Here is a 144,179-nt window from a genome sequence, read left to right on the forward strand (position 1 = left end):
TCTCCCTTTCATGAAGGCAGATGGTCTGTAAGGCAAAGTTTACTTCTTCACAAGCAGTACAGCAGGTGTTCAGCCACAGGGGCCAGGGAGGAGCTATAGCTGCAAAAGCACTGCAGCTGCTACTCGAAATGCCCTCAGCGTACCTCCAAGCTGGTCAGGTTCACGCTGCTAGGACAGATACTCTCCCTACATTTTTCCTGGAGAACAGGAAAATCAGGAGATAGTCCTGATTGCAGCATTTCTCCACAATAATCACAAGATGCAGCTAGCTCATAGTCAAGCGAACAAATGAAATATGTGCAACATATTCACCTGCAAGGCCTTAAGGAACCAAGGAATTGCAAACGGTATATGACCACTGCTGTTGCCTCATTTTCTTAAATGTGCTTTTGTTTAGCTTGTTTATGATTTTTTCTTCTGTACAATTTCTTCAACAGAGACATTTTTGGAAATACTGAATAAGAAATTAAAAAGAATTGCTACCTCATACCTTCTGTTTTCAGTATTCTTGAGCGAGATGCAGTGTAAGTTAAATTTGATTTCAGCATTAGTTGCTTTAATTGTTGCAACTCTCCACCTAACACACAATCTAAATTTATTTGAAGACAGACTCTCATCAACTGGATTCAAGAAATTTCAAAAGTCTATCTCCATATATAAAGAAGAGACATTTAACACTGTTTTTATTCAGACTGCCACACAGCTGAACGTCCTTTGATTTATCCCGAACTCCTTAAAATACTAATGTATGGTGATTCTCATCCTTTAGGTTCTTGGCAATATGTTAGGGAAAGTAAAAGGGGCTGAATTTATAGAAAAATTTACCAAGAACTACTGTCTTTCAAAAAGCCATGAACAGCGTGACACATCATATGATTTTGGAAAATATACAATTTAGAACTGCTAATATTAGTTTACTTATCTAATTTTCATTATATTTATCAAGCTCATATCAAATTACATGTACATTTAGCTATTCACAGTTTTACGGCCCCTGAAACAGAGCAGGGATAATCAGGTCACAGCAATGACAGAAATGGCTAAAACTAAAAATTATATTCAAATGACAGGAAAATTTCATTACTAGAAAAAGCAATACAAACAATATTAAAACTCAAATTAATCAGCTATTTATCAATACATACTAGATTTCCTAAGTATCTGGTTGATACTCAAAGACACTTTTAGTTTAATACTTGGTTGTGACAGACTCTGTGCAAGAGGAATGTGAAAGGGCTTGGAAAGGCAGTTCCTCTGAACCTAAATAAATGGCAGAGCTTGTCCAGGCCCAAATGAGAACAGAAAGCTATAAAACATTCCAGATCAAATCTAAAACTGAAATGAAGAGGGATTAAAAAGAATTTGAAGAGTATCTTGCAAAGGATGCTCAGACCTCAGGAAAAAGGTCATTATACACATCAAAAGTGCTAATGAACAGGGTGAGACTGCCCAATGACAAAAGTATTAAAAGGGGGGCTCAGAGATGGCGATGCTAGCACAGATAAGCTCAAAGAGCTGTCTGTGTCAGGTAGGGGAACACCAGGCCCACACCTGCTTCATTTCATGTTGGAAATGAGGAGACATTTCTTCTCAGAAAGAGTGGTCGGGCATTGGGACAGGTTGCCCAGGGAAATGGTAGCATCAGTGTCTCTGGGGGTGTTCAAGGAAAGGTTGGGCCTGGTGCTTGGGGACACGGTTTAGGGGGTGACATTGGTGGTACAGGAATGATTAGACCAGATGATCTTGGAGGTCTTTTCCAACCTTCATGTTTCTATGATTCTATGTTGCACTGATCAGAGGCTAGAGCCTGAGCTGGAACACGTCATGTGGAACATGTGGAACAAGGTAGATAAGGCTGCAATCTGCTAGGTCCTGCATTTTTGCCACCTAACCTTACCCATAAAAGTGGCCTAAAAGAAAGCTGGAGAGGGACGCTATCAGGGAGTGTAGCCATGTAACCAGGAATAATGGCTTTGAACAAATGGAGGGGAGGTTTAGATCAGATGTGACATGAGGAAGAAATTCTTCACTCACAGCACAAAGTGCACATGGGAATTAATGCTGAAGATACACCTTGCTTCCATTCTTTTCTGCAAAGAACAGAATGAAAGTACCTAATAAACAGTGTTAAAAGATAAACCCAGGGCACAGGACAGGAGGTGCAGGGCAGTCCCTGTCACCGAGGGGCCGCTTTTCTCTCTGCCAAGCCAAATGGCCTGGGGAAGCCAGCCTCAGAAAAGGGACCCTCAGCCCCCTCAACCCTCCTCCTTCTTCCACCTGAAGGCATCTTCCAGGCTGCTCCTAACACAGCCACCCAAATTTGGCCACGCATGGGCCACTCCATCACAGAGGCTTGCTGCAGTCATGGTATCCACCACTGCCCCGCCTTTGCCACAGGCCCTATAAAAGCAGACCCCTGCGGCTGGCCCACCATTTGCTGAGCTTCCAGGCACTCTGACAGCCAGATTGCATGGCAGGAAGAAGTGCAGGAACAGCAAGGCGAACGGCAGGCCTCCTCGGTGTGGGCGGACAGTGATGCAGTCCAAGGAAGCACCGAGCAGGAATGCACCTAGCGAGAAGGAGACGTGTCATGGGTGGAGGGACAGCACCCGCGGCACAAAAGACACCAGTGCCCACGGGACCTCCGGCACGCGGCCCACAGACACGTACAAGCGGTACCATTGGCACCGCAACGATGTGGGGAACAGGCCAGCCCCTGAGATACCCAGCGACAGGGGGGCTGGGACTCCCGCGGCATGTCTTTGCTCTCTGCCATCAGAAAGCACCAACAGTGTCCAGGAGTGCCCAGCTGGCTCCCTACTCCTCGTCACAGTGGTCCATTCCAAGTATTAGGTTGGAACCACCAGACTCCATGGACATCCCACAGGCTTACCTGCAAGATGTCCTGGCAATAAACCACTCTGTTGCCGATTCTCAGGGGTTGTGTGAGTGCTTCTTTCCCATCCAGCAGCCCTTGTGCAAGAGGCACCACCCCTTCTGCACAGAGCCTCGAGGAAGAGCACAAGAGAGGATCCAGCTTCTTTGGGCTGCTGCGCTGGGGTGACAGGAGGAGACCCCGAAGGCCACCATGCATTCGTGCAAATAGATTGAGGGGTGAAAATAGTAGTGTGTGAGCTATGATAGGTGGCTAATTTCTTATACGAGGAGTGAGTGTCTATAGCTGAGTAATTGGTAATGACAGGCGTGAAGAAGGCTGAGATACTCAACAACATCTTTGCCTCCATCTGCACTGGCAGATGGGCTCCCCAAGTCTTTCATTTCCCTCAACCCATAGTTGGAGGCTGGGGGAGCAAAGTCCCACACACTCTAAGTGACGAGCAGGTTCGAGACCACCAGATGAATCTAAACAGGTACAGGTCTGTGGGACCCAATGACCCAGGGTCCTGAGGGAACTGGCTGTTGTTCATCTCTCCTCTGGGTACTCTGCCTCTTACTACTTACCATTTTAGCAAGGAAGCTACCGTGGAGAGTACTAGCATAAAAGTGGCCTAAAAGAAAGCTGAAAAGGGACTGTATCGGGGAGTGTACAAACGGAACCAGGAATAATGGCTTTGAACAAATAGAGGGGACATTTAGATAAGATGTGATGTGAGGAAGAAATTCTTCACTTGGTTTAGTGTAAGCACTGTTCTGCAACAACTCAGACATCAGTGTGTTACCGACCTTATTCTTATCCTAAATTCAAAGCACAGCACCCTACCAGCTTCTAGGAGGAAAAATACCTCTACCCTAGCCAAAACCAGGACACACCACAGCACATGGTACGGAACACCCCTTTGGCCAGTTGGGGTCACCTGTCCCGCTTCCGTCTCCTCCCAGCTCCTGCTGCAGCCCCAGCCTCCTCGCTGGCAGGGCAGCGTGAGAAGCTGAACAATCCTTTATTCAGTGTTGAGTACTGCTCTGCAGCAGTTAAAGCAAGTAGGAGACATTTCCTGTGAGAAAGAGCAGCCAGGCACTGGGACGGGTTGCCCAGGGAGGTGGCGGAGTCACCGTCCCTGTGGGTGCTCAAGGAGAGGCTGGACGTGGTGCTTGGGGACACGGTGTAGGGGGTGACACTGGTGGCAGGGGGGTGGTTGGAGCAGACGACCTTGAAGATCTCTTCCAACCTTAACGATTCCACAAGCCCGTTAACAGCCGCCCCCCACGGCAGGGGACACCCCCTCCCACCGCCACCGCCACCACCACCGCCGCCGCCACAGCCTCGGCGCATGCGCGCGGCCGCCACCGCCTCCTCCTCGGCGGCTGCGCGCTGCCTTCTCCCCCCAGACAAGATGGCGGCGGGGAGGTCCGCGCGGGGAGCCGAGTGAGGCGGGCGGCCGGCAGCCCCCCGCCGCCGAGCAGGGCAGCGGCCGCCCGGCCCCGCGCCCCGTATGCGCGGCCGCCGCCGCTCCGCTCCTCCCTCTCAGCCCCCTGCGGGGTCCCCGGCAGCGGCGGTGGAGGTGGAGGTGGAGCGGTCGTCGGCGGAGCTGCGGGCGGGCGGGGAGAGCGAGGCGGGCGCAGGTGAGTGAGCCGGGGCGGGCGGGCGCTGCCCGGCGGGGGGGAGCCCGGCGGGGCTGCCTCAGCCCCGGCCAAGGGTGTTGAGGAGCCCGGCGGCAGCCTGCGAGGCTCGGAGAGCGTCGGTGGAGCTCGAAAGTGGTGGTTGGTGGGGGCTGCTGCTGCTCCGCTGCCTCCCGCCAGCGCGAGGAGTTGGGCGAGGGCTGGGTGTGCACAGGTGTGCCCGGCGGAGCATCGCCCTGCTGGGGTCCCGCCAGCCGGGGCTGCCCCTCGGAGCTGCGAGGGGATCCGTCTCCTCACGGGCTTGGCGTTGGTGTGGATGTCGGGCTCGCCGTGGCACCGAGGAGGAGCGGAGAGGTGAAGGGGCAGCTGTGCCCAGCAGTGTGGCTGGGTGGTGTCCTGTGGCACTGGGAGGATGAGCCTTTTTTGGTGAAGTTGTCGTAGAAACTTTCCAAAAAAAAAAAAAAAACTAAAAATCTCCACGAGTTGATTTCATGTGCTTCTACCAGTTACAAAATGCACAAGAGGTCGTTTTCCTACGCGCCAGTGAAGAAGCACAGGTTTGAGAGCTTTCCTTCAGGAGGTTGAAACCGAATTGATGTGACTGAAGTTTTCTTAAGAATATTGCAAAAGTCGAGTAAGATTTGGTCACTAATTGAAAGGGAAAACAGCTTGTTTCCTCTTCAGGTGCTGTAGTCTTTTAAACTGTGTTTGAAAAACAACGTGTGCTAAATGGTTTCATCCAGTCTTTAAGAAGGCTAACGTGCCTTCCGTGCTAAAGTGAGTGCCATGAGATCATTGTTATGCTTCAGCTTCAACTTCCTCAGTATGTTTCTTTTCCTCTGGTTATGCTGAGGACTATTTATAGGATAGCTCTGCCCTGCAAAAAGACCTTGCAGTCGCAAGTACTTGCTCTCCACTGAAGCATTAGGTTCCTAAACAAATATAAATGTATATAACTTGGTAAAAGGTTTCTGTACTAAATGGTATAACAAAAGAAACAACCCAAAACTGTGGTAATCCAAATGGTGATGTACTTGATGTTTTTTTCTTACTTCTGAATGTTACAATACCAAACACTTTTGAGCGTATGAATAGGTACTAGGAAATGCAATGAAATGCATGGTCAAGTACATGAAGTTCAGATACCCAGGCATCTGTTAGACAAAATGTTTGTCGGGTAAACCAACATCACAGTTCCAGTTTCTTAAGAGTACCAGACAGTCATGCCATCAGCAATGTGCTGTGCTACTGGGTGCACAAAGTTTCAGGTTCTTCATTTAGATCAGTGTTGAAGTGAAATCAATAATTATTGGCCTCAACAAGCATTTTATTTTGCATTTACAGTACAGTGTGAATGCTTTCAAAAATATGTATGCGTTTGTGTGTGTATATATTTACTCTCAATAGAGACTTATAGATTTGTAGAACTTTCTTAGGTCTAGATGCCTTTGTTGGTAAGGGAATTATGTCCTATTACCACGTTGAAAACTAAACAGAATAATAATAAAACTTAATCCTACAGTGATCAAGATGAGATTTTTTGATTTAACAAACTTTATTTTGCCTGGACTCTGAAAATTCTTACTTTAAGAATTTTTTTTAAAAAAGTTTAAGAACTAGTTTGGGCTGTGCTGTAGCAGTTAACTTTTCTTGTTTCAGGTAGTTCAGTAACAAGAAATAGAATTATTCACGTAGGTGTTACATTTGCTTTTTGAAATTTTGTATGGTTGCAAGTTGTGAAACATTCTCCACTGCATTGTTAACTTGGACAGTAGAAAGCAGCGTATCCTTTCTCTGTATAAAATTAGTGTTTTCACAATATCATTTTAGTAACTTGTATGATAGTGACTGAGTGAGCAGTGGGTAAGTTGACTGAAGTTAGGTAGCTAAACGGCTTGGTGAACAAAACGTTCATTACTAACCTTTCATGTTTTTATGAGACTGCCAATAGTACTAATGTTAAAAGAAAAAAAGTATAATAGGATTACTTTAAGAGTTTAGCTTTCAATGAAGTCTTAGGTTTAAGTTTAAAAATGCAGCATGACTGAATGAGTTTGCAAGGACTGTGCTGGGAAATGTACTCTTGTAGTGGTAAATGATTTTTTAATGGATCTTCTAGTAATTTGCTGTTCAAATTTGTATTATTTTAGCCATCCACTTATTTCCAGTCTTAGCAAAGTAAAGGCTTTATACTCTAAGCTTTGACCCCCTGATTCCCATACCCACCTTCTAATGATCTGCTATTTAATACTGTTGGGGTTTTGATCCTAATTACCATGAATTACAACTACAGTTATGAGTTTGCTCAGAAACCGTTAAAAGAACTTGTGATGTTGATTTCATAAGTAACTTACATTGTACTCTTCTTAAATGTTGCTTGTTGGGTGATAACCACTCGGTGGAAGTTTGCATTTTTACTACTAGGTATAGCTGGAGAACTCACTGAAAACAACAGAGGTCTATATTCAGTGGGGATGCTGTTTTTCGAAGAAGCTTATGGGAAGGGCAATGTGAATTCACTGCCGTAAATGAATAGGGTTCTGTGGGCATGTTCCTTTGTGTCTTTGTTACTGCTTTAGTATCAGTTATCATTAGTGCAAATGTGAACACTTTGAGACTGGAGGGGGTCTGTTTTGCCTTTGCATTGTGGAGTTTCAGATAGTGAGAAGTAAAATTCAATAAACAAGATTTTTTTTGAATTAATACAATTGTGCTAGCATAGGTTGACTTCTTTATGGAAATGGCAAACTAAATAATTAAAATTTGAGCATGGATAGCATTTTGAGGCGTATTAAGTGTAGTGTTATTCCTCGGGTATGCCTTTAAATCACAAATAAATATAATGTTAATCTTTCAAAGAAAACACCTTGCTTGGTTAGACCTCGTAATTGAGAATAAAAAGAACTTAGGCGTGTGTGAAATAGTGCAATAATGTCTTTCTTGATACCGTGATTTTTTTTTTTTAAGGTAGGAGCTTTTTACTCTTGACGCAAAGCATCACTCAAGGCTTAGTTCATGAGATTGTTTGTGTGAAAGTTGCACACTTTTTCTGGAAATTGGGTATCAGTAGAAAGCTTTTTCTTACAGAAGTTGTCACAGTTAATGCTGTCAGCGTTGATTGCTTTAAATAGATTCTGCGAGGTGCTGAGTATCCCAAAACTGAATTTGGCTGTTAACAGATCGGCCTTTCTGTGGTAACTGGCATGTGGGGAGAACTGGAAGGAAACTAGGACTTCTCATTGTTGTCTGACAAGAGTGCAAAGAAATCATGAAAGCATAAATTGTGTGAGTTGGCTCTCCCTTTATTAATGGAAAAAGGTTCTCAGGATCACATGAGCGTTTTCTCTTCTCTAAAACCCTTGCTATGGAGATCCTGTATTGCTGCTGTTCTTCCTCTTAAAGGGCTTCAGCTAAAAATCAGTTCAGAGGTATGCAATGCTCTTCTTACACACACATATATATAATGTTATTATTTAAGGTATATGAGTACGTCTAAAAATTCCAGATTCCCATGTGCAACACAGAAATTCAGTTACTTTATCTACAAATGCCTTCTCTCACTCATTGTTCTCTCACTTTAACCTGAATGAGTCATACATTGTTTTATGACTTGTTCACGCTTTGCAACTATTTTTTGGAGTAAGATATTCAACTTTTTTGATATGTTATAAACTGAAATTCAATTGATCAATGGGAATCATTGCCCTTCAGCCCCTCTGGCTTGTTTTGTTACAGGTTCTGCTGGAGTTTGCATTTGAATTGCAAACTTCCTGTTTCGGTAGTGGAATGACTTCTCAGGCATTTAAATAATTTTATTAGACAGAAAGCATGTCAGGATGGGACTTACAGCTGTCACTGCATACACTGAAATGGATTCCTTCTCCATGTTTTGTTTGCCTCAAAACATGTGATTTCATGTTACAGAGGAGTATTTTTCCTAATTGATACCAGGGAATGTGGAAAAGGAAATTACAGTATAAATAAAAATATGATGTGGACTGTCTGGTCAAGTGAACAAGAAATGAGGTTCAAACATGGTGGTGAAAATCAGATGTACTCTAATATTAAATGTGTCCATATAGCTTTAGTGGAAATTACCCGTCAGGTTTGTCTTTGATTTACGTTTTGTTTGACAAAAGTATCGTGAACCTCTGGTCACTGACTTTATACCTGGATAAATACAGCAGAGGAGATCTGAATCCAGGTTGGTGCCTTTATTATCCTTGGATAAATAGAGTAATCTTCGGAGTATAGGAATGGGTATTATCCCTGCAGTAAATGGGCAATCTGTGGTATGATAGGACAAAAAATGTTACTGCTTCGGAATTGTTACTAGGAGGCTGCCCAATCCAAGGAGACTTAGGCAGCGTGGTTTTGTGTTGTAATTATTTCCTAGAAGTAGAGGGGTATTAATGAAAACAAGGAAATACATACAGCGCGTAGCCAGCAGAGACTTCTGTTGTTGTGAAGTGTTTCTCATTTGGGGTTTTTACAACTAACCGTTCCCCATAAGCAGTCTTTGTAATAAACCTGTGGCCTTCTCTATTAGAATAGCTGATGGAGTGCTCTTCTCTGTAATTCAGCGACTGTAATGAGGGTTGTCCTGCGCGCTGTAGGTAGCTGTTGCAGCACTGTGGGTGTGAAGTTCTTGCTTAGTGTCTTATCTTGCAGCTGATCGCCGTCCTCAGAAGGGATTTGCCAAGCTTGTGCAGTTTGTGAGTAATGTTACTTATGCCAGTTGTGCATGTGTGTGGAGGAAAATATAACAAGAGCTGTTGCTGGTAAAAGCAGTTATGTTGTAGCTAAGAGGATCCGAGGAGTCTGTCGGCAAAGTCACAGTGAAAAACTGAGGTGGGTGTACAGCTGTACCTGTGTTTCAGGGCTTGTGTTTGGCTTAGTCTCCGCAGACCAAATGGCACAGTTCAACAGCAAATGCTGCTGCTCCTTATAAGAGGACTACAGAATGCAATGGCTGTTTTCACAGTGCTTGGGCTTTGTGTTAGGGAATAGGATAACCCCTTTTCATTGGAAGTCCTAGTGTACAGCTAACATTCATGTACATTTGAGGGTGTGTGAGGCATGTCTTGGGAAATAAATTGACCATGTTGGTACCTGCTTACTGGCATTGGAATTTAGTTGTGTAAGAACCAGTCATGTTACTCGTTATCCTAACAGATACTTTAATGATCAAGGCTAGTAATAATGCGATGCAATGACCACTTCTGTTTTATTTGAATGGTAATGGGAGCATTGAAAAATTCACTTATCAATAATTTAAGCATTAAAGGTGTTTCTGTATTTAAAAAATTCTGGAGTCAAAAATGCACAATTTCTTTCTTATAATAATGCAATTCGTTCCTCATTGGCTTGAGCCATCTGTGAAGAGGTTGTTAGAAAGCAGAATAGCTTTGTTTAACCTCCAGAGGAGTTACTTGGACCTTCTTCTCCATTACTTTGTGCATGTACTTTGGGATAGTGTAAGGCTCATTGGACTGGGGAACATGACTTAGGTTTTAAGGTGGAGCAGAATAGTTTGATCAAACAAGTTCAGATACTCGCTAAGTTGTTTTATGTGTCTATAGTATCTGAATGAAAATGCTGAGCTCATCAGCTGTTCTTGGTGGTGGTAGTGTTGTCATTATAGATTTAAGTTCAGATGTGAGACTTGCAGAGAACTTCCACTTTGCCTCAAGTTGCTGACATCTTCGTGTCTATTTATCTTGGTTTTTGCTAATCAGTTTAAATATCTTTTTCTTTTTCTTTTCAATTAGTTGTTTTCAAAAGACCATGCTAATATCAGATGCATTTGGAAAACATAGTTGAAAACACTTTTTCTAGTTGTGAAGTCTTCTGGCACTTATATTGGTGTTTACCATTCAGTAAAGATTAAATAAATGCAGCTTAGTTAAATTGTAGAATTCTAGCATCTTGTTCTGAAGACCAGCGGTTTAGCAGGCTTTCATTTGTGAAGTTTTTGTGCAACTAAATGCTGAATTCTGGTTTACAAAGCTCTGAAGCATTGTCAGAAGGCTACTTAATGCTTTGCAGAGGCCTAAAGAAGTGGATGACCTTCAAAATATCCTTGCCTGCATAGTTAAAAAAAGTCTTCACACCAGATACCAGATTATCTACAGTAGACTTTGTAGTACCATGTTGCAATCTATTTTTTTTTTTGAAAATGCCGGTGATTTTATCTTTTTGCTATTCAGTGAAAGCTGCAACTACATAGGAAGGTACTTCATTTTCATAAGAAAGAGAAATCAACATCCCTTCTGAAAGAAGTTCATATTCTATCAGTTCTGCTGTCGTCCTCTTCCAGCTTAACGCTTGCCTCGGGAAGGAGTTCTCTCTACCTCGTGTTCAGACGTTCAAGCAGAAAATTCCCATTTATGATGTGCGAAGCATATAAATCATCAAGGGTGAAGTAGGTGTGATCTTCTCGTATTGTAGTAGTTTTGAACCAGAACTTTGTTTTTTACTTCAGGGGGGAGGGGGGTGGATGGGACAGGTTTAGGTATCTGAATTAGACACTCCACAAAGGAAACACTGTGCATGCCTTGAATAACTCCAGGATTTCTGGAGTTAAATGCCTGCCTTGTCTCAGTGAGTTTGTTTGCAGCTTCTTATTTTCTGCTCAGAAAGATCTGTATTCAAGATCTCTTTCTAAGCTGTTTCCCACAGAATTCCCAAACCAAGGGCTCGTGTAAAGTCTTCTTGATTAGTCTGTATTAGTCATTAGTGGCTTGGATGGGGAATGAGTTAAATTGTTGGCTGTCAGCAAGTGCTGTATATGGGAATCTAGACCACCAATAACAACAGGAAAAAGAGTGCTGATGATGTTAGAAATTGTTTATTTAAAATTGGAATTAGTAGCCTCCTTGTCAGCAGTTCTGGAGTAAAAGCTCTTTGTGCCAGTAACCTTGACAGTACAACTGCCACCTGCCATTGCTGAAAAGACAGTGTCAGTAGGCAGTGCTGAGACTCATGACAGTCCGAGGCTAGCAGAATCTACTTCTTGGCTGTGTTCCTCCCATGTTGTTGCTTTTTAATGCGAAGCTAAACTGATTTTTTTTTTCATTACACAATATAACAGTTTGTTTACACGCTTTTAAATCAACACTGAAGTCAAGCACAACTCTGAATACTTCCAGTTCCCATATAGATTTAAAAGAAACAAACAAAAAAACTCTTGTTAGCAGCCTTCATCATTCCCCCTATTTCAGCAGAATTACTGTTGGGATTTTGCCTCCTAGTATCCAAATCATTCAACTACAAGCCTTTCATTGTCTAAGACTCTAATTCTAGCCCAATGTAGTAGAGTGGTAACTCAAACTTATGTGAAATTACTATTTTCATGAGTGCAAGAGAAAAACATGGTTCCTGCCCTTCACCCTACCATTTGTCTACATTTTGGATTTTGCTGTTGTTATTTGCGAGGAAAACCACAGGTTTAACTTAAAAATACAAGCTTATGTCATTGGCCACCGTGACATTTTTCTCCTTTTGATTCTGAATATAGTTTGCTTATTGTTATGTATGTTCATGACTTCAAGTTCCATATACTGAACATGACTGAGGGTAGAAGTGCCAAAATAGGTAAAGGTACTGAATTCACATGTTTAAGTCTCCAAATGTTCAGAATGAGCTCCAGAGACTTTCAAGATCTGGATTCAGCTTGAAATCAGTGAAACGATTCTAATTCATTACGTGTTGTGGGTTTTTTTTTCCTCACTTGAATGTTACTCTGATTATAATTGTATCCAGGCCGCCAGGGAACACAGAATCTGCCTGAGTACTAGCTCTTACATGAATGCAGTTAATATATTTCTGTCTTGCTTAAAGTATCCTTCAAAGTTTAACATGTACACTGTAAATCTGTGTCCTTGCTTTCAGTTAGACTCAGTCCACTGTTGTGTTAATGTATGCAACTGCAATCCGGTAGCCAGAATATTATGAGAGTTCTTTTTAGTTAATATAAGACTAATAGGATGTTTGAACTGGCATGGAATTAGGTCTCTGACAAAAGGTTTAGATGCCAGTCTAAGTGATGGCTTGCTAATTAAATGTCTAAATGTCTTTGTTAAGACCTTGAGAACTAGACTTGATTCATAAAGCTTTTTCCAAAAAATGTTTCAAGTGCTAGAAGCTGAAAAGAGTGAATTGAATGGAAAAAGAGACCTTGTCTTTCTCTAAAACCAGTGGATTTGTGTATTGCTTTATTTGCATGAAAAAGTAGTTTTCTGTACATGACTGTCTTTATACTGTTCCAAGTCTCTCTCTCAATTTTACTTGTAAGCAGGATGTCCAGATCTCTTCTTCACAAGTGAAATTGTGCCTTCAATGATACAAAGGTAGTGAAGAGTCCATGTGACAGTCTAGTGTGCATGCAGCAAGGAAGACACGAAACAGCTGTAACAACAAAGACTGGTTGTAATTTGCTATAATGATTACTTTTAAGATAATTCTGATATTTTAGAATGCTGTATCTATCTTCAGTAGGTAATAATTTAAGAGCATCTGCCTTCAATGTGCTGGTTTGCGTTTGCTCTCTGCCAGTGTATTAATTCTTACCTTTAAAGTCAACTGCTCTGAGCGTAGATAGCATAGGAGCATACAAGTTTGTTCTTTGCTTGGTGAGGATTCTGTTCCTTGAAAACTTTCTGACTTGCAAGTGTTGGAGATCTTTGCAAAGGCAAGGAATTATCCGCCTAGACAGTTTGCCTACAAATCTACTTTTTGAAGGAGAATTGCTTTAGTTCATTCAACTCGCATTCTTTACCAGTGGTGTAATAAGTTTAAACATGGATGGATGGTGCTTTCTGTCATTCTTGCTGCTGCACTCCGTTTCTCAAGTTATTATGTAATTATCTTGCAGGAATCTCTAGAAGCCCTTTAAACATCAGAGTTGCTCTGTGATGGGCAGACATCACATCCATAAAGACAGGACTCCTTTCTGAAGCAACAACGCTGCTCCCAGCCTTTGATGTGGAATGTTACTGTGCATGTAATCTGGGAAATAAGGTTTTCATGAAGCTCACTACTAGCATTTGCTAACATTTACTCTTTGAGAGATGAAAGGCAAGAAATGGTAAATAAAAACATCAGGAGAGCATCTGCCAGGTGTAGACTACAAGGCCGATGTGCTGGTAGCTCAGTTGCCTTTTAGTGAAGCTGTACGGCACAGCCTTTCATCAAAGTGCTTGGACCTGATGGATCTGATCATGCTGTGCTGCGTGATGGAAGCCTGGGTGTAACCTTCCAGGTAGAGGGTGCGTGCCCGGGCACGCCAACAGTTCGGGTCAGGTTGTTCAGCCAGGTGACTCTAATCACATACCCGTTTGCTCATGAGATGCGTGAGTACCACAGAGCGAACGCTGCATTGAGCTCTTGTTACATGATGTGTTTGCTCACACTATAAGGCAAAAAACTCAGGAAAGTGGAACAAGTAGGAAGTAAAACTGGGGAGCGTTTCATACGTAGTCTTAGATGAGGACATTTCGATTTCTGCCAGTTGAGTTACTGGAGAAGGGCTTTGGTTTTGTGTTCGTGTGACAGAAGGGATTTTGCCAATGACATGGGATCTCTCCTACTGTTTCATCCGTGTCAGAACAAATAACATCTGCTGTGAAGATTTCTTTGCTTTACCACCTGTGGTAATTAACTCATGAAATTAACCCCACACAGTGGGAATTCCCTACATTGTGGCAAATGCTTAAAATACATGGGATCTGTATTTAACTTGATTGGTAGGCACGAAGTTTGCCTGCATAACTACTTTACTTGGAATTTGTGTGTAGAAACAGTGTCTCCTGTTTGCCAGAGTTTGCTTAGGATTACTCAGTACCAGGTGAATTTAAACTTAATTGATTCGACTTCTAACATTAAAGCAATATAAATTATTTCTAGTAAGGGATTCAGTCTTAGATCAAATATTTAGAACAGCCATTAAAGAGTAATGGATCAACAAAAAACAAATCTATCCTGAGGAGAAAGTTCTGAGTGTCGAATGGTTTTTGTTTTTTTTTTTTTTCTCTAAATCTCAGCTACTTGGGTTTGGTGTTCTAGCTGACTTGCCTCAGGGATCTTTGAAAATACTTCATTTCCTCAGTGAAAGTTGAAGTATTGGGTTTATATGGTTGGGTAGGGGGGGAAAAAAAAAAGGAAAGTGTTCTTCAGTACAGTTACCAATACAGAAAGCTTTTCTAAACATGGTTGTGATGGTTTAAAATTTTCCCTTCCCATGTCTCTGGGGACTTGGAATATGAAATAGAAAATGTAGCTCAGTAGGGTGGTTTTCCTGTAGCCCAAGGCTTTTGAGAGAGTTGCAATATTATGCACCTTAAATGCCAAGTGGTATCATGGGGTTCTAATATTTAACACATGCATCTTAGGTTTTTCAGTTGAGTAGCTGGTGGCCTTGGCTCCAAGCTGGAGAAGGGAAGCTGGCATTCAAATGTGCGCTCAATCTAGATCAAGGAATTGAAAAACACTCCGGGTTTCCTGGTTTGACAGGCTTAAAAGGGCATTTTCTTCTGTATTATTCCACTGGCGCTTTGTCCTGGACATGGTTGTCAGCCCTTTTCTTCTTCAGTTGCTTTCTCCCAGTACTTTTCTGAAGCAACTTTGTTAGTGGTAAATGTTTAGTAGTGACTGTCTCGAATGCTGTCTCTGTTACTTTGAAGTTGCGTGTTGGTTTCCAAGATGAAGAATGGGCCAAAGAAAAGCTAGCTTTGCCCAAGTCCTAACAGTGCAGGTCACTGAGCACTATTGCTGCGTGCATAAATCTTGCTGCTGGAAGCAGCTTGGCTTGTGATGTAACAAATACTTGTTTTGCATTTTTGTCAAATGAACAGGTAGATTAATTTCAGAAAATAACCACACTAGATACTGGGCAGATTAGTCAATGTCTGAACTGACAGACCTTGGGCAGACTGAGTTGCTCATCCCAACTTGAATTTTTGTTCCTTACTGACTGTTCAGCAAGCTGACCCTTCTTTATCAGGAGAAAATGTCTAAAATATTACAGACTCCTCAAATTTTACAAAAACAACCCTGCCCCCCCCCCAAAAAAAAAAAAAAAAAAAACAGAAGTGAGAAGTCTGATTTTCAACCTCACTCCTGCTACAGAAGTAACGTTTTGAAGAATTCTGGAAGAAAAAGAGAACAATTCCTAGCATCCCCTTCCATACACATCAACACCATAAAGCCCTGTATTTTGAAGTGTCTGTGGATTTTAACTTTAAAACAACAACAAAAAAATAACACTGAACTGTGTGCCAAGAGAATAAAAAAATGTTTAATATGCCACCAATACACTTGAAGGTTTCTTTTGCAGACAATTCCCAAAGGGAGTGAAACCCAGATTATCCAAGGAAGCATTTTTATGGAGTAAATAATCTGAAGAACACTTCCAAAACAAAAGCTAACCCAAAAATGTGATGTGAATCATTGCATCTGATGATCAGTATGTCCATGAGCAGGAGAACTGTGTGCTGGCTGTGAGTCTCGTGGTGCTTTGTGCTACCTGGAAGCACCAGACCCTTCTGCAGGAGTGCTGCCTCCTGCAGAGCCTCCACATTAACAGAAGTCAGCTAATGGTGAAGCACGGTCTGCATTGGTCCTGAGGAAAAAGAGGGCTTTCTTTCCTGACTTCAACAATCTAAATCTTTGAAGGGTGAGAATTGATTGTAATTGCTGCAACACATTGAGGGTGTGGACGTTGCAAGGAATTACATTATTGAAGGATCAAATAAATTGTGAACTTCCATGCATTTAAGCCCAGAATGGATCCCTGTGCTGTCTGGTGCGACCCCCCTACACAGAAGCTGCAGAACATTTAAAAATGGTATTTCTTAAATACCTAGTCTCACCTTGTGGGCTCAGCTCCTGCTGAGCTTTGTGATTTGATTAACCAGACAGACATTAGGAAATTCAGTTCCAGTTTGTCTAATTTCCACCTGCTGGATCTCTTTACATTTGTGATGAACTTAGGAATATTTTCAATATATAGTAATAAAAAAACAACCTACTTTTTGTGAAATCAATTAACTTGCACCCATTTAACCATACAGCATAAATCTTACTTAGCAAACTGAGCCATTTTGTGTTCTTTTTTTGAGCTCTTCGGTACTTTATGTACGGAAATGTGCATTTTTGCTCTTTTAAAGGAAAATATGTATCCTTAGATTCCTTGTGAACAAGTTATTATGTAAAGGACAGTTTTTAGATTGATTTTTACATGGTTGTCATCTTCTAAGAGCATCTGAGTTTCAGGCCCTAATTTAAGGATTTAGAAGACTATAATCGAGGGAACTCACGGCTATGACCGAGCAAGATCTTTGTGTTGTTTCTAGACCTTGTCACAGCATTCTCTTAATGCAGTGGGTATTAAAGAATTTCCTATAGTTGGCCTTAGTAAGAGGTGATAGCTGGAACTCTTTCCTCTTGGCAGACATGGAGAACGGTGATAGTTAACATACCTCTTCGTAAAGGTCTTTGCTTACAAGGTTCCACATAAATTGACCTTTTCTCTTTTTCAATATCCTGGGCATCGCACATGTTGATGGCTTTCAGCTAAATAGATTTTTAACTGATTTATTACTACTAAAATGTCAGAATGCTTACAAGGAATCAACTCTTGCATTAAGAACATCTGGTTCAAACCAAACAAAGGGAAGGCTGAAAAGAAGATTGTGAAGAAAAAGGTAAATATTCGAACAGTGATAGAGCTTCCATTTGTCAGAGTGGTGTGAAGTTCTGGGATGCTCGCAGGTTCCCTATAGAGCTCACATAATCACATAGCGTTATGTCTTTTAGCACTGACCTCTTGTCAACCTCAGCATACCAAGGAACTGAATCTGATCATCTGTTTGCATATGCACTCATCCATTTGTTATGTACACATTTGAAAACTAATTTACGGCTGATGCTAAATATCAAAAATAAGTAAAACATTGCTTTGTCATGCAATTTAGGCCACTATAGATGTTCTAGGTATGTTTCTTCTACTGGGTCTTGCTTGGAATCAGTCTCTGAGCAGCTGGTGGCTGTGCAGCACAGAGCAAAAGCATAAACCAGCTATCAGCTGTGCTGCAGCTAAGGACAAAAAATGCTAGGATGAAATGCTTCCCTTACAAGAGATTATTCTAGTGAAGACTGGACAGATCCAGAGCCTGCCACTCCCTGGGAAAGACTGGAAAATATAAAATTATTGATCTTCCTGTAGATATTTGATCTTTTTCTACTCTAGAGCCCAGATTGGGAAGAGAGGAGAAATGAACGAAGTCTTCTACAAAGGGCTTTTTACTATGAAACCTCTTTCCCAGAGAAGCTCAGAGGTACGCTAGGCGTGGGCTCTTCCATGGAAGACGTTCAGCCTCTGGTACGGTGAACAGATGACTGAAACTGAATTAAAGATGCAGTTACAGGTTTCCAAAAAATGAGGAATAAACCTTTAGCTTGGTGGAGGTCTAGAATGAGTGAGTGGGTGCCTGCATGAAGCAGGGAGGTAGAATAAAGTAAACTTGAAAGTCAGCTTTATTATCTGGTTAATCTGAGCTCACGTTCTGACCATCTTAGTTTTTTTAGCTTGAATCTGGAAGGAAAAAAAAAAGCTTTCAAAATTTTTGTGAAGGTTTACCCTCGTAATGGACTGAGCACCATCAATTTGTTTTTTTTTGTGTTTTTTTTTTTTTTCCTGCATCTTTAGCTCTATATTCTTTTATGTTGTTGCAGCAGAGCTCTTTGTATAGGATTGGTTTTTCATTTAAAAAGTATTTGTGAAAATTAGGGCAAAACATTAGTATTGGATAAGATGAAGACATCTGCAGTCAGCTTGAGAGGGCACGGGCAGATGTAGGTATGTACTGAACATCTCTATTGCCTTTCAGCCGAGGTACCGCACAGCAGTGTCCTGACTCGCTGCTGCCTGATGTCGTAGGGGTGAGGCCCAGACTAAGTGACAGCTCACTTTGTTGGTATTCGAACAGAAACATTTCTGATAAAGGCTCGTGCTCCAAAGTCCATTAGAAATGAGGCCTAACGAGTGTTGTGCTTTGCTATAGTATTAAGAGGTGAGAAAAACATAACTGAAGGGAAGGCTGGAAAAGTAATGTGTCTGGTTAGGAGAAGAAGAAAAACTCAAGGCATGGCTGGAATAAGAAGTGGTAATTACAGCACAGATACAGTAAGCTACTTAACATGCCTGAGAGCAGCAGCAGAGGAAATGCAATACAGGGATACTGTGACATTCTTAATTAGAGGATGAGGAAATGGTAGTTAATGTGGCACGTAGTCCGTGTCAGATGTGGTTCCTTATGTACATGAGATAGAAGAACGGGTAAATGGATGGTGAAGTTGGCTGCATGAATGATTTGCTGGGCAAACCCACTTCCATTATTGTAGTGGAATTTTTGTTGTACTGTTTTTAGGATATACGTGACTAATATAGCAGATTGGTTTGTGTATAGATCTACTTGAATCTTCATTTCAGTAAGCTGCAACAAGAAACTTACATGCAGTTGGAAAGCTTGAGTGAGATAGAAGAAAGCATGAGTGGGAAATGCCTCAGAGTACAGCGCTTCCGGACAAAACTGAGGAACTGGCAAACAATAGAGCATTACGTAGCAGAGGATGTAAAGAGCAGGTGACGGCTTTCTGTAAATCTGACTTATTTATGAAATAACTAAACAGAATACATTTCTCTGCTTCTCTCATTCTACCTATGTTACATGACTTTCTGGTAGTTAAATGGCCTCGTTAAGTGGCCCCAAGATGTTTTTTTGTGGAAAAATCTTCTCAAGCTCAGGAACTTGGAGCATGGCCTTCTGCAAAATAGAAGTGGAATTTCAGTACATTACTGTAATAGAAAATCTTACAGGAACAACTTGCTTTCTGATTCTCTGTCCTAAGGTCAGCAGTTTTGTGCTTCCTTTGGTAGGAAAAGGAGTTGAGTGCAGGTCTTCTGGGCAATGCATAAGGAACAGAGGTTTTTTCACTCTTCTCTTCTGTATCTGCAAGAGAAAGGTGGTATGTTTCTTGTTCCTTGGGAAACCTTTTTCTGCTGATAGCTGGATATCATCTGTATAGGGAAATAGTACACAGTGTTTCTAAAAGAGTCCTGATGGACCAAGTGTAGGAATATATCATTCAATTTAAAAAAAAAAAACAAAAAAAACTGAGAGCAGGTTGTGAGTATTAGAAATGTGTGTGAATATGGGAACTATTGCTGGTCCTAGTCACATGGTAAGGACAAGGCCCAGAGGGAACAATGCTCAGTCTGTGTGTGGTAGTGAGAGGTGAAAGCAACTCTACTTCACAATTTCCAAGGCAGTGACAAGCAGAGAGCACATTCTGCTCCAGTGATCTTTAAAATAAAGTTAAAAGAAAGGAGGCAGTCTTTGGTTATATCAGCTACTAAATCAAGTCCTGTATTAAGATGAAATTTACATTGTTAAACAGTTGTGAAATGTTTTCACTGTTTTATGTTAATAAAATCTGTTTATGCCACCTTTATAAAAGATGCATCTTTATGTAAATCAGTAAGTAAAACTTGTATTAGCAATGAAGCTCTGAAGATAAGATCTCTTAAGTTGGTGACACTACATGTCACATCTGTGAATAATGCCAACCACAGTGCCTGGCAACAGGGAGAGGGAGAATTTAACTCATTATCCAACCCACTCACCATGCCCAAAGACTCTGGAATAGTTAGTATTGTGCATGCACAATGACTAATAATGAAATATCAGTCACTTCAAATATATGAAATAGTGAAAAGCTTCTGGGAAAGCTTTTGCTGAGTGGGGAAAAGGGTACTGCTGCAGAGGGTGAGGAGCTGTCCCATTTACGGGCAAGCTGTCTAAAACCAGAAAACCTCTAGCATTTTCTTTTGTCGTATTCTTGATTTTTCAAGAAGCAAATAAATGTGTGTGAGAATGTCCTTTACGTTCTTAAAAACACCTGAACCTTACTGTGCTGAGAGCTTCTGTTTAGCCTCACTTAGTAGATGCGGTTGACATTTTTTTAGTTTCTGAACTTACGGCTAAACTGTATTTGGCCTCAGACTGGATTTACGTAAATGCGGTGAGTTGGGAAATAGCGCACAGATTGCACAAAGTAATCTATGAAAAGATTAATCTGTTTTCCGAGGCACAATTCCTGCTAGTCTGTGTGAGAACGCTGTGCTCGGCACGGCGCGGGGGATCTGCTACAAACAATAACACAAATAATCGCGTTTTGAGCTGATGAAACTGTTTCTGATGACGCAATGTGTCGCTGGGATAGCTTTCATGCGGAGATTTCGTTGTTTTGGCCAGGCTGGGGGTTGAGGTGCCTCGCAGCAGGTCCGTGGCATCTGCTGAGGGCTGAGGGACCCCACAGCCCCGCCCCGCCCCGCCCCCACCGCCGCGCATGCGGAGTGAGCGCCGCTCCCTGCGCGGGGGCGCGGCGTGGCGCGGGGACTCCCCCCTCCCTCCCCGCGCGGCGCCCGGCGGCGGGGCGGGCCCTCGATTCCCATTGGCTGCGCCGCCGCGCCGGCCGGCACGTGACGGGCGGGGCGGGGCCAGCGGCGGGGCCGGGCCGTGCCGGCGGCGCCGCGGCCGTGTCAGCGGCGGGCGGGGGGCGCGGGCGGAGCGGCCGGGACGGGCCGGGCCGGGCCGGGGCTGGCGGCGATGGAGGGGCCGCGGCCATGGGGTGAGTGCGCCACGGGACGGGACCGGCCGGCAGGAGGCGGAGGAGGAGGCGGAGGAAGCGGCTTTGTGGCGGGCGGCAGCCGGCGCCGCGCCGCTTTGTTGGCTGCGCTGCCGCAGCGCCAGCGGGAACTGGGTCAGGGCGCGGGGGGGCTGCGCGCTGCGGGCGGCCGCGGCACGGCCGGGGGGCTCCGCGCCGCTCGGGGCGCCCCCGGGGTGTCAGCGCCACGCGTAGCCGGGTGTGTGCGTGTGTGTGTGTGTGTGTGTGTGTGTGTGTGTGCTGCGAGCACGGCCCTGCCGCCAGGGCACCCCTCGGAGGGGCTTCCGAGGAGCTGGTAGCACGTCCCTGCTGCTCCTCGGCCCGATTCGGCGATGCGCAAAAAAAAAAAGGGTTGCCTTCGTCGAGCCTGTTCGTATGCTGTGATTGAAACGCCCCCTGAAAACGCTCGCTACCCGGACCCCAGGCTCATGCCACATCTGTCAGCGAGGTATGGGTTATGCTGAACTTTAGGGCATCAGGTGAGGAGTCAGCAGTTGGCTGCTGGTGGTGATTCTAGATTTTTCTCCTACGCATTTTGAACATCCATTCCAGCACCTGAAACATTAGAAGGTGCCATAGGTGCAGAGGTGCGTTCACCACTCTCCTTCCTGACAAGAAGGAAGGCGATAAAAGCAAACTGATAGTTGTGGTAGTTATTCTGGTGATGTTTCTTCCTTTGCTTCTTTAGAAGAACCATGAGAAGAGACGGTCTTTGTGTTGTTTCGCATGACAAGTGCAGTATTTCCTGTCAGTAGTCATGCTCTTTAAAATGGCAGCTTGAATAAAAGATCACTTCTAAGTATATTTCAAATGATTTACGACTGCAGACTTTCATAAGCATCATCCTTCATATCATGCATGCCATGATATTTGCCAAAACTTTTGTGCAAAATATTGGGTAATGATACACGTTCTGATAAATGTCATAGTATGCAGCATATGTTGGAAATGCCTATATCTAAAATGGGTTACCTTTGGTCTACAAGTTCTTATGTTGGATTTCTGTATTATCATAACTCAGTAAAACGTTTATGCCAATGAGATGGTATTAATTACTTTTTCATCAATGTAAAGAAATCTTATTTAAAACAGGCTATACTGCTAGGGATACACTGTAACAGAGTTATTTTGGGTGAAGACCACTGCACGTCTCCACCAATTGTTTTCCAAAATTTGTACAGGACCTGTGTGGACACAAACTGATGTATTTTCTGCGAGACAGTCTTATGTTCTCAAAAAGTGCTGAAACGAATCCTGAAGATGACCCTGATTGATCACCTATTTAAAATATTTTTTCACGATTTTTTTTTAAATTGTGGCTGTTCTATTTCATGCTATTGGTTTATTTTAACTGAAAATACAAATTAAAGAGAATAAGGACGTGCCTCAGGCTTCCTGATGGCTTAAACTTTCTGGAATCGAATCCTTAAAAGATGATGAGAAATGAAAACTAACCAGCAGCAAGTCATACGCAGTGAGAGCATACGCAATTCGCCATGAATAGCAAAAATGATCATGCCGAAGAATGAGTGTTCAGGATCGTGAATCATCCCTGGTCCAATATAAGTTATGATTCAAGTGATGTCTGGACTGCTTTGTGTTCAATATAGTATTTAAATGCAAATCATGTTTCGTATTTTCACAGTCGTATTCTGAATGCAGCATGACTAACCAGCTAAGGAACTTCCCGACACAGAATTCTAAAGGAATAAGTGGGGTTTTTGTCTTGAGAATGTAATGGAAGCTGAACATGACTGTCTATAGCCTGAAATGTATGACTTCTGGATTTCCTTCTGTTTGTACTAATATGATTTTGTTATTAGTATTTTTTTTTAGTAAAAGCATAAAGGTGAAGTCATCTCTATTTAATACACACGCACACACACAACTGCAGTTAAACTAGACCTGAAACAAGGAAGGCAAGTCATGGTTTCCGATCAAACCACCATCTTCCTTCTCTCCTTCCTCATGGTCTTTTGAAGAATGCAGAGTGTGGATCGCATCTTATTTTGGCACCTTCATCAGCCAAGCTATGTTTTGTTAGAAAGAACAGATGATGCATCTGCTTATGATCGTTTGTGAGTACAGGCCGAGAGCGTGAGCTATGAAGACTGTCATTGCTAGGGCAAAGCATACGGCATTCTGCACTACCTGCGTCTGAAGGTGTAGCAGGTTGACTCTTGTGCATGATAAAGCTCCTGCTATATTTGAAATTTTGGTGCAGTACAGATTTTGCAGCATAGTTAACTGTGTTATTGATCTTAAGGAACGTTGTCCAGAAAATATAACAGTGGATCAAAAGGTCTTGCCAAATTACATGTTCGTTTAGGGAAGGACAGAAACAACAGCAACAATAACAAGAAATATTCAACCTACCCCGCAGTCAGAAGGATTTAAGAAGGTCAGGTATATTAACACTGAAGTATTTTGTTCTACTGCCCGCAAAGATAATCTGCATGCAGATGTAGATAGAGGAACTAAGAAGAAAATCCTCTTGATGCAGGCGAGGTTAGGAAGAGAAAGTTGAGCATGGCTTACTTTCCAAGGGATTTCACACGTTGTGTTAGGATAACTGAGAGTGGCTTTTCATCTGGCTCCTGTTTCTTGTACAACGGCCAAAAAAACCCCAGGAACTCAGAGTACCTACTCTAGAGATTACCATTTCGTATAACTTGTTGTTGGTTTTCAATTTCAGTTATTTGACATTCGCTAAAAAGAGTAACGTTACATTATTTGCAGCCGCTTCCTCATATCCAAGTCCTTGCTACTGAAGCAAGCTCAAGAACAAATGAAGAACGGTTTTCTGTGGCGGCTGTTTGCTACTCTTTGCTGCATGTCTCTGACCTGAGCATGCAAATGCAGAAGGAATGAGAACGTGCACAGAAGGTGCGCGACCTGCTGTTCCTTTCATGGCAATTCTTACTTTCTGCTGAGTATTTTCTTAATTCTGTTCAACCACACCCAAAGCCATCTTTTCAGTCCCCTCATTATGTTTGCGTGCCTGCTTAGAGCAGATGATAAAAAAGCAAACACAATACCCTCCTGTCAGGCTGCTGCTGACTGGAAGATTCAGGGTTTGCTCTTCGCTGCAGGTAAGGGTAGAAAGACTGAAATGTGCTGGCCAAAAAGGACATTTAATAAAGCATAGGTCTGCCACCAGGTAAAAATAGCATAGTTGATCAGCGTGATGCTGGAGAAGGCAAAAGTTTGATTTTTTTGTGTGGAAGAATCAGGCTATCAGACTCCCACGACCTGATGCCAATGCAGTGTTTTTCAGTGAGTACAAAAGAAGAATGTTAATACCTATGAAAGATAAGCATTTTAAATTAGCAGGCCTGGAAGACTTGCCCCCGACTGGACTGGGTAAGACAATCTCTGGCCTACCGATAGCCATTTTTGATTAAACTCTTAAGCACGGCACCCAGAGTGCTGGTACTTCGCCAGAGTTAAAGAAGGACTAGCAGAAAGATATCTACATATAAACCATTTACGTGAAGACCAGCTTCAGACAGAATAATGGAAAACCTAATAAAGGATTTAGTCAACAGAGAAATTGAATTAATGCAAATCAGCATGGCTTGATACATTTGCAGTAAGAATGGCCAAAAAATTTTTGCTTTATTCGCTTGATTATATTTAAAAATGCAGTTGTATAAAAATGGTAAACCAAAGGCTGAGATTAGTAAGGGTGGTTGGTTTACCTTAGAACAGCTGTGCTGGATTTTTGTTTCTGTCTGTCAGCCTTGCCAGTCTTTTGGGAAGAGTTGTGTAACAGCTGCTGAACCATTGTGGTTAATGGCCCAGCATATTAAATTAAACCGACACCTATTTCAGATTACCTTGGTAGTCAGGCAGTAATCTGCAGTGGTTGAGCAGCTGCTGCACAAGCAGCTGAGCCCTTCTCTCATCCTTGGGTGGGAACCTTGTGGAGATGGGAAGGGCAGACAGCTGGGGCTGGCACCCTTGCAGCCATGCCAGCATTAGCCCTGGTCTCATCCAAGTCAGAACCCTTGGACTTGGCACTCTACGAAATGCGTTTTGAAATGTGTTTAAGCTAAACTAATTGGAAAGATCTCAAATATGCAGAAATGACTGTGTAAGTTTTTTCCTGATTTCTGTGTGATAAGCCCATGAAGAAACAATTCTCCCTTGCCACCTGTGAATGGATGACAGGGAAATGACAGAATGGTAAGGAGTGGTAAGGACAAGATCCTGAGCTCAGCACAGGACAACTGGGTAACACTTGTGGGTACAGGAAGAGATCAAAGTTGATCTTCTTTTCCGACCTTACTAAATTGCAATCTACATGTTTATCAGTTTCAGTTGCAATGGTTACAAATTGGTATCTTAACAAAATAAACTGCATTCTGAAAAATCTCCAGTTACAGTGTGCACATCTGCTTACCAGGGGTGATGGTAATAAAATGTTAAGTTTTGTTTGCTTTTAAGAGAGTTGAACAAACATCTCTTTTGCTACTTTCAACAACGTTTGTAATCGGTAATCAAATTAACTGGAGCCATAGTTGACATCAGTGTTGTTTGAAATGACCTTTTCGAATGAAGTAATTTTGCTTTTTTTGCCACTGATTTTTGTAGCCACACAACTTAACTGTTACATACAAGTACATGTGTATCTATATATCACCCTCAGGCAGCTAATGTAGGTCCCAGAATAATAATTCTACTGAAAAAATTTTAATTGAAATTAATAGGTTGTAGGGAAAAATGTTACCTAGCCTTACATACAGGCAATAACAGTTTCATGTGTTGCTGAAAAAGCTCGTGGTAGGGTTTTATATTTTAGATTATTCTTTTAGCTTCTTCTGAAAAGACTAAGACGATTTTGTTGTACAGAAGTTGCTCTATAAAATACTGTGCTCTGTTGGTAATTACATTTTTTTATGGATTAAAAAAACACTGATGGGAGTCTGAAATATTTTCATAAGAATATTTGATTAATGTGTTACAAAGTATTGAGCTTGGGGTTCTTAAGTAGAACTTCAGGGCTCTTGAGTACACTGCTCATTAATTTCAAAGGAAAAAAGAAATGCTCTGATCAATAAGAAATTGTAAGTGTTGAGAAGATACTGGTTTGGGTTTTTTCGTTGTTTTTTTTTTTTTTTTTGCCTGCCTGGGATTTGAGACTAAAAAGAGCATATCTAAACTCCCGGTTCCTGGGCAGTTGTTACTTGTGCAGTTTCCATTAATGTGGAAAAATGCATATCTAAATCTTAACAGTACATTTGCATAAATGTAGGCTTCTCATTAATTTTGGTTATGGAGTGTGAAAGAGTTATATCTAGCTTGAAATTCTTCTTTGATGTGTATATTCATGCAAACTGCTGATTCAGTACAGCATGAAATTTGTTGCCATAATTTCACCTTACTTTGATAAGAAGATGGAGAAGAAACCTCTTAATGCTGAGAATATGGGTAAGGGACCTAGGAGACCTAGATTTTTGGTGCGTCTTATATCGAGGGAGTCAATCTCAAAGCTCCTGTATCCCAGGAGGGTTGTTTCGTGGAGTAAATCTAGAAAAGGGGATGCCTCCATTCGAATCATGACCCCTAAGAAATTACTAGGAGGGAGCAAAGCGATACTGCTCATTTCTACCGCTGCCACCAATTCTCTGTTTAAAAAAATCATTTTTTTGTACTCGGTTTACTTGGAGCATAAATCCAAGAATTGGTATCTGCAGCTGAACTCTGATCTGCTGTGTCTCGTTTGAGGCTGTGGGAGGCAGCTATTTCTGGAAGACAGGCAGATCTCGGGGTGTGTCCTTCTTTATACCGTGCGCTTGGGAGGCAGGGTAAGTGCGTGTTCAGAATGGCTGTTAAATGGCTTCAGTTTCGGGGTGTGAACTGAACGTGCACGGGGACAGCTCGTGTCTCACTGAGCCCTGTGATCTCCGTCTGCTCGAGAGAAGTCTGGTGTTCAGCATCAGAAAGCCTGGGTGTTCATGGTCATGCATTACCTGTGTCAGTTTCCTCCATTTTAACATGAAATAATGAAGTCCTTGGTGAAGGACTTGACATTTTATTATTTCAAAAGGTGCTGAAAGAATGATTGTAGGAGAAAAAGATACAGATGGATTGAAGATGCAGAAAAGAATTACAGTACATAGGAGAGATGAATAAAAATACAGAGTTGTTCTGTGGTGCAGTTTAGGAATACAAGACTGGATTTCTGAATGGTGAGGCACCCTTCCTTCCTGTGCAGTGAGCTAGGCAGGGATGCTGCTGCATTTACAACTTCCAGTGGGAGCTCACAGTCTACACTGATTAATGACCAATTTATAGCCATTTCTTCTGTGTCAGTATTGTGTTTTAACATAAATATTTTTCTCCTCCTCGAGCATTTTCCCCTCCCTGGTAATAAAGCGTAGCCATGTGATTACAGCTGTTGTTGCTGAAGAGGAAGGATTTAAGTCTCTTATCGTGAGAGACTCTGCAGTCCCCCGATCACTTAGCATCTTTCTCTGCACCCGCTTAAATTCACTTTTCTTACCTGTGCCTTGTAAAATGGCCTGATCACGCCAGGGGTCGTGATTGCTTTCCAGGTGTCGGGACCGTGTCGGTAGTGCTCTGGTGTGCAGCGACCTGACCGGTGCGCGGCTCACCTTGCTGCTCCCCGCTCGCTGCTCCCTTCCAAGTGACAGGATTCCCGCGCACGATTTCACCCCCTTCACACTGCTCAGGTCATCACATTCTTTGTGTGTTATATGTAGCCCTCTGACCTCATGAAGCTTCTCGAATTCATGGCAGCAAGTTCTGTTGCCACCCAGCCATTCCTTGTGCCTTTGGCTTAAAACGCCAAACATTTGCAAGTACCCGTCACAGACCGGTGTTGGTGGAAATTCAGTGGAGACCTGGCTCCAGCCCATCAGCTTGGCTTTGAGCGCTGCCCAGTGTCATCTTGTCTTTGACTTACTCCTTATCCCCGTACAATTTTTCTGCTCATAGCCTCATCTGATTTCACATGTGGCACCGTATCAAATGCTTTGGTACAGTCAGAGCAGCAGGACAGATGTATTACTTCTACAAAGCAGCTTGCTGTTCCCCTCAAGTATTTGGTAGCTTGCCCTTTACAGACAGGGGAAAAAAAATACCCTGGAGGGCTGGGGAGGTAGGTAAATATCTGTGTGCCCTGAGGAAGCCCAGGTGCCTTAGCCAGTGGCATGTCAAGAGTCACTGTAAGCAGTGCCTTCATGGCCCGCAGTCTGTTTTTGGTCCAGTTTTCTGTGCTATTGCAGCCTTTTAGGTGGTATAGGGAGGTGGTTTTTTGGTTTTGTTTTCTGTTTTTCCTGTAGCAGGGACACATGCAGCAGGTGCTGGGGCAGTGTGGCACTGGGATTGCAGAAGCAGGGTGGGAACTCTTTAATTTTCCCCTGCGTGGTGGTGTCCGTGCCAGCACCAGGTACTGCCCTTCACCTCTCCTCTAATGCTTCAGGTGATATCGCAGGGATGTTCATTCAGGTAGTGGATTCAGGCTTCAGCCCTGCCTTCCCCCAGACCTTGTTCTGTGACCAAAACCTTGTGATGTTACCAAAACATATGCTGTGCTGATCTGTTTTGTTTTGCTTTTGGGGAGGGGAGGTTCTCTTTAAGATTCCTGTAGTACCATGCGACGCGATGTGAATGCCGCTGTAGCGCAGAGCAGCTGCCAGGCATTGCTGCATTTCACACTCGTGCCAGCGGCCTGCAGCGCCTCACCGGCCAGCAGCAGCGAGCTTCTCGCTGTTCTCTGGCTCCCAGTTACAATACAGTGCTAATTTTTATGACTACCAGAATGGGAAACATCTACAAACAATCTACCTTTCCTCGGGTTTGTGCAGAAATCTCTTTGGCATTTTATGTTCTGAAAAGAAATATAGACTATAGCTTTTGGTTTTACTAATAAGAATGCAAAAATAGTACTTACTAAATACATCCATGAAGTGGAACAGAAGCAGTCTGGCATTGTTTTTTCATTAAAACTCTTTTCAACAGCTTTCCACCTTTTAGGGGAGACTGGTCGTAAAAGCATGGAGTTCACAGAATAATTCTCTGAAAGTCAGGTTTCCCTTTACATATGACCAAATTGTAAAAAAAATAAAATAAAATAAATTTATTAGGATTCTTTTTTCTTCAGCTTATTTATAGTGTCATGGAAATCACAATTCCATAAATGGTAGGCTTCTTCCTTGGCCTTTCTGTAATGACGACGGATGTTTAGGACATGAAGATCTGTTTCTTGAAAAAGAAATAAGCTTGTCATATCAAATACACTACAGCTTCTGTTATTTTTCCTGTTTTCAATGGTATGCATGCTTCCTCATACTTCCTCATATTCCTTATTCAGTTTAAATTCAGAAAAATTAAACTTAATTTTCAAATTTTATATTGGGGAACTAAATGAAACCTCTTAGCATGATTTTACTTACCTTTTAGTTGACTTGATTATTCAATTAAGATTCATCTGGAAGAGCAAATTTGATTGTATAAGGAGTTACACAAGCAGTAAGGTCAAAGGCTTAATGAGAGCATACACAGAAAATACTTTCTTGCTAGTGTAGTTTTCAGGATAGGTTGCAAGCTGTATTTGCAGCATGTTCCAGAAGTTCAGAAAAACTGCTGAATAGGAGGTTTTAGTTGTTTCATCTTTTCCAAAGTATTGCAGTAACAATGAATTTCTCTCTTTTTCTCTTTCGGGTTTGACGTCCTGTACCTAGGAAATTCTCACTATGATGTTAGAAGGGTAACTTACACATGCACAAAGTGGTGGGCTTCTTGTTATTCTGATGAATAAGAAATTTGTAATTTCAGCTGTAAAGAGCTTCGAACATGGTTAGCCATGTTTAGTTATATTGTTTGTTAGAGGAAGAACTTCTGTTTTTTGATATTGGAAAAGTGGGGAACAATTTGAATTTTTATCATTTAGTTTTTTATTTCTCCTTTGTAATGGCTGAGTAATTTTGACTTAAGACCGTTATGATATTAACCAAAGTAACATTTTTTGAAAAGGCACGTATGACCAATTAGCACAATCACTATGAAAACAACATTTTCAATTTTATGGTTTATGTGCCATACCTTCCCTACACATATTTACAATATGAGGTGTCTTAATACTACGAATTGGCTTCTATCTGTTTCTTCTGCTGTGCAGTATGACCACTTCTTGGGTTGATACTGCATGAAGATTTGCTTTAATCTTGATTACTTGGAGTTGTTTTTTAACAAAAGACGCCATTACTAGTATGTTTATGCTTTTATTCTGTTAAAATTTGTCAGTATTTACCATTGTCTCTTCACACCACATCTCCATTAGTCTGTTCTGTCCTAAGGAATCTTGAGCCACTGGACTGACCACCTTTTGTTTCATAAAACCTGTAGGTAGGCGGCATCTTCTAGATATGTTTGGCAGTGCTTGTTGATCATACATAAATGATTAAATATGGTCTATTATCTCTATAGTTTCTTATTGCTAGAATTAGAGTGCCAATAAAAGGAGTGTTATAATATGATGCTGTGATTTTCCTTCATGTATTCTGGCTTTCCCTTATACCTAATGCAGTCGTTAATGAACTACTTTCATAAGCTTAATCATGTGTATCGAATGGAAGCCCATTGGAAAAAGCCTTTGAACTGGCAATCGTTTGATACTGGCAGTTTTGTTTAATGGGTTTAAATTAAATGTTTAGGAAGTTCAGTGGTAAGTGGGACCGAGAAAATTTTACAGTTAGGTAATTTTTTTCTTCTTGTTTGCTTTGCCAAAATACTCATGTTTAGTATTTTCTCTTATTTTTTTTAGGGCTGAGGGTAGCCCAGGATGGCCGCAGCTTCCTATGATCAGTTGTTAAAACAAGTTGAGGCATTAAAGATGGAGAACTCCAACCTTCGACAGGAGCTAGAGGACAACTCAAATCACCTAACAAAACTGGAAACTGAGGCATCTAACATGAAGGTATTGCAACTGAATAGTTTTTTGTGTGGATGCCTTTTGTATTTGATTGTGTGTGTTTCAGTGGACTGGTAGTTCAATAGTTTCAGTGTTCTTCAAGATTCCTACAAGCCTTCATTTACAGGCTGTGTAAGGGAAACAGCTATCAATCAAATTTACTTAATAAAATGTACTCTTTTTTTGTTTTCTTTTGTTTTTAATATGGAAATCAGAATATTTCAAAACTGTTTTTAGAAGCTCCTTCAAATTTTCTAGCTTTTTTCCTGGTGTATCATGATACATATTACCATTTTACCACTGCTGTACTTGCCAGCAGAAAGTTGTGTGAGAGGCTGGAGACTGTCAGTGTTTTAAGGTAAGTTTAATAATTTAATAATTTTGGGGTTTATTAGAGTTACAATATATAGCAACCCCCCAAAAAAGTTAATTTTAAAGTAAGACCAGAAGTCTTCAGCCTCTCCGACAGCCTACATTCATACAATAATTCCATGCAAATCTGTCTAACGATGTCTTATGTCTAGGTGTAGGCTTTCAGAATGACCTATCCAGGACAAAACACTAGGCAAAAATGGAATTTAGACTGATTTTGATAAACTGGAAGATACATAACAGCTGCATCTATGTGACAATGACCCTGAAGAAGGCAGAATTTCAGAAGCATTCTAGCAGCATTAATAGGGTGCCCTTCTTGAGCTGACAAATCTTGCTTCTTTTTGCTAACAGCCAGCAGAACCAGGGAGCTTTTGGTACCAAAGCTAATACTGTTTTTACCTCTGCAAATGGTACTGTATAGCATAAGCTAGCTCTAAATATTAAACAACTTTTGTGGACAACAGTGTCCATCTCCTTGCATTCCCATCTTTATATCATTGACTTACTGTTACCTTTATAGCTGATCTTTGTAATCTGATTACTATAGCAATTAAAAAAAATACTTTTAATTGAACTTTCCTCCAGCATGTAGAATGACCTATATATTCTTTGTCAAAAGGATTTTTTTGTTCTGAATCACTGTCATTAGAAATTACAACACTTATAACCAAAAAAAAAATTGTAGTTCTTTTTATTTAAAGCTTATATTGTGGGGTAAAATGCAAGTGTCTTTTACCTAAACTGAGATGAAGTAATAGTCTGTAACGCGCCAGCTACTTGAAACTGTATTTGGTATTAGCAACTGTGAAAAACAACTGTTTGCTTAATTCTCTATCTGAAAGCTAGATCTGTTACTTACACTGTTTTTCTTAAGATAACGTTATAACAAAGCTATCAGTAACTTTCCTTCTCTCTCTGACACTGCAGTCTAAAATTTCCTTCACTGCAGGGAGTGAAGAATGGGATAAGTGATCTTCGCAGTTTTGAAAAGGAAAAACAGAAATGCCTTTTTTCCCTTGCTTGTTCCCATACAGCTCTTTTGTGTGTGTAGATCGATAAATTTCCAGTGACATAGAGACAGACATTAATACCTCTAGGGCATTAATTTGGGATGTGGGACAGCCGTATTCCCTTACTTCAAATCTCATGGATCACCAAACTGAAAGAAGTTCTATCATACTCGACAGAAAATGTTTATGCTTGTATTCCAAGTGGATACCTCATATTTTCTCTCCTTAAATGACAAACTGGATATGAGGAATTTATCCTAAAACTCCTCCAACTCAAGTATCAGTCTCAGGGTTTCTTTTCATTTTAGAGGGAGGAGGTTATTTAGACTAATCTGATTTTTTTTCCCCCGTATTCTATCAAAGAATCCCAGGCATCTCTGTTCCTCATGAGTGCTTGCTTCTGGATCCAAAGCAAGATGCCATTTCTTTCTCTTGTTTGTTTCAGATATATTTGAAAAGGATTGAAACCTTGCTTTGTCTTTATATTTGAAAAGGATTGAAACCTTGCTTTGTCTTCCTTATGTTGAATTTGAAGGATACTATGGGAATCACCTTAAGTATTTGTCGTGGTTTAACCCGGCTGGCAGCTAAACACCACGCAGCCGTTCGCTCACCCTCCCCCCTCCCTCTCTGGGACGGGGGAGAGAAATGGAAAGTGAAGCCCGTGAGTTGAGATAAAGACAGTTTAATAAGACAGGAAAATAATCATAACAAAAGTAATAATAACAATAATAATAATAATAATACAATGGTGATAATAGGAAAGTAATAATAATAATATGTACAAACAAGTGATGCACAATACAATTGCTCACCACCCGCTGACCGATGCCCAGCCTAACCCCGAGCAGTCCGGCCCCCTCCCCCCGGCTAGCCACCCCTATATATTGTTTAGCATGACGTCAGATGGTATGGAATACCCCTTTGGCTAGTTTGGGTCACCTGTCCTGGGTCTGTCCCCTCCCAGCTCTTACTGCACCCCCAGCCTGCCTGTTGGCAGGACAGAGCAAAAGGCTGAGATGTCCGTGGCTTGGTATAAGCACTGCTCTGCAACAATTAAAACATCGGGGTGTTATCAGCACTCTTCTCATCCTAAGCCAAAACACAGCATTCTACCAGCTACTAGGAAGAAAATTAACTCTGTTCTAACTGAAACCAGGACAGTATTGGAGCGTGTGGGTGAAAAAGTTTGATGGGGATCCTGCAGGATTCTGTTCACTCAGGAGACAATTTTAGTATTGTACATTTTCAGAGAAAGTACATAGTGGCTTTGTACCACTGAAAGAAGCTGGTTTCTTCATGGCTCATATGGTTCCAGTGCCATGATTAGAGATAATTGCAATAAAAGTAATTAGAAGAAACAAGGAAGTGTAGATAGAAAGTCTCTGGGCTACCATATAAGTAGTTAATACTCCAACTACTTTCGAACTCCAGTCCTCTGGGATACCACATAAGCACTGTCGAGCTGTAGCAGCTCCTCCTGCCAAGTGCAGTCCCAAACACGAAAGGGATAAAGGGAGTGGCAGTGGGGCAAATGAGTTGTGGTCCCATGACATTATGTGCAGCAGTGTTGTCGCTGTTACACCGTTCATTTTGATCCATAGAAATACTTCATAGTTTTTCTTCAGACTGTGCTAGTATGTTTGCCCATTCTGCCTTATATTCTTTAATCAGTCATGGAAGGCAATCATTGGGAGGGGAATTTTGAAGGCAATATTGAATATTTTGAAAGAAATTGATTCTGAAAGTTGTAGTGTTAAAATGTTGTGAAAGTATACCTCATTTTTCATAATCTCTCCATTCCTGAAATGTAAGATAATCGTACTGGAATTAAAAGCTTAACATGAGCTCATCTTGCAGATGCATTTATTGTAAACTACTACTGACCTATATAAGAACAACGTCTGCATCTGAATGCTTCATTTTTAAAGCTAAATTTCATAATTAAAAGGGAAAACTTTGCTGACCAAAAGAGGAAGTGAGGGGTAAACAAAGATGAATGCTATCAGGGTGCCAAAATGACTTATAAAACAGTGTACACTTTGTTTTTTAATTTGTGTTGTCTTAGAGATTAACTGTTCAAACAAAAGAAATCCCTCAGGGTATTATGACTAACTTGGGAAATTCAGTCGTTACTGTTGGCTTACTGTCAGATGAAATACAGTAGTTCTGTGTGATAAAAGTGTTCTCTCCAAATAAACAAATATGCTGTTGGAGTTTGATGGTCAATGAATTAATGATGTTGGCCCATAAACATAAAAGAACAGTTTAAGTGTGTAGGTGTAGATAGTAAGCATAACCACATAAAACACAGACTATGGACAAATTTAGGAAAAAATGGACTAGCAGATTTGAAGTCAAAGGCTGTAAATTTTTTGAAGAGACAAAAAGCAGTTCAGCATCAGCTCTACTGCTACTTTCCTGTAAATGTAGAACTCTGTCAGAAAAAGACCTCAATTTTTAAGACATACGTTGCAAGTGAAGACCGTCCTACTTGGCTTATGTGAGGAACAATTGTTAAGGGTGGTGCGTTTTTTCATATGATACTGAATTCGTATCAATATCTTTCCCCATACAAGATCTGTGTGGACATGGTTACTTTTAATTTAATCTCAGATACTTAAAAGCTAGCAAAAGAATAACTTATGTTATGTTTGATTTCCATGCTTGCTCTGTCTCTGCTTGGATTTAATTGTAAAATAATAATTGTGTGTTGTCTTGTGTGAGAAAGACACCAACTTTATTATGTGCACTGCTCTGTGAGCATAATGTCTTCCCTTTTGTGTTTATATAGCACATTTACAGTTACATTTTCCATATTATTTTCCAGCTCATTTAATGTCCTCTATACTGTCTCCATGTATCAATACAAAATACATTCAGATATCCTGATTATTTTTAGAAGAGTTCTAAGTAGCTGAAACTACACTGTAAAGAAACAAAGCAATGGTTAAATTTCTATGGAATCTTTTTTTCTTTTCATGTTCATGAAACACATTTTTCATACTTTTTACATTTTTTTTAATTTTTTTGGCAGATGGTTGCCTTCATATAAATATTTTAGTATTAATGATTTTCTGTTTTGTTTGTTTTGTTGTTTTATTTTTTTGTTTACAGAATTCAGATTTTAAAGACAAACTAGAGAGCTAGTTACTGTGATGTTCAGTGTGGGTCCAAAGTGTGGCTTCTTTTTGACTTGGAAAGTATTTTTTTTTCTGCAAATTAGCAGAGTAGTAAACCTCATAATTCTTGATATTGTTGGATTGGAACAGATTTTGAATTAAAAAAATAGTGCTGATATTTTGAGAATTTTGATTTTGAATATGTTTGTACAGCGTTTAGATAATTGAAAAGTAGCTGCAGAAGACACTTCAAGCCAATATAATATATCAGATTTATTTTAGGTTTTTGTATACTTTGTGCAGTTGATTAATTAATACTTAAATTCGCTGAATTAAAGGTCAGAGGTGTGCTATACAAGATGCCATGGTGCCTGTTCCATTTGCAGCGGTCGTGCTAAATTTGTGAGAATATGGGAAAGCTTATTCCTTAGAGGAACTGAGTGTGATTTTATATAAAAAAAATAACTTGCATTTTATTTTCGCTGCAAATACAACTTCCTACCGTTCTTTTTGTGACTATTTAAAGAGATGAACAAACAGATCTTTAGCAGGAATAGCAGACTCACTAGCAAGATAGCAACTTAAGAGAAGAGTTACAGTAGCTTGGTTGTTTCATGAAAAAGATGGAATTTTAAAAATGCACTGCTTCCAGCTTGAAGTTTGTTTATGAAAACTGGAGATGGATGTTCAGAGTGTTTCAGGAGCAAGCTCACTAGCAGTGTTTTGACACTGTTACACTTTTTGCTTATGAACTCCTCGTTAACGTGTGGAAGTGGGATTTTGCCTTAAGAGTTCAAATGACAGCAACAACAAATAATGCTGATTTCTTACACCAAGAATACCAGTGACTGAATCGCATCCTTTTTTAGAAAAGTTTACACTTGCAGAAACATAAAAATTTAAATGTTATTGACACTCTTCATTCCTCATATGCACATTCTAAGGTTTGGTTCAAAATGTCTGCTCAGAGAGAGCCTCTTCCAGAATATGTAAATGCTTTTATCTAATGCTTTCCTGATTACCTAAACAGGTGATTGCATTTTTTTTAATTCACCTTCCTCGTTTAATGGTCAGACTATCTCCTGCTTAGCCACTGTTTCTTGATACTTAACCGTGAGAACCTACTTTATTCTGATCAGTTGTCCCTCTGATCGGCAGTGTTTAGTGATCCTCATTGTAAAGCACAGAAGATGCCAAGAGGTTTTTCTGTTTCTGGAACAGGAATCCATTTCAATGTATCGTGATAATCCATGTGCTTGCAAATCAGAATTTGAAGCCTGTCATATTTGAAGCCTGACAGAAATCCCTGAAACATACTGCTTACAAATCTTGTCACATGTTGTATGCATACATAAGCTCTTCCTATACATAAGCTTAGTCAGGTAAATGGTGGATACATACAATTAATGGATCCCATCTTCAGTAATCTATCAGCAGTTTTTACTACAAAGTACCTGAAATTGTATATTTTACTACTGTGTCAGATAAACAGGTCTTTCCCATCACTTTCTGAAAGGAAAGTATTTGTTGCTTCATCTCACTTTTCCCCTTTTTCTTCTTTTATCTTTGGAGAAAAGATTTATAGTTGACATCACAGAGTAAAGTATTTCAGCAAGGCATACAGCAATAAAAAAGTTGAAGAATAATGTTAAGATATGAAAGTAAAATATTCAGTACGTGGAAGAGAAACACATTAGAATAGATGTATTTGATCTGGAATTCCTGTTAGTGAATAGGCTGGTAAGCAAGGGTAGTAAGCAAACTGCAGTGTGACTGTGAAATGCTTGTACTTGAATCTTAAGTGTTATTGCCGTAGCTGTGTCTGTGTGCGTTCTGTCACGGACTGGAATACTAGCTTTATTTCCAGAGCAGTCACTGGAAATCTGATCTCCAGGTGTGATGAGGCATCTGATACTTTCACAAAGAGATTGGGACAAGTATAATAGAGTGGGTTGTAGTTGCTTGATAACTAAAAGCAGTGTAGTAATATTTCCACAGTAATTGCACATAAGGAGCTTAGAGATACTTCCCTGATACACAGAGAGCATCTCAGGGTTTGTGTCTGAAAATTTATTGTCAATAATAGAAAAAACTTTTAGCATGAAGGGATAAAAGATACAGTGAAATGTCAGAAATATTTGATATTCACTCAAGTGTTTTGAAGTAATTCACATATGAAATCACTGAACTGTCAACAGTAAGGTGCAACCTGTGCCATCCCCTGGTTTTCGGCAACTGGAGGACAGAGGCGTAACCCCTCTGGCTTTGAGAAAGAGTGGATTACAGCCTAGGAAAGAGGAAAAATCATTTCCCGGAGTGATCATGAGATAGGGATGCTTGTAACTGTAGTTAACCAAACGTTTCCACAGTCTTCACTGGCTTGTCAGCCAGTCATTTCTTGTTTGTTCGTGGATCGCAAAGTTTCTCTGTGGTAGGTTCCCTCCTCGCAGCAGTTCATCACGTAGAGCTTCTTAGTCAAAGCTGCTGCCCCATATAGTCTACGCTGTGTCGACTGTATTGCTTTAGAGTTGGACCCCTGTCTCCCGGGCTTCTTACCCAGCATGTTTTCACTTTCTTCCTTAGATATCTTCCCTTACCCTTATGTTTAACAGATAGCAAATAATGACACACTGTCAATCTACAGAATTCAAACTGACGGTAATCTTTTTTTTTTAATTTGACTCTTCCACCAAACAGACATCTGCACTGCTCATCAAATTTGTGTATGTGATTTTCCTGCAAGATCCTCTGCTTACTGAAGTCCTACTGGTTATAGCAACCACTGGTGCTTGTCAGACAATGACCATGATCTGTGCTACATGTTTAAAATGCCCTCAGCGTGAGTGTTACGGAAGGTGGCAGGTGTGATGCCACTTTTCAAGAAAACGTCCTAGGAAAAACTGCTGATCTCCCTCATCAGATTCTTGAAAATTTGGGAAAGTTCTTCAATTGCTATGTGAGTTAAAGGTAGAAAATAAAGAAAAAAATAAACAATAGAATAAATGGTTATTTTTTGTTTTTTGTTTTTTGTTTTTTTTTACTGTAGCCAGTAGTGACCTAGTGAGATTTTTGCTATGACTTGATTTTTTTTCAACATATTCGCAAGTTATTTGGAGAAGAAAAATAAAAAGATGTAAAAGTTTGACTAATGATTTTTGGTAAGGCAATATTGAGCACTGAGTGTGAAGAGCTGCAGAAGGATTTTGTGGTATCGAGTGACTGAGGAAATAGGTGCCAGATAAAACTCAGTGCGTTTGGATGCCAAAAATCAATCAGGGGTTAGCACCACCAGCGATGCAGATTCAGGAAGTCTGCAAGTTAAGGACAGCTGGGAAGAGGGATACAGGAGTGGAATGAACAATGTGTTTTTTGTTCATGTATCTGCTCTGGGTTCCTGCCAAAGTAGGATGTTGGCACAGGTTGGCATTTGGTCTGACTCAGCGTGAGGAAGGTGCCTGCTTTCGCTTCCACTCTTTTTTTCCCAGCAGGGTCACGATCTCTTAAGGCTGGTTGGAGCAGAGCCCCAGGAGGAGGAGGAGGAGGAGGAGGAGGAGGAATCTTCCTCTGTTCTAGAGCCCCTGAGCATTATGAAGGAGAGGGCCTTCAGAGGCCGGGTGTGGGAAGGGATGGTGGGAGGGGGAGAGGGAAGGGAAGGTGGCAACAACAACATGCCGGGGAGCCCGTAACTGAAGAAGAGATCCTAGGAGACTGCAGCAGAGAGTAGGAAATGGAGCAGTCTACCTGGCTGGTGATGGAAAGAGCCCTTTCTCTGAGCAGGTAGCAATCTACAGCGTGTGCTGCAATTCACATCTGCCCTGCAAGGGGTGCAGTAGGCAGGGGAGAGCTGTACGGGGCCTCAGGAAATGCAGCAGAAGTGTCTTTTCAAGTCATTTAAATTGTTAATATTTTTTATTAAAAGGTTTGCTAATTATCCTGGTTTATAGCTTAGCTTTTTGTTCTGTTTAAAACCTTTTCAGTTGTCGTTAGGTACTCAATAGAAGGTCTTAATGAGAAGGTCTAAGCAGATCCACTGCATAGCTCTGGTCCTAAGTAGCACAATCCTCAGTGTGTTTAGTTCATGGAAAAAATACTTTTGAAAATAATTTCAGAAACGTTTTTTGTTTGTTTGTTTACTATTTTTTGGTGAAAATTTATACTCTAACATGTTAATTGGGACAAAAATGCTTGAAAAGTTAACTTCGGAAATTCTATATAAGGTGGCTCTGAGATAACATGGTAGAAAGTGGTGGGGTTTTTGTTTGTTTGTGGGTCGTGTGCTTCTTTGTGGTTGTTGTTTTTAGGAAACCTGAGTTCTTAGATTGTTTTAGAAGGATGGGAGTGTTTGAGTAGAGTTGCCAATATGACCCAGTTGCTTTGTTATAATTGATGAAGCAGTTGCAAAGGATTGTGATCATACTGTGAGGTCAATGTTTCAGTGAGACTGTTGAAATGTTGCCATTTCTTACTGTATCCTTCGCTTCCAGTGTTTTATTTTTCTTCCCATCATCCTGGTTCTGACTGTATATGTTTGTCTGACAACTTTTTAGAGAAGGATCCTGTTTACATTGATACAGATGGGAGTAAAAGAAACTTTTCTGCTTGCCACTTAGAGCAGTTAAACATAAATTCTCCTTCCTTAATTAGCTTGTGTGTCACCAGCCAATGAGAACCTTCTAGCATGCTCGACATTTGCTCATTGCCATGCAAGTAGTGTACCTCAAGAAGTGGTGCCGACATTGAATCTGTCTTTGTCCTGGCATTGTTTCCATGCATTTTCCAGCCAACTTTAATAAATCAGCCTCATTGTGTCTGACTGATTCTTCAACATTTTGGTAAAAGTGGCCAAAGTTAAAGGTTTGTTTTGTTGTTTTTTGGTTTTTTTTGTACTTTTTACGAAAAGTTAGGCTCTTAGGAGTTATTTGTATGGTTCTGTGTCCTCTGTTGACTTAACAGAGGTTGTTTTTCTTCTCCTAACTTCCATTTTTAAAAGCCCGGTTTGATAGATGTTCCATCTAGCACACAGTAGAAGCTTTGTTTTGATTTCTTTGATAGTTCACTGAATTTTGTTGTGGCCCAGCTTTAGGCAAGCTTTAAGCAGAAACATAAATTACAGCAGACAATAAAGGGAGATGTAGAAGGAACTAAAAGTGTTTTGAAGAACAGCTCAAGCTGCATTAGTGAACAAGAGGAGTTTGAGTAAGCTTCTTTCTTTTGAAAAGGAATTTTTGGGAGGGAATTAATGAGTCAGAAGTATAAAGACATTTCTGTGAAATTCATCTTTGTATCCATTTCCAGTGGTGGGGATGGTACAAATTATCTGACTCCCAGGTCTGTTCTCCACTTGTAACACAAATGAGCTTTGAGACTGAAACAAACTATGAAAGCATGGTCATTTACACAAGAGAGGTTTTTGACTTTTTTCTCTCTTTAAACCGGAAAAGAAAATACCACCAAAAAAAAGTAAGTTAGAAGGCATCTTATTTGGGTTTGCACACTTAACCATTAAGGAAACATGAGCTTTAAGACAGATGATGACACCTGTATTTTGCAGCTGGCCTGTCTGTACACACTGTGGTTGTAGAATCATAACACAGTTTGGGCTGGAAGTCACCTTCAGGGTGCCAGTAATTCCAACCCCCCTACCATGGGTGGATGATAAAATTTTACGTATTGTACCAAAAAAAAAATCTTCTGAAGTTAGCATACTCAATGCTTACAATAAGGATGAAAATACACCATTCTATAATGTGTTATTTTCTAATTTATATCTGCAATTGAAGTTTCTCAGTGCAGACTTTCATGCATGTAATGATGTGTAGAGTCAGGAATTTCTCTTGAAAGTTGTATTTTGACAGAAAAAATTCAGCTTACTATGTTAAAAACACAAGAACTGCATCCTCGTCTGTCAACTGGATTTCTTAGCCTGATAGTGTCTCTTTCATAAGCTATGGTCTCTCTGTGACTGGGTAGCCTACATCATGGAAATTGTTTGACTTCAGTCACACTCAGAAACACCGTGTCCGTAAAGTTGAGCAGAAGGTAGGAGGGAATTCAATGCAAATTCAGAGATGCAGATCTCACGTGGCACCGTGTCATCCTAGACAGAGCTCAAAACTCAATTATATTCAGTACAGCCAACCAAATATTTTGGTTCAGTGAAAATAAATGTTTGCTTTCAGTATGACTGGATTATGTTTTATATTCTAGAATAATACAGCGTTTTAAAACTCATCTGCAAGTTAGCTGTCTTTGTAGTTTTAAGTGCGTGTATTTAACCTCATATCTATTTAGTAAGGAGGAGGTTGGGAAATACAATAGGAGCATGGGATCTGACACCTTAAGTCAGGTTCTCTCCCAAATGCTTGGCCCAGTGGGTGTTTGCTCAGAGTGTGTGCATATGCCACTGCTCTTAGTGAAAACCTTCTTTAGCTTTATACTTCACCCCATTCTGCACAGCAGGCATCGTAAAAACGGACAGAACGTGATGGCACCTTGCGTTGCTCTTTGAGTGGTGATACTAGCTTTCCACTTCTTTCCCTGAAGCCTTAATATTTGCTTTGTTTAACTGCCTGTATGATCAGTGTTACTGTACATGATAATAGTTCACCGGTCTAGTCTGAAAGTGAAATGAGCTGTGTACAGCCTTGAACATAAAGGCTGTCCATCTGGAGAATTATTTCTTAGGTGCAGGTCAGCAGAGCGCTAGCAACTATACTTTCACTTCCTAATAGTCTTGCATTGACACTGACAATGCCTCTTTTGAGGATACATTTCTAAAGATTTTAATTTCATCTGATGGAGACGCTATTGTAACTGGTAGTGCTTTGTTTGATGAACAAGAAGGGAGCAAAGCCAGCGATTCAGCGGTGACATTCCTACCCTGAGCAACTATTTGTGGACTAGGTGCTAAATTCTGAGCTTCGGTACCACATGCTGTATTAATTTATTCATTATTTTCTTTACAACATATGATTGGTTTCCATTTTATTTCAGTATTTTCCTTCCAAACTTGTAAGCAGCTGAACTTTTCAAATATTTAAGGGAGATTGTTGTTCATAATTAGCATAGGAAGCATGCTTCCCCTCTCCCCCCCTGAGCTTTCATCTACATTCTCAAAGTAACTGCCGTATTCTAAGATGGATTTTCCACATTCTGGGTGTTTCTGTTGTACCCTATGCACCACACACCCACGCTTTTTTTAAGAGGGAAGAGTTAATGTCAGTCATAAAGCAGGAAAAGGAGCCTGTAACATCAGAATTATAACATGGAGGGAAAAATAAGACACTGACTGTACAGTAGGTATGCCCCGGACAGTGAAATGTGTAGAGACGTAGAGACATCCTCTAAAAAGAATGTTAACGGTAAACTTGAGGATTTCAGTTCATGTGGATTGAACATTTGGTAATGTCAGTGGAAGAAAATCCCTTAAGCTGAACAGTTTTTTTACAAATTGAATCAAATGATAATTCTGGAAAACATTTTTCTTGAGTGACTCCACATGTAATGCAGTTAGACATTTGCAAATAACTTAAGTTCAAGTGAATTAAAAATTGCACCATTTTCTAGTTGTGGAAGTTACAGTTTTTTTATGAAATGCAGAGATGTGAAATAGTGAATTCTGTCAATAAAGAAGGAACAGTGGCATTATATTGACATGGATTTGTGTCTCTCAGTTTGCTGTTCTGATTTCACAATAATTAATATTTTTAGCACGGTGTTTGCAATTGAAAAGATTGTTCCAGAATCCAAATTGGTTGGAAAATTGAATAAAAGGTTTTTCTGTAATTCGTGTGAAAATGAGCTGGTGATATTTATAGTTACTGACATTATTTCAGACAGTGTTCTTTCTGAGCATAAGATAAGATGCTTTAGTTGATCTGACAGTGGACTTGCACTAAAATCTTAATGTGTTTCAGTGTGTGGTTACAGCAAGTGACAGCTCATGAGCATGGTGGCATCGTGCAAATAATTTTCCTTTAAAAAGTGACATTGTTTGAAATTAAAATGAACAACATCATTTTACATAAGAAACGCTTTATTCTTCCTACAAGGTTAAAAGTTGATCTGTTTCAGTGTTTGACCTCAGTCAGCAGTACTGTCACCATCGCTGTGATCACTTGGGCTCGGTTATAGGGTTGAGGAACCAGACCAATCACCTGATGCTTCAGCCAGTGAGGAGGGCTCCCACCAAGCTAGATTAAGCAGCATTGTAATTTGCCAGAATGCACAGGAGTAAAGGACCTTTCCGTAATGCTCACTTGACCCTGTGAGTGTCACAGCTGCCCTGTGTGATAGTATTAAGGCACTGTCGAGTTGATACAGCTGTGAAGGGTCATGCTAGACCTTGAGCTTCAGGTTCTGCTCTCCATAAACGAATAGCAAACAGCACTCTGATTTTTTCCCCAGCTGTTTTGGCACCTAATGCTTTTGTTGAATTTGAGTGATGGATGTGCTTTTAGTATGTTATCTCTTTTTCTGCCCTTTCAAACCAATAATTGAAACAATGTGCAGCACTGGATTGAACTGTAAAAATCACTTTAAAATTAGAGTTCAGCTGTATTGTAAGCTTTCAGCATATTGCATTTAAAAACATAAGCACAGTTGCTGACAGAAATATTCTAATTTAAAAACAATGCAAAATATTTTGGAGTCATTCACGATGTACTATTCCATCCTGTATGGTACGAAGACAGATGTTCAATTACTGTCTGAAATTATAAACACTGCCTGTATTTGTGCAATTAGGCCTGGTTTTATACTCAAGTGTTAGGAATATAGTGCTAATCAAGGTAAACATAACCTAAAATATAAACTGAAAGATGACTCAGGTTTTGTCTACAAACACTGAAAGATACACACAGTGAAGCCTAGTGTTTAGATGACAGGAACGTCTTCATTCAGGACCACGTATAGTTACTGGCTGAAAAGAAGGAACTGGTATGAAGAGTGTCTTAATAAAAAGTCATCGACAGAATAGCTTTTGGTAGAAATCTTTTTCAGTGCAGGATCATGCTTACCTTTAAAAGATCCAATACATTTTAAAACATCTCGTTTGCTTACTATCAAACTGAAACTCATCTGTGACTGGAATACTGCTGCCAGTGTTTTCATGTATTTAATTTTTGTTACGATTTTCATACATTTGGGCATTCTTTGAAAACAAAAACCCTTTAGAAAAGTGCATAAAGTAGTAAAGCTTACTCTATTAAAAGCAAGGGGAAATAGCAAGTATAGTTTACAGAAGACTAAGCCTATCTGATGTGACCAGGCTCCTGTAAATGTTCTGTCTTCTGCCAAAGAAGTATATACATAAGCCAGAATGTGTTAGTGCAGCTACCATCTTCTTAGATATTTTCAGATACAGATATTTAATACACTTCCAATCCTCCAAAATTAAATATACTTTTAAACCTTAACTCACTGGGATTTGAAACTTGGTATTATTAGCATTTAGTCTCTGTGGTTCCTTTTTTATTAGGAGTTTGAGTAAATTTACAACCCTTAAGCAATTTTATTTACAAGTGTACTACTTAGTTGGGTGCATTTACTGTTAAGGTACTCCTCAGTAGTTTTCCAGTTACTTGCTGATGGGTCTGATCTTTGTTATTTAATTAGCCGTGAATTAGTTGTAAGCTTGGGACTATATTGACAGAACACACACATGAAGACATTGTTTGTTTCCTTCTCAGTCCAGAAAGGCTATGAAGGCAGAAACCTTTTTAAATGATGGTGAGTCACAGGGACATTGCCGTTTATTTCCAAAAGCATTCATGTACTTCTCCTGTCTGCCTAGGTTATATTTGAGAGACCATTATAACAATTTAATTTTCAATTCATTAAAAGAAGAGGGGAAAAAAAATCTTCTGCAGCCTTTTTTGTAGATATACATAGATTTGTGTAACTATTTTATTAGGAAGTCACAATCAAGTAAAGAATTTGCGTAGAATAATGGCATAAACTCATAGTGGTGTATGTATTCAAGTTTGCATAACTAAATAGAAATATTAATTTAGGTAAAGTGGTCCAAGTTTAATAGAGAGAGACAATGTTGTGCTATCTAACAGGCATGATATCAGAAGACATGCAAGATTATTACTCATAGAAAAGCATTATTTCAAAACACTGTATTAATCTTAGAAGAAAAAAAAATAGGAGAACTGCAGGTGAAAGGAATGTGTTGAATCCTGGAGTTATAGTAAGTATAAATAAAAATTTGCGTTATCACAGTTAAATTGCCATGTTTCCTGCAAATCAGTTATTGTGGACAACTTCTCCCTTTCTTTACTCAAATAAAAGCTCAAATTCCCTAATGTGTCATTTCAGCACACTCCTTCATTTTTCACTGGTACTGGGGGTCTGCATCGCCCTCCATAACATTTCTGTTGTGTCAGTTTAGATTGTAAAGTGTGCTGTGAGTGAGCTTAAAATAGACACAGTAGTCTTGTAATGGCACCGTTACCTTAGCAATGGTGGTAAAGAAAACAGATGATGAAATGCTTTACCTACTAAATAGAAAAAATGCATGGGCTGTTGAGGGAAGAAAAATGGGGGGGGAAAAGTAAAACTTAAACGTGCAACCTAAACTAATGAGTTGCAGCAGAGAACATTGAGAAGGGTGATTCAGTATGCTGATTTTAACTGTTGCCAATGCTGGATGCTCAAGAAGAGAGAGCAGTCCTTGGCTACTCAGACACCATGCAGGCATGGTGGCATAGGAGAAGGTGATAATATTTCCACTTGGCTGTTCACGCTGGCTCTTGAAGCAAGAAGACTCATAGTGTAGGAAAGTATCCTGAACATCTCTGAAATGGCAGGACTATAGTACCAGCATGCAGAGAGGTGAGAAAAAGGCTTCTAAGAGAGTGGGAGGAAAGGTTGGAGGTTTGTGTTGTTGTTGGTTTTTTTTGTTTACTTGTTTTCCTGCACCAAGGTGCTGCTCTCAGAGGAAGAGGGTTCATCAGTTATTTCTAAATTTATCTGAGTTGACAGCTCTTTCAGAAGCCTGAAAAACTCCCAAGACCACTCCACATACCCACATTGCCCTTTCAGGCTTTTAAGCTAAGACTGCTGTCTGCAAATGTTATCTGCCTTTGTGTCAGATAATGTAGGAGTCCTTCTTTGAAAAACACCAGACTACTCGTTTGTCTGACTGTGCTGACAGGGCAGATGTTATGTATAGAAATGGCTGTGCCATGTGGCTAATGAGGACACCCTTGAACGCACTTAAAAGCACAAGCACAGTGGAGATTTCTTTCTAAGAGTAGTGATTTTATCCCACCAAATATGATCCTGAAGGCTATGCTTGCATTAACAGGGAGCACAGTAAGAGCAGATTTGTAGATGAATTTCATTGAGGACCCAGTGTGCATAGTATATATATGTCCCCCAATATATATATATATCATGGCATTTTGGTTTTGGACTAGTTACAGCCTGATCCCATGGGCTGAATGCCTGTTAGCAGTCTTGAGAGTAACTGCTGGCTTAGTTTGGTCTGAAAGAAATTCAGTTTACACTTTTGAGATCATTCTGCTTTGTGAATCAGAGTGCAGCCAGTGGGGGCAGCTGGGAGTCAGGCTTCACACAAGTGCACCGGTGTGGGCACATGTCTTGATTTGGCAAGTCAGGCAGTATGTAAAGTGGGAAATTTGGCCTCAATTTCCAAATTCTCAGAATTATTTTCAAAAAACAGAGTAGACCTAGTTCATACATCTAGAATCAAGCAGAATTATTCTGCTTACAGTACTGGCATGTAGTTAAATAATGGTTGATTGCAGAATGAGTGTGCTGCTACCATTTGTTCTTGGTGCAGTGCTTGGAGATTATATTCCCAGGACCACACAGAGTAAAATGACTAAAATACTCAAAATCCTTTTTTTTTTTTTTTTTTTTGTGTGTGTGTGTGAGGAAGAACAGTTTGAGTACAGAAAACCTCAGTATATCTGTTTAAAATAAATAATATCTTGTCATCTTGTAGATGGCTTTTGTTTCTTTTGAACAGAGTAAAATAGATTCAAAAGGAACTTTCTGTAGAAGCTGCAGGAATCATTAATGTAGATGATAAGGCATGCTGAATTCAGAAAAGAGCAAAACAGGGATACAAAGATTTTTAAAGTCATCTAAAATTCATTAGTTTTTGGGTTTGAATAGGAATACAATTCTAGGTGTAGAGTCTTTGTATGAAAAGTATGGAGTACCTTTCATTACTCAGAGTTATTGTTTCCTGACCTTCTTAAAATATTTTCTATGCCATAATATGAAAAATCGTATTTTAAATTCTTGTAAGGGCTTTTTGATTTATTCCCAGTGTTTTCAATTTTTGCTATTGATGTATCCATCATTACAATATCGAAAAGGCATTCAGTAACTTGCATTTAATTTGCTACCTGAATTTAGGCCACTGAGCATTAGGGACCTGGGGGCTTACAAGACCCTTTCTTTAGTACAGTAATCATTTATTATGAAGCTTTTTGTGCATTAGAATTATGTTGCTTCTGCTGTATAGTTCATTTGGTTTCAACAGCGTGCAGGTATGTTACTGGCTTTGAAGCTTTAGCTGCATGAAGGAATCCTACAGAGCCAAATAAGATGATGCCATGAAGGAATCCTGTCTTTTTCTCATGGGTGTGGTGGTGACAGAGTTGGTGGTAATAGTAACAGTATCAGTAAGAATAATTATGCCTCTCCTTGCTGGTTTACAGTGCTGCTAACTTCTACTGATACCTTTAAGGTTTAATGTGATATTCAAAATACTGTAGTAACTTTATAGTCACGTACCCAAATTTCATTTTTACGAGACTAATTTTAGGTACACAGGTGAAGAAATTTGACAGATTTCTTTGTGTTCCCACTTCTCCATCTGTAAATTAGAGATAAAACGTATATTTGCTTTGAGAAGGACTTCTAAATAAGATAATAGCTTGCATTACCAGAGGGTCTGTTATTCAGGATATACTTTACATTGTGACAGTGTTTGGGGAAATGCTATAGGATTTATTTGACAGAAATAAAAGTTACAATGCTTGATCACAGGTCTCATGAAATAAAGTTTACATCAGTGTCTCAGTAGGTGTTACGTAAGTGTGAACTTGAGGACAGTTGATGTGTATTTACCTTGTGGTTTGTTACTGTAAGGGTTTCTTAATGAAGTTTAATTTCTTACAGGAGGTGCTGAAACAGCTACAAGGAAGTATTGAAGATGAGGCAATGGCATCTTCTGGACAAATTGACTTACTAGAACGACTTAAAGGTAAATCTACAATTATGTTTTAAATAGGGTGATTTGCTTCTTAATTGCTTTTTTTGGGGGGTAAAATTTTCAAACTCAAATGCACCTTCTTTCCACTGCTGACTTTGGTGGTTAGGCATACTCTCAATGCATAGTTGTTTTGGCTAAGCATTTTAAAGACATATTTTCAAAAAGGAGCATGTTTCTAAGTTGCTTTTGTGCTTTTTCTACTGTTACTGTAGGACTTCATATGAATTGCATTTGATGCAACTTCCACTTCATTCATTATTTCAGAGAAAGTAGATGTAATTTTTAAAATTAATGATGGATTAGTTCCACGATTTCTCCAAATTTGCTTGTGTGCCCTACCCTCTCTGCGCCACATCACTGGAATTGTATCTGCCATGCTGAAAACTGATACCTCCTTCCCTAGATCATGGGGCGGAACGTGCACCATCCCATATAATTCTTGCAGAGCAAGTACAAATCAGTAACTTTCAATATATATCCATTATCTTTACTACTGAACCAGAAATACTGTAGAGGGGGTCTACATTTAAGGGCCTGGTGGTGATCAGACTTGTCGTCATCTGCATGACAGTGAAGCATATACAAGATAGCGGAGGAAGAGGCTGTAAATGTGCCACGAGCAATTCCAACGGCATTTATGCAAAACTTGGCCCATTTCTTAAGTCTTCTGGGAAGGAGGCAGGGAAACTAGTGTGGGGACACTGTTGTGATGAGCAGGACTGCAGTAGTTTTGCCATCTGCTCAGAGGACAAGTATCTCTAAGTGTACCATCAAGACTGGCTTTGTTCACATTATGTTCTTTTGTGAATGCCAATGCAAAATGTTTAAACTATTTCCATCAAAAAACACAGATTTGTTCATGAAGTACAAAATCAAGATAGAAAAGATCTCCTTAATGCACTGATGAACTTCAGCTCTGAAACTATTTGCTCTTTATTATCCAGAATTGAACTTGGAAAGTACCAACTTCCCTGGAGTCAAGTTAAGGCCAAAAGTGTCTGTGCGTTCATATGGGAGCCGGGAAGGGTCTGTGTCAAGCCGTTCAGGAGAGTGCAGTCCTGTTCCCATGGGATCGTTTCCAAGAAGAGGATTTATGAATGGAAGCAGGGAAAGCACTGGTTATTTAGAAGAGCTGGAAAAAGAGAGGTAAATTCCATTTATTTATTCAGTTTACATTGATTTCTTCTAATTTTATTTGAAAGTTTACTGGCACACTAAATATTTAGCTGTCATGAAAATGATTTTTGCTGTTAAAGTATATTTACCTTAACAGATAAAGATACCAGGACTTTACATTGTATTTAGATACGCACAACAAAAAATATCTTAGAACACATAGTACAATTTCTATCGCTTCTTCATATTTGCATTTTATTGTTACTGTTTGTTGGTTGGAGATTGTGTTTTGATCAGCAGATTATCAGCACTTTAAATATTTTGAGAGAGAGAGAGCACGGCATCCCAAACACCTCTGTGTCTCCTCACCACTACTGATGAGTGTTGAAATTGTAACAAGGTGATGGTGCAATTTTCTGTTTTTTTTTTTTTTTTGCAGATGGTTATAGCTACCAGCTGCTGAGCTGATTGATCAGTTTGTTACTATTAGTAGACATTTGCCTACTGATTCTTATAACTTAACAATTATTAGCTAAACAAAAATACTTATTCAGTCTTCAGGATGTAATTCCTGTGTGATGTTTTGCATGTTAGCAAAACCATGGAGTTACTTTTCTTGAAAGGCCATGCTAACTACTTAATTTGAAGAAGGTCCTGAGCATAATGCAGAGTTGTAGTATGTGCTTAGAAGAAGGTTTCTTCCAATGACCAAATCTTTAGAAACTTAATGGATAGGATGTCAGGCTGTGGGACTGCAAAACAAAACAAATAGCAACTCTATTTCAATGGCTAGTAGTATGAACAAGCCAAAGAATACCATTTGGAACTGTTATATAAAAAATATAAAAGTTTTGGTGGGTAATAAGTGGTCTGGGGGGCAGCACCCTAGCAACTCGTGCTCTTAGTGGCCTTTCCTGCTGTTGAGTAAAACCTCTGCAATCAAGAGCTGAAAGTACACTTTTCCTATAAGGTACTATTTTCAAGGCCCTCTCTATTGGTCCTATCAGTAAAATGAAAGTAACTTCCCACAGATCCATACTGAACCTCCTCTAGCGTCCGTCTTTTGTCACTTTTTTTCCAGTTACTCAGGATCACTGATCATGGAATCATTAAGGTTGGAAAAAATCTCCAAGATCATCTGGTCCAACCATCCCCCTACCACCAGTGTCACCCACTAAACCCAAGCACCACGTCCAACCTTCCCTTGAACGCGCCCAGGGACGGTGACTCCATCACGTCCCTGGGCAAACAGTTCCAGTGCCTGACTGCTCTTTCTGAGAAGAAATTTCTCCTCATTTCCGACCTGAACCTCCTTCCCTCTCAAAAATACAAATTCTTGAAGAGCTGGATAGGAATACTTAGGATTTCAGGAATCTCTTCCCAGTCTTAAATAATCTAATGTGTCTGCCATTTGAGCTCGTGGCTATTCATTCCCTCTTCCATTTTTCTGTTGAAATGGTCTTCCATTCTAGTGCAAAGATTATTGGTAAAAAAGCCCTCCATGTGTACTATTTGACAGGGACAGGGCACTTCACTGTTATCCAGAGTAAGAACCTAGCAGTAGTCTTCGATGTCCATCCTAACAAAATACTGTACCTGCTTTTATTCTTACCAATGTTGGTTTTTACCATGTGTTAATGAAATCATTAAGTGCAGCTGAGGGTTTCCGTTTTAATTCAAGTGAACTTCAGGTCACTCAGAACAAGGACTATTAATTTAGAGTAACTGGATTTCTTCAGTTTGGTTAGTGCATCTGGTTTATGATCTGTGGTCATTTCCCACTGTCGTGAATTCTGAGGTGATAATTCTTTGGACGTTCTGCTCATCGATAAGGAGAGTTGAGGCAGTGAACTGATTTTATTTTTTTTTTATAATGCTGAAAAAAATGGAGAGAGTTATTTTAATTTCACATGAGTTCAGGCAGTGTTACCCTCATAGCTGAGGGGATGAAGATTAGTGCTGCTGAGAAGATGATCTGTGCCATGGCCAGATAACATCTGGCTCCATTATTAATGGAATGATGGATAATCAAAACTGTCCTATTCTTTTGGCTGTTTCAAGGGACATGTAGGAATGCTTAGGGCATTGGCATGAGCCAGAAGAATCAGAACGTGGGGTAAAGGATACAAGGCTATCCATCTGGAATCAATACAAATTCTGAAATGAAATTAACTAGTTTTTCTATGCTTTGTGTCAGAATTTATTTGGTATACTTACTAAGTTTCTGTATTTCTAAACATATATTTCAACATATATTATTTGCTAGTAAAACTTTTTTTTTTGCATTTAAAAAGGCTTTTGAAGAACTCAGATAACTTGACAAACCTTAAAATATTAAGAAAATTTAAAAAGAAAACTAGGATTTTTTGGAAACCTGCAACACAACATTTCCACTCAGCATTTTTATACACTGAAAAACAATACATACTGCTTGCCAGCAGCAGTGTTTGGGCAAGGACCAACTTAAGTATTAACTGACTGTGAACTTGGCAAAATCATGGGATGTTTATTTAAAAAAAAATCACTAGATGTTTATAAATATAAACAGTAAGAAACAATAAAAATTGCTAAAACGTTTGTATTGAAAATTTTATATAGCTTGGCCAAAAATGATCATCTGAGAGGGAAAAAATTAACCAGTTGGTAAGATGAAGTTGTTTCTGTGTTTCTCATTTGCTGAGTTGTCCTCTAGTTTTAAAATCAAAAAAAAAAAAAAAAGTAGGTAATATTTGTTTTATAGTTTACCAGTTCAGAATACACTACTTGATTAATACGTCCTGCCTGGGCTCTCAATGTTTTCAGCTGTATTTGGTAAGAAACTGTCTCAACAAAACTTTCCAGAGTACATTGCAGGTTACCTTTTATAAACCGCAGGTTACTTTTTTATTTGGTTTGCCTTTTACAGCTTAAATATTCTCACTCTTGTGGGTTCTGTGACTTACCACTAGAGCAGGTGGTCCCGTGTTGAATTTTGTATGACTTACCTATGTCTTCACAACATCTTCAGGTTTGTGTTTGGTTTTCAAGATTTTGTTGTTTTATTGCCTGCCAGTGGAAATGGAAATATTATTTATAGTTCTGTAATACAAGTAGAATAGCATTTTTTTTTACCCTTCTCTCTTTTAAACTTTTAATAGTGGCATGATTATCCAGAAAAGATTTCCTAAAGAGGGAACCGCTTTTCTGCAATCCTGTATTCATTCAGTTTCGTTTATTGCTCAGAACTTCAGAAAAAAACATATTACAGAAGTTATTCTAAATACTTCCTCATTAGAAAAGCTCTTCACGTTGGAAACTTTTTGTTAACTCATTAAAAACATTGTCATGTTCCAAAAGCTTACATTTGCCTTTGCTGCATTCTGGCTGAAGTTGACGGTGTATGACAGAGGACAGAATATTCTCTGTTACTGCAAAAGTGCTGATAAACAGTTTTGGGGTATACAAAGATGGAATAACCGTGCTGGGATTTTCAGTCCATTGTTTTTTTCCATGATCAGTAATAATTCTTCCACCTTAAACAGTCTTCTCAACTAGGAAGTTCCAAAAGGCTGCAAAAGCAGCTTTATTCTGCTTGGTGAATTTAGTATCTGATGGTAATGTAGGTGTGGGGAGCAGTTTATCATACACATCTACAAAGACTTGCTGCTTATTTTCAAAGAAACTGAAGACCAACCTGCTATGATTGTACCAACTCCTTCAGGCTTTGAAATGACAGACCTTAAAAATATTGTTAAAATCTAAATTCTCCTGGAGCAGTAATACCAAAGTAGTAAGCCCAAACAGAGCATTGCACAGAGGCAAAAATGACACTATTAAATTAAGGGGGACACCCCCAGGATATGCATTATGTTGTTTATGGAGCACTGATGGTTCCTAAGTTCTTTTCTTGCTTCTAGCATCTGTTAAGCATGTCAAAACAGATTGAATGACACGGTGTCTCACTCACGAGCTGAATACCCTACATTTTGCAAGAGAAACCTAATTGCATGTTCGCTTAGCTGAAAGTAATCCCTCCTGTTTCTACTACCAATTCCTTGACACCCAGAGGGAGAATTAGTCAGTCCTTTCACATTTGCAGTCTGTGCATGGTTTTAACCAGCAGTAGATGGAAATAATCTGATTACTACTGTTAGAAAACACATTTAGAAATAAAAATACTTCTTATAAGAATTGCATTAATTATACTTTTTGCAAAATTGATTTCACAAATTGGAGGCAACCAGTGCTTGGACACCCGACAGTGCGTTTTCACCAGGGTGTAAAGAAGGGAAGCCGTGAAGGATGCGGACATGTGCAGAGATCAGGCAGGCAGGGTTATCCTCTATGTGTTAGATAGAGGATAGGAGGGGAGGGCAACTGAATGACTTTGTCACAGGCTTTCCTAGAACACAGTCTGTCTATTCATGTTTCATTCTGTCTGTCTAAAGGACTTAAGGAATTCCAGCCCAGGTACATCCTTGCTTTGGGTATGGAGTATTAAAGTATCAGAAATAGTTTGAAAAGTTTTTAATGAAGGAACTAAGTCATCAGGTCCTTCAAAATCTGTGGTTTTAATTTCTTCTCCATGAAATTCTTTCATGTGGAACTTCATCCCAGGTTGTGCCTGGGATGCATTCACGAAGTAGTCAGGGGAAAACTTTATTGCTATTGTATGCTGTTATTGTTCCTTAAAAACTTGGAGTAATTATCCATAATGGTTTCTTGTATTTTACACACAAAGGTTCATATGGCTGTTGCTTGGAAAAAACGCAGCCTGAGATTAGAGAAAGACAGATGCAGAAGTTAAGGCATAGGAAGTAATACTGGGCAATGCTCTTTGCAGCTTTCTGTCCTCTGGCTTAGTGGTTGAGTTCAGTCTTCAGCCTTATCAGTCCAGCTTTTTTTTTATGTACTATGCATGTTTAATTTTTTAAAATAGAGTATTTCTATGTTTATATCATCTTATCTGTAATCTGACATTTTTTGCATTTCTTTAAATGTTAATGAGCAATATTAAAATGCTGGAAGGAAGAACACTTGCAGAGAGCATTTATAAGAAGCTAATACACTTTTATAAAAAAAAAAAAAAAAAAGTAACTTGTCTATATCTTTGTACTGTCCAGATTTTACCTGAAAATCTTAATTTTGAAAAATGTGATGAAAATAAATAATATGTAACTATACTGATAAATTTTGCAACATAAATGTAGTTTATGAAGGATTCATCAAATAGTAGTTACAATGTTTAAAAGATTTTTTTGGTAGTATGCATGTAGTCAAATTCATGAAAATAATCAGATCTACAGTATGTTCATTATACTCATTTAAAATGTGATAAATCACTGCAGATGTATTCTGTCTATAACATTTGATGGGAAATACTCTTTTTAAGTATTCTTAGTAATCACACAAGTAGCTTGATTTTTGTATGCTTTGTCTTGTTTTTGTATGGGTGACAGGTTAATGATGAGAAAAGATAACTAAGTTTCAAAACATGATTCTGAGACATATGCACTCCTGTAATTTCCAGGTCTTTTCTTAAGTAGCAGTGGTAGTTCAGTGTGTCATACAAACTTGCTGTCTGAAAGAATTGTAGATTGTTTCAGGTTGGAAAGGACCATAAAGATCATCTAATTCCAACGCCCTGCCATGCACAGGGATGCCACCCACCACACCAGGTTGCCCAAAGCCCCATCCAGCCTGGCCTTGAACACCTCCAGGGATGGGGCATCCACATCTTCTCTGGGCAACCTGTGCCAGTGCTTCACCACCCTCTGAGTGAAGACTTTCTTTTTAACATCTAATCTAAATCTGCCCTCTTTTAGTTTAAAACCATTGTCCCTTGTCCTATCACAACACCCCCTGACAAAGAGTCCTTCCCAAGCTTTCCTATAGGCCCCCTTTAGGCGCTGCAAGGTGTCTGTAAGGTCTCCCTGGAGCCTTCTCTTCTCCAGGCTGAACAACCCCGATTCTCTCTGCCTGTCTTCATAAAAGATGTGCACCAATCCTCTAATCATCTTCTTGTGTGTCCTCTGGATTTCTCTGGACTCACTCTAAAAGGTCCCTTCCCTTCTTGTGCTGAGGGCCCCAGAGCTGAACGCAGTGCTCTAGGTGGGGTCTCACGAGAGCAGAGCAGGTGGGGAGCAACACCTCCTTTGACCTGTTGGTCACACGTTTCGTGCAGCCTGGGTTATTGTTGGCTTTCTGGGCTGCAAACTCACATTGCCAGCTCATGTTCAGTTTTTCATTGACCAGTACCCCCAAGTTCTCTACTTCAGGGCTGCTCTCAACCCATTTGTCCCCCAGCCTTTACTTGTAGAATCACACAACTGTAGAATCATTGAACAGCCTGGGGTGGAAGGTCATCTAGTTCCAACTTGCCTGCCATGAACACCTCGTGGGATGGGGTCCTGGGATTAGGGCATCCACAACTTCTTTCCTCTTTGTATTTAGGATACGTGGGATTGCCCCAGCCCAGGTGCAGGACCTTGCACTTGGCCTTGTTGAACCTCACAAGGTTTGCATGGGCCTACCTCTCAAGCCTGTCCAGGTCCCTCTGAATGACATCTCTTCCCTCCAGCGTGTCAACTGTACCACGCAATTTGGTATCATCAGCAAACTTGCACTCAATCCCACTGTCCCTGTCACTGACAAAGATGTTAAACAGTGCCTGTCCCAGTGCTGACTCCTGAGGAACACAGCTTGTTACTGATCTCCAGCTGGACATTGAGCCATTGGTGGCAACTCTTTGATTGCAACCATCCAGCCAATTCCTTACCCACCATCCGTCCATCCATCATCACATCCATGTTTCTCCAATTCAGAGACAAGGATATAATGGGGGACGGCATCAGATGCTTTGCACAAGTCCAGGTAGATTATGTCAGTTTCTCTTCTCCTATCCACCAGTGCTGTAACCCCATCAGAGAAGGCCACCAAATCTGTCAGGCACAAGCCACCCTTAGTGAAGCCGTGTTGGCTGTCACCAGTCACCTCCTTATTTTCTGTGTACCTTAGCACAGTTTCTAGAAAGATCTGCTCCATGATCTTGCCAGGCACAGAGGTGAAAGAGACTGGCCTGTAATTTCCTGGGTCTTCCTTTTTTTTTTTTTTTTTTTTTTAAATGTGGGTTATGTTTCCCCTCCCCTCTTCAGCCCTGACTTCTCAAACGTGGTGGACAGTGGCCTAGCAGCTTCACCTGCTAGTTCCCTCAGGACCTGCAGATGCATCTCACCAGGTTCCCTGGACTTGTGCTTCTTGTTAGTGAGAATGAGGTGCAGCACAGCATCTCTCCTTGTTGTCTCCTTTGTCACTTGGAGAAGGAAGTCATCATCGGTGCATTCCTCCTGGATTCCATCAGTTCAATGCCCCCTGGATGTCCTCTGCCCCACTGTGCTGTCCCTCCAACAGATGTTGGGGTGGTTCAAGTGCCCCATGAGGACCAGGGATCATGAATGCTTCTGTCTGTCTCTAGGGGGCCTCAGAGGTAGCATATGACTAATAACTGTGCTTTAGTTTTCACTGAATGCCTCTCAACCATAGATTTCAGACTCATTTTATAGAAAAATTTAGGTATTTTTTTTATAGATGTGGGCCTGATGCACAAGAACTTAGAGTGACTCGCTTAAGACAGCACAGTAGATAGTTTGTTCAGCTGAGGCAAGGGAACAGAACCCATGTTATCAGACGTTGTGTTAGTGCCATCTTCCCCAACCGTGTTTCTAAATAGATCTTTTATATTGGTATCAATGCTCATTTCTGCACTCATATTTGGTAATGAGGTCTTAATAGTGAGACGTTTCCTGCTTCTGTTTTCAACAGATCTCTTTTGCTTGCGGAACTGGAGAAGGAAGAAAAAGAAAAGGACTGGTATTATGCCCAGCTTCAGAACCTTACTAAAAGGATTGATAGTCTCCCCCTTACTGAAAATGTAAGTAACTTTTCCATGATTTTTCATGTATCTGGTACTACAATCTCTGTTCAGATGCTGTATATATATACAAATTTGGTGACTTCCTCTACCATTATTTTAATTTAAAATATTTCTATTCACTGTGTAAAGCTCACTTAGTCTCAATGATATATTCTTCATATATGATTTTGTATGTTAAGATTCATACCTATCAGAATGAATGCCAGTGCTGGAAAGGAACATTAAGAAGTTGTTATGACAAATAAATTACGTGTCAGTAAGCTCCTTCTTTACCTATATCCCCCAAAGGTCTTTTTCCTTTCATTTCTGTTATTTAATGGATTCTTTCAGTTCCAAGAGCAATATGAGTCTAAGAGACAGTTTACATAAGAACTCTTCTTTCAGAACAGTGAAGTGGTGCTACAGTGTATATATATGCAGTTGCTCCAAGGTTTTACCTTTATGTCTCCCAGCTGTTCACAGTCTAGTCACCATTATCTGGGATAATGAAGATTTCTGATCTCCAAGAATAATACAGGTTTTTCTGTTGTCAGACCTCAGTAGCTTGGATGTATTTGCAGTACATTCCTTTGTCCATACAGTTTTGGGAAGATCTGGTTGCCCATCTTTACAGTCAAGCCTGGTTAGGCATTAGTCAATGTCCTGCAAATGAAAATAGGATATGGAAACACTTCATTGATAGGGATGAAGCAGCTGGACTTCAGCATTTCTAACAGTCATAGCCAAATTGTTCAGAAAACTGGAAGCAAGAGGAGAAAAGTCTGAAATAGGTCTTGAGGTACTGCAATCCTTTTGCAAAGGCGCTGTCAACTGTGTCTGTCCCACTCTAAACATATTGTAGGTTTTAAGATTTACTTCTCCCTGGTTTCAAAGATAATCAATTAACTCAGCTTTTCTTATTAGAATATCTTACCTAATATCTACACTAAAACCCTTTTGTGGTAATGTAGTACTACTAATTGCATCCACAGGGGAAGGGAGGACCCCATTCTTTTTAGTAGCATTTTACGTATTTGTAGACAATTCTGTCTGCTGTTGACTCTTTTAATGAACCTGGTTGAAACCTATGAGAGCTGCTCTTGGAGACTAGCTTGTTTGCAAGCTGGATGATTGACTAAGAAGTGTAGTGTAGCCTCCTAGGAAAAGATACATCAGTCCTACCTGAATTTTCTAAGAATAAATAAAGCTTTAAACTTCAGAAAACTTTTCCTCGTGTTCTCAGATTTTTGCCTCTCAGTGTAGCCCACATCTTTGTCTTACACGTTGAAAAGCACAGCCTTCTCATTTCTGTGCAGCTGCAGTAGTAGAACTGACTCTATGGCTGTGTCTATCTTTACCTTTCTGTCTGTATGTCAGTAGCTGAAGGATTCCTTCTGACATTCTTTTAAGATAGTTTCCCAGAATAGAAAGGGTTTATGAGTTCTGCCTCGGTAAGATTTTTGCATATTGTTGGTGAAACAAAGCTACTAGACTGTACCAGCTTTGATTTTTCCTTTTTCCACACCATTAGAGCAAAGAAGCAAAAGTCATTTCTGTCTTCTCTTGATGATTATCAATGCCATGGTGCTGTGGCTAATTTGCTTTTCTTTCTTGCCTTCTAGTTTGTTTTTCACATCCGTACAGTCATTACTTTGATTTGTGCTCTATTTTGCTAGTACCTTAGTGTTGCAAAACAGAGGTAAGTCTTCACAAACGAAGAACAGGTGCAATACTTGCTCATGACCTCTCTGCTTTTGAAAGAGATGGTGCTGTGCTATTCACAAAGGTAGTTGTCACTGATCTTTAAATGAAAGAACTTACAATCTTCTATACCATTTGTTTCATTTTACTTGCCACTCTCGCGTAGCTACATATTTGAAACTACTGACCTGACAAGAAGCTCAATAAACTTACGCTCATCTGATGAGAACAGCAAGATAGGAATGTGATGATGTGCATTGAAAGATGACACTAATTCAGTTTTTGAGCAAACGTGTTTACTGGACCCGTTTCCATTTTCCACGTGCATGAATATATGACCTGTATACATGTGAAAAATAGTTAAACTTTTAGCTGAAATAATCGCCTTGTTAGGCCTAGAGAAGATGAGGCCTGGGAAGGATCAAATTATGTCTTCTAAAACTTTAAAGGTAGCTATCGAGAAGAGGGATATACTCTACAAAGATGTGTCATGACACAGCAAGAGGGAGTGGGTTATTTCAGGGAAAATTGTGTGTGTAGGTAACAAAACCTGTTTTGTTGTGAGGACCATTGAACATTAGAATTGGTTGCCTAGAGAAGTGGTGAAATTTGCCCTGATGGAATTATCCAAAACTTCGCTTGACTTAGGCCTGGGTACGTTAATCTAAGACCCTGCTGTCCAGGTAATCTCCAGAAGTCCCTGCCATCTTTTTTTATAATTGTCATCTTTTAATATAAAGCTTGAGTGACTAGCACTTAACTGACTTTTCTTCTAATTTTTATCTATTAATTTTACAGACTTGTTGTTTTAAATCTACTTTAAAATCATAAATTGGTTTTGCTTGTGCCTTGAAAAACATATAATTGGAGTGCCTGTGTTGTTATGAATTGAACATCTGCCTTTTTCACGGGATAATTAAAAATAGGGTAGATAGCAGAAGCATGAATACCATCACTTGTTTGCAGCTGTTTGATACCTCTAAATATTTTTGAAAATACTGATTCAAATGGTACGCGTAACATTTTGTTGGTATGCCGAAGTATGTTAGTAGCCAAATATTCCAGGCTTGCAATGAATGATACTGTCCCAGTGTTTCTATATTGTGTTTAGTTATTTGGCAAAACTTGCAGGTAGCCTGTTAGTTGAAACATACTGTGTGCTCTTGTTTTTAATAACATATGCATATTATAGGAATCTATTATTTTATGTTTTTTGTTCATGAATTTTGCTGTCAAAAGTAACTGTTCTATTTTTTTTTAAATGAAATGCTACATTTACACAAGTGAGGTATATGATTTAAATGATGTTTGATGTATTAAAATGTCTTTTCTGTCCTTCAAATTTCAGTTCTCCTTGCAAACAGATATGACCAGAAGGCAGCTGGAGTATGAGGCAAGACAAATCAGAGCTGCAATGGAAGAACAGCTGGGAACTTGTCAGGATATGGAGAAACGAGCACAGGTATACTTTTTCTTTCTTTACGAGAGAATGAAAGAAGTTTTCCAGTGATTTTATTGAATTATTCGTAGCTGTATCTTTAAAATGTGTGTAAACAAAGTGATACCACACAGCATTTAGTTAGCCTTTTAAGTACAAAAACAGGAACCAGAACATAGAAAATAGCTACTCAACAAGCAACACTCTCTTCTGCCTGGATGGAAGAAGACTTGTGAGTTAGAAAGAAGTAGACTAATTTTCCTTCTGAAGAAAATATTTTATGATGATTTGCTTTTAATTTATTATCATTTTAGCTTCACACAAGCGTGTTTTTGAGCTCCTTTTTTTTGCTTCTGTAGTGCTGTGATTTTTGTGCCTTTTAAGGTTAGAATAAAATCCATCTAGGATTTGATAGGTTTCCTTAACCAGAAACCCTATACGAGCATATGATGTATAAATAAAATGTAATTCACATGTATGCCTGAAAGTTGTTTGCTCTGACCAAGAGTTGTTTTGCATTCATGATGAATACATGTACAATTCTGTATGCAAATCATGTTACACACATTTGGAAGTATAAATCTGAATGTAATCGTATGGAACCTGTAAACAGAATAATCAGTTGCTCGCTCATTATAAAAACTGCTCTCCCACAGCAGTGGAGTGACAATTTGAAATATTTATTACCATTTATTTCCATAGATGTTAAATAGCCAGTCTGTTAAAACATCAGTCACTATTGGTGTGCTCAGACAGACCCAAGTTCATTTTTTCCCTGTTTTAATCTGCTTGGATAATACCTGCCTCTGATCTGGAAGCCACGTGGCTATGTTATCAGTGTTTATCAGCTACAATGATTCCCTTCGTGAATACAGCTGTGGAACTTGAGTCAGCCAGTTCTGAGTGAATGCAGAACAGGCTTCATCTGCATATGTCTGTTTAGCCCTGTTGTAAAAGGAAGCAGTGCAGCATCAACACTGGAACTTCTGAACAAGTTCTCTTGTTACTCACAGACTAATGTAGAATAAGTTAGCTAAATGGATATAGCAGGCTGTTGGCCAAGTTACAAATTCACTCAGAGAATAAATGAAACTGTTAAAAAAAAAGCACTTTGACTGTAGTTTTACCAGTGTGGAAGTAATTAAGTTGTCCCTGAAGCAGCTACTTCCCTACTTGTTCTTTTTTAATTTCAAGAGGGAAAAAACCCTACCGAGAGGATATTGAAGTCTTTTTTACAGTTTTCTGGATCAATGTTTGCCTGTGGGTTTGTCACGCTGTATGACTATCAAACTCTGTGTATAGCACTATATACTTAGAGAAGTTATGGTGTCTATAGTAATTATGTAAAGATGATCAAATGGAAAGTAGCTGCATCCAGGTCTGTTTCTTGAGAGCTTTGGGAAAGGTGCCAAAACTGTTTAGAAGTTCATTGGCGTACAAACATATAAAAGCAAATTTTAGATTATTTTGCTGTGCTGTTCAGATCTGCAAACTGAACCTTTCGTGTTTGACAAACAGAGCAAATTTCCTGATTTTCCAGCCTTCTTGCTGTACTGTATTTTCCTTCTGCCGTAACTGTATGTGATACAGAAGACAATGCAAAATAAATGTTGAAGGATGGAATAGTTCAGCTTTTTATGAAGGATGGCATTGCAGACGTCTCAGTATTAAGAGTCCCAAACATTTACTCTGTGAGAGAGCTGATAGCCTTCTGTTCGCCCAATTCATGTACTCCTTTCTTGGGCACCTTAAAATAATGCTCCTCTCCCTCTCTTTATCTGCCATTGTTTCCTCTGAACTTCTTTCTGAAACAAGTTAGCTCACAGCAATCATTGTTCATGTTACTCCTTTTGATGATTGTATATAACAACATGCCCAGTAGTTATTCAAAAAGATGCATTAAGAATTTATTTCAGTTTGTTTAATTATTTACAGTAAGTTGTACTAATACCTGAAGTTTATAACTTCACATGATAGTTCTGACTTGAGAGGGAAAAAAAAGCATAAAACCATGCTTTATTTTGTGTTCAAATATTGTAAGCTTAGTACTTCTACTTAGTAGAAGTACATTTTAATTTCTGTGAAATATAAATATTAAAATAAATATAAAATATTTATAGATATTTAAAATAAAAATTCCAAGGCTGAAATCAGTATCGTAGAGAATTTATTTTTCCTTCATGCCAGAATATGAAAGATCACGAGTTTTTAAGTTCAGAGCTCTTTAAAATCTCAGCGAAAAATGATAATTCTGATAAGAATTTATCACACTATCTTCAAAAATTTGTTAAAAAAAAAAAAAAAAATGAACAGACCATTAATGAAAGGAGAGAATTTGCATTCTGGAGTCTTGTACAGATAAAAATGTCAACTCTGTTAGATACAGCAGTCCTGACTCTAAATGTAGACCAACCTATTCATAATTCTGCCTATTAAGTATGTTATGTTTTCATTTGAAAAAAAAAAAAAAAAAAATCTTAAAGACGAAGCTCCTCATGTCCCCCGTAATGCAGATATCAATCAACAGAAAGAAGAAAAGTCTGTTTAAATTTCTTGACTAAAATTTGGGAGATACAGATTCAATTCCTATCCTGGTGTTGTTAGACAAATGATGTGATCTTTAAGGTTTTTTTCATATGCAGAAAAATATTTCCCCATGTTTAGATGGGTATGTACACATATTCAGATTCTCTTGATGCACTTTGTGAAATAATTCACTTTGGGGGAAATTCAAGGCATTCTTAGAGAATGGACGTGTTCGTACAGCTATTTATAGTAATTCATTTTCATTATCTTTATAGTACTAAGAATTTCCTGTGAGGGAACTAAGGGGAGCGAATTATATTTGTTTCATGTTCTACTAAAGCTTGTGTGTGTGCTGCTGTCAAATTTATTGGTCATATTTCTGACACTTTGCTTTGCAAAATTCAAATCAAGTTTTTAGTTTGCTGTTTATAGCTTTGCATCTCTACTAAGTGTTGATACACACGATACTCTTCCTACAGCTTATGATGCATCTTCCATGAATTCATTCCAATTCACCATTATATTCTGTATTTCTAAGATTTCTAGATTACATCATATTTCTATTCCATGTGTATCTTTTGATAAAAACACCTTTTTTTTTTAAAGTTCACCTTATTTCCATTTTCTAGGCTATAAAGATGTTAAATAAGGTTGGTTATAGTGTTGATCCTTGTCCACTAAATGCAGAAAGTCTTTTCTTTTTTAATATGACATTGAAGATGTTACTCAGGTAAAAATATCAGGATTGTATTTATCTATAATACAAAAAAAAATAAATTAATTCAGTTTTCTGTTCATTTCCTGATGTTACTGGGCTTTTTATTCCCTGCCCACTTTTAAAGTCAAATGAAGTCTTACTTATTATCAAACTCACATAGGGATCTTCTACTTCATTAATTTACTGTTTCACAGAATCACAATGTGTCCTATGCTTCACAGTACAACTTATATGAAGTATATTTAGCCTTTAAAGTTTTTCTCAGTATTCAATTTACAAAGCACACAATGATTGCAGTGGGAAATTAATAATGATATCTTCATAAGACTCACATTGATTCAGAGATGTGTATAAAATCCCAGACAAACCAAAGTAGTAGTACGTAGCTTTCTTTATGCTTGTCTCGTATATTCTTTGAGATTTGTAGAAGCAGAAAATACTCGGAAGCAGTGCATAGGCAGAAGTCACAGATCATCATGAAAACTGAATATGATGGAAGTCATTGATGATTTTATACTTTTAAGACACTCGGTCAATATAAACATCTCCCACATTTCTGTGTGGCAAGTAGAGTTCTAACACTGGACATGTAAGAAATAATTTGCTATAAATGTGGACAGAATGTTAATTTCAGAAATGGGAAAATTGTTAGAGTATACTGAGACTTTTTTCTATGCCTGTCTGCACTGTGTGACAACCTGCTATTATATCCATGTTATTGTCAGATTTATTAGAAACCCAGCTACCCGCTGTTTTCGATGTTTGCAGTCATGCCTGTGTTTTATTGTGAAGTACACTTGAATTAAAATAGAAATTAAGTAGTTCTGTTAGTAGAAGCTGTTGTAGTCACCTGTATTTGAAATGAACTCTTCATATTGTCATTATATGTAATAAATAAAAGGAGTTCTTGAACAAAAAAAAGTATGAAAATGTACTCATTTCAGGTGAGGGTGGCGAGAATTCAACAAATAGAGAAGGACATTCTGCGTATTCGACAGCTCCTGCAATCACAAGCAGCTGAAGCAGAGGTTAGTGAGCATTTACTTGCCTTTTTTTTTTGGTTGTGGTATATATCTAATTAAAAAAAATCAAATCATTTCAGTAAGCTCATAGGCAGGATTATTCGCACCAACTAGTGATGTCACAGTTAATGAACTAGTCAATATACATAGGCTTTTTCTTGTTCTCTTACCAATTAACTGATGGTGAAGATACTTGGATTACTCTTTATGTTATTACTGAACTTAAGTCACTAATGATAAGTCAGTTAAAAGTTCAACCAGCAAGTTCAGTTAGAAGGTGAAAGTGCAATGTATTATGAAGGCTGTGTCTTGGTTTTAGCAAATAGTTATAACAATCACTTGTACACGCCTTACCAAATAGAATTTCTAATAAGCAGCTTCATGGTTTGCTCGTCCCATGAGAGACAGAAGAAAAAAATTGATGAACACAGCCTCAGTCAGACTTCTTAAAAGGCATATTTTTAGCATGAGTATTGGATTCTATATTAAGAAGTACAAAATAATGTTTCCTGTAAATGACAAAGTCTATAGTAGTAATTACCATTAGCAAAAACAGCTTTCACAGTGGAAGTTCGCTTAAAAGTTCAACTCAATTGCTTTTACTGGTAAATTAACTGTAAATTTTATCTTAGATGTGAATATTTTAGGTTTTATCTTCACTCAAAATATCTACAGTGAGAGTCCAGAACAGTATTTAAATTCTTAAGGGATGTATGTTTTTCCATTTGTAAAAATGTTTTCATTATTTCAAGATCTGGGGGAAAATCTGGTATTATAAGTGAAGCTGACAGAAGTGTGTATAATTTAAACTACCTGGTCTTTTTATGCATTAGCCGATCCAGGTGTTTGTGCACATTGATTGATGTACCCCTGAGCCTTTTCTTCTCCAGAGCTGTATCTTGTGTGACTGTTCTGAGCAGATATCTGAAGAGGTTTAATGGTGCTTTCCTGCAACGAAGGACAGTTTCTGTTCTGTTTTTTTGCCCATCTCTCTCCTCTTGAGATTCTGAATTGCACTCTCTCATGGTGACCTGCAGCCAAGGCTGCCTTTGACTTTCATGTCTTCAGAAATTCTTCCTTGTTTGTGAATATTAGGGCCAGCAGGGCAGCTTTCCTTGTTTGCTCTTTGATTGCCTGTGTCAGGAAGCTGTCATCACATTGTTACGCCCTGATGTGCAGCCCTTCCAGCAGATGTCAGCATGGTTAAAGTCCCCTGTGAAGGCCAGGCTCTGTACACACAATGCTTCCTCCAGTTGTTTGGAAAAGGTCTTGTCTGTTTCTTCTTCCTGGATAAGGAGGTCTATAGCAGATACACACTACAGCAGCACCCATGTTGATCTCCAGCTGATCTTCACCCATAAGCTCTTGACTGACCGCTACCCATCGAGGCACAACTCCAAGCATTGCAGCTGTTCTCCTCACCTTCCCAGCCTGTGCTTCCTACAAGGACTTAACCCTCAAGTCACAGCCATCCAGTCATGTCAGCTATCCCACCACATCTCCATGAATCCGAGGGGGCCATAGCCCTACAACAGCACACAGACCTTTGCTCTTTGTTTCCTGTGCAGCATGCATGAGTGTAGAGGCATTTCAGAGAGGCACCCGAGCGTGCCAACTCCCCCTGTACAGGCTTGAGAGCTTTCCCCCATGGCTGTTCTGTATGACTGTCCACAAAGGGATTCCACATCCTTTGTCCTGTGGACTGCCCTTGTCTTCCCATCCCTCAGGGCCCTTCGGCTTGCCTACCCTATCTGCAACTTCCTTACTTGTTCTTTGAGGGATCACTCCCTCCCTTGTTTCTGGTGTAAAGCTCTCCCTAGCAGTTGGCCAGCCTGTGATACTGTTGCCTCTTTTGATCAGATGGAGCATGTCCCCAGAACACTTCTCTCTTACTCCGTTTAAAAAAAAAAAAAAAAAAAAAAAAAAAAGCACTGTATTTTAGCCTCACGGGAGGTCAAACACTCAAATGGTCAAACAGCAATGAGATGGAACTACCTAATTAGAGAAGATTTTTGTCTTAGTTTTCCCTCCACTCCTCCGTTTTTCAAATTACTTGGCTGATGAATACATGCTAATTCTTCTGCTTTTTCAAAATTTTATTATGGTATCTTACCCATAACGTATCTGGTTGGCTGGTTGTACTGTTATTGCATGTTTTAGGAGTTACCTATGTGCTGGTGGTAAAGGAGGTAGTTTCTACACAGTTATTAATACTTTGGTGTAGGTTAAGTCATTTGATGGATGGCCAAGTCCTATTGAATAGCATCTGGATCTAGCTGAAATCGCCTGGTGGCAAGAAGGAGGGTATTAGCAGTGAAATTGCAAAGTCCTTGTAACTGAAAAGTGTAAACATGAGGCATTTAGTATATTTCTGTTGTGCCTGATATGATACCCAACTTGAATGTGCTCCTTATGTTTATAAAGATCTACTGTCAATAATAAATGCCACAGCTTTATCTGCTGATATGGTTGGCCTGTGTGGTTATGCCAATCATTATGGAATCTAAGAGCAATATATGCTGTAGAAAAAGACCAAATATAATAATATACTATAAAGAGTAGTTTTGTGAAATAAATCAGCAAAGAAAACTTCAGCACTCATTTGTAAGGCTTTGCAAATTGCTAGCTCGTGTAAATGCTGTTAGAAATAGTTGAAGTAGTTTACTTGCGAGTACCTCCCAGTTTCATAACAATTCTCATGTATCAATAAAATGTTTTTTAAAACCTTCATAGCAAAGTTTGAAATCCTATATAGAGTTAGACCCCTTCAAAGACAGGATGTTTTGCTGTCAGGTACAAATCTGAAATTGCATTTAAAAGAAAAACACAATTTCTTGTCAAGTACTTAATACGGGGTTTTCGATTTGTTACAGTGGCACAGGCCTATCTGTCATTTGAAATGTGAATGTTCCATTTTGCGGTGTTGCTGTAGATAAAATAAAGGATTTATTACATACGGAGATTAATGCTTTGCAAACTTTTAACTGTTTAAACTGTGATAGGCAGGCATCCTCTGAAAGATTCATCTGACTGCTTTTTTTTTTGCCTTATGACTCAGTGGAAACAAAACTGTTTCAGTCTTCTGGCTTGTTCTTGTTTCTTGTGTTGTTCTCGATCTTAAGTTCTTATTTACACCCGTATGTGTGTAATTGTTGTGCTTACTGTGAAGTTATGGCATATTTTATACTCTCTAGAAAATAAGAGTCTGTAGTTTTCAATGTACAGACAATAACAGGGTAGTTGAATATTGTGAAAAAAATAATCTCTGAATGGAAAATTGTTTAGTCCTAATAAATACATAAAAGACTTTCAGCAATTCATGTTTACAAGATATTAAGTACAACTATTTGCAGTTTGTTGTCTTAGCAAAAATGTAAATGTACTTTTCTACTAGTAAATAACAGCAAAATTACTTGTCAAGTGATAATTGGTGTTGACTTCAGAAGCGTTCAGAGCATAGTGACAAGATGGAGGGAGCACCTCTATCTTGCTCTTACAGGCACGTGCAGTCCTTCGCTATTCTGCTACAAAAGCTAACAAGCATACGTGGTAATTTAAAACCTTAGAGTTACTTCTGTAGTGTGATGCCAGAAATCAGAAATGACAGACCTACAAGCCCTATGGATGACTGATGAGACAATATGTGTGTTTAATCATGCGTGTTGCGCGAGTGCACACTGATGTTTAAAATAAGGTAAGCCTTGCTTTTATAAATGTTAAGAATGGCCTTATAATTCTGAATGAATTTGGATGTAATGTTGACTTCTCTTTGTAGTGGCATATTTTGAGAGCTTTTTGGAGAAAAGGGAAGCCACCTCTTTCATAAATAGCACGTGAAAAATAAAATTGATACAAATGGAAAGAGAGGAACAGAGTGCTGAGGAGAGTTCTGCTTTTGGTGTCAGGGAATGAAGTATCTCCCTGACTGTGCTTTAGTTACATTAACTCTATTTAATAAATATACCACCACCATCATCATCCCTAAAAAAATGTGCCCAAAATCCAGGACTATTTTTCGATGGATAACATTATCCCCTAGGGTAACCCAGTAATTCATTAGCCTTGCTAATGAGTGGTTCTGCTTTTCATCTTTAGGTACATTAAATACTACCTTCTTCATGAGATCGAAAATTATTTGATGGCTGGAAAATTCTGTTCTGAGTTACAGTGGATCTAGATTTTATGTCAAACTCATCATTACACTTTATTCAAGACTGAGAATACTGTGAGAGAGGGAGAGTCATTATACTGTATTCATACCGATCTTGATTGAGTCCCCACTCTTGTACTGGGGACCAAAATGTCTTCAGTCATGGTATGAGCATCCATAGCAATATAATCTCATACACAGACAGAGATAGTGAGTTTTTAAATTACAATTCAAATTTAAAAGAACAGTAATGCTGTTTCCAGAAAAGTGTTCAGAGTTTGGCCTTGTGAGTTAAAAGGCAAATGTGATACTCAGTTTCCATAACTGAGCATATCATGTTAAGAAAAATGTTAACAGTCATGTATGTCACTTTTTTTATTACTTTGTGTTATGTTGACATATTTTCTTCCATTAGCGCATATATATATATATATATATATGATTTATTTTTTTAATGTCTATCCCAAAATTATTGTCAAACATGTAGTTACTGTTTTTTGAAACTCTTTTCAACACTAAACATTTTCTGGGTTTGAGGCTCTAATGTCTTTATATGAACAAAATAAAAGAGTGTATAATGGGGATAATGTATGAGTTTGATCACCATACACCTAAAGAAGTTAACTTTTTTCAGGTAACCGAAAGAGTTTCAGTATGTGCACATTGAATTATGCTTCTCCTGAAAGTAAAAGAGAAATTTCCATAAAGCTAGATGGGGTAGACTGTGCTATGATAAGCTGTACTGCTCAAAAACATCGTAGGTCCCTGTGAAAAATGAATTGAATATAGCAAGCATAAACAAATAATTTAAAAAATGAAATTCAAATAAGCGTATGGTAGTAGCCTCTAAAAAATGAGGCTTGGCATCAAAATTAATTTGCCAGGAGCTGGATTCAGTGATCCTTGTGTGTCCCTTCCAACTTGGGGTATTCTGTCATTCTATGACTCTGTAAGAATAATCGTGCTTTTGAGGTAGGACGATACTTTTTCAACTCTAGACTTCAAACCAATTCCAAGGACAGGCTTATGTATTGTTCTGAAAAGCTGGGACATTTTAAGCATAGTAGTGGATGATGCTGGATATTCACGTACTTCATAACTACTCAGTTATTCTATTTGCTTTTTTAAGGAACTGTATTTAAAGGCCTGATTTTGGTGTTGATCTCTCTGAGCGGTGGGGACACTGGTTTAATTTCCACGTACTCGTGCAGAAAAGTGGGTCTCCTTAAGAAACTGAAACATTCATCTGTGTCAGGTTGCTCTATAGGTTTAATTTATTTTGGTTGTATGTGATCAGGTTGATACAGCATCAAGGATATAGCAACTTTATTTGCATCGAACCAGTTATTCCTACTCTGTTTGACTTTAAAATTCAGAACAATCCTTAATATACAGGTTGCCTTCTTTTCACCCAGAATTTGTTTGTCTGTGATTGTGAAGCTTAATTTAACCGTGCTAGCCCTAGTCTCCAGCAAATGCACAGATCACGTGGCAGTGCAGGGAAGACAGTTGTTTGCTCCAATTCTGTTACATTTCTGATAGCGACGTGAGCACAGCTGGTGGAAAATGGTGTTCCAGTGTCTCACAGCAAATCCTTTGTCTTGCAGGGCTATAATCCTCAGAGGACATGCTTCACTTTCATCCTGCAGTTTTCCTAAGACACTCAGCTGTTAATTATTTCTCAATTATTTCTAAGTGTTGCGAAATACAAAGTACTGTTCAACGGCTTTGTGAAGATGCAGCATTGATATATTCACAGTCTAGAGAGCTTTGAATGGTTGCATACTTCATTTCTGAATATAATTTCATAAACTCTTATCTTAACAGAGAGCACCTCAAAGCAAGCATGATGCAGGTTCCCATGATACTGAGAGGCAGAGTGAAGGTCAAGGAGCAGCAGAAATCAGTATGCCAACTAGCAGTACTGGTCAGGTAAATTGATTATTTTTGTTTGTTGATATGATATATTTTTTCAGTTGGTGATGTTATACATAAATAATGTGGATGTAATAGTGCTGGAAATGTACAGTGCTTATTTATTGATATATACCTTACAATGTTTGTATGCCTGCTCATTTTAAAATGATTTGGTTTTCTTCATTCCATCTAGAAATTAGTAATTACTTGTATTCATTAGAAGGAAATGTTTTTATAAGATGAAGTATAAGCATTCTATAATGCAGGGAGTGGTTTTCTTTTGTTTAAATAATTAATGACCTTGATACTAAGATGGATATAAGAAAAATGACTAGAGAAAATATTTTATCGTAGGTGAATTGTAATGTTAGCAGTATGATTTAGTTATGAGAAATGGTTCAAAATTTTACTTTATAAATTATCACTGAAATGTCAGTGATTTTTAAGAGAAGATTCAAATGGCAGGTTTATCATTGATGTTTCTTTAATACTATTTCAGATAAAGATTTGAAACAGCATTATCAATGAGATAATCTGGAAGTGTGCTAAATGTTTTTGTAAATGCTTCTAAACAGTCAGTTGTTCTTCATTATATTAGTGAAATACATTAGTGGGTTTACATTTTAGGTGTTACGTTAAATTCTTTCTGTCTTTTTAAAAAATACTTATCAACCCTTCAATAGCTAAGAATATTCAGGTTTATTTACCATGCATTAATGTTCATTCAGTTCATGATCTCCAACTGTAGCTGAGACATTCCCATTAGTAATGTGTATTCCTAAACTTCACACTACAAATCTAATAGTTGAATTCATATGCAAAATATTTCTGCTACTTTGGGGAAATAGAATTATTTTAATCCTTCTGAAAGTATTATGGACAAGAAGATTTATCAGAAAGAATATAAATTGTGGTTGGTTAGAATATTTCATTTGATTAAACATTAAGCAGAGCTCATGATTTTGCTTTTGAAATATATTTGATTACCATTTAGAATTAAGTTCTATCAGCCATATCTGAGCAATTGCATGAGGCTCTGACTCTAATTCTTATGACAGCTTTATTGTGTGGGGAAAAAAAATAGTTCAGCACTGCTTTGAGGCTGAAAGCATAATGTGTTTGAATAATTGATGCATTGTGGCTGTATCATCTGTCTTCATTGTATGAATCAGGAGTTATTTTGGAGAACAGATATTTTACAGGGAAGGAAGAAAGAAGGGATTGTCATGTCCTGGCAGACTTACTCAAGTGGAGGATTCATTCATTCTTCATTTGAGGTCCTATGTTTGGGATTTTAGTGATTTGAATTTTGCCTCATAAAAAATCTTTAAAACATGCATGTTATTTCCTCCTGGAGACTGATAGATCCAGGGCTCTGAATCTGTGTTCTGGAGACATCTGGGGATTATTTACTTGCAGTGCAAGTCCAGAGAGAAAAGGCTTAATGGATTGGGCATAACATTTATTTGTGACAAACCAGCTGAATATACTTTGTTTCTTTTAGCAGTCACTACTAAGTGGAGTGCAAGAAGTTTTAACAAAATAACCTGGCTCTCATTGTTTTTGTAGCCCCATCTACTAACATAAATGAATGTTAATTGAAATGCTGCCAGTTGAAGCTGAGATTTTTCAGGATTCAGTTTTGTCCCTTTCATCATTCAGCTCTGTTCTCCCATTATGCTCACTGTGCTGGCACTGAAGAGAAGTTTTTGCATTCCTTTGTTTTGCAAGATTTGTAAAGGCATTCAGTTAGGTTGTCTGCTGCATTAGGAAAATCTGACACAAAATAGGGAAAATAACCTGACTGACAGGGAAGGTAACAAGCATAGTAAAACAAACACTGAGTGAATAGCAGTGAGCTATAACAAGAGAAAACAAGATGAAGTAGACAAATAGGAGATGGTTTAAAATGAGAAAGTCCTACACAAGAATGGTCCATGTAATATTTGTTTGTAATTTTTCACTTTCTCACATGAATAGCTACACATTTCTTAAACTAATTCTTCCAAATCAGTCTTTAGGACCCACTAAAAAAAAAAGGTTGTTACATTTCTTTTGGGACTCCTGGCATCCTGCAAGTAGCAAGGCCACATGATGGCTCTGAATGAAATAGGTATGGGAACAAAAATAAGTACAGTTTGGGAGAAAGAATAGGAAAAGTGCAATATTACTGTCTGTACTGTGGTGAACTTTAACAGGTAGTACTCCAAGCTTTCATCTTTTTTACTGTATTGGGTAAGATGATCGTAATGAATTTAGCAGTGGAGAATTTTTGCATATACATCATGTTGAACCTGTAATCCTCTGAACGTAGTCTGAGGTCAAAATGATATGAAGGGATTGGTCAGTGTAAAAATATTGGGGTCCTCTCCCATATTCATAGCACCACAGATTACTGAAGTGAGTAATTCAAAAAGTAAAATATAGTTTTCATGTTAAGCTTAAAGATTTTGAAATTTTCTCATATTCAACGGCGAACATAGAGGCTTGTTTACATTGGAAATATATATTGGAATAAATTAATATATGACTTTAAATAATTCTAGTTACAACTTTTTAGCATCCTGTGCTAGTACTTATTCTGTAATATGTATGAATGTTCTGGATTCAAATGGAGAGTGAAATGAGTATAATAATGGTTCTAAATGTTCCAATATAATGAGATTTTTTCTGTTTAAACAAACTCTACATGAAGCTATTTCCAACTTTAATTATACTCACTTTCAATTTCAAATTTAAGATATTGAACTGTATGAATAGCAAATACTCTGAGAGGAATATTCATCTTCTTTCTTTATGGTGCACCTTGAAAAACAACAAATTATTTCAAAGTGTCTTTCATACAGTTTTCTTCGTTGTTTTATGTTTTCATTGGAAAAAAAAAATACTGATACTCATTCGTCCAGATAGCTTGACAATATTGTTTTGTTAATTAAGCTAATAATTTCACGAACACATTCTAGCTTTTGGGCAAGATCAGCCAAGGATTGTTGACTACCTCAGTAAAGCAGTTTTTGGATACTAAAAGTGAGTGAGCATTTACAGTTCCTATTGCTGATTTCCACTGAGGTATTCAGGTATTCTCAACTAGGTGTGCAGGCACCCCCTTTGAAATTTTTGCCCTGATTGCATAGTCAGTATGCTACTAACTACTTTTAATTTTATAATTGATTCTAGTTTTAAATTCCGATATTAGAAGTCATTAGATTGAAAGAACTGTCTTTAAAATATTTTATCCGTAGCATTTTAAATGTCACTGATACAGTCCACTGATATTTATGATTTTTTGTAGGAGTTGTGTGGCTTCTGTGATTCCCTCACAGTTAGTGGTTAAAAACAGTTAGAATATGAAGTAATTTTTCAGCTTCTGGAGTTTATTTTTTGTGATATTGAGAGAACAAACATGATTCCAGATACACATGTATCATATCACCATCTTATGATCGTGGTGGGTAACATACTTACCTAGGTATATATAAAGGGATTCAGGACTTTCAGGAAGTTGTCTTCCTTCTGCTATCAGCTGCTGTTAGACCTGATATGGGGGGGAGGTGGAAAAAAAAAAAAGAAAAAAAAAAAAACACCAAAGAAAAACAGAGATCTGGGTTCAGGTCAACAGAGCACTGGGGAGATGTAAATTTTGTAAGGCACTCATCTCATTTGCAAGATGAAGTTCACCAATACAGAAATGAAATAAATAGAACAAAGTTCTCTTAAAGCGTTCGCTATTCAAATGTATTTTTAAGTTCCTAAACTGAATGGGGACAGAGGGAAATAGTAAAGGAAACTTCACAGACAGTAAGCAGAGAAAATGATCAGCAAAGACAAAAAAAAAAAAAAAAGTGGATAGCAAAGGTGGAAAAGGAAAAATACACCAAATAGATTGAAAGACAGCAAATACCCTAATAGTAGTTCCTGCTACAGTAGGTAGGGACGTTCACAATAATTTCTAAGAAAATTGCAGCAAATAGTGTCAGCATTGTTTTACAGTGTTTCATTAAAAATAAAACCGATTCATCCATTTGTAATTTGCTTTCGATGTGGACAAATTCAAGTATGGTTACTCCTTGTCCAGATGAATCTCTTAACTTGTCAGTTCTTGCTTATCTGATCGCGTTCTGAAGATGTATGCATATCATTAGGCAGTATGTAATCTGACATAAAAGTAAAAGCTGCTTTTTTCTCTCCATAAAAATCATAATTCAGCTTGCTGCACAGTCCAGTTCTCCCTTTTCTCGATGAAAATAGGAAATATAAAAGAATTCCATTGAAAACGGAACTCCATTGAGACTGAATTTTGGGAGAAGTGGTTAATAAACCCCACCTAACAGAGACATCTAAGTAGTGTAAGGGCAGGGAGGACCTAACTTACCCAAAATACATTGACAGTTCACCACTATAAATATGATTTCATGATCCAGTGCTGAAATTGAATTAGACAGTAGTTGTTTTTTCAGTTAGACTTCATGTTATACTGAATTGTTGTTTAAATTTGTAGGGTTCTGCTGCTCGAATGGACCATGAGACAGCCAGTGTTATGAGCTCTAGTAATAACTATTCTGTTCCTCGCAGACTGACAAGTCATCTGGGTACCAAGGTAACCGAAGATTACAAACCACAGGTCGCTAATGCTACATTTTACTAATACAATAATCTCATTGTTTCTGCCAGTAGTACTAATATTAGTTGAATAATCTATCCACCTATAGTAATTTTATGGAGATAAAACTTAACAGTATTTTTCCCCTTTTAAAATACATCCACAGAAACCCTCCTGTTCTGAACTTATTGATGACCAGTTAATAGTTACTACAGTAAGGAAAAAACAATTGCTAGAAATTTCTGCAGTATTCTAAAACTCTGTGATGTTGATTTATACTCCAAGATGAAAACTAACCCTTTTAAAAACAGTTCTTGAAACACTTTTACAGAGACCAAATTCACAAAATAGATGTGATTGCTAAGACATTAACTAGACCAGAACTTTAAAAAAGTCATGTAAGCTCTTCACAGTAATGCCTGTTTATGATAGAGTGCACTCAAAAGTGTGTGTACAGCATAAAAAGAGAGGGAAAAATGTGTAAATCTGTAACACACAATTAAGTTCGTGAACCACTAGAGTTCATATTGCCTCTGGAATCAGCAGTAGTATAGATGGGGGTGCTAAGCCCAGTCTTCTGGGAAGCAGGGGCTATTATTAGATTGGCATAGTACTAACTACTTTGGGCTTTAAATAGGTTGTTATAACAGATTTTCTGTCGTGCATTGTATGCATGTAGCAAATGAATGTGATATCAGGTAGTTTGTTTAAGAATCTTTCATTGCAAATCATAGAATTTCTAGAAGTTACAGATGAGGATAGCCCTGAATGCAGGGAAAGATGCTGATTGTGGAAGGATACAGGCAAAGAAATAGGCTGAACTTACTCTGCTGTGGGTAAGAAAAGTTTAGTAGCAATGTATGAGAAGAGAGGAAATTTGTAGGGGTTCTACATACAGTTATGCATTTACAAATACAGAAAGAGATGTCTCTGCAGTGTGGTATACAGACAGAGGGAAGTACACTTTAGTTTTTCCTATACTGTGTTTGCCACAACTTCTAGGCCAGATTTTGGTGGCTTCAGCTTTATTCTGTGACAGAAACTTTGCCTTCCAAATCACAGTAACTGTGGAATAAAAACTGCAACTTGAAACATCTGTCAAAAGGCACACATAAAGCAGATTAAATTCACTCTCTTTTACGAATCCAAGCAGTTTGTTTTAATACTACATATGAATTTTCCCAGACCAAGAATCTCCAAACCGGGATGCTAGACTGTCATAAAACTGGCTACAGGACTATTTCAGTGGATTTTGCATGGAATCATAGTTTTGTAAATTTTAAGATTTCCTTGCTCCAGCAGTCCTATGGCATTCAGGGAAATACATGTTACCAGACTCTCTGCTTAGTCTACTCACTGCCATTCAATTTTTATCTAACTAGGTATTTGTACTTACCTTCAGACACATTAGAACTGTTTGTGAAGAAACCAAATAAAAGCATTTACTGATCTAGTAACTAGTGCAAAAATCTAATTAGTAGTAGAAAACTTTGTTTAGCAGTCCCAAGTGCTATTTCTTAGCATATTTTAAATAAACTCCCTCTGCTATTTCACAGTTCCTTTTGGTAGTTTCTTTATGTTGTGCTGTCATTTTGAATGTTGCTGTTTATCTTGGCTTTAGGAGTTTGGATAGAGTTCAGGAGTTTCAGATAGTATCTAAATCACCTTCTACATGATATTATTCTACTAATAGTTGACTGCAAGGACCAAATACATTTCTCATTATAAGGCTACTAGTGAAGAAAACAGGTTGGGTAGACAAGCCACATAGTGTATTGGGATCCCTCAAGAATTGCTATTTTTTGCTGTGATTTTTTGTTGCACCAAGTTAAATGTGTAATGCTAGGTTTATATGACTTTATTTAGTTTTATAAATGCTCGGTAGTTACATGATATGTTATAAAAGAGCATTTGTTTTCTTTTCTGGTTTTGTCCCCATAAAGAGTTCCTCTAACTCTTCAGCTTTGCATTTGCTGTAAGTAATCTGGTCTGTATGCAAGTCACTCATTGTGACAAAAAATGGTTAGTTAATTTGAAAATATTACATGAAAATTTTATGTAGATGCAGCATTGTTTTAGTACAATGGAAATTAAAAGTTCATGTAATCACTCTTATCCTGCCTCAAATAATTGTATTTAATGCCATTTGGAAAATAATTTCTCACTGAAGAACATTCGTACATGAAAATGTCGTTCATACATGATTTTTTGAGATATAATTTATTTTAACTATATTTTAACTGTCTCAAACTAAAATATTTTCATTACTATGTTTCATTAATCTTTTTGTACAATGGAAAGTTAGAAGTCTTCACCATTTGACCTATAGATTAATAGAACTGCTTACAGTTACCACACACTTATTCTAGCTATTTAATCACTAAATGAGATTTATTGAGGTTATAAATGGTGAAGTAGTGATAATAGTTAAAATTCTTGCAGCATTAAATCAATTGTTTCTTTGGGTTTTTTTTGTTCATGTGTACCATTCAGATTTCATTATAATTTATTTTTATATGCAGTTTTAAAATGTAACTGTATTTTTTAAAATCATTTGACCTGCAGGTGGAAATGGTGTACTCATTGTTGTCAATGCTTGGTACTCATGATAAAGATGACATGTCAAGAACATTGCTAGCAATGTCTAGCTCCCAAGACAGCTGCATAGCCATGCGCCAGTCTGGATGTCTTCCTCTCCTCATCCAGCTTTTACATGGCAACGATAAAGACTCTGTCTTGTTAGGGAACTCTCGTGGTAGCAAAGAGGCCCGTGCCAGAGCCAGCGCAGCACTACATAACATCATTCACTCCCAGCCTGATGATAAGCGAGGCAGACGGGAAATCCGCGTGCTCCATCTTTTGGAGCAGATTCGTGCTTACTGTGAAACATGTTGGGAATGGCAGGAAGCACATGAACAAGGCATGGACCAAGACAAAAACCCAAGTAGGTTCTTCAAGCTGTATAAATTTTGAAAAACAGTGAATTAACAAAAAATACAATATAATCTGAAATCATGTTGAATATATGTAAGATTTGTTATCTATATATATACATATATATATGGGTATCTGCAAATAAATGCATGTGGGTGTACGTACAAATACACTTTTTAAGTTTAAGGTAGTGTTAGGAAGTAGTACCTATTACAAATATGATGCCCTATTTATAAACCTGTTCCTTCAAATCATAAGGCTTCTGTATGCTTTCTAGATGAAAACTCTAGTGTTTTATGCATATGATCTGTAAATTAAAAGTAAATTTCTATTCATTCCTGTTTTACATTTTGATGAATAATGAAGGATATCTAAATAAATAAGTAATCCCAAATTGTTCTTCATTCAGATGTATTTGCGAGATTCACACTTCATTTAGGAGAGAGGTACAGAGCGCAAATTAAGTAATCTCAATCTAGCCAATATAATGGCTACTATTTATAATGTGGTACATGAGACATATTTCAATATTAAAATACCAGAGATGTAGCAATGTAAATGAAATAGGAATTTTCTTAGGGAGCAGTTACAAAAAAGATTTAATCTGCATAATTCAACTGCTTTTCTGAATTGATGGCATTTTGTAAATACAGGTTGTAGGAAGTACTACTGAAATCAGTGAGCTGCATCATAGGTTTTGGAGTTTTCTGCCACAACCATTTCGCAGAAGTTGGGCTCTGAACAACATGCATCAATACAATTTATGCATCAGCCAGTATCTAGCTAACAAAATTACGAATTTTAAAACTATGAAACAAAGGGGCTTAGACAATCATTCCTAATGACTTAACACCCAATGAAACAGCTTCACTTTAGGTGTTGTGTTATTCAATGCCACTATAATATTTAACCTTAATGCTTTCTTTCACAGAGATTTTTATTTTTCAAGAGTAGTAAGATAATTGGTACCAGAAGTTATATTTCTAATTTAATATATAGATTAATGATTCTCCTTAGTTTCTTTTTCAGCATCAAGTATATTTCTAGTACTTATATGTCATCTTGTTTTTTTGTAGATTTATTCAGGCATCTGTGTATACAGATACAGTAGTAATATTCTGAAGTAATTGTCTATTCTTGGATTAATAGGAAGATAAAAACCCTGAACAAAAATTGCAATTGATTTATCTTAAATTCAGTTTCTCTTTGAAAATCTTTATACAAAGCTATACACCTAGGAAATACTAATTGTTACCTATTTCTGGATCAGTGCCTGCTCCAGTTGATCATCAGATCTGTCCTGCTGTGTGCGTTTTGATGAAACTTTCATTTGACGAAGAACATAGGCATGCAATGAATGAGCTCGGTAAGACCAAATGTGTTGCTCTGACTTCCTTTGAAACACTTGCTGGAAACACTGACATTCCATATTTGTGTATGGATATGTGATGGATATGTGGCATTGTTTTACCACTGGATTAAACAGATTTTCAGTTCATTTGTGTCAGATGTTGATCTCTAAGTGATTAAAGCAGTTTAAATTAACTGTATCCTTTGCCTTTGGACAGGTTATTATACAAGTTACTCTTTTATTTGGCATGAACACTGAATTTTGGAAGAGTATATAATCATAGAAGTACTTGTGATTTTCAGAAGCTTGGAGTGAAGGCTGCTTTCCAGAGGTTTTTTTTGTGTCATGAGTAGGCTCCCGTTTAGCAGCCTGAACTTTTTTGTCCATACTCAGTTCTGTGCAGGCAGGTTTTCTTTGCTGATTCTGTGTAAAAATATTCTAAGTATATTTTCCTGAGAAAATAATATTCAGTAATAATAATTAATAAATCAATACCTGTCAGATTTACTAAATAGCCTTTTAATTAACTGGTGTGATTTCATCGGTCATGATTTTGTCTGGGTGGAGATAAAATGTGAGAGTTTTCCTTACTTCTGCATAAATGTTTCTCTTCCCACTTCACTCCATTTCTTCCAAAATCTCAGTATGATGTAGTGCAACCTTTCAGCCAGTGCTAAGCATAGAATTTGAGATCCACAGTCATTATATAATGGCTTATTTTACTTCAGAGCCTTCAGGTTTTTTAGGTGTTTGAGCTTTGTTCCATGCCTATAAATGCAATTTGTTCATTGGTATATATACAAGCTGTATTCTTGGTATAAGGATTGAAATTTGTTACTATAATTTATTATTATTATTATTAATTTGTTTTTAAAGGAGGTTTGCAGGCCATTGCTGAACTGTTGCAAGTGGACTGTGAAATGTATGGACTTACAAATGACCACTATAGTGTTACATTAAGGAGGTATGCTGGAATGGCTCTGACAAACTTGACTTTTGGGGATGTGGCAAACAAGGTAAGAATAGAATTTCAAACATATTATAATTTCAGTTGAAAGCTATGTTTGAATTGTAATACTCAGGCAGGTGATGAAATCTTGAGGATAGGATATTGAATTTGAGCTCAGGAGAGAAAAAGAAAATGCCATTTCATCCTGTTCCTTACTGAGAGTACCACAGACATGAATGTTATATTATACCATTACAGTATCAACTGTCACATTAAATCAAGTCATTTTTAATTTGTCACTGAAAGTAAGGATTTTACCAATTGATTTTATTTTTTTATAAGCAATACATATGATCTTTCAGTAATGTATAACACATAATGATTATGGACCAACAGTAACAGACAGTGACTGATTTTTCTGAGGATGTTGAACTAAAACTGTTAATTGAGCCAAATTTTGTTAAATAGTCACTTAATAATACTATTATTGTCCAAAAAGATTTTGCAAACCTCTTCAAGCTGGAGCTCACTCTTAAACATTTATTGAATATCTAGCTCATCACAGGCACTACTTCAAAGAATTAGAAGAATTAGTTCGTTTTAGTTTTAAATATTCATCTTTTTTAGTATTTTGTATGTTTGAAATGAAAAGTGTAATTGTGAGACTCTATAGACAGCAGGGAAAAACACATTGCCAGCTTACAGGTAATTGTGTAGTATGCTACCCAGCATATGTTAAAGAAGGCTTCTCAACTAGTACTTTTCCAGATCTGGTCTTAGACCTGTTGGAAAAAAAAAAAAAAAAAAAAAGTAAAATTTAGCATAATTCTACCACTTCGGGATTTCCCAGTACAGAAACTGTGTTAGGCTTAAATTTTTAATAGTTGTGGACCAAATGTTTATTGTTGGAAACGTGTATTCCAAAGCTTTTTTTTGAACTTCACAAATGATCAGATGAAAATATCAAAGTATTGAGCACAAGCAAGCCACATAATCTGTCATTTAGAACTATTTCTTCTCTATTTTCTTCTGATTTTTATCAGGCTACATTGTGTTCTATGAAGGGCTGCATGAGAGCTCTTGTAGCCCAATTGAAGTCTGAAAGTGAAGACTTACAGCAGGTAACGTCTTTACTAGGTGAAATATTTCTTGGCTGTTTCCATTATTTTGCTTTGCTTCAATTTTATTGCATTATGTGAAAATACTGTATTTCTGCTCTCCTTTCTTAATATTTACTTTCCTTCTGATTTACTCTCGACATCAGTTTTTTATACTTGAATTTTGTCTTTGCATTAAGTTTCTAGGGTGCTGCCTTCTCTATTTTTTTTAATTAGTGTGTCTTTGAAATGTGCTGCATTTATCCTAGCCTGACTTTTTAATTGTTGCTCTTTTCTTGTCTTACCTGCATTAACTTTGATGCAAAGTTAGTACCTATATTAATTCTGTGAACCATGAAGTACAACTTTCTTGTAGTAAAAATGGTAAGCTGTGGTACTGTTTTCTCACCAAAACACACAAAATACATGGGCTGTAAAACTCGTCTGTATGATCCTCGTCTGCTGGTGGAAATCCAATTTTCAAGAAAAGTTAGATTCTCTAATTCAGCTTACTTACAGTAGTGCTAGTGGACTGAGGGTTAACACATTATTGTGGCTCCTCTACAGTAACAGAAAGTTAATAATAGTGGGACCATAGTAGAGGAAGCTCTTCTTCAAAAAAAAAAAAAAAAAAAAAACCTGTATCTGACTTGCCAAGGTTGTACTTTTAGTACGTACATACATACCTGCTCTCCACAGCAGCACCTCCCGGAGAAACTGCCAAAGCATGAGCAAAGTGTTTGGTGTGACACGAGTGTCTCTTCCTATTGATCCTGTGCTGTAGAGGAAAATATCTTGAAAATAAACAGTATTTATGAAGTGTGTAGGGTGATCCTCAGAGCTGAGAACGCACAACTGTTCTTCATTGGTTGGGAACTTGTTTAAAATTACTAAATATTAAATTATTTTTATTTAATGTCGTAAGCAATAAGATATATATTTCTTATGTAATCACAGAATCATCTAGGTTGGAAGAGACCTTTACGATCATCAAGTCCAATCATCAACCTGACTTACCAGGTCCCATTGCTAAAGTGTCCCTTAGTGCCACCTCCATACATACCTTAAATACCTCCAGGGATGGGAAGTCCACCATTTTCTGGGCAGCCCTGTCTGCCCTCTCTGTGAAGAAATTCTTCCTTATGTTCAATCTAAACCTCTCCTGGCACAAATGAGACTGTTATATATGCTTGCTTATACATACATATATAAAATACACCTGTTTATATGCATCTATGTATAATATTTTTCTTTCATGGTTTGCAGGTCATTGCAAGTGTGTTGAGGAACTTGTCCTGGCGAGCAGATGTAAACAGTAAGAAGACACTACGAGAAGTTGGGAGTGTGAAAGCATTGATGGAATGTGCTTTGGAAGTTAAGAAGGTATCATGTATAAATAACTAAAAGATAAATTTTTGAAATGTTCTGTTTATTCTATACAAAATAAAAGTATGGTCCTTCTTGATAGAAGTCGTAGATCAAATACTTGGGGTGTTTTAGGTAACTTCTGAATTAAAGTTACCTAACTCAAAGCAATTGAAATTGCTGAATAGAATTGCTTTGAGTTAATGGGGCAGCAGATCACAACATATCAATGTCAACTCAGAACTAATGGTATATAATTTTATTGATGAGAGTTGACAGCTTTTGCTCTTCAGTTTCATGAGCTGCGCTGTTCTAATAGGCACTTTTTATAATTTTGCAATTCAGTGCAACCTCTTCTGATTTAGTGAATAGGTAACTTCCACTTCTGCCATTTTCTGGATATATTCTTGGTATAATTCCTGCAATCATACGGAATTATATTCCATCCCAGAGTCCTCTGCCAGCTAATCTTCAAACCATTTTTACCATTATGGCAGCTAACAAATATTGTGGTTCATAATTCCAAAATTTTCTGGCAAGCAATAGCAAATCCATAGCTGATGGTAAGAGAGAAGCAAAGAAAATTATTGGTGTGTGCAGTGCTATATGTCTCTAGCTTACCAGCTCAGAAATCAGAAATTGGAACATAATTAAATCACAAATTATGAGTGTCTGTGAGGAAAACTAGAGAAATAGAGACATGCGTAGGAAAACAGAAAACAAAATATTGGGTGTTTAACATACAACACGAGATTTCATCCAAGCAAAAATAAAATTCTGCAGTTAACTGGGAAAAAAATACCCCATGATCAATGAATTTTTTCTTTGCAAATGTAGGTTAGAATCAGCGAGGCAGTTCTTATCTCTGGGCTGTATTTTCAGACTGTGCAGGTTCAATAGGAATTACTATTTCAGTTTATTCTTGGTTCCACTTCGCATCAGTGGGAACTGGAAAGACAGATCTTTGACAGAGTCCTTGAAGCTAACTTAAGTATTTTTGAGGGCTTGTGTTCAACAGTTGGAAACTTTTCTAATTCTATCATTTTATTTTCCTAGGAATCAACCCTAAAAAGCGTTTTGAGTGCCTTATGGAATTTGTCAGCACATTGTACTGAGAACAAAGCTGATATATGTGCTGTTGATGGTGCTCTTGCATTTCTAGTCGGCACACTCACATACCGGAGCCAAACAAACACTCTAGCCATCATAGAAAGTGGAGGAGGAATATTAAGAAATGTTTCTAGCTTAATTGCTACTAATGAGGACCACAGGTATGTATACATTTTCTGACAATTTACAGTATAGTGGTACCAAAAGCATGTTTGTATGTTGAATCTTAATGGAATGCATTCATTAAGAACAGTAATCAAATACAATAATTTGTGATGAACATGGTAAGGCATGTATTCCACTCAGATAACAGGAATATACAATAATATCAAATCTGTTGCTTGTAAATAATGAACGGTACTAGAAACTTTTCCAGGAAAGAGAAAATTGCTAAGCTGTACAGGAAACCACCTGGAATGGAAAAATATTTAATACAGGGAGTGTAGGGTGGGAACAAGTGATTCATATTTGTATTAGTATTTGATCAGTTGGATTTGGATGGATTCCATATGAATAGAGGAAAAATAAGACAAATTTGCACTAGATAATTCATACTCATCATTTCAAAGGACTAACCTCACCTGTAGCATAGTAGGTTTTTGTTTTATTTCTGATTCATTTGAAATGCCACTTACTGATTTTTTGTTTTCAATTACTTAACACCAGGCAAATCTTACGAGAGAACAGCTGCTTACAAACCTTGTTACAACACTTGAAGTCACACAGTTTGACGATAGTCAGTAATGCATGTGGGACCCTGTGGAATCTTTCTGCAAGAAATGCAAAGGATCAGGAGGCACTGTGGGACATGGGAGCAGTCAGCATGCTCAAAAATCTCATCCACTCAAAACACAAGATGATAGCAATGGGCAGCGCTGCAGCTCTAAGAAACCTCATGGCAAACAGGCCAGCAAAGTATAAGGATGCTAATATTATGTCTCCAGGATCAAGCTTACCATCTCTTCATGTTAGAAAACAAAAGGCACTGGAAGCAGAATTAGATGCTCAGCATTTATCAGAGACTTTTGACAATATTGATAATTTAAGCCCAAAAGCATCTCACCGTAATAAGCAGAGACATAAGCAGAACATATACAGTGAGTATGTTTTGGATTCTAGTCGTCATGATGATGCGATATGCAGATCAGAGAGTTTTAATACTGGTAATATGACTGTACTTTCACCATATTTAAATACTACAGTATTGCCTGGCTCCTCTTCTTCCAGTAGAGGAAACATAGAAAATTGTCGGTCTGAGAAAGACAGAAGTCTTGACAGGGATCGAGCAGTAGGTTTAAATACCTATCATCCGGCTACAGAGAACACTGGGAACTCCTCTAAGAGAATAGGAATGCAAATTTCTACTGCTGCAGCTCAAATTGCCAAAGTTATGGAAGAAGTAACAAGCATGCATATTCCACAAGAAGACAGAAGTTCTAGTTCCACTTCTGAAATGCACTGTTTGACAGAAGACAGAAATGCCCCGAGGAGAGCAGCCAGCGCCCTTACTCACTCAAGTACATACTTCCCTAAACCTGAGAATTCAAGCAGGACATGTCCTGTGCCTTACGCAAAAATGGAATACAAGAGAGCTTCAAATGATAGTTTAAATAGCGTAAGCAGCAGTGATGGCTATGGTAAAAGAGGCCAAATGAAGCCTTCCATTGAATCTTATTCTGAAGATGATGAAAGCAAGTTTTGTAGTTATGGTCAATATCCAGCTGACTTGGCACATAAGATACACAGTGCGAATCACATGGATGACAATGATGGAGAGCTAGACACTCCTATTAACTATAGTCTTAAGTATTCGGACGAACAGCTAAATTCTGGAAGGCAGAGCCCCTCTCAGAATGAAAGATGGGCAAGGCCTAAGCATATAATAGATGATGAAATGAAACAGAATGAACAAAGGCAGTCAAGGAGCCAAAGTGCAGCCTACCCAGTGTACACTGAGAGTGGAGATGATAAACATATGAAATACCAGTCACCTTTTGGACAGCAAGATTGCGTTTCTTCGTTTAGATCAAGAGCATCCAATGGTTCAGATCAGAACAGAGTAGGCTCAACTCTTGGAATGAATCAGAAAGTAAACCAGTCCCTGTGCCAGGTTGATGATTACGATGATGATAAGCCAACCAACTACAGTGAGCGTTACTCCGAGGAGGAACAACACGAAGAGGAAGACAGACCAACCAATTACAGTATAAAGTACAATGAAGAGGAACATCATGTCGATCAGCCCATTGATTATAGTCTAAAATACTCAACAGAAGTTCCTCCCTCTTCTCAGAAGCCATCTTTTACTTTTTCTAAGACTTCTTCAGTGCAAAGCACCAAAACTGACCGTATTTCCTCAAGCACTGGGAACGCATCAGCCCCCTCAGCTGTTTCAAAGAGACAGAATCAGCTCCACCCAAGTTCTGCACAAAGCAGAGGAGGTCATGCTCAAAAGACTGCCTCCTGTAAGACTCCGTCTATTAATCAGGAAACTATACAAACTTACTGTGTGGAAGATACACCAATATGTTTTTCAAGGTGTAGCTCTCTGTCATCTTTGTCATCAGCTGAAGATGAAATAGGACGTGATCAATCCACACGTGTGGCAGATGCTAATAATACACTACAGATAGCAGAACTGAAGGAAAACAGTGGGGCTCTATCTGCAGAAGCCTCAGTAAGTGAAATCACATCAACATCACAACATATCAGAACAAAATCCAGTAGACTTCCAACTTCTAGCTTATCTCCTTCCGACTCCTCTAGACATAAAGCTGTTGAGTTTTCTTCAGGTGCCAAATCTCCCTCAAAGAGTGGTGCACAAACCCCCAAAAGCCCACCAGAACATTATGTGCAGGAAACTCCTCTGATGTTCAGCAGGTGTACTTCTGTAAGTTCCCTGGATAGTTTTGAAAGCCGTTCGATTGCCAGTTCGGTTCAAAGTGAGCCTTGCAGTGGAATGGTAAGTGGCATTATAAGTCCGAGTGATCTTCCAGACAGCCCAGGACAAACAATGCCTCCAAGCAGAAGTAAAACTCCACCTCCTTCTCAAGGCGTTCCGGTAAAAAGAGACGTAGCTAAAGGTAAAGTACCTAGTGCAGAAAAGAGAGAGCCTGGTCCTAGACAGGCAGCTGTAAATGCAGCTGTGCAGAGAGTTCAGGTACTGCCAGATGCTGATACATTACTACATTTTGCCACAGAAAGTACACCAGATGGGTTTTCTTGCTCTTCTAGCCTGAGTGCTCTGAGTCTTGATGAGCCATTTATACAGAAAGATGTAGAGTTGAGAATAATGCCTCCCGTACATGAAAACGAACATGGAAATGAAGCAGAACCTGAAGAGTCAGATGATACAAAGGATAACCAAGAGAAGAAAGCAGAGAAGCCTTCTGAAGCAGAAAAAGACATTCTGGATGATTCTGATGATGATGATATTGAAATACTGGAAGAATGTATTATTTCTGCAATGCCAACAAAGTCTTCACGCAAAGCCAAAAAGCCTTCTCAAGCATCTGCTCCAAAAATACCTCCTCCTGTAGCCAGAAAGCCCAGCCAGCTACCAGTTTACAAGCTTATGCCTTCACAGAGCAGAATGCAATCCCAAAAGCACGTTAGTTTTACACCAGGTGATGATATGCCGCGGGTGTATTGCGTTGAGGGAACACCAATAAATTTTTCAACAGCTACATCTTTAAGTGATCTTACAATAGAATCACCACCAAATGAGTTGGCCAACGTAGACAGTGTGGGTACAGGGGCAGAGTCAGGGGAATTTGAAAAGAGAGACACTATTCCTACAGAAGGTAGGAGTACAGATGACTCTCAGAGAGCAAAAAGCATAACTGTGACTGCCCCAGGACTGGATGATGACAAAACAGAAGAGGGTGATATTCTGGCTGAGTGCATTAACTCAGCTATGCCAAAAGGAAAAAGTCACAAACCTTTTAGAGTGAAGAAAATAATGGATCAAATTCAACAAGCATCTGCATCTTTAAGTAACAAAAACCAATCAGAAGGTGAAAAGAAGAAGCCAACATCACCTGTAAAGCCTGTTCCCCAAAACAATGAATACAGAGCACGTGTAAGAAAAAACACAGAGCCTAAAAGCAATATTAATAATGAAAGAAGCTATTCAGAGAACAGAGACCCAAAGAAACAGAACGTTAAAAATAATGCGAGAGATTTTAATGACAAACTTCCAAATAATGAAGAGCGTGTAAGAGGAAGCTTTGCATTTGATTCACCTCATCATTATACACCTATTGAGGGAACTCCATATTGTTTTTCACGGAATGATTCCCTAAGTTCTTTAGACTTTGATGATGATGATGTTGACCTTTCAAGGGAAAAGGCAGAATTAAGAAAAGGAAAAGAAGCAAAGGAAATAGAAGCTAAAGACTGCACTAATGCAGAACAGGCTTCAAATCAGCAATCAACCAACAGGACACAAGTTTGTCAAAAACACCCAACAAGCAGAAGCCAGCCTAAAAGTTTCTGTCAGTCAACTAAAGATATTCCAGACAGAGGGGCAGCTACAGATGAGAAAATGCAGAATTTTGCTATTGAAAACACACCTGTTTGTTTTTCTCGCAATTCATCTCTTAGTTCCCTTAGTGATATTGATCAAGAAAACAACAACAACAAAGAAGGAGAACCTGCAAAGCGAACTGAGGCTCCTGATTCACAGATAGAACCAAACAGACCACAGACTTCTGGTTATGCACCCAAATCATTTCATGTTGAAGATACACCTGTATGTTTCTCTAGAAACAGCTCTCTGAGTTCTCTTAGTATTGACTCCGAAGATGACCTTTTGCAGGAATGCATTAGTTCTGCCATGCCTAAAAAGAAAAAACCATCAAGGATAAAGAGCGAAAGTGAAAAAAATAATTCCAGAAATATAGGTGGTATATTGGCAGAAGATTTGACACTGGATTTGAGAGAGATACAGAGGCCAGATTCAGAACATGGTTTCTCACCTGATTCAGAGAACTTTGACTGGAAAGCAATACAAGAAGGTGCGAACTCTATAGTTAGTAGTTTGCATCAAGCTGCAGCTGCTGCATCACTGTCTAGGCAAGCTTCATCAGACTCTGATTCTATCCTTTCATTAAAATCTGGTATTTCCCTTGGGTCACCATTTCATCTTACTCCAGACCAAGAAGAAAAACCTTTTACTAGTAATAAAGGTCCACGAATCCTTAAGCCAGGAGAGAAAAGTACACTGGAGTCTAAAAAAGCAGAAGCTGAAAATAAGGGAATCAAAGGAGGGAAAAAAGTGTATAAAAGTATGATTACAGGAAAAGCTCGCTCCAATTCAGAAGTTTCAAGCCAGTTAAAGCAACCCCAACAAACAAGCGTGCCTTCAATTTCACGTGGTAGGACAATGATTCATATTCCAGGAGTTCGAAATAGTTCTTCAAGTACTAGTCCTGTTTCCAAAAAAGGTGCCCCACTCAAAAACGCAAATTCCAAGAGTCCCAGTGAAGGCCAAAGTTCAGCTAGCTCTCCAAGAGGTGTCAAGTCATCAGGAAAACCTGAGCCAGCTCCTGTAACTAGGCAACTTTCAGGGTTGAACCAGGGTGGATCAAGTAAAGGACCTTCTAGATCAGGATCTAGAGACTCCACTCCTTCTAGACCTCAACAGCAGCCATTAAGTCGGCCTCTGCAATCTCCAGGACGAAACTCAATTTCACCAGGAAGAAATGGTATAAGTCCTCCAAACAAACTGTCTCAGTTGCCAAGGACATCATCTCCTAGCACAGCCTCAACTAAATCTTCAAGTTCAGGCAGAATGTCATACACGTCACCAGGAAGGCAGATGAGCCAACAAAACCTTACTAAGCAAACTGCCTTACCGAAGAGTAGCAGTAGCATCCCAAGAAGTGAATCTGCTTCAAAAGGATTAAACCAAATTCTCAGCAGTGGCGGATCAAACAAAAAGACTGACCTATCCAGAATGTCGTCCACAAAATCTAGCGGAAGTGAATCTGACAGATCTGAGAGACCTGTCCTTGTTCGCCAGTCAACTTTTATTAAAGAAGCTCCAAGTCCAACTCTAAGACGGAAATTGGAAGAGTCTGCTTCGTTTGAATCTCTGTCTCCTTCCAGGCCAGATTCTCCCACTAGGTCCCAGCTACAGACCCCAGTTCTAAGTCCTTCTCTTCCTGATATGTCTTTGTCCTCTCATTCAACTGCCCAGACTAGCGGTTGGCGAAAATTACCCCCTAATCTGAGCCCTTCTGTAGAATATGATGGGAGACCAGCAAAACGTCATGATATAGCTCGTTCTCACTCTGAAAGTCCATCTAGGTTGCCAGTCAATAGATCAGGAACATGGAAACGTGAACACAGTAAGCATTCCTCATCACTTCCTCGTGTAAGCACTTGGCGAAGAACTGGAAGTTCTTCCTCGATTCTGTCAGCTTCTTCAGAATCCAGTGAGAAGGCAAAAAGTGAAGATGAGAAGCAGCACGGAAGTTCTGTGTCTGGACACAAGCAAAATAAAGAAAGCCAAGCACCAGCAAAAGGTACTTGGAGAAAAATAAAAGAAAATGAAATTCCCCAGATAATGAATGATCCTCAGCATTCTTCCTCGGGTGCCGCAAATAGCTCTGATTCCAAAACCCTGATCTATCAGATGGCACCAGCTGTCTCTAAGACAGAGGATGTGTGGGTGAGGATTGAGGACTGCCCAATTAACAATCCTCGATCTGGAAGGTCCCCAACTGGAAATACTCCCCCTGTTATTGACAGTGTTTCAGAGAAAGGGGGTGTGAATGGCAAAGATTCTAAAGAGATTCAAGAAAAACAAAATCCAGGGAATGGAAGTGTTCCTGTTCGTACCGTTGGTTTAGAAAACCGTCTGAACTCTTTCTTTCAGATAGACAGTCCAGACAAGAAAGGCACTGAAACAAAACCTCTGCAGACTAATCCTGCTCCTGCACCAGAAAATAATGAGAGTACTGTGAGCGAGCGTACACCATTCAGTTCCAGTAGTTCAAGCAAACACAGCTCCCCCATCGGTGCTGTAGCCGCAAGAGTTACTCCTTTCAACTACAATCCGAGCCGTAGGAAGAGTAGTGTGGACAATAGTTCTGCTCGGCCGTCGCAGATACCGACACCGGTAAACAACAGCACAAAGAAACGTGACTCGAAATCTGAAAACACAGACTCCAGTGGAACTCAGAGTCCGAAGCGCCACTCTGGCTCTTACCTGGTGACTTCTGTTTAAATACATCACAAAATAAAACTGATGTATTACATATAGCAGCTACTTAGAACTTTTGTTTCGAATGAAACTTAAGAAAAATGGGGATTGCTTTTTTTTGTTGTTTTTATTTTTTGTAAATAGGTTTGATTCTTGTTAGAGAGTCCTTGTTCTGGAAGCCATATTTGATAGTATACTTTGTCTTCACTGGTAATATTTTGGAGGAATACCTGATTGACAGTTTGAAATAAAATTGCTAATGCAAGTATATTTGTACAGTATGTTTAACATGTATTTAATTAGCTTCCCATCCCATAATCTTTAAATATTGCTTGTCTTGAAATTATGGAACATTGCAGGTAGAAATGATACAGTGTACTGCTTTACCAATCATTTCTAGATTGCAGACTGACTAAACTACATCAGGGAAGAATTGGTATTATTTATGCAAAAAAGTATACTCAGTTTTAGTACTTGTGAGTCCATCTAAACCAATAATTAATCATGTGGCTGTGAAATTCACAGTAATATGGTTTCTGCTGAACAAGCATTCCCAGCCTGCTTTTCTGCATGAATGGAACTGATGGTTATTTTCTGAAGTAATGATAACATTTCTGTGGTCACATAACGTGCATAGATAGTTATGGTGTAACAATTTACACTTCCTTTGTGCTCTGAAAAAAAAATAAAAATTAAAAAAGAAAAAAAAAAAGAAAACTGTGTAACTGTAAAACCTTGAACAAAATTATTTTACCTGATCTAGATTTTATCTTAAAGTAGGTAGAATTTTTTTGCTATGCTGTAACTTGTTGTATATTCTGGTATTTGAGGTGAGATGGCTGCTCTTTTATTAATGAGAATAAGGGGATGTTTCAACAGAGACTAAAATGAACATTTCAGAATAAATTATTACTATATGTAAATTGTGTGTGTTACTTCTGCATTACATAAAAATACAGTACTTTATTTTGAGATGTCACCTTATAATATGTTGTATAATGCACTTACATTTATGGCCTGATCCAGCAAAACCTTGTACCTCCAGTATTTGTTCTTTATCACTGACAAATAGCTGTTGTAGGATGCTTAACAGCTGCAGGATCAGGCCCTAGGTCTTCTGTAATATAACTATAGTTGAGACAGTTTCACCCATCTCAGGTGCATAACAAGGCTAAAGGCAGGGTATTTCCAGAAGCCAAACAGGATAATTGTTTTCATCACTGCGAGCCTGAAATAATATTGTATGTATAAGAATAATATTTATAAAGCAATTTAAAAAAAAATAAAAAATTGGGGATATAATGTAGAATGTGAAATAGTGACTATAAGATGAAATTTTAATTCTATTTGAAATCTTCATGCTTTTTTTTTTGTTTGGTTTTGTTTTTTAGAAAAAAATTATAAAGGGAAACAAAGCAAGAATTCCGTGACAAGACATTTGCTATTGTAGGGGAAAAACAATTTTGAACACAAACCAGGACATTTGCTGCCTCAAGCCTTTTTGATGCAAATATGGTTTGTGCTAGAACAATGCTGAAAAGACAGATTTGTGCTTTAAATATATATATATATATATATAAATATAGTTGGAATTTAGATAAGAATTGGTTTAAAGTAGAAACACAAGATAACAAAACATTAACCATTCTGTGCATGACTGAACAAACCATGAAATGGTATGTCAGTTTTGTTGTATCTCAGCTGGACTATTCTGAAGTTAGCATTCTAAATAGTTCATATTCAGGATTCAAGATGCCCTAATATCAGGAAGCCCCAAAATAGAGAAGTTTACCTTTATGGTAGCTTTAACACTGTTGCAGAGTACATCGTATCTGTGGCTTTGTACTTAAATCTGATATTGAAATGAATCAGTTTTGTCTAAAATTCATCATAAGATTTGCATTGTTTATGAACAGAGTTGAGATACCATCAGCAGACAGCAGTCAATTCTGATTAAATTTAAAGCCAATACCAAAAGTACCTTTCTGGAATAAGTGGCATCTTATTAGATATTTTGTTCTTTGCCTCTCGACAAATCTGCTTAAAGACATACTGTATTTCTACACCACCAGGTGAATCTGTTAACAAACAGTGCTTCTGCTATTAGCATTATTATATAATATGTTGCGTATAGTATCTTCATGAGACTTTTAATATTAGTATTACTGTTCTTTAAAGAGGAAGTAGAGACAAAGATTATGTGGTTTGTTTGAAGTTAGGATTTGCTGTTGGAGTAGAATGCAGAACTCCATCCTTGTGTTTAAAATGGAAGACCATAAACTATGTAATACTCCTTTGTGCTGGGCTTTTAACTACTAATAGGAAGATATACCATGTAATCCAGGATAGTCAGTAAGCACCAGCTTTACATCCTCTTGATCTAAGAATTTAAAGGTAAACTCAATCCCTATATAGAAATTCTGATTTCAGCTTTATAACTGAGGTAATCAGAAGAACATGAGGTGAAAACTATCAATAATGGTATGCATATCAAACACCAGAATGTCTGTGAAAATTGTAGTGGCTTCTTTAGATAGTCTTGGAGGTACTTCATGATCATTATAATTGGGAAGTTTCTCTTAATACCCTCATAAACAAGCCTATATTTGTAGCAAAGACAGATGAGATAAACTTTCCAACTATAACGGTAGTGAAACACTGAAATATGCTTCCCATGGGAGTTGTTAAATTTCCATTATAGAAGTTCTAAAAAGAGGTTTAGGAAACATCTCATAGGGATGGACTTTAGTATATTTCATATTGCCTGCGTGCAGAGATGGGCTTAGGTGATCCTTTGAAATCCGTGCCAGACCTGCGTGTCTCTGATTCTTTATCTAAAATGCATAATAGCTGTTAAGAGCCTTTTAGAATATTTAAGGACATCCAGGATGTTTGATTCATGTTAGTGATTAGGATACAAAGTTGGATTCTAAGCTTAACTATAAACACAGATCCCAGAAATATAAAAACGGGAAAATGGGAAATAGTTATAATAAGTATATTCGATCTTGGATTTTCTTAGTGATGTCTAGACTAATGGTTGCCAGATTTGGTTTGTGCTGCCAAAGATTTATTCCTTGGTTTTACTTAAATGAAGTTGCTGCAGCAGGCAACAGACCTTACTTATGCTGAGGCAAAACAAGGGAAAGTAAGGAGCTGAGAAAGCCAAGGCTCCTTTTCCTGTTCTTTGGGGATACACTGCCTGCCTTTCTACAGATTTTGGTAGAACTTTTGTGATTTGTACGCAGATCTGCAGTTGTCTTTGCATTAGTTTACTAAACAAAGTTTTGTTCTCTTTATGTGAGCTGTGGAAACATGACCTCCCTGCATATTTTTACTATTTAATACCTATGTTCATCTAGCTCCTTGCAGTGTGCCACAGTTAAGGTTATTGCTAAATTTCTGTGAAAGCTCTTCTGACTAAGTGTTGCAGACTTTAAAAGGGAACTAACCTACTTTTACTTTTCACGTGCGGTTCTCCATCAGAATATTTTCCCTTGAAACTTTAAAGATAATTCTTTAAACTCCTTGTCAGAGTCGCCAGATTGAAAATTGAAAGTCAGCAGCCTTGCCAGGATTTCCTGGCAAGACTGGAATATTGTTTGAAGCAGGACTTGGCTTCAAACTTGAGACTGCGAGCAGCAGCACTCATCTGACCCTTCAGTGGACCAGTTCAGCTCATATTTGGTAGAGCTGGATAAGGGGAGTAGTAGGATTTGTGCTGCTTTAGTATGCTGAATTTGCTCCGTGCAGGGTCAGGTAAGTGCTGCCTAAGCCAGCAGAAGAGAAAAGCAGCTAGTGCTGGTGGAAAGTGGTTGGATCGAGCCATTACTTGCACTTTTAAGCCAATATGGCAAGTTCCAGAACTGTTCTTCACCCTTTTTGAGACAGCAAAAGCAAACTGAAGTTTTGGACCCCTAACTTGTTCACTCTAAACTTCTGCCTAATGGCCTTGAGCACTCTGCATGTACATATATTGTGTTCCAGGTAAGTCCATCATCCTGGAAATTCTAACAACTAACAAGAAGTATTACATTAGTCTGTGTTTCTAGAAAATAAATCATTCTTCTTCAAAATCTCAAAAAAAGAAATGAATTTTTCTACCATATGTGAAGTTGTATGCAACAATTCTTAAATTTGCAATGTCAAATGCATTAAATCCTTCAAAATTAATTTACTGCAATTAGTTGATTTCTGGAAGAGGCTTGAAGGGTGAGAGGACATATCCCTTCCCTGATGAAGACAGTACTACTTGTAGGCATGATCTGGAAAATGTTTAGGTAGACAAGCTCTTGCAGTCTTCTGTTACTAGATACCTCCCAAAAGTCTTCTCAGACCTCCCATTAAATAGTAAGTACAACCTGAATGTCGCTAACAATCCTACCTAGACTTCCACCTAAACATAACTTAACAATACTGCAATGCCTTGCAAGGTCTCATCCACCTGTCTGACAGCTTTGTTCTCGATGAGATGTGTGATTTGGATGAAGCTGTGAATCAAAAGTGAAGTGTCAGTTAACGTGCAGCATGACTTCCTCCACGCGCTTAAAGCTCTGAGGACTTCCTTACTACCATATCACCCAAACGTGTTCACTCTCTGCTACCACAGCCATCTCCTTTGCACTTTTAAGCATAACCAGAAGAGATGTCCCCAGTTCTTTATTTTCCAGTCACATATAGAAATGGCATTCCTGCTTCATAGTTTACTATATGCAGAATAACAGATTGTACCTGTAAGCGTATCGTAGAGAATGTTAATGTAGTTAAGGTTGAGTTTTTAGTCTGAATGGTAAGGTAGATGGTTATGTGTTGTATTTGGCTACATATTGGAAGTGCAAGGGAATTTGGTGTGGTGCTGAAGAGCTTAAGAGTTCACAACAGTAACGTAGGTGTCAATGAATTTGTGATGCCCAGATGATTACCAAGTATGTATTTAATAACTAGGTTTTCTGCTGTCAATTTTCAGTTTTCCAGACGTGCTCTTTATTTACTCCTAAGACTGGATAATGTCTCCTTAGCATAGTTTTGCAAGTAATCCACTCCTTGTGAAATTTCCTCGTAGCTACTGGTTTACAAATCAATATTAGTTTCTGCCACTTCCAATATTTGAGATTCTTCTAATTTTGATGGTGGTGAAAGTATTCTTTTCTTGAGCGGACATGGAATTGCAATTAGGATTTCATGAAGGTATAGGGGGAGCTTGTTCACTCACTGAAACGTGCTACCGTCCAGAGTCGTAAGCTCAAGAGATGCATACAAATTGAGTATCTCATGTGCCCTACTTCCTAGTGGGATTTAAGATGCATAAAGCTTGTGCTGGTTCTCTGCAAGTAAGTAAGTTGTCATCCTCTGAGATCAGATACATTTTCCCACCTATGAATGTTGTTTCTCTTTAACAAGCTCAGCCCACAATTCTTTCCTTCAGTTTTGTTGCTTGCTTCTGCCTGAGATGCGTTACTGTTTTTAATCCTAACTCTGTAATTCTTTCTTCAACTATTCTAATGTATTTTGCTTCACAGTATACTAATTCTGAATTTAGTCTTGCTATGCATAACTTATTACTTGCAGTGTTATATAAAATTTCCTCCTGATTGCACCTTGTCAGAGTGGAACTCTTTTCTTGGCTATTTATTTCTAAAAGTTAGCCGTCTGTTTGCTGTACTAGAAATACAACTTCATGTAAAAAGAAAGTAGCTGTTGAGACACTTATGCAATGGTAAAGCATATCAGAACTAATGGTCTGAGAAACCACGTGGTTTCATTTTGGTAGTAGCCACGTTTCAGGTAAACACCAAGTGGAAAAAGGCTGAGGAGGACACACAGGTCACCAGTATAATTCTGTTCTCTTCCATGTCTCACTTTAAATGAATTGCACAAAATCTAGTTCTGACACCATGTAATTCCATAATCTCTGATATTTACAGTAAGTTCACAAGGAAGCTTATTTCATCATGACTTTCAAGCATGGCAGACTCATTTAATTCCAGCCTTTTCTTAACTAATGCATTTTGTTCCTGATTGGAGGCTATTAAGGGACTTAGATGAGTTGATTGCCAATACATACACAAACATGTAGTTAAAGACGTATACTTGGCTTGCACTCTTCTATCCATCCTAGACTTTGACATAGTTAGAAGCATTTAAATAAGTAAAAATAAAGGTCTAATTTCAGGACTGATTAGCTGGTCCCTTATTTTTCAAGTGTCTAAAGAAAAATACACTTCAAGGTCTTGATTCATACACAGAAAGAGAAAATTCCTTGCTAGCAATTCAGTCAGTAGGGATGGTGAAAATTACAGGATTTTGAGTGAGCTACATTTAATACAAATGAAGGTAGCTTATGCCTAGTTCGGTCCCTGCTAACCATTCTCTGTGCAATATAACATGCTGCTTGGGGTGAGGGGGAAAGACATCTTGGGTGTACAATAAAGAGAGTTCAGGCTTCGTGCATCTTACTTAGGTTGTTACTAAGGTCTGTGATGGCAGATGTGTAATATGGAAGAGCAGGCAGGTAGATGAAAAACTGATGGCTGCAAGCCTCTTTTTTAATCCCATTGCATGATGAAAGGGGGTTGGCATCTTTCTGTTCCTACTCTAATTGAGCAGTTGAATGAAAACGATGGATTATTTGACACTTTTTTAGGTTATTTGGAAGTCTTACCAACAGAAATCCTCTAGCTTAAGTGGAAGCTATGAGTTCAGCACAAATACTATGTTATTGTGTTACATACATCCGGATGATTGATGGTTCCTTTTTATCTGAAAAACTGAGTTTACACAGCTGTGACTTTACACAGCTGTCAGCTGTTCTACAGGGCAAGAACAAGGCCAGAGAACGACTGGGTGTAAAACCAAGATCTGTAAGTTAGAGACATAGTCCTTGCAATTACTAAGGAATGAGAGATCTGCAGAAATCCATGTTTCTCTATTTCAGTTTTGTCAGTTCCACTGTTGCCAGCTAAACAGAGGTTTGGATACAATCGATCGGGAATGTAGTGCCTGACAGTCTCCTCAGTACCTCTGTGAAATACTGTACATGGACTCTGCTCTGTGTTGTTATTTACCCCGCGTAGGTCAAGGGATGGGTCTAGGTGAAGTAATCCAGGACTTTTAGCTCTGAACAGAGTACAATCGGGGAGTATTTCAAAGCAACTCTGATTGTCAGCTGCTCTTGTGTAGCACTTAAACAGATGAAGCATATTCATCTACTGTGGCCTTAGAAATCTTGGGGATGTTCTTCTTTCATCTTAAGGATATACAGCCTATTAAGATTGATTATGGGCTTCTAGCATCAAGATGAACAGAACCAAGGGTTCTGCTGATTAATAAAGATAGTTGTGTAGCTGCTGTCTCTGCAGGACAGGCATGAGGAAGAACACCTCCAGAAAATGCTAAGTAGACTCTGTATTTAAAATAATCACTCCTTTTGGGAAAGCAGTATACATACTGCAAAGTGGAGTACACCAAGAATGAAATGGCTCACTCTGAAAATTGCAATTTCATGGTAAGTAATACTAGTTTTACAGCTCTGAATTAAGGACGGCATTCTTCTCCCTCTATGCTGATGAAAGGTCTCTGTTCGAGTGACCAGGTTTACACCTCTCTGTACTTCAGTCTCAAGCATGAAGTACACTTCCATTTTGAACACTTTTTTTCCAGACCCCATAGTTAAGTTTAAAATATATTTTTGAATCCTAGTTTATAAAGATTGCAGAGAAAATCCTTCTTAGCTTGCCCCCTTCCTTTACATGTCCACTGGACCAATTAACACCTCTCTGCATCCCCTTTTTGTTCCACATTTTATCTGCAGTCCACTACAGATCTCTTGCACCCATCTAGCTGAAAACACGCCTCCTGAATGACTTCACTAGTCCACCTATTATAGAGGCATGTCTAGCATGACTGACTATGCAGTGTAACACTGGGTTAGAGAAAACTGAACACGTAAGCTTGGTCTGAATAAACTGACATCTGTACATGACCCTTTCAGTGAAACACAGCAGTACTGATGCAGCTCAAGCCATTTATCTGTGCTTGGAGTGCCACTTCTGTTTAGGGCACTTGGATTTATCACAGGTGAAGTGTACCACTCCCTTGTAAAACCAATTTGAACTTCTATTTCATTATTTTATAGGGCCCTTGATTTTATTTTGTTTTATTTTATTGGGGCAGGGGCAATGATACTATTTTTCTTCCCCAGACATTCTTAACAGTAACAAAGTAGGGTCTGACTAGGCACACAACTTGCTGCTGACAGTGTGCGCAGTGAAGAAATTCTCTGAAATGGAGGCAGTGCAGTGTTCATTCCTTGCCCCTTCCACAGCAGTAATGACAAATGGAATAACTTCAAGTTATACACAGCTTTCAGAGACCAGGAGCCATGGTATTAAGCAAAGGCAATATTTGCAGTCTTGACATTTTGCTACAGCCATACATGAGTCCTATGCTCACCAGTGATTACATCTTCAGCTTGCTTTAAAATATTTAAAGCCTGTCAGGTTTTGATTGCTTCATTATTAAATTTCTGATGTCAGGGATAGCACATATTTGGAAAGTGCATGCAGCCATAACGTGCCTGAGCTAGTGTGCTTTGTGACCTACTTCTGTCCCTGAATTCTTCAGGCTAGAATTAAGCAGAACTCAAGTTTGAAATGTATTTCTTATGACACGAGAACAAATGTAGTGACTGGATGCCATATAGTCAATGAGGTCATTCTATAACGATGATGGGGATTAAATTGACATGTTTGTACCTAATGGTTCATTTTAGGCATGTTAGTTTCACTAACACTATGAATACTAGTACCAAGAAGTAAGATTGGTATGTAACAATAGGATCTGCAGAAAAGAAGACATACTTCCCTCATCATCAGTCACGTATGCCACATGATTCAGTCTAGCCCAAAAACCTCCCAGCAATTTTTAATGATTTTTTCATCTGAAAAATAAACAAACAATCATTTTTGTTGTTACCGAAAATACCGATATAGGCAATGTAGCTTTTGCTCTGATATAGTAAGTTTAAATACTGTTTTAGAAGCGGAGCCATTACCCCTAATATGTTGGCATTAAATAGCTGTATGAATTCAAGTGAAGGAAAAAAAATAGCCTGCAATTGTCAAACAACATTAAAAAATAAAACACACAAAAGCTTTCTCAGTGTCCTGAACTATGTGGGTTGACTGAGAGCAAACTTAATATGCAATGATGGTACTGTGCCATCCATAAACCGGTGACATTCAATGCCTTCTTCAATGTAAAGTCACAGTAGTGTTTCTCAAGCTGACATCTAATGGTAGTCCATTATGCATCAGAACTTGCTTTAAAAAGTAACTCTGAAATTACAAACATTGAGAAATTTAACAATACCAACAACAAAAACCAGAGTGAAGAGATAACTTTTAATGTTGGTTATGGATATCTCAGTAGAAAACCACTTGATAAATGTGTGCATGTGTGTGCAACGAAGAGTTAAAACCGTGTACAAAGCAAGAACACGGAATCCATTATCAAGCTAGTACTAACAAGATGTTTTGTTATTAAAAAATAGACATTAAATAATTACTTTCAATAGATGACCTTTTGGAGAGGTACACTTACCTCTGTATTATTCAGGTTAGTTGTAACCAGTACATCACCCTTCAAAAATCTGTCCTTAGCACATTGCTAAACTTTGGCATGTTGGATCAACAGCTTCCTTCACAACTCTGTATAACCTTTTTCTTTCTTTGTTTCTTTTTTTTTAGCTGCTGAGCTTGTTGTGTCACGTTTGTGAAGAGCTGCCGTGCTTCTGGACAGCTGCAGTCTGATTTTTGAAAGCTGCTACTGCAGAGACCACAGAGTTGCACTGCTCATATTTCTTTCCTGCAGTACTTTGTACAGCTTATTCACTTCTGACATAACGAGAGCAAAGACAGAAGACAACAAAACTGTCCATCATCCAAAACACTGAACAGACTAAGTAACTCATTGATGGGTGCCAAATGCCATCCTGTCTTGCGTTGTGTCCAGAAGGGTGACGAAGCTGGTGAGGGGCCTGGAGAGCAAGTCCTACGAGGAGTGGCTGAGGGAGCTGGGCTTGTTCAGCCTGGAGAAGAGGAGGCTCAGGGGTGACCTTATCGCTCTCTATAGGTACCTCAAGGGAGGCTGTAGCGAGGTGGGGGTTGGTCTGTTCTCCCACGTGCCTGGTGACAGGACGAGGGGGAATGGGCTTAAGTTGAGCCAGGGGAGTTTTAGGTTAGATGTTAGGAAGAACTTCTTCACTGAAAGGGTTGTGAGGCATTGGAACAGGCTGCCCAGGGAAGTGGTGGAGTCACCATCCCTGGAAGTCTTTAAAAGACGTTTAGATGTAGAGCTTAGGGATATGGTTTAGTGGGGACTGTTAGCGTTAGGTCAGAGGTTGCACTCGATGATCTTGAGGTCTCTTCCAACCTAGAAATTCTGTGTCTCAGCACCCTCCTCTCCAGTACTTCCTCTAGGAGACCTGTACGTTTTGTTAAAGCAGAAAAATTACAGGGAGGGCTAGATGCTCAGCTATTTGTGAAACAGTTCTCTCAGCCTCCCATCGGGGAGGTATCCGAGACGTGCAGCTGTGCCTGAATCATCTGCACTCTGCTCCCGCCCCGCCATGAGGCTCGGCCGCCATTTTGTGCACCGCCCCCCCCAGCGCTGGCTCCTCCCGCCGCGGAGCCCACAGCGCCCGGCGTTATGTGCACGTCTCTCCCTCTGATTGGACACGTCGCTCGAAGAGACGGCACCGCCGCCCAATCACACCCCCGGGATGGCGTGCGGGGGCGGGACTCCTCGGCGCGAGGAGGCGGTGCCGGGCGGGCAGCGGCGCAGGCCCGGCCGTTACTATGGCCGCCGCCGCCGCCGCCTCGCCGTCGGACAAGGAGAGGTAATGGCGGGCGGGCGGGCGGCAGCGCGGCCTCGTTACCGCCCCTCGCGTCGTGACCGGAGCCCTCCGGGGCCGGGAGGGCGGCGGCGGGGCGAGGCCAGGGCGTGCGGTGAGGGGGGCCCGTTGAGGGCCGTTACAAGCGGCCGTTACAGCGCGGCCGTTAGAAGCGGCGAGTGGCGGGCCCGGGCGCGGCCTCGGTGGTCTCGTCCCGCCCGGGCCGTTGCTGGGCCTCTCCCTGAGGGCCTCGGCCGCGTTTCGGTGTGCCCGAGGGGAGCGTGACTGGGGCGCTGGCGCCGTACGTGCTGGGCAGGATGGGGTGTCGCGAAACAATCTCAATTCAACGTAGTCGAGTCTCTAAGCGTGATTTTTTTCACTTATGTAACTTACAAGTTATATAAATCTGGCTAGCGTTAATACGTAGGAAAAAAGTGAATCTTATTTTTGCCTATAACTTACTCATCAACAAAGGTGCTACAGCCCTTTGAGGGAACTTCCATTAATTCTCAGCAAAAGGGAACGTATATGTTTTCTTCTCTTAGCTTTCTGGGTTTTAAGAAATGGGTCAAAACAACGTGTTTTTTTTTCAGCCTCCTTTTCACAGAATTACAGAATCACCTAGGTTGGAAGAGGCCTCCAAGATCACCCAGGCCAGCCTCTGGCCTAACACTAACAGTCCTCCACTAAACCATATCCCTAAGCTCTACATCTAAACGTCTTTTAAAGACCTCCAGGGATGGTGACTCCACCACTTCCCTGGGCAGCCCATTCCAATGCCTCACAACCCTTTTTTTCTTCTCAGAACAGATATCCCCACCTTGCGTGCACTTTCTGCCCCCAAAAGTAGTGTCACACAAACGGGGTTTTTGCCAAATGGTCAGGCAGCATACTGAATAACTGAAATGGGATTTTGCAGCATATTAAAAATAAGTGAAACTGCTGTGGAAGCTTCTGTGTTTTAGCAATAACTTTTTTTTTTTTTTTACTAGGAAAATAATGTTTAAACAATGTCAGGAGTCGATGTTACTTAATTAAAACTTCCTGTTCTCTCTTTTTTTTTTTTCTAGATTTATCTGCATTTATCCAGCATATTTAAACAACAAGAAGACAATAGCAGAAGGAAGAAGGATACCTATAGACAAAGTAATTTTGGGGGCGGCAGGGAAATATGATGCTTTGTTTTGCTGTGCAGTAGTGAGCAAAGAGTTGGAAAACAAAAATAAATTTCAAAGCTATCGATCTTTCCTATGCCCTGTGGCAAGTAGCTTGATAACTAGAAATTACAGTGTGTTTGACAATAATCTAATGTCAACATGTCGAGTTGGTAGAGGAGCTCTGGGTTCAGGCATCTGTTTTCATGTGAGCAGCACCCTTGGCAAGAAGGTGAAGCAATGAAAACCAAATGTGCTCAATCTATTACAGAATTGATTTGCCAAATAAGAGAGTGATGCGGAAAAGAATATTTAGCTTGTGATTGTGTGCTTTGTGACTGGCTTATCGAAACATGCCCATATTCTGTGCTTTGTCCTCTTTGCTGCTGTCTGTCAAAGATAAGAGCTTATCTATGAGCTTAGGCTATGCTGTGGCATGTAGATGTGGTAGTTGCTGTTGTTTTCAATCTGTACGGAAATAGTTTTGATCACATCCTTCTTTATAGCATTTTTGACGAGCAATGCTGGCAATTTAAATGGCTTTTCTCACTGCTTAGGAAGTTTTGGTGGTGTTTTGTTTTTCTTTCTCCTGATAATAGTTTAAAAAAAAAAAGTGAAAATAATTCTTGAGCATATATATTGCCAGTCAAAGATCTGTTTATGGGATGAATCTGCTGCCACAGGCCTAAAAAGTTTACATTAAAAGAGACAAAAATGTTTATCTGCAGTCTTTGCTATTGTTTTTCTGTCATTAATTTGTCTTTTTTGGTTCTATATAAATATAATAGATGTTGTTTCAGTTATTTTTCCTAGGCAATTCTGTTACCTTCTCCTATGTCCTAAATAATTGTGTCTTATCTGCTTTGCTTTACTGATACCTTATATATTCTTTTTGATGTTCCCTAATCTGTAGGAGGGCAGTAGATAAGTCACTATTTGCAGTGCCATCTCTTTGCCCATCTGCTTTTCCTAGCTGTAAAGTATAGAGTGGGAAACACTAACTATTTCTGTATAAGTAGTTAGTGCACCACTGAAAGATATGTAACAGTAGTATGTTGTTTCAACAGGCTGTTGAAAATCCCACGTCCACAGAAATCCAAGATGTGTGTGCAGCAGTTGGATTCAATGTGCTACTAGAGGTAACGTAAAACAGACAAACCGATCAAAAAAAGCTGCCTCGGTGTTTGTCTCCTATCATTTTGGTTTTTGTTTCAGGCAGGATAAGCTGCAACGGAGAAGTTTTTGTTAGTAGCAATAGAGATATTTGATTGCTTTTGAGTAATAATGATGAAGGAAATGTTTGAAAACTGTGTGCAAGGCAGGAATAACTTGAGTCTCTGAGTTAATGTCACTTTTTAAGGTTATAAAAAGATTATTGTTAGTTACCTATTCTGGAAAGATGATCTTAGTATCTCAAAAGTTCTTTGTAAAGTAGAATAAAAGGAAATTCTGCAAGGTGTAACTCTAAAAACACGCATTTTAAAGTTTAATTTGCAGTGAAAGGTCATTATTGGCTGGTTACTTTCTCCCAGTGGAATGAGTCTGTGTTTGTAGTGAGGTAACTTTTCACGCTTCATTTTCTGAAGAGATTATTAATTTAAAATACTGTTGGCCAAATGCTTGGGGGATGACATGGCTGGAGAGCCACAGGTCTGGGTTGAATCTGCTCAGAAGTATGCCGTGACTTAGATCAGATGCCTGACAATTTTTGTAGAAAATGAGTCCGTTACTTCATACCTAAGCAAGTTTCTTCTCCCCTGTGACAGAAAAACAAGATGTATCCCAGAGAGTGGAACCGCGATGTGCAGTACAGGGGTAGAGTACGAATTCAGCTCAAACAAGATGATGGCAACCCGTGTTTACCTCAGTTCCCAACACGTGAGTAGAGTATCTGGGTTAGACACTTTACCTGTTAGTAGAACAGAAAGGCTTTGTTTTGTTAGCAGCTTGTTTAATTAGTTCTACTGTTAACAAATTTTAGAATGTTACGTTAAATCTCTTCACCTCTGAAAGTCAACAAAATCAAGTCCATGTATGAGCAGTGAGCGGAGTTTTTAAAAATGCTGTTGTCTTTGATAGTGCTCTTTCTTCAACACTGGAATCAAAAAGAAGTTTGTGGAGTGTTGTGTGATAACTATATTGAGTTAATCATCCATTCGGTTTTGGTTTACCCTTTTTTTGACAGTCGAATCCGAAGATTTGATATTAAAATGGCTCAATTCCACACCTTTTTCTTACTCTGCATACATCAGTTAGGCATCATTGCAGGTGCCAGATAGGTAAAACACAACACTGAGTGTGCAGTTCAGTTTTCTACTGTCTGTTTCCAAAAATTAACAATAAAGGGCAGGTCTTGAAGCAGCTCCTTGGAAATTACTTGAAGAGCTATTCTTGTTAGTTGGACTTGTGCATTTTTCTTGACAAGGAATCAAGTTGTAAAAGGCAAGCAAATACATATCTGAAGAAGCAGGTAACTTAAGGAAAGAGCAAGAAGAATACTAAAATGAGAGCAGCTGAAGAGCAGTGTTTATCAGAAGGAAAAAAAATCAAACCATATTACAGTAGGAAGATGGCAGTGTCTTTGTAAAAACACTTGTAGCTGTTTGTCTAGTCATTTTGTACCAAGTATTTTAGGCCAGTAAGAGTTGAGGGGAGAGAGAAACAGGAAGGATGTAGATGCTTTAGATATTGTCAGGTGATGTGCCAGTTCTGGTCTGCTGTAATACCGATTTCTGACATGTCTGATTCCTGTGCTTAAAAAATAAAATTAAAAAAAAAAAAAAAGACGTTCCTTCCAAACTTCCAGCTACAGAGTGGAGGGAAACTGAACTCCTAGGCTTTATATCCAGTTTAACAGAAACCTGAATCTGAAATGTGTTTAATAGAAATCTGAAATGGGACTGAAGTTTCTGTCTGAAGATGATGTGGATGCTGTTAACGCAGCAGGTGTATGCAATGATCTCTCTCTGTATTTTCAGGTAAATCAGTCATGCTGTATGCCGCAGAAACCATTCCCAAACTGAAAACAAGAACCCAGAAGATGGGAGGTAGCGATCAAAGTCTTCAGCAAGGAGAGGGAGGCAAGAAAGGGAAAGGGAAGAAAAAGAAATGATCCCACATCAGGAGTAACTGTAACATCGAATAGTTGTGGTTATGACAGACATGGATGGACACGTTACCCTACTGCAACTCTGAAGTGAAAGATACAGGACAGAAAGAAACAGGTCAAGCCAAATTGAACTGCCGGCTTATTTTGGAACTGGAATGCATGTACCTGCTTTTCATCTGTAACAATATATCTGTCTTCACACACAACCTGCGAGTCTGAAGCTAGCATCCAGTTCTAAAAGCGGAGCAACATAAGCAAGTCGTGTGGAGGGGAGAAATATTTTTTCCAAAAGATATATGCAGCTTTTTAAAAAATAATTGTAAAATTTTATGCAAACTAGATAGGCAAACGTTTTTCCAGCTTGGTTAACCATTTACCTTTGCTAGTAAGGTGACTGTCTTGTTTCTGGAAGGTCTGTACCACCAACTACAAAACGTACATCAGTGACATTATGACTTTGTAAACGTCCTTGCTGATCATCTTTCACAATTGTCAGTACACTAATAAAGGTGGCACATGAATTTTGAAGAACTTAACTTGTATAGTTACTTCTGTCAAAAGTGTTAACTTTCTTCAACAACGTGTTAAAGAAGTCAGTGACATATTGCAGTGTTAGTATCCTGCTTGTGATGACTGAAAACTGAACACATTAAACAAATTGTCGTGCTCTTTTTTTGTCTTCTTACAGAATATGAAATACTGTATTATCCTACATGTATTTTGGGTGGTTGTTTGAGAGCTTATGAAACGCGCTTCCTAGCTTTACTTTCTACCTGTCAAATACTATTTCTGGTGTCTGAGCCTTGCAATATCTGGTAACATAAAAATATGTGTTCCGAAAGTACGTATCTGCAGAGCATGGACAGGGATGGAAACATACCTGGAGAAGATTAATTGATCCAAACAGCTGTCAGTAACAAGGAGCCTTAGAACTATTTGAAGAATGTACTGTAAAAGCTAAACAAGGGATAATCAGTGTAACGAGACTGAACGGGAAACAGTGCTACCTGTTCTGAGTTTTGTGGGTTTTTTTAAATTCCTCATGAGCTTTTCTAATACATGAAAACAAAGCCAGTTGAATGTTTTCCCAGGTGGGTGGTAGAAACAAGTTACCAGAGTATTCTGATGATTTTTTCATGCAGCAGTATTCTCTTTTTGGGTTTGTTTCATCTGTCTGTCAGGTATGTTCTCTGGCATCACTTATTTCCCTGTTTCAAAGATAAGCAGCATTCAAAATTCATCTAAACATTTAATGACTATGAGTCTGAAGCAATGAAACTTTCTTGAGTTCTTACTTGATGATGTCTTTGCTCAAGGTACTCATGCTTGTGTTCTGGGTTTTCTTATACTCCTATTCTTTGTTCCACCCAAGTGCTTTTTTTCAAGTGGACAGCAAGTTACCAGTGACCCTTGGAGCTGCTGCTGGTTGGTACCCACCACGAAGGACTTGGAGTCCGCTGCCTGTGAGTGGTTCAGAGTCTGCTTTATTTCCTTTCTCTGAGGCTTTTCAAGTGTGGCTCTCGTACTGCAGTGCTGCACGTGGGACGCATTCTTACTCTCACAGCAGCTGCACCCGATCCTGAGGCTGCCGTGATGAGTTCCCCAGCCCGAGCCCCATGGCAGTGCGAGTAACAGCAGAGGCTGCCCGTAGCACGGTGCCTGGAGAGGAAATCCTGTGCTCTCAGGCTGCGGTTGGGTATGGCTCTGTACCAGCAGATCCCTTTTGTTCTGCTGACAAAAGAGTTTGCAGGAGCTTCCTCTGGGTCACCCGACCTTGAACATGCAATGCTGAGGGGTGTTGCTGGGAGCTGATGGAGAGCCCTGCGGCAGGGACGGCGGCGTGGGCACTGCCGGGAGCAGGCAAAGGGCTCGTTACAGGGAGCAGAGGTCGCTCCGTAGTCACTGCTGCTCTGTGAAGCTGAAACAGCAAGTGAGAGGAGCAAGTTGTATGGAAGACCGTAACTGCTCACTGATTTAGGGGCTGTGGTTATTCCTGACTGTTCCTGATCACTGAGTAACTTTTCCGAAATATTTAAAGTGGGAGCTCCGTGAAAACTAAAGGATTGTACAAAAACGCTGAGATCAGTTTCTGCAAAAACTGCTGTTAAGCTCAGATACATAAAACTGATTTAATAAATGAACAAAGCTTTGGGTATTTTGGGTAAGGCTGGCTTATTTTAAGCAAATTGTGCACTAGTAGGAAATCAGCTGGTTACTACCAGTAGGGATTCAAAACTCAATTCTCACAGACCCTGCATGCTTCTCCCCTCATCTCTGCGAGCTGAGGGGAGTTCTGCTATTTTTGCTCTACGTTTTACTTTCTCATTTTCTGTTTGGTTTCAAGTTAGTGCTCTTGTGAGCCATGCTGGCTCTTAAATGAGGCATCGGGCAACGCAGCACAACTCCCCCTTTACCAGCAGAGATAAGCACGCAAACCTGACTTTTATTTGTGGATTCCTGAGTTTTTAACAAGTGGAGTTAACAAGTAGAGGATAAAAGCAAACAGGCCAGGATAGAAAGTCAGATTCCTCCGCAGGGCTTCTCTTCTCTTCAAAACTTTCTTCCGTTATAGACATCTCTTTTAAGGAATCTGGAAATCTTTTTATTCCATCTGCCTTGCTTTTTTTTTTACTGACTCCCGCGAGCATTTGCCGCAGCAGCTGCCGAGAGGCCGCTGGGCCGTGCGGCTTCCAGCAGGTGGCAGCGTTAGCAAGGGTACGGATCGCGGGGTCAGAGCCCACCTCCGCGGTGCGATGCGGGGAGTCTGGATGCCGGGCTGGCGACCCCCAGAAGGCACCAGGCAAGGTATTTGGAAGCGTATCCTCATTTTCCTGTGCTTCTTGGGGAAGGCACACAGGCAAAGATGAGGCACTTGAAGGGGACGTGTGAGCTCCAAACCCTTGGAGCAGCCCTTACAGCCGTGACGGCGCCAGGTGGGAGCACTGAGGCAGGCACTGGGCAGCTCTGCAGGCGCAGCGCAGCGGTGACTAAAAATGAAAATTCGGCGCTGTTTCGGGACAGACGCTTCGTCCTTTCGGCTGCGTGAAAGGGAGCACGTAGCTGCTCTCGCAGAAGCACAACCGCTGTTACTCAGTTCCTGACATAAAGAGAGTTTCCAAAGGTTATTCTGAAATATGTTTTAATTGAGAGGTGACAGTATGGTATGAGCATATATAGTTTTCTACCTTCGGTCATGAAATAAATTTCGCAAACAGGTTTGGGGAAAACAGCTACTCTTAAAAATAAAAAACCAACACGTGTACATCCTGTTTGTTGTGCGTGTCAACGATTGGAGCCTTTTAGCTAGCGCTGCCTTTTGGGGCAGCAGCTGCAGCTGGGATGTTCTTGTGCAATGCACTGAGAGCATGCGAGACCCACTGGGTCTCGTTTCATTCTCCGTCAGCAGCTGCAGGTGTAGCTGTGCTTTAATGTGTTTAGCTTCTTCCTGTTGCAAACTCGACTTTATGGTGTTATTTTATGTCTTACTACAGCTTTTCAGAGACATCTTTTCCTAAAGAAAAAAGGCTTGATACAAATGCTCTCTTCATCTATTGCATTATAACTTTTGAGTTATAACTGTTGATTCACTTGAAAATTGAAATAATTGAAATAATAGGTTGAAATAATACAAAGGCAAGTTCTCAAAGTCAGTGAGTTCTCCTCAGTCATGAAGAACCGTTCTGTGCCCCAGATGGAACATGGACAGTCAAGGAGAATGAACGTTTATCCCTTCTGGTTGGCAGTTTGCTCTGGTAAAACTGCACTTAATGTACTTAGGGCTCTGGGGAGGCCTCGTTGCCGTCTTCCAGTACCTAAAGAGTGCCTACAGAGAAGCTGGGGAGGGACTCTGTCAGGAAGGAAAGGGGAAATGGCTTTAACCTAAACAAGGGTAGGCTTAGATTAGAGATAAGGAAGAAATTCTTCCCTCAGAGGGTGGTGAGGCCCTGGCACAGGCTGCCCAGAGAAGCTGTGGATGCCCCATCCCTGGAGGTGCTCAAGGCCAGGCTGGATGGGGCTTTGGGCAACCTGGGCTGGCAGGAGGTGTCCCTGCCCATGGCAGGGGGGTGGGATTGGGTGAGCTTTAAGGTCCCTTCCAACCCAACACATGCTATGGTTCTGTGATCCTATGGTGTTACATCATCCTGCAAGGATGCAATAATAAAAATGGAAGGTAAATGAAGCATTTTTATTTGTTTTGTGTGAAATTCCATTTGCCTCACCAAACACATCAACCACATAGCCTTCCAAAAGATGTTAAATTCAACAAAGTTCATCTTCAATTACTTTTACTTGACTGTCTCATGGGTTTGTATATTGGTGCTGGGTCTAGCTGGGATGTTAACTTTCCATGCAGTGCTGTGCTCTGCACTTGTAGCTGGAACAGCACTGATATCACTCCAGTGTTGTGTCTATTGCTGTGTAGTGCTGGCACAGCATCGGGCCTCTCTCCAAACCCCCCAAGAGCCAGCAGGCTGGGGGTGGGCAAGAGATGGGGAGGGGACATGGCCGGGGCAGCTGACCTAAACCAACCAAAGGTAAATTCCTTGCCATGTGGTGTCACACTCAGCAATAAAAGCTGGGGAAGTAGTGGGGGGGGAGCTCTTGTTATGAAGACAGTCATCCTCCCAAACCGCTACACTCACTGAGGCCCTGCTTCCTGGGATATGGCCAAACATCGCTCCTTGGTGGGAAATAGAGAATAACTTCCTTTCTCCTCTCTGCACTTCCATGCAGCTTTTTTTTTTTTCTCTTCCTGTCCAAATGAACATTTAATTAAAGGAATTAAATTATACTTATCTCAACCTATGTTTTTTGTTGTTGTTGTTTGTATGTTTGTTTGTTTTTTCTTTCCAGCATACTTTCTTCTTCCCCTCGTCTCAGGATGGGGAGTGAGAGAGCAGTTACGGTGGAGTTCAGCTGCCCAGCTGGGTACCACAGTGGTCAACAGAGGTTTTTGTTTGCTTGGTCAGAAACATCTTACTGGTTTACAAGCTAGGAAGAAATCAGTTCCTCACAAAGTAGGTGGTTGCACAGCCAAGGGACTCCCTCAGTGTTCTCCAGGTTGTTATTCCTTAAATACTGCTTCACTCCATCACAAAGGATGTAGAATCTCTCTGGGAATACCAGACTGACGTGCACGCTGCTTACATGCTTGCTGAACGTGCAGTTTACATGAAAACACTGTGTTTCTGAATAATCATGGATTTAGCAAGTCTAAGATTCACTGCAGGAGTGTGACTTCTGCAAAATTATTCTTTGTCCATAGACAGATGATCGTTTAACCTAAAGAACACAACTTAATATACTTCTTTAATGTACTATCAGGAAGTACAGGAATTAGTAATTTCATTTTATTAAACTTTGTTCTTCCTGCTTTGTATAAGGAAGTCGGTGGAGTTTGAAGTGGGGATTAGAGAGTAACTGAGGAATTAGTCATACGTCTGTGTTGATTTAACTAGGCTGTTTAAACAGAAGGCTTGTTCAGAGTTAGTAAGACTGGAATGGAAACTCAGGACACTTTCTTAGTCAAACTAAGGAAATGGTGAGGGTTTGACTTGGCAGTTAGTCACATCTTCCACTACTTACAAGAATTTACATTTTTCAACTATCCTGCTTTGGTTTGAAGAATTTGGTTGTTTTAGTATCTTCAGTGGTGACTGCATTGTGTTTCCTCACAGGTCTTTCCTCTAAGAACGCTTTTCTTTTTGCTGAATTTGGAAACTTGTGTGATAAAGGTGAAGAAATGTCCTACTTACATATACTGGTAGCTGGAAGAACCGTAAGTGCAACCACCCCAACTGCCCCTAACTGTGCAGTATTATTTAATTACTTGTTTCTAGGATATATTCCATATCCCAGTTGCTGTATTATTCGACTGTTTCAGCAATGGAACAGTAGAAAACCAACAGGCAAGGAAACAGCTGTCTGAAATCCCTGTAGCTTACTGTTTCCCCCCCACACACACACACTTCTAAAGTATGCTTTCCTCCTGGACGTAAACCTTGATGATTCCTTAGGCAGGCGAAGCAACGGGGTCTGTAAAGCCACACGGTGCGGTCAGCCTCCTGTGGTGCCCGCTGCTGAGAGCAGCCCCGTACTCCAAACTGTTCTGTTCAGGCCTGATGCTGTGAAACAGCTTGGTTGGACCCTTGAGAGCTAGTCAAAAGGCAAAAGTACTTCCTTCAGGCTTTTAGGGAGGCTTCTATTTGTTCTGCAGTAATGACGTTTGTTTAAGAAGTCTATACCCTGTGAAGATCTGCGTTCTTAATCTAAATAAATGGCTTTCTCTGCATTGACGCGCAGGGCTCTTAAGCAACATGGAAGCATCATGCCAGTCCTGTAAGAATCTCCTTTTATTTGTTTTTATACAGCACATTACAGGTTTAGCACAGACATTGAGTAGATGTGTATAGTAACATTCGCATATAGATGTTGTGAAGAGGACTTTGAGAAGAGCACGGTGTGCGGGGCCAGCCCCATGGAGTTACCTGCAGGAAAGGACAACTTGCTGCAGAAACACTGTTTACCTTTAACTGAAGTCTTCACAGAACTGCCTAAATCTTTTAGAAATTAATTGTTTCCGTGAGGACACGGTGTGTTTAGCTCTCAGAATTAAGTCTCTCTAGAAGTCCGTGGATGTCCTAGATGGTCACTTCCACTTGCAGCAAGGTAAACGAGACCCAGTTCTGCTCACAGCTTCCCATCAGACAGTAGGTCTACCTCAAGCAGAAATCACAAAGGATCACCGAGCGTGGCTGCTGGACCAGGAAATACTGAGCTGTACGTAACAGAAGTTGATTTAAAGCCTAACTAACCACTAAGTTCTAAGAGATGTAAGGACCATTTTAAAACTTAAGCTAAAAGCATTTTATCTCCACTGGTAACAATGGAAGAACTGTTGACTAGTTTGAGCATGGTGAATGTAGCACAGCTCTGGTTAGTTTTGGAACGTCTAAGATTTATCGACAGCTTTTAGGGGAGTAGTTTACCTAGCAATTTGTACCTAAATCAAATTTTTAGGTGTCTGTAAGACTATTTCTAGAGGTGAGACTAAATAGCACTGGCAACGTGACTGGTATGCACACAGCTGACAGTGTTTGAAACACAGCATTAGCATTCAGTATGGCTTATAGAAAAGTTCAGCAGGTTAAAGACAGAGGAAAATGAGAAAATAAAGCATTAAATGTGTGGGTCACGTCAAACTTCCTACTTGCTCACAAGAAGTTTGCTTTACCGTGTATTTTTTTCTGCATATCCCCGCATAATAAAATGTTGTCACTGAATGACAGTGCATGATACTTTATTTTTTTTCTTAAAATAACAAGCTCTATGCTGTCCTATGGAAAATAATGCATAGGACCTCATGCATCCCTATTCATGTTATTTGACTGCTCTAAGGTCTGTTTTGCAGCTTGAAGTTTAAAATGCATACTCTTAAGACACTGTTATATCTCTTCTTATAATAGGCATTTCTCAAATGTAAACTTGATCTGCCCAGTAACTGTGTGCTTCACTCTTTTACAGTTCTTGTGCCTGAGAATTTAGAGTACATGTTTCTATACCAACTTGTTCCAGAAAGCCCCAAATCTTCAAAAGTCTGTTTTACTCTAGAATTTAAGTTGAGGACCAGAAATCACTTCTTATCACATCAAAAGTTCAATCTTACCTTCCACGTTCTGTGTGTTTTCTGAGTTTAAAACTGTCAGAACACTACTGTGGGCTTTGAAGACGTGTCAGCATGACGATGAAAACAGAGATTTCAGTAATTCATGCTGAATTTGTTGAAAATACTGTAGTGTGAAAGCAAATGCAGCTTCAGATCTATAAAAATATTTTCCATCAACTATGAAAAAGCGCTCATTCTCTTTGTTTGGGTTGCATTCTTACCCATTGGTCAGAAATATATCAAGTAGACTAAAGTAGACTTCTTTATTTAATAGACTAAATAACTTCTATTCAGGAATTTTCAGTGCTCATGCAAAGCTGTTCTTGGACAGTCAGAACAGATTGGAGATGTTTATGTGCAGAAAAAGCTTGTGGCACTGGCCGTCCACCCCATTAATGATGTAGTTCCGTGGACTGATACCTAATGCAGTAAATAATACATCATCAGGACTTTAGGAAGAAGTGTTTGTAATGTTATTGTTCCTAATGAAAAGGTGGTTTGTGTTTTTGAGTGTGAGCTTAAGAAGGCACTCTATTTACAATTTTAGATGACAACTTTATTTAGAAAGAGAAGGCAAGAGAGTTGTACTGCAGTCATCTTGTGCAACTTAACGCATCATTTCTGTTAAATTACCTCACACTAATATAGGTCTCATCACTCGAATGAAGTTACTCTTTCTCATATTTAGTGTCTATCCATTTAAGAATATGCACATTGTACCAAACACAACAAAACATGCAGCAGTGAATAATCTCTATCATCAGGTGCCTCTAGAACAGGTGATTTCATCATTCACTACTTCACTAGTGAGGAATACATCAGCTCTGCCATCTCTCTCAATTATCCCCTGTATATTCAAGAAAATCTGTTCAGAATAATATTGTCCTTATACAATAACATCATATTACCAGACACACCAAAGCCAGCATTAAGGGTAATTACATGCACGAAGAGACAACTAAAGTGCAAGAGCTGCTGGGAGATATACCTTTTTTTTATGTTACCGCAGAAGGTGATTACTGAAAGATTTTTTCTGCATGAAGATGAAGAAAATGTTTTCATTAAGCTTCAGATGCTGCCCACTGCATTGCTTTTAAATAAAAATGCTCAATCTCTATACAGACAACAGCAAAGTAGTAAGCGAACTTATAACACATTCCTTTAATATATCAAAATGTTTCCAAGGCAACATTATTAAAGTTATACCACAGTTCCCAGTAACATCAAGCTTCGTAAAGGAAGTGGTAGGGAAGCTTTATCCAGTTAAAGTTTAAGTACTCTTCTTCTCTTCACCCAGTAAGTTCACTGTTGCTTTCTTGGCTGTAGAAAAATAAAAGTTAAAACTTAACAGTGGCCTACAGACTTAAGTAGCTTATTCGCTGTAAGTAGTAAGTGACAGAATAAGAACAGATGAAGAACATTATTTAAGATACCTGTTCAACAATAATGATTCAGAAAGGGTCATGCAGCAAAATTCCCAAGAGTAGTTGAGAAAGGCAGATCATTTAAATACTCATAAGAACACTTCTTAAGTTGGTAAAAAGAAATCAGACTGCATATATTATTTGGGGAAGAACAGATTTAAGGTGATTTGAGGTATCTTATAATTTTCCTCTCAAATGATATTTAAGTAAAGTTTTACTTCAGCTAATTAATAGATTCCCTTTTCTCATTCATGAAATTATCACTGGACATTCTGGAGTATACAGGCCCAGATTCGAATGGAAGGCAATAAAAGCACGCATTAAGTAACTCCAGGCTGTGATAAAATTAGGATGTTATTCAATCAAATACGAATCTAAGAAATTTCTTTAAGAGTTGTCTCAGAATCCTTTGATTTCCAAAGGAATTAAAATTACAAGATCTTATAGACAGAAAACCTCCACTCCAAACACTGCTGCTTGCTTGAGTCGAAGGGTTTGCTTTACTAGACAAGTGTCAGTCCTATACTGCCAGGTACTGGGGATGATGGTATTTTAGGATATACAGAAACACACTGCAACGATAACTAGATTTATGGAAAATACCTTGTGAGGATGTTCAGACCTGTCTCTAGAGAGAATTTTGATAGGATATGTATGTTGAGAAGACACACGAACTTCCACATTTGGAAAAAAAATGCAAGCTGCTTCTTGTGTTCATACAGTTTGTGCTTATTCTAGCATAACTGTATTCCCAGAAAGTAAAACTCACTGTAGTCTTCTTTTCTTGACAGTTTCATCCGATTTAACTTCTCCATTAAAATTTACATAATAATCTTGTTTCCCCCCCCCACAAACTGATTAATATTACCTTTAATACTAGGGCTGCAAAGGTAAATTCTTCCTACTCGGTGTGATCACTGAGTGGTCTTTTCCTCACCTTCTTTAGCAATGGTATCTGCAGTCTCTGCAGCCTTGTCTTTCAGATCTTTAACAACATTGTCCAGCTGAGCTTCGTGCTTCAGGAAGAAAGGCCGGATGATTCGATGGTAGAGAAACTCCGCTCCATTAGACGGGCTGGGAGCCATGCACCACAACAGAAAGCCACACTAGAGGGAACAAGGACATCTGTGTCAGTGGAAGAGACGAGCAGCAGACAAGGAACAGTGCACCCTCCTAACTTTGCCACAGGCTGAAGTGTATTTAAAAAGGTACATAATGGCCTGCAGTTTCGTATGGTCACAGCCAAATAAGTTCGTGTATCATTACAGTTTTGCACAGTAAATCTGGATATTGGAGTAACTTCTGGCACACTGATAGGATAAAGGCAGCAGGCTGTAGCAGTAAAGCTCATCTGGTAAAAGGTATACCAAGACTGCACTATTTTTTCTTTTTTATAAGGTAGTAGTACACAAAGGCTGACCAGACAAAACATTAGTCTCTGGCTACATCTGAACTACAATGGCACAGACATGACTCAGGGTCTAGCCCCTTGGTCCCTCTGATCCAGCTAAAACACATCCCTACCCACTCTGCTTCCTCACCTTGGCCACGCAGCAGGGGAAAAAAGGGTCTGTGTGCATTCCAGTGGTAGAGTGGCTTGATGAGAAGCCACGAACAAGCTACACATTGCACACAGATAGGGTAATGCTATGGGATTGCACAGTTTAGGTATAGCCTTTACACCACAGTTTGCTCTCTGGAAAACAGAAACCACCTCCACAGTGTGTGGGGTAATATTTCTGCATCTTAAAAGGGGGACTGTAAAGACAGCTATTACGTATGTTACAAATACCTATCTTCACCACTGAAGCACCTTTATTTGGCCTCAGTTCCACTGTCATATGCATTAGAAAGATGGCTATGCAGAGCAAGATGAAAACATGTAGAGGACAGGAAGTGCCACTACTGAATCTGCTTGAGCACTGGGAGTATATATGGAATGATATTTCAGCAATAAAACTGCAACAAAAAAAAAGCAAATTTTCTCAGCAATAGAACAACTCTTTCCAGACACAAGGAGAACAATATTATTCAGTGTCAAAAGCCTCTCCAAAAAATAAAAACAGAACGTCTTCTCACAGAAGACCACCTTTTCTTGAAAGACAAAACAAAACCACCCCAGCTTTGGCCAAAAATGGGCATTTAATTTAAAGTGATAATGCCGCTTTTCAATAATGTTGGCAAATAGGACTTATTTAAATATTTTTTATCTCAGAAGCTTTCTGGTTTTCACAGCAGTATCTCCAGCAGTCAAAGAGGCAGTGCACCGAGGTTTCAATGCATGCACTATGGCTTCTGAAAGTCATTTGAAAAATACAAGCCATTTCTTATTTATTTATGAGGTATGAGTACACTGCGCAGCACAAAAGCATTTCCTATAAATCAGTTCGATTACAGCATCCTTTCAGAGTACCACTGTGCCTACCTAGGCATTTCTGTCTCCTCTCCTTCCACTTACGCTTTTGATTTCCCACTGGAAAAATGCAAAGACGAAACCACACCCAAATATTTGTTTTGGTATTACGTAAGAGCCTTGTAAATAACAATTTGGCCACTACAAAGTCACTGAAGTCATGAGGTGTTACTTTAAAGGAAAGACTCTGATTTAACAAAAAGAAAAAAAAAATAGAATCCTCTTTGAATGATGAAAACTACATAGTGATCTCCAGACAAGCCTTCCAAATATTTCAGGGTGTCTTCCCTCTGCCCTTCTTGGATAAGGGATGACTTCTGGTAGCTTCTGTTCTCCAGCTCTTTTGGCTCTGTCTTCAGTGCAATATACACCCAAAAAAAATGCATCAGTTGAAATAAACATCTTTAACCTATTGTTTCTGGAGAGACTGCAACTCCTTTTTCCTTTAAGGCACATTTTCCTTCTCCCAGCCCTGTAGAAAGCTAATGATGACATATTTGGTGTGGAAGAGGATTTCTTTCCAAAAAGGAACCCCGATTCCAGGGGATAACAACTGCAAACTTCTGCCAAGGCAGTTCACCATCCTTTTAGGCAAGCTCTAAGCTTTTATCTTTGAACTAAAAGATAAAGGCAGAAAGTGCTGCAATTCTTATTTTCAAAAGCTTCTATTATTTGGAATAGAATAAAACAAAGAATAAATGGTAGCATCTTATATTGCACCTTTCAGTAAAAGCTGAGAGTTATTCTATTTCCTTTAAGGAATAACTGGCCAATTAACAACAGCTATTTTACTTGTCTCAGGAGACACAGATGTTACTTAGTTCTCCTTTGTTTTAGGAAATCCCACACCTCTAAGTCCAGCTTCCTTTGAAACAAAAGACACTGAAATTTCCGTTTTCTTGCCTAGCAATAAAATTAGTCATATTGATTTTTACAGCTTTGCCCCAGTCTAGTGATGAAAAAAGTATCTTACAGTTCTAGATTTATTCTCAAACACCAATGACTATTGAAAAGTATTGAAAAATGGTTTTATACCTTTCCAAGAGGGCACATACCAGAGTTGCAAATCTCAGCCTTTTCAAAGCTCGAGAATGTCAGACTGCTAACTTAGTTTACTTTTCCCTTGTCTCTTATGAGGCTGAAGTAACAAAAAATATTAAATACCCATAACATATTAAATAACCATAAAATGGTTCGTAAAAAAAGGTATACAAAGCATAGAGTGGTTAAAGCGTTAATTGGAAAAAAAAAAAAATGGCTATATTATTTGTGACTCTCCAGTCCAGCCATAGGAGGGAATGAGATTCATAACTGCCCAGAGTGCAAGGGTGAGAGGATGGGATCTCTGTCCTGAAGCACAGTCAGACTGCCACATGCGGCACATTACTACACTCCTCCTGCTTCATTCCACTGAGTGCCTCGTAATACAGCCAATAACACAGCCTCAATGAAAACTCCTCCCATTTCATTTCACTGAGTGCTTCGTCGAAGCAGTTTTCATAATACAGCCAATGTGATGTGTCTGACCGAAAGAGGATGTTATTATTTCATCAGAGAATTGTTAGTAAAGCATGGAATCTCCTTCCTTCCCGTAATACTTTTAGGACAACCTCTACTACTTTCAGTGGCCATAGTATTTTAATATCAGAACAACAACAACAAAAATCTTTAAATAATTATCAGAAGTATCAAAAAACAGGTCACATACACATGAAACTGTGAGTTGCAAACATATCCTGTGTTTCAGGTAAAGAAGTTGATAAATAAAAAATAGGCATTACAAAAAAAAAAGGTAAAGCAACCACAGAACCAAAAGAACTCAAAAGTTTTCTGCTAGAGAACAAAAAGTATCTGGAAGTATTGTACCACATATCAAAAGAATTCTTGAACATGCCTTTCACCCACATATGAAAACTCCTAGTATGCTTGAAACGTCAGGGTCACTGAGGTTAGGCCCTGGACTTAGGAAAGTATGGGAAGAACTATGATCAGAGTCTCAGCCCTGCCTGCTGAGGCACACAGGAATAACAAGCAGCTAAGACTGTTCAGAGCGAACACTACAAGCTCTATCAAAATAATATAAATATGCAAATTTGGCATATTTATAAAACAAAAGCAAGTTTGAAATCTGTATGTATGGCTTATTTGGGCTTCTGTTTCATAAGATCGTAAGAGACAGAGAGACATCACAAACAGTACTACAAGAGGTTTTAGTTGCAGTAGACTGAAAATTAGAAGCTGCCAGAATCCTCCTTTTCCCCACATTGAATATTTTCCCTCCTCCCACCCAGTTAGCAGTGCTTTCTGATTCTTAGCCAACACCTTCCGTCTGCCTTTGTATCACAAAAGTATCTCTCTCCTACCCACTGCTGACAGTAAATACTTGACTTGCATGTGCCTTTAGCAGTTATCATAGAAAGCTGTACATTTATTGTAATTGCTTCCTTCATTTCTGCTTGCTTCTGCTGAACTGAGATAAGTATCTTACGGTTTTTGCCACCACTACATGTAAATGTGGTATTTCTGATACAGGATTATCACAGCCATCTGTTTGTTTCTTATTTGCTAGGTCAGCCTGAATTGCAATTGAACACTCTTCAGAAGGAGTGCTATGCAGGCATGCAGAAATCATTGCCATGTTTTTACCAGAAAAGAAGCTCTGAGAATACTCCCTATGAATTCAGAACTGGAGACAATAGGCAAAGTTATAATGCTGCTCAACTGTAAGGTGAAGATGGAGATGTGACACAACTGTGTGAGCACAGATTCTCCCAGTGCCATAAGCAATCTTTTTGGATCCTATTTTCAGGTCAGCTGAACTTGCATTTTCATTGCTATTTGGCTTGATCTTAATATATTAAAACGGTAAATCTTTCATGTATGTGTAGACCATAGTAAACTTCAAAATTAGCATACTCTTTAAAACTTAGCAAGCAAAAACATTAGGCTTAAAATAGTAAAAGAACTTGTAATTTTTGACTCAGGGGTAAAAAAGGGGGAAGAGAGAATTAACTCTGTGAGACAAGCCTAGTTTTTTGTTTTTTTTTTTTAGGTTTGAAGCAGCAGTTCAAATGTGTCAGAGTGTTTGAGGGAGCTGGGGAACTAAACATCTAAATGACTGTATGATTGGTGTCAGCTGAAGATTCAAAAGGAAGAATGCAAAAGTAATGCGTGTAACTGAACCACCTAAGCTCGTTCTGTCTTTAAAATGCAGCGTTTCCTGGAAAAACTATTTGGCAACATCAGACCTTACCATTAAAACTGTAAATGCCCCTACCACAATGGCTGACAATCAAATCCTTTCAAGTACTTTGCAAAGGCTAAGCCAGGCTAACAAAGGTAGGAAAAAGAAGCAAGAGAACACAGAAGTGATAACTCTGTAAGCTAAAGAAATCGCTGTCCAGCAAGCTTCTACCCAAAAGCATACATGTTAATTGACTCCCTCACAGAATAATTTAATATTTGGAAGTTGATTGACAGTACAGTCATACTGTATTTGACAAATGAAGCTTGGAACACATCAAGCAAATAATTGTTGGTAGTCAAACCTCACTACTAAATACACGTTAGCAACAAGCTCTTCTGAAACTTTCCTGAAAGGAAGTGGAAAGTATCTTCTATGAAAAACGAAGATTGTATGATTGAATCTATTTCTTACGTTGTAATTTCCTTCTTTGCTCCCAATAGCACAGAAGATAGTACTTCCTTTTGATGCCTTTGCAATTTAACTCTCCACTTCTACTAAAGCACTTAAAGCAGAAATGAAGCCACTCTGCAGATTTTACCAAGTGCTCTCATCTTGCCCAAATTTGCACCGCAGGCCAACTGTCTTTCCACTGAATATCTCCATAATCTCTTCTTTCCTAAAAAATAGCAGATCTTTCCCTGTTACCCACCACAAGTTTCCCACTTGCCTTTTGAAAACATCAGCTGTAACCAGATCACTTTCACAGAGCAAGATTAGTGTAACCAGCATCTAAAAATAAGGTGTGACCCAGGCACGATTCCAGAGGAGTCTGTTGACATCTCTTCATTCTTGAAGACGTTAAAGCAGTTACATCAAAGGTCTCATTTTAAGAGAGGGAGGTGGGTAGTAAAATACCTTTAGCATGTAGTAGAAAGGGAACCAGGACAGGAAGATATCGGAAAAGAACTCTGCTATGCTGAAAACACCATACACGACCCAGTAAGTCAGCCACTGTGTGTCATCATCTTTGTTGGGACTTTCAATGGCCTTGATCCTGTAAGGGAAAAAAAAAAAAAAAGAGAGGTAAGTAAATCAGTAGCACTAGTGTCACCTGTAATGGTGAAGTTTTTACATCTCAGGTTTATTGCAACGCGTGAATTCTCATAATTTAATTTCTCTGTATCATCTGCAGAACAGATTTAAATGTTATCCATCACATGGACAGCGTGCCCAAGATTTCTGGATAGGAAAGCTTTGTCCTAAACATGTGACTTCAGAAAGAAGCAGCACCTTCTAGCACCGTGACTGCAAGAGAAACATGAACATCACCACCCAGCACCAGCAATGACACCAGCATCTGTAAGAGACCAGAACAAGGCAACCCTGCCCAGGATTTGGAAGTGAATATCAAATACCTTTATTCATCGTGTACGTGAGCTGGATTCCTTTCTGAAAAGGCAGACGGGAAGGTTTGCTCTATCTGCTAGCGAGCACTTGGTCTACAGCAGCCGAGTAGAGGCCGTATAAAGCAACCTCCCCCAAACGCAGGCAGTGAGGACGATGTGTCTGCACCCCCAGCTGCTTCGCTCTTTAAATCCACTCCTACGGGACTGGCATATCATGATGTAGGTTATGGCATTACGAACAGCGGAGAAACCTCAAGTGAAGTCTTGGGCTTTCTGCTTAATAATTAACTGGCTTTAAATCCCCAGTTGCTGGGGGCATGCAAGTTCAGACAGTTTTAAAAATAGGGGGTTGCAAGAAAGATGCACGCGTGTTTTCTTTAGTACGAGAAATGGAGACTGGGTCTTGCTCAGTTCTAGATTAGCACGATAAGAAGTTTTAGAAGGAAATGCTAGCCACCGTAAGCCTGATAATATGAAGATTAAGAATATTAAAAAGCATTTGTACTCTCCGCTCATGCCACTGGATTAAAGTTTGTATATTTGGTTTTAAATCTCTTACAATTTGTTCCTTTAATATCAACTACACTGTTGCTGATGCAAGATCTGTGGGGTAAGTCAAAGGTGTAAAATTTTCTTTTAGACAGTAAGGAAGGTTGAGATTTCGGGAGGTTTACCAAACAGAAGGCACAAGGAGATGGCTATCCGTGAGCAGACTTCCTGGTTTGTGAATTGACGAGCCCTTCAGAGTGTGTCACTTCCTAGCTCTGCAAGTCAAAATAAAAAGCCAACCATGCGACATGCCTTACATTTCAGCAGCAGCACTGATAAACCCACCACACACTGGGAGATTTGGTGCAGCTCCTGGATTGAATTACTTTCAGATGCAATAAGAGGATCTGACACTTAATGTATGCATCATCTGCACTAGTTTCAGCACCGCTGGCTGAGGGGCCACTGAGAAAACGCACTGCAGGTCAGGGAGAGAGCTCCTGGTGCGGGCTGCTGTCATGGCGTGGAACTGCCTTCTGAAGGAGAGAAACAGCAAAATCTGCCAGCAGGGAAGTCAGCGCTGAACAAAGGGGTAAACGGGGGAGGGAAAGGAACATATGGCAGCTTCTCGTCGTTAAGGAAAACCTGCTGGGCATTAATTTTTCCAGTTACACTGGCAAGTTCTTCACTGCTGGCATACTGGGGGAGGCTTATCTTACCACAAAAAACATGCTAGCTTGGTATTTGCGAGGGAACACTTGGCAGTGAAACTGCTAACAGCCTTGCTGCTTTCCACTCATCGTCTGAAGCCGTCGACAGATTTAGGGGGAGGCTGTTCAACTTTTGTTAACATTATTAAAAATCATCCTAATGATCACAAAAATCAGTTTTCACTGAAAAACGTAGAGCCTCCAATTCAGTGGCAAAGGGCATTGGACACATCGCTGTGCCAATATGGCTCGCTTTCGTATCTGCTCTCCTCTAGAAATGGGTGCTGCTCCACTTGGACGTTCACCATCTGCTCCTGCAGTTGCTTAAGCTGATACCTTGCCTGGTCAAATCAGAGAATGCAAACTGACTGTCCCCAGCTGAACCCAAAAAAGATCCCAAATAACAGGCAAACAGGAGTTTCAGACTCACTAAGTTAAGGTGACACGCGTTTTTCTCTACCTGCCAGGTAGTTGTTATTTCTAAAGTACTTCAGCTCTGTAGGGATGCTTATGAAACATTTGCATATGCTCATATCTACAACATATTCACTCATCCAAAAAGCCCAAGCAATGGCAGCCTTTGCTCCAAAGTATTGGTGATGTCACTCGTGAGTCCTGCTAGCACCTCAGAGGAAGCTCTGCTGATCTGGGAAGTCTCAGTTTAACTGTGAAGCTGCGAATCCTCAAAACCTGAAGAAGGATCTTGAAGAAATAAATGGGAATTGTTAGAATGATGAGAAACTACTCCTGAGAGCATCACAGAGAGACATTTCAAAACATGACCACCCCTCTCAAGGACATGACACTAAATTAGTATAAGGAAGAAATGTATCTTAAGGCCTTCTGATGATAATGAATGCTGATGACAAAGAATGAGCCGTGACCACAATCAAGTCAGGCTCTCATTTGATCCTGAGAACTTACTTTCACTGGAGCTTACGTGCTACACATGGCACCCCACAGCTTTCCCAGTCTTCCTCCCGGTGGAAGGTGGTGGGAAGACACCCAAGGAATACGGATTCCTTTTACCAGTGACAGAAGAGCATCTGAACAGGACACTTTCTTGGTCAGACTGTCACGAGCAGCAGCACTGCAAGCTGTCATTCACTGGTGTGGTTTAACCAGCTGACATGCAACACTAAACCCACACACGGTGCTTTCTTGCACGCTGAAGAAAACAGCAGAGCAACACTCCCCTCAGGTCTGATGCCTGGCCCAGGTATCACGGGACAAGCTCACAGGGCTGACACCACACCACAGACGATGACAGCCAGCACCATCGGCTCAGAGGCAAGAACAAAAATTGCAGCTGTTAGGAGGACGCCAGCCTAATGCCATTTAGTAGGAGGGAAGAAAGGGAAGAATGGGAACAACAGAGCTGTCAGTGACTGACCAGTGTAACTGGAGTCGAGGAAAGGTGAATATGTGATGAGCACTCTGCTTTGTAATGGGAAATACGTCCCTCAGTGGAGAGTGCCAGTGCTAGTCCATACAATAATAACACGTGCCTGCCTAATAAAAGGACAACAGATAACCACATCCTCTGCTACTTACACACCATTTCAAAAGTAAGTCACAAAAAATATCTCTTACTCAAGAATATGCAAGTGCAGTAGGTTATCTACAGTATCTGAGCTGATTTTTGTCCATTTATAACTCTGTTCAGCAGGAGAATTTCACCTTAATTGCACTGCACTTCAGTAATTTATTACCTATTATCCTGCTATAATGTTCCGCACAACTAACTTTAGGAGATACATTATAGGTGCTACCTCATGGCAAGGACATTTCGCTTTTCTTCATGTTAAATCACGACTCAGTGTGATACTCAAAATTCAACCTCCATCAGTAAGTGGAAAGATACAGACCACACGATGCTGGCAGTACAGCCAGCTTTAGGACAGCCTCCTTGCAATTTGTACACTGCAGGAACAAGTCAGTTTCAGCAGCATGTATCATTAAGGTCTCATAATGAAGGAGGAAGCACCCAAAGCCCATGCTTTCAAATTTACAAATAAATAAATAGAAAATAAAGAAGGTAGTTTGATATCTTTTTCGTCTAATAACAATATGAGTAAATTTCACGTTAGTTATGTGGAGCAATCACACTTCACAAAGGAATTTATTTGGTGCTTATACTCTAATTGCAGAGGACTTTAATCATAGCCCCAAATAACTACTTACAGAAGTTACACGTGCAGGAGGAAGCAGCAGTCACGGAGAACAGCTTCCAGCAGCCTGGCTGGTAAACATCACAGCCCAGTTATTTTAAACACAGGTATCTCTGCAGCACTGCGTATGACCTGCCCTGAGCCAGCACTGCAACCTGTGCAGACACATGGCGAGAGCACTGACAGCGTCCTTTTTATCCACCCCTGTTCCCTGATAACCCGTCCAGCTGCTGATGCCAACGGGGAAGAGCCGAGGCTGCCGTGCTCTCCAGCAGCCCAGGGTTCACAGCGGCTGGGCAGCTGCAGTCTCAGGACCACGGGTCCCAAATTTTGACTGCTTCTGTCGTACAATCAGTCCAACTGGACCACGTCTAGCATTAATTGGATTAAGCCTAACATTAGTAATTTGCCAAGTTGAGTTATTTCACTTAAAGCATCTGTCTCATCTTGAAAAAATACCAGCTCTTTTCCAGGAAGAGGTTGTTACTCACCCCTGAATTAGCTCTGGCATAATAAATCATTGTTAATGATGAGTTAATTCACACATACAGTATTCACAGAATAAGCCTATTATAATCTTATAAGGATATATATATATATATTTTTTTTTTCTTTTTTGAGCCGAGTCCAGCTAGTAAATGTGGAAGCCAGAAATTAAGAGAAAGAAATGCTGAAATGCCAAAATTTATTACCTAGTGTCACTCAAAACTCTGCAGTTTACAAGGTGTACCTGATGACTCTTGTACAAATAAAGTTACAAGTTTAAGACAAAAGGCAGACTCCAGTCTAAGACAACTTTAGTGCACAGTAAACCACGTATCCCTCAACACGTGGTATTTCACAAACACACTGCATTGCTTACACTAAACCCAGTCCTGCTGTAGTTATGGAGGAGATAAGCCATTCTGTGCATCCTCCCCTCAGTTTTCTAATCAGAGCTATACTGAATGAGTAGGCTGGCACATCTACGACTCTCTTGCTAAGGTTAACTTTTCCTTTTTTTTTTTTTGAACTTCAGAAAAAAAAAGAAATTCTCTATATTTCTAAAGTTTATACTTGCCAGGCTGTCTCGGCTCCTTACAGCAGTTTGCTGAGCTTCATAACCAATTTACTTCTAGCTATCTAGACACCTCTGTGGGATCAACACTCCGCTGTAGCACAGACTTCCTTAAGCCCTGTGCCTCCCTGCCATCCTCATTTCAGACCCCCCTTGCCAGGCTACCCCTGAAACTTCTGGCATCACTGCAGTGAAGCCTGTGCCTGTGTGTTTGTATTTGCTTTACCATTTTCATCCATCAGCTAAAAGCCTTCTGTCTTTCCATGCTTCTTCCTCCAGACTATACTAGTAGCGTAATGCTTTTGCAGATACTGGAAACACATCCCTGCCAAATACCCTGCAGCAGTTGTGTAAGTGCAGGTCTACCACTGCCCCTCTCCTAATGTTGTATATTCAGAAGATGGCAGCAGACAAACTCGTGAAGAATAGGAAGGGTATTTGTTGTCACAGGTGAAGAGAGTACCACAGCTTATGTTAAATAAGCACAAAGCTAGGTTCCTAAAAAAAAAAAAAAAAAAAAAAGGCAGCGGTTCTGTCATTTCATCACTGTTTATTCCTGTCCCGCTCTCCTCTGGAGCGGGTATTTGTAGGGCCCCGTGATGGATCTGTTCCCCACTTCTGAGTCGGGCTAAAGCCAGCTCCCCACACACGCTCCCACACTGCAGGCTCTTTTTGGCTGGGATTAACGTGGATCAGTGCCTCAGTCCGGGCTGTCACACCATCACGCTGCTGCTCCTGCTGCCCTGCAGGCCAGGCGAGGGGCTCCAGCAGCATCCCCGGCTCTGCTCCCCTAGAAGATGTCCATCTACCCTCTCTACCAGAAGGATTTGCTCCACTGCCAGCCTTAACGCAGGTGAGGGACGTCGCTGCAGGCTTTAGCAGAGCTCGCCTGCACGTGAATCCTCAGAATAAGCTTTACCAGCTTTACTGCTGGCTGTGCTTGTTGGCGTGAGCAACTACACCAGTGTCTCCTGAACCTAAAAGGCCCTGTTTCAGTAACCTCCAGTTTCACTTTGTGAAACGTGTTCATTTGATTCGTGTCCATATTGAACAATGCTAGGGCTGCATGATATGATGAAATGAGACTTTCTGTCTTACATACCCTTGTATAACCACAAGTCTAAGGAAGACAGAGTGGTTAATGTATCTTGTATTCTTGTATACACATGTATAATGTATTCCTTGTATCTTGCAAAGGAATGGTCCAGCAATTCGTGTCCACAGGGGATAAGAGAACAAAGGGGTTTCAGAATAACTGCTAACTATTATGACGATTGCACAGGACACTATGCAAGTCTCTGATATCTGGCCAAGAGATTAAGGGGAAGGGGAAAGCTGAAGGACGACTAAAAGACAAAGCTTGCAGGGGACACTGCACAAGTCTCTGACATCCAGCCAAGATGGACAAAGACGAAAGACAAGGAAAAAAGCCTGGGAGGAAGACTACGAGCCTTCAGCATGGGAGACCCCCAGAGGGACCACTAGAGACTGATACGCATGCACCAGCAGGAGGGTTCAGATTCAGGGAACTAATTATAATAACCCTGCCTTTTCTAGAAGTTGTAATGAATATGTATTAGCATAATAATGAATATGCAGGAGCCTAGGAGCACAAAAAACAGCCGCCTGATATAACTTGAGTGCATCTTGGTGGAGCAGAGCCTCCCGGCGCACCCAGCGCTGTTTGCTTACCTCTATTCGCTTAATAAATTGTAAACTTTGATTGTAATCCTATTTGGGACTTAGTCATTTATTACACTTTTTATTACAGGAGTCTTCCAAGTTGTCTTTCCTCAAGGTTATGACAAGGAAGACAAAAACTGCATGGCCATGGAGCTTACAAAAAAGCCAAATCCTACCTGCAAAATGCAGACATGCTGCATCCCCAGCAGAAGATACCACTCGCTGGCAATCTGCAACGCTGCTGGAACCCTCTGTACTTGTGACAGGCAATTTTGTTTAAGGAAAAACATGTTTCATATTCTTTGATTGTCTCTCCAGAGCTGCTACTTTTTAGGGTATAGGCACAGAGATCAAAGAGTTGTTGTTACCCTGAGAAGTCGTCGTCCTCTGCTATATGCTTACAACAATATAGAAAGAATAAAAATTACATTTCCTTGTCAACATGAAGTGCACTGTGGAGGCTGTATTTTAAGCATAATTTTGTTACAGCTCTAAGACTGCCTTTCAGTTCTGTTTACCATGATATTGGCAAAATTGGCATGAATTACAGGGTGCCCTTAAATTACATAAATGTGCAATTAAGCACAAAATGGTGCAACATTTTCAGACTTGATGTTTAAAGCAATTACAGTCTTGGATGGAAAAATCTTGCTGTTTTAAGGGGATCACTGTGCAAGTACTTTTTAAATTAGAAAGCAAGTTACATAGATCCTATGGTTTTAATTACTGAGAGTAATTTAAAAAATTGATTCATCAGGGAGTAGGAAAGGGATTTGAGTTTCAGACTTAGAGGAATTGCTTCTGGGTTCAGGTCTCTGCAAATCCTCAATTCCTTTCTGAGTACAGTGCCAGCTACTAAACTGTGTATAACATTTTGCCATTTCTTTTTCAAAATTTTTGAGTTTTAACTAATGATCACAGATCCTCACATGCGAGACTGCATTTCTCTTCCTAGGAGCTGAAGACAGCTTCATTAACCTCGTCCAAAAATTGCATATTTTGCTCACTGTGTACCCAGTGGCAAGTAGGCTGCTGTCCTTTCAGGATGGCATGGTGTGATGAACTCTCCTCCAGCAGTCTCACAGCTGTGGTGAAAGCCTTTTACAGCATAACTAGAACATGTGACTGCAACAACACAGGGCAAACAAGAACAGCAACCAAAAATAATCCACATTTTTTTAATCTTTTTGACTCCACCTTCTTCGACGCTTAGGATCAGCAATGTTACACATTGAATTTCAGAAGCACTGTGACTCAGCAGGAGAAAGCATAGTTTAGGAAAGTATTTCAGCAAACACCAGTGGTGTAATCCTAACTATCCCACTAACAACACTATCCTTAACACCAGCAAAGTTGCTAGAGATTACTGCAGTTAAGGGAGAACAGTGCATGCAATAGTGTATTTCTAGACTAAGAAAATGGTAAAATGCCTTCATTTACGAATGAACACATCAGCATTTCCTTAAAACAGTGTCTGTAACAGTTATAAACCAGTAGCCTTCCAAGGAGTTTAATCTGGATTGCAGACCCACCTGTAGAACAAAGGTCTTTAGCTTTTTAACCTAAATTTAAAATGTGGGAGATAAATTCTAATGTATCTACATTCGTTGTAATGTTAAGAGTCACTCTTGCATCAAACAACTTGCTGTCTCTAGAAACAAAAGCACGCCATTTCCCTACTTAACAGATGCACAGCTTTTGTTTTAAACACAGCACTCTAAAATCTGTAAGACAAAAAAAACAAACATGTTTCAGATGAACTGATTTATGCAAAACATATGCAAAAAATATATATAGCTTTTAAAGTTTGAAATTCCATGGCAAGAGTGTCATCTGAGAAAGTGGACAGTATAAGCATAGACAGATTTGGAAACTTTCTGCTTAACTTTACTCTGAACATTGCAGATCTCATGAGATACATCAGCTCTCTCAGAACAGTTTTATAAAACAACAGCACAGCATTGCTTGTGAATGTAAATATACCATGCAGAATTTTCCATGAAGTAAAAAGTAAGCATTCCTCTCAAAATTTGTTATGAGAAAGCAAATTTACTGTCCTAGCTCTCAGGAAACACATGATTTCACATTTTTTAACCATCTTTGACCAAAAAAAGCACCATTCCTATTTCAGTGACGTGGAACATGCAAAGAAACCAGGAGACAGGCTCAGGTTCACGATGATACTTACAAGACTTGAATTGCATGTTTACACCTCTTTGTAATCAGAATAGATTGTTTCCTGTTTCTAAAATGCCATAATAAGCACTTAAATAGTAAAAACAGATAAACTGAAGTAACAGCACAAAATTAGCCAGAGCGGGAGGAGGGATGATTGTACTATATTGCTCTTCTCCCCTGAAGATACCCGTAATAAGTTCAGACATTTTACTGCCCGGAGCTATTTTCATCAGCCACGTTTAAACCAAACATGACAGCACTTCTGAAATTTCAGTAAATCCTTTGCACGCGTTTCTGAGTCATAAGGGGCTCCCTTCCTGCTTGCACTCTCTAATTTTTCTGAGGCAGCTAACCACCGTGGGCTATGGGTGGAGCTATGTTTGAACAGGCTAGATCTGGAAAGTTTAGAAAAGCAGCGAGACATTGGCAACATTACTGAAGTACTTGCAGGACTCACTCCTTCCATCTCCTAGTCTGAGTATCGCCTTGTGCAGCTAAAGCTCACTTGACGCGTAAGAGGTTTTTGGTATCACCTGCGGAGAATGTTCAAATGCTGGCCTACTGCAAACAACAGCCTGCAAATGAGTAGTAGATTTCAACTTAAAAACAATTACTCTTTTTAATCACAGATCACCGCACAGGATTTGAGGGAAAAACGCCAGGGTTTTATGACTAACTGTAACCCAGATTGTCTGATGTTCTGGGCGATAGCCAGATAAGCTCTCCTTGGAAAACTACTGCTTATTTTTGCCTACGTTAAGAGCCCTGTGGGTGATGACATGGCATAGAAGACGCGGATGTGGGGAATCATGGAGCCATGGCATGGTTTGGGCTGGAAGGGACCTTCAAGAACAAACAAGTTCCAACCCCCCTGACATTAGCAGGACACCTCCCACCACACCAGGTTGCTCAAAGAAGAGCCAAGAAGATTGTGTGTGACAGATGATTGTGCATGGCTCCTCTGTGCACAAACACAGCACAGACTTGCACAAAGCCAAGCCAAAGGTGAACATTAAAGGGGGGGAAGGAGAAGGGAAGCAGCTGTGCCTACCTGAAACCACCTTGTGCTTTGGCCAGTGCTGGCAGCACACCCCACCAGCCCGGTCTCACTGGTGGCTGCAGCCCTCAGGTACCACACCAGCAAGATTCACATCTGCTGCACAGCACACACGGCCACAGGGCAAAGAGAATGGTACTAAGGAAAGAAAATAAACTACAGAACTACACAAGGCATGGTGGGCAGCTGTGAAACTGCCAAGGCTTTGCCTGTGAGCAGACTGAACTCCCGAGTGGAGCATCTCTGGACTGTTTTGGTTTTTTTTTTCCAGATACACTTTCTTTCAGGCAAGCAAAGAGATGATCAGTAACTACTGTGACCAAGGTAATCCAAAACTAAAATCCTAACAGAGGATAACTGGAACATGCCTAGCAAGTCTCTCATCAGTAGTAGCCTGTTGGCTGTTTTAAGCAACTGTAAGAGCAGGAGGTAATCTGTCTTGCAGAACACACACATCCCACCACTTAATGCTACCACCAGTCTTTCTACTGGTTACTTAAGTTATTTCTCATCTTAAACTATTCAGACAATCACATCACAAAAACGACACACTGACCTACATCACAACCAAAGACAGTAAGTTAACTGGGGAAAGGCAGTCTCTTTTTTCTCCTTCAGTACTCTTCTGAGCTGATTCACATGTGGACCCATTGCTGACATGCTTGTGTGTACATCAAATTAATTCCCTCTGTTACATGTTCTGTTGATGGCTGTGTTCCCTGACCTCTTCCAGGAGGCACAGCTTTAACAGCTGTACAGTTTACGTGGCAAGGTTTTGGTAGCATGGGGGCTGCAGGGGAGGCGTCTGTGTCCAAAAGGGACCTGCTGCTGGCCAGAGCTGAGCCAGGGAGTGACACTGCATGGGCCTCTGGGAGATCAGATTTAAGGAAGGGACAAAATACTGCTGCTCAAAAGCAGCTAGGAAGAGCAAGTGAGGAGTGGGAGGCAGCCCTGCAGCCCCCCAGGTGAGTGCAGCAGGAGGGCAGGAGGTGCTGCAGGCAGGCAGCAGCAGTTCCCCTGCGGGCTGTGCAGGGAGAGGCCCCTGGTGGAGCAGGCTGTCCCCCCTGCAGCCCATGGGTCCCACATGGAGCAGATCTCCACGCTGCAGCCCCCCCATGGGTGGAGGAGCCCCCAGTGGAGCAGGTGGATGTGGCCTGGAGGAGGCTGCGGCCCATGGAGAGCCCCCGCAGGAGCAGGCCCCGGGCCGGAGCTGCAGCCCGTGGAGAGGAGCCCACGCAGGAGCAGGGGGTCTGGGGGGAGCTGCCGCCCACCCGTGGGGGACCCGTGCTGGAGCAGTTTGCTCCTGGGGGATGGATGGATGGACGGACCCCATGGGACGGAGCCATGTGGGAGCAGTGCTTGAGGAGCTGCTGCCTGTGGGCAGCCCCCTCAGGCGGGACCCCACGGGGAGCAGGGGCAGAGCATGAGGAAGGAGCAGCACAAAGCACTGTGGATGACCACAACACCCATTCCCTGTGCTGCTCAGGGGTGCAGGATGAGGTAGCAGAGTCAGGAGTGAAGTTGAACCTGCACAGAAAGTGGTGTTGAGGGAAGGTGTTTTATTTTTTTTTATTTCTCACTATCCTACTTTGTTAGTGATAACCAATAAATTAATCTTCCTCAAGTCAAGCTTGTTTTGTCTACTCACCAATTACACTAATTACTATCATGATCTCCTTGCCCTCAGCTCAACCCTTGAGTGTTTCCATTGTATTTTTTCCTGTCTTTCAGAGGAAGGTGGGTGAGAGAGCAGTGTAGTTGTACCCACCTGGTGACCAGCCAGGGTTAACCCACCATAGCACATTTGAAGGTGTTTTCAACCAATGAAAAAAGCTAGAAACTGTTTTCTACCCAATGCTAGGAAGCAACTCTCACTTGTACTGACACTTCATATAGTGGGCTCTCCAGCTGTCTTTTCAAAGAGGAACAGACTAAAGAGAAGTGAGGAATAAAGACACCACACTGGCTGGAGCTCCTTGTGTTTTAGGACCACAAGCAGAGGGAACAAGACTCAGCAGCACCCTAACTACAGTACAGGATCAAAGCTGTGGAAAGAAAACTGGAATCACTCTGTTAACTCAGCTGTATCTTCCCATGGCTTAGCCCTACATTAGGGTATCTACCCTAAGGTAAATACAGAGCGTGGCATGGTAGTGCCAGGACAAAAAGAAACCCATGCAGTGGAAGACAGGTGATGTCTTCCAGGTAAAACCAAACAGGCTTTAGGTTTGGTTAGGCAGCCCATGCATGGCAGCAGACTGAAAGCCATCTCAGGAGAAAGCACACATATCCTGGCCTGTTGCTCCCAGGCTGATCCCATAACCACGTACAGACTAGCAAGGGCTACTATGCCCATCCTGAGTTCACACACTTTCCCCAAAAAAGGGGAAATGGAACAGGACCATGAAAATGCATGCTAGCATATTCCCTCCCACATCTCCTCTGCACTCGTGCTGGGCTGCTGGCTCTGTGGGCAGAACACTGTTCGTCAGAAAATGCAAAGCATCATCTCCGCACTTGGGAAGGGAGATAAGGGCAGCCAATGTGTCAGCATTGTACTTCACAGGCTAACACCTCTCTGCAGGATGCCACTAAAAAGTGTATGCCCCTGGCATGCATGCTATATAAATGAGATTATCACCTGAGATTATAGTTTTACCCTAAAAAAAATGTTTCCACATTAAAAAGATATACAAAGGGAAAGCATTAAATCAGCATGATTCAGAAAAGCCAGAATTGGCACTGTATAAATGTGCGTGATATTCATGCTTTTTTTCATTTGTTTGCATATGTTAGTTAAGACTTGTAATCAAGAACAATGGCCAATGCACCCATTACAAAAACAGACCAAAAAAATTCACAGTATTAATATCGATGAGGTAAATTTTCAAGCCAGGGTACACTTAAAACTACCTGCACACAGAAGGGTAGACACTCTACAAAAAGATAAAGTAATTTTTCCAGATTTGGACAAAAAAAGAGACAAACATGAGAAGAAAGAAAACCCATACTATTTGTATTTGATTTGCTACTGTCTTGCCTCCACAACTTTAAGAGCTCTACAGTCTGTTTATTCATCCCAATTGAATATGGGCAGATTTAAAATCTGATCTCAAACAAGCGTAAAACTTTAAGTAGCCTTTCACAATCATAAATTATAAAAATTTAATAGCGGCCTAACTCAGGCAGAAAATAGTACATAAATGTATTTCCTATTCAACTATTTAAAGGTTCTACAGTATTTAAACATTTCTACTTTCAGATTTTAATTTAAAAAATTCAATTATAAATTGCCTTATATAAAACAAACCCTAAGTTTCCCCCAAGTTGTTCTTGACCTATTATCTCCTAAATTAGTGCACACCAGTAACACTATTTAGAAAAGCACTGCTTAGCTTCAAGCATCGTAACCATAAGGCATTTCAAAAGTCGTTTTTAATCTTGTATGAGTCTAAAACTGAGTTGATTTCCCCCACTCGGGAAAGAAGAGAAAGGGCAAGCAAAGCAACATATTTTTAATTGCCCAGAAGCTAACTGCCAGATAACACATTTTTAAAAGCCGCTGACTGTATGTAAGTGGTTATATAAGAGCCAAGCGCTGCATTTCAGCAACGTAACATTAAAGCTGGGAAGGACTTCCATTTTATGAACACTGTATGCTACACAGAAGGTTTTATTTAGTAAACCCCAAAAAGTGTTTTGCAACCTACTGACGTCTTACCTAGTGGGAAGGCCATTTTGTTCTAGTAATTTGACAGTATACTGCCAATAAAAGGATACCAGCTACTTTTATAAACAGAACACCCACGGGGGCTTTCCTAAACTGTCCTCTGAAAGACAAAATATTTTTTAAGACTTTAACTCTCAAGAGGAGCCCCAAAGCCTTCCTCTCCCCCTCCTCCTCCGCCAGGCTGTCCTGTGGCGAGCATCGCTCCTTAATGCGCCTGCCTCCGTGCAGGGGGCTTTGCATTAAACACGTGCTGGCACCGCACCTGGGAGCCCTCTGGGCTAAAAGCAGCAGTGTGAGAAGCCGAGGAGGACACGTACCACACTGTGGGCATCGCTTTCAAGCTGCTCAGCACCTGCCAGCCCATGACACGGCACCTGCCGGGCAGACAGCGAGCAGCCAGGTTTTGGGGCACGGTCCTCGAGGACCGCCGGGGCTGGCACCCTGCCACCAGGTCCCTCCCCGGGGTAACGGGGACAGCCATCCCCGCGCACCCCTTGCGCCCTACAGCACTCACGAGACGTATGCGGGGTATCCGAAGCCGATGATGTTGCAGAGCAGCGAGGCGCCGTAGCCGATCACCAGGTACACGGCCACCGCCCCGAGGAGAGCTGCGGGGAGAACAGAGGGGGGGGAAAAAAGCGGAGAGGGAATTAGGAGGAGGCAACGACACGGGCAGAGGGGGCAGCCCGAGCCGGGCGGGGGCTCACCGGCGGCGCTGAAGGGGTACACGGAGAAGGGGTAGACGGAGAAGGGGTGCATGGCGCTGCCGAGGGGCCAGCCGCTGCCCCGCCGGCTGCCCGAGGGGGCGGCCCGGGGGAAGAGGCGGAGGAGCGGGGCAGGGCGCGGCTGCAGCCGCTGCCAAGCCGCCCCCCTCCCGCTGCCGGCCGGTCCCCCCATGCCCCTCTCTCCCCCTAAACGCGGTGCCCGAGCTCACCGATGGCGATGTAGCTGCGGTCGACGCCGGTCTTGCTCTCGATGCGCTCGAGGGCGGCGGTCATGCAGTTCTTCTCGTGCAGGAAGCGGTCGAAGCGCTGCCGCATGGCCGCCGTCATGGTGGCGGTGCCGGGGGCGCCCGCTCCTCAGCCCGACACAGCCGCGGGCGTGTGGCCGGCTCGCCGTCTGGCACCGCCCGCACGCGGCCGCGACGGGGCCAGGAGGCGTAGGAGGAGGAGGAGGAGGAGGAGGAGGAGGCACCGCCACCAGCACGGGCGCCACGCCACCTCCCCTCCCTGCCCCCCCCGCGGGGAGGCGGGGCGCCATCTTACACCGCCCCCCCCCCCCTCGGGGCCCCCCGGGTCGCAAAATGGAGGCCGGGGGTGCCCCCAGACCCCGCTGCCGGCCCCGAGGCGGGGTGCTCGGTGCTTAACGCTAGTTACAGCGGTGCTGTGAATCCCCTGCGAAATAAAAAATAATAATAATAACTCCTGGGAGCACCAGGGCCCGCACCGCGGTTGCCCTGCGTGGCTGGTACCGGTCACGGAAAGTGGTGTGAGGAAATCTGGCCAAAAGGTTAAAAGCTGTGGTGTGCGTTGCGAGTGACCGCAGGTGTGTAGGGGCGAATAAAAGCCACTAGACCTCCCGGTGGGACCCGAAATGATGTTGGAGGGCTGAAAAAATGTGGTTCCACTGCTCCCCAAAAGCTGCGTGGATGTCCGTGGCTCAGGGCTGTAACAGTACCCAAGGCTTTATGGTGTGCGTAACCTTACCAACTAAATATAATTTATTGGGTATGACACCGTCTCAGAAACTTCCTCAGCGTGCTGACTCTTCCCAGCAGCCCCTCTGCATCTGACTCAGCATTACAGCCAGTAACACACACTCCTCATGCCTCCGAATCTGCGCTACACGTAGGCATGCTGGAACACTAATTTGCCTTATTATTATTTTCCTTTTCTCCTACCTTCACCTGAGAAAAAATCAATGTAAATTGCACATTATCCTTTTATGCTGTCTTTGTTCTGGGGAAATGCTTCTGGCGTGGAACTAAAAACCGTTTTTTCTTACTGTTGAAATAGATTTTCTTCAGGCAGCTGTCATTAAAGGCGGGAATGAGGAGAAGCGGCGAATAATCGTGGGATCACAGAATGGTTAAAGTTGGCAGGGACATCCAGAGGTCATCTGGTCCAGCCGCCTGCTCAAGCAGGGACACTTAGACTATTGCCCACGACCATGTCCAAGGGGCTTTTGAAGAACTCCAAGGAGGGAGACTCCGCAACCTGTGTCAATGCTCCAACACCCATATGCCACAGAAGTGTTTCCTGACGTGCATGGGGAGCCTCCTGTGCTCCAGTTTGTACCTAGTGCCTCTTGTCCTGGCACTGGGCACCACCAAAATGAACCTGCATCCATCGTCCTTGAACTCCTTTCAGGTATTTATACACAGTTATGAGATCCCCCCTGAGCCTCCTCTTCTCCAGGCTGAACAGTCCCAGCTCTCTCAGCCTCTCTTCATAGGAGAGGTGCTTCTGTCCCATCATCATCTTGGTAGCCATCCATCAGACTCTTAACAGCATGTTCAAGTCTCTCTTGTACTTGCGGCCTCACCAGTGCTGAATGCAGTGGAAGGATAACCTCTCTTGACGTGCTGACAATACTTTGCCTGATGCAGCCAAGAATGCCATTAGTTGTCTTAGCAACAAAGGCACATTGCTGACTCATGTTCAACTCTGTGTCCATCACGACTCCAAGGTCCCTTTCTGAAAAACTGTTTTACAGCTAGGTGACTCACAGCGTGTCCTAGTATCTGGGGTTGTTCCTTTCCAGTTGCAGGAGCCCACGCTTCCTGTTGAACTTTATGACGTTCTTTTTAGCCCACCTCGACAGCCTGTCAAGGTCCTTCTGGATGGCAACACAGCCCTATGCTGAGTCTGCCACTCCCCTGAGTTTCACGTCGTCTGCAAATTTACTGAGGGTGTGCTTCACCTCATCGTGCAGATTGATAATGAAATTGTTAAACAAGACTGGACCCAGTATTGACCCCTGGGATACTCCACTCATTCCTGGCCTCCAACTAGACTTTGTGCTCCTGACCGCTATCATTTGATCTGGCTGTTCAGCCAGTTTTTAATCCACCTCACCGTTCAACCAGGCCATACTTCAGCAGCTTCTATAGGAGGATCTTATGGGGGACTCCCTGTAATCCTGACCCAATGGCTCTCTGCCTGCTCCTCATCCATCCCCAGACAGAGCTCCATGCGCTCCAGCTGCTCACTGACGTCAAGCACGATGCCCCCTTCACGCCTCCCCTGCCTGTCCTTCCCAAAGACCCTATCCCTCCATGCCAGCAGCTGAGTCATGGGAGCCATCCCACCACATCTCCTTGGTGTCAGTAAGATCCCAGACCTGGAAGCATATGCACACCTCTAACTTCTCTTGTTTATTCCCCACACAGGCGCTTCAGAGGGGTACCCCAGCATGCTGTGTTACTAGAGGGTGTTTGAGGGAGTTCTCCGTAATAATGCCTTGTAGGCATTTCCTTGCTAGCCTGCAAGTGCTGGAAGTAGCCTGCTTTAGCCCTATCATTGATTTTGTGATCCCTTCCTGCCACATCACCCTGTGCCCATTGTTCAGCAGCCCTATGCATCACTCCTTCACAGGGCCACTGGGTACCCTCTCCCTCTTCCTCGTTTATCTCCTTATGAGATCAGCTGTGCTATCGGCAAAATTGTCCTCGCCCCACTTAGAGAGCTGTACCCCATCTCTCCCAAGCAGACACTGATCCTCAAACAGGGTCCCATGGTCACAGAACCTCAAGCCCTGTTGCCCACACCAGTTCCACAGACAATTTTTGACCTCCTCTATCAGTGCCCTCTTTCTCACATCCTTTCCTCTCTCAGCAGGACTGAGGAGGTCAGCACCACCTGAGCCCCCATGCCCTTGAAGACTGCCCCCAGAGCTCTGTAGTCCCGTTTGATACTGCCCAGATTTCCCCTAGCAGTATCATTTGCACCCATGTGGAGTAAGAGCAGGAGGCAGTAGTCAGAGAGCTGGACCAGCATCCTTGCTCTGCATCCCTGGCAGGCAGCAAACCTTCCTAATCAATAAATCAGGTTGACAGGCGAGTGTCTCCGTCCCCTGCAGCAGGGGACACCCATCACAATGACTCACCACTATTTCCAGGCTACCTTGTGTGGTTTAGCTGAAATAGATGCATTGCTAGTAGCCTGGTCTGTAACTCCAGGTAAAATGTTCGTACTGTGATTTTATTTATTTATTTATTTATGGTAATAAGGGCTTAGCTTTCCTTAATGAAACCATAAAATACAGTTGGAAGGGTTCTAAGGTGGTCATGTAGGCCAGCCTTCTACTCAGTGTAGGTCTAACGTGAAAGCTAGACCTTGGTGCCGGGGGTTTGGTCTGAACATCTTCAAGGATAGAAATTCTGCAGTTTCCATGGCCAGGCTGTTGCTGTGTTTGACTGCGCACACACACAAAAAAAAAAAAAAAAAAAAAAAAATAAAAAAAAATAAAAAGACTTTTTTCCTTATGGCTGAAACTGAAATCTCCCTTGATGTCACTTGTGACTGCTTCATCTTGTCCTCGTCCTCTGGAAGAGGAAATCTAAGGAGGGTCTGGTTCTTCTTACCCTCCAGACAGATAGCTGATGATAGCCATCAGATATCCCCATGTAGCCTTCACTTCTGAGAACTAGCACAACAGTCACAGATTCTGAGCCTCTCCTACGCCGTGTGTCCCAGTTCCCCCACTGCCACCCCATCCTTCCCTGTCTGCATTATCCATCCGATTTGTCTGGGCTTTTATAGAGAACGAGGGGACCTGTGTTAGACAAGCATTGTCAGCGCACTACAATGTGCTGAGGAAATTCCTTTTAAAGGTTATGTGCTTAACTGTTTTGTTTATGATAGGTTAATTGTTATAGAGCAAGAGCAAAATGGGTGGCTAGAAGAAGCAGGCTGGAAAGGCAAATGGAAATAAAGGTGGAGCACTGTGTCAGTGCTCTTCCAACACAATATGGAGAACAAAAAATATTGGCTACTATTCTTTCTTGTTCCCAGGAAAGCCTGAAACGAAGAGGAAGAATCCTGCAACAGGAAGGAGCAAGCCTAGAGAGAAAGGAGGATTGAATGACCTGTCCAAGGAGCTTCTGCTGGAGAAACACAAATGCAGCAGGACAATCCTGTGGAGGTCCAAAAGACAAGTGGCTTCCTACCCTGCAAGTTTTGAAAGCGGCAGTGTGCAAGATGTGTCCACAGTCAGAACCAAAGTGCATGCAGTAGTAGCCAGTTTCTGCAGGCTGCTGTGCCTCCAGCTGCAATTACCATGAGGTAGTGAGGACAGGCATCTAGAGTCACGGGCTACTGGACACAGCAGAGCTGGCAAGGATTTGCACAATTAAGCCTAGCCCAGGCAGGCAGGCTGCATATTCTGTCCCTGTGAGGGCTGCATTTCAAGGGGAAGTGGAAAAGAATGGCATGTAGCGGGGTTATTTCTGTTCTATCGTGCTCCGCCATTCTTCATGTTTCTTTTGGTGTAAGCACTACTCTGCAACAATTAAAACATCAGCATGTTATCAGCACCCCTCTCATCCCAAGCCAAAACACAGCACTCCACCAGCTACTAGGAAGAAAACCAGCTCTGTCCTAACTGAAACCAGGACGTTTGCATACTATTTTTTTTCTACCTTTATTTCCCCATTAGTACAAATGGATGTCTTTACTTCTCCAGTTTGGTGTTTTAAGTTATTAAGTCTGATTTGAGGATCAGAACGACCTAGATATGCTCACTGGTTCCTTATCTGCTTTTCCATCTACGTGGTTCCTCATCCTGAACTCCTGTCCACTCCTGTCATCCATCCACAGTTAAAGGTTAAGCTCTGGCTTTAGCACAGGTGCACACTTCATCTAACAATCTGCCTAAATTGGATTTTGAGGGGATTATCATGCCCAAGGGATGTGTAAATTGTTATGTGGATCAGCTGGGTAAGCCTGTTTGAGTTCAGTGTTGCCTTAAGTAAGGCATGCCCTGTAGCATATGCTGTGCTTCACTGCAGCCTTGTTTTGTCTGTATAACAATGTGCATATTATTGCCATTAAATTAATTATTACCTGCAAACTCACAAACCAGGAAATTACTTGAGTAAAATACCATAATGTTAGCAAAAAACCTAAATGCAGATTTTCTGTGCGGGCTTACCACAGCTTTTATACATACTGTAACCATGCGATCACAGACTTTTCTTTTTCCACAGACCGCCTTCTTCCTCTGCAGCATTCGGAGAATTTCACCAGTGCCTAGTTACTATAATTCATTCAAATCTTCTACTGAATGCATCTTATTATTATAATTTCTTGTGCTTCACTACATGTGTGGTCTTTTCTGTAGTGCGTCTCCTTAAAAACAAACAACAACAGCAACAAAAAACACAAAACCTGCCGAATTATTTTCTGAAGATCTTTGTGGCTAACTTTCCTTAAACAGGGAACTGGGACATACGTGAATTCAGGTGTAAATTTTCACTAACTTTGTGTGGGTGATTTGCTATATGTAAATTCATCTTCAAATCCTTTAAGTATTTATGTATTTATGTTTCTTTCTTACTATGGTTTATATAGTGCTGGCTGATCTCTACCACCCATCTAAGCTGGATGCCTGTGTGTGCTCTCCCACTCAGCTCATTTCCCTTGTAACACACTGACTAATTTAGGAAGTTCTTCACTCAGAGGGTGGTGAGGCTGTGGCACACAGGTTGCCCAGAGATGATGTGGATGCCCCATCCCTGGAAATATTCAAGGCCAGGGGAGCAAGAGGGGGTTTGAGCAACCTGGTGTGGTGGAAGGTGTTCCTGCCCATGGCAAGGGGTTGGAACTGGGTGGTCTTGAAGGTCCCTCCCAACCCAAACCATTCTGTGATAACTGAGCCGAACAGTAGTGCTTGAATCGTCTCTGTGTAATTTCTATGCAAATTCAACCCAAAATATGAATTTACAGCAGCTGGCAGTGCTGAGCTTGTGTAAGCTCACATTTCTTAGAAGGACTACATCAGTGCTTTTCAGCCCCCCTGCTGTTAGCCAGTGGTCCTTTGTTGGAGATTTTAGTATAGGAACCAAGCATTTATGGGAGGGCTGAGTGGAAAGGACTCCTGTTTCTGATGACCTGGGTGGGCCTCAACCCGGGACATTTGTTTGCAGACTCTCCACACTCTGCCTCGGTCTTCAATCTAATTAATGAGCTGCAAATGCATGCTATTGAGCTCTGGGTTTGGCTGGCTCTTAGCTTCTGAGAGTTTCCTCCTATTCAACACAATTCTGTCATCCACCTCGGTCAGCCTCTCCAAGCAAGACTTTCTCCACCCTCGGCTGTTGCTTTTCCTCTGTAGTCTAGATCCCTTTCTAAGACTTCTTTCTGATGGCACAAAGTGTGGACCTTTTTTTCATTTTTATTTTCTTACCTTCTTTCATTGTCCCAGTGCAAACAGACAACAAACATTAATTTCCAAACTTTGTATTGTTGCCTTTCTGACTGAGAGCCAGGGCTGTCTGATAAGCAAATACTAAAAACCTGTTTGACTACATTACCTGATGATTGTAAAGGTTGGCTGGTGCTGTACGTACTAGGGAAAAGTTCTCCATGCTGTGTGTCACCATCCTTGTATCCTAATTGTGCTTGCAGCTTGACAAGAGACATTGTCAACTCTGCCCTCAATACGTCTCTGCGTGCACCTTCCCAGGACGTGTCGATATGGAGACTTATCTTTGGGGAAATGCTATAACCTGAATGTGTCAGCTCTAACTAAGCTTGCTTTGCATGAGCTTATGGCAGAAAGGAGTATGTGCTATTTTAGCAAAGAAG

At 40.2% G+C, this 144,179-nt stretch overlaps 3 protein-coding genes across 5 annotated transcripts; 2 read left to right on the forward strand and 1 right to left on the reverse strand.

Moving 5' to 3' along the window:
• Positions 1-4,384: 4,384 nt before the first annotated feature.
• Positions 4,385-93,050, forward strand: APC (APC regulator of WNT signaling pathway). Of its 2 annotated transcripts, none has more exons than XM_084305410.1 (16): positions 4,385-4,521; positions 31,040-31,192; positions 48,858-48,942; positions 49,896-50,097; positions 57,868-57,976; positions 61,008-61,121; positions 65,286-65,369; positions 71,341-71,445; positions 75,929-76,027; positions 78,596-78,974; positions 80,235-80,330; positions 81,192-81,331; positions 82,308-82,385; positions 83,628-83,744; positions 84,783-84,997; positions 85,503-93,050. In XM_084305410.1, exons 2-16 carry the CDS (start codon positions 31,058-31,060, stop codon positions 92,068-92,070), a joined length of 8,526 nt encoding a protein of 2,841 aa, XP_084161536.1. In that variant the 5' UTR covers positions 4,385-4,521; positions 31,040-31,057; the 3' UTR covers positions 92,071-93,050. The 2 variants fall into 2 exon arrangements, with proteins under 2 accessions (XP_084161536.1, XP_084161535.1); XM_084305409.1 differs by lacking the exon at positions 4,385-4,521 and adding an exon at positions 21,131-21,210.
• Positions 93,051-102,861: 9,811 nt separating this feature from the next.
• SRP19 (signal recognition particle 19) lies at positions 102,862-107,731 on the forward strand. The gene is made up of 5 exons (XM_084304849.1): positions 102,862-102,943; positions 104,008-104,083; positions 105,159-105,230; positions 105,858-105,969; positions 107,070-107,731. The coding sequence occupies exons 1-5, from the start codon at positions 102,903-102,905 to the stop codon at positions 107,201-107,203; spliced, it is 435 nt and encodes a 144-aa protein (XP_084160975.1). The 5' UTR covers positions 102,862-102,902; the 3' UTR covers positions 107,204-107,731.
• Positions 107,732-113,535: 5,804 nt separating this feature from the next.
• On the reverse strand, positions 113,536-137,541 carry REEP5 (receptor accessory protein 5). Of its 2 annotated transcripts, none has more exons than XM_084305481.1 (5): positions 137,306-137,541; positions 136,886-136,979; positions 122,806-122,944; positions 117,228-117,396; positions 113,536-116,186 (listed from the first exon to the last, which is right to left on the reverse strand). In XM_084305481.1, the coding sequence occupies exons 1-5, from the start codon at positions 137,421-137,423 to the stop codon at positions 116,137-116,139; spliced, it is 570 nt and encodes a 189-aa protein (XP_084161607.1). In that variant the 5' UTR covers positions 137,424-137,541; the 3' UTR covers positions 113,536-116,136. The 2 variants fall into 2 exon arrangements, with proteins under 2 accessions (XP_084161607.1, XP_084161608.1); XM_084305482.1 differs by lacking the exon at positions 137,306-137,541 and adding an exon at positions 137,079-137,172.
• Between the last annotated feature and the right edge of the window lie 6,638 nt (positions 137,542-144,179).

The sequence above is a fragment of the Netta rufina genome (genome assembly GCF_964035555.1).
Source record: "Netta rufina genome assembly, chromosome: Z".
Taxonomy (NCBI): Eukaryota; Metazoa; Chordata; class Aves; order Anseriformes; family Anatidae; genus Netta; species Netta rufina.

What these genes read in the sequence shown, in the direction of transcription:
- REEP5 (XM_084305481.1), bottom strand. Translation starts at nt 137,423, where the DNA reads ATGACGGCGGCCATGCGGCAGCGCTTCGACCGCTTCCTGCACGAGAAG. An exon ending in CCGCAGCTACATCGCCATCG is followed by an intron (nt 136,980 to 137,305) that starts GTGAGCTCGGGC and finishes TTCTCCCCGCAG; the next exon opens with CTCTCCTCGGGGCGGTGGCC. An exon ending in AGATACCATTGCTAAAGAAG is followed by an intron (nt 116,187 to 117,227) that starts GTGAGGAAAAGA and finishes ATTTTTCTACAG; the next exon opens with CCAAGAAAGCAACAGTGAAC.
- SRP19 (XM_084304849.1), top strand. Translation starts at nt 102,903, where the DNA reads ATGGCCGCCGCCGCCGCCGCCTCGCCGTCGGACAAGGAGAG. An exon ending in GAAGGATACCTATAGACAAA is followed by an intron (nt 104,084 to 105,158) that starts GTAATTTTGGGG and finishes TTGTTTCAACAG; the next exon opens with GCTGTTGAAAATCCCACGTC. An exon ending in TTTACCTCAGTTCCCAACAC is followed by an intron (nt 105,970 to 107,069) that starts GTGAGTAGAGTA and finishes CTGTATTTTCAG; the next exon opens with GTAAATCAGTCATGCTGTAT.
- APC (XM_084305410.1), top strand. Translation starts at nt 31,058, where the DNA reads ATGGCCGCAGCTTCCTATGATCAGTTGTTAAAACAAGTTGAGGCATTA. An exon ending in ATATGGAGAAACGAGCACAG is followed by an intron (nt 61,122 to 65,285) that starts GTATACTTTTTC and finishes TACTCATTTCAG; the next exon opens with GTGAGGGTGGCGAGAATTCA. An exon ending in GGACCAAGACAAAAACCCAA is followed by an intron (nt 78,975 to 80,234) that starts GTAGGTTCTTCA and finishes TTTCTGGATCAG; the next exon opens with TGCCTGCTCCAGTTGATCAT.